The sequence below is a fragment of the Drosophila nasuta genome, chromosome 2R (genome assembly GCF_023558535.2).
Source record: "Drosophila nasuta strain 15112-1781.00 chromosome 2R, ASM2355853v1, whole genome shotgun sequence".
Classification (NCBI taxonomy): Eukaryota; Metazoa; Arthropoda; class Insecta; order Diptera; family Drosophilidae; genus Drosophila; species Drosophila nasuta.
In genome coordinates, this window is record NC_083456.1 from 237,868 (window position 1) to 382,046 (window position 144,179).

Consider the following 144,179-nt stretch of genomic DNA (forward strand, 5'->3'; position numbering starts at 1 on the left):
TCCGAAGATCATTCCATCGTAAGTTGCTCGATGTTTGCTGCCTTGGCAGTTAAACAGAGATTCGACTACGCGAAAACAACTGCATTATGCATAAATTGTCTTCAGAAGGGTCACACTGTCGCCAAATATAAGGCAAAAAAGTGTCGTGTGTGCAGCCGTTCACATCATACGTTGCTGCACATATATTCTGCAACTACAAATAGTAGAGCGTTACCACCCCCGAGTCTCTCCGCTGTTGAGCCTGATCGTCCATCTACTTCGCATGCAATGCATGCGACCGTGTCGGATAAAGTGAATTCAGGCGATTTCGTCTTAGCCCGAGCTTTGCTGGACTCTGGGTCACAAGTTAATTTTGTGACTGAGGAACTAGCTCAGCGACTGCATTTGCGTAGAGAAGACTCGTGCATCAGCTTGCTTGGCATTGGTGAATCCAATTCTCAAGTTAAGAAAAAGATACACACTGTGGTGAAGTCGCGAGTTGGCTGCAATGAATACGCGATCGATTTATGGATCCTCAAATCGATCTCAGGTTATCAGCCAGATCACACTGTAAATGTCAGTGGCTGGAAGATACCTGACAATATTCAGCTAGCGGATCCCTATTTCTTCAAACCGCAGAAAATTGATCTTCTTATCGGCGCTGAAACATTCTTTGGCCTATTGTCCGTTGGCCAAATCAAGCAACAGATTGGTCCAGAGTGTCCAATCCTCCAAAAGATTGTCTCGGGGCGGTACACCTGGTGAAAAATCTCAACAGAAGATGACTGTCAATCTGAGCTATCAGGAAGAAAGTTTGAGCTCGATTGACAAGACCTTGCTGAAGTTTTGGACTGTCCAAGATGTGCGCTCTCCCTCCAAAGTCCTTTCCGCTGAACAACAAAGTTGTGAAGATCATTTCACAAATAATGTGAAAAGATTGCCGTCTGGTCGTTTGCCCTTTAAATCAGATTCGCACCAGCTTGGGTGCTCATTTGAAGTTGCTAAACGGCGGTTTTTGTCGCTTGAAAAACGCTTAACTCGAGATACCGAGTTAAAGCGAATGTACTTGGAATTTATGGAAGAATATGTAGAGATGGGCCACATGTCCGAAGTGAGTCACATCCTTCCAAGTACACCACACTATGTTATTCCGCACCAATGTGTATTACGGCCCCAAAGCACTTCGACAAAGCTGAGGGTCGTATTTGATGCTTCGTGTCGCACTTCGACACATAAGGCGTTGAATGACATTCTTATGGTCGGACCGACCATTCAAGAAGAGCTGTTTTCGACTCTGCTTCGTTTTCGATTGCATAAATATGCATTAACGGCCGACATCAAAAAGATGTACCGCCAAGTTATGGTGCACGAGGCAGATCGAAACTATCAGCTCATAGTGTGGAGAAAAGATCCATCAGACTCGTTGAGATTATTCAGATTAAATACTGTAACATATGGCACTGCGCCAGCGCCATTCTTGGCCTTACGGTGTTTGATCCAGCTGAGCGACATTGCGAAATCCTCACACCCCATGGCAGCTGAGGTTATCAGGCAAGATTTCTACGTTGACGATATGTTGACTGGTGCCGCATGCGTCGAGGACCTGAAGACAATTAAGTCTGAAGTGTCGCAGATACTGCTAGGAGCAGGTTTTGAACTTGCGCATCAGACAGTACACCAAAGCCGTTAACGATCTCCGAGACTGACGCAACCAAGACTCTAGGTGTGATTTAGTTGCCAAATGAAGACGTGTTCCAATTCCGGATCGACGATTCATTCATGGGTCTTAAAGCGACAAAACGGAAGATTCTCTCGGTGACATCGCGGTTATTCGATCCGCTTGGCCTATTGAGTCCCTTAATTATAAAAGCAAAGATACTGCTTCAAGAGCTCTGGCTTCAAAAGTTGGAGTGGGACGAATCCATACCATTGAGTTTGGATACATCGTGGCAGCAATTGAAGTTAAATTTGACACAATTGCAAAACATAAAAGTGCTACGATATTTCTTCACAGAGCCTACGTCACCGATTGAGACTAACCTCAAAATCAAAAGTAGCTCCCCTCAAGACTAAGACTCTTCCTAGACTTGAGTTGTGTGCAGCTCACCTTCTTGCAGAACTCTGCCACCGCATCCGAAGGCAGATCCGATCACCAATCGAACGGACGCTTCTTTGGTCAGATTCGGAAGTCACTCTTCATTGGATCCGGTCACATCCTTCCACACTCGCGACATTCGTGTCGAATCGAGTGGCCGAGATTCAAGAGTAGTCAGAGAGCGTGGAATGGCGTCATGTTCCAACTAAGCAGAACTCCGCAGACATTGTATCGAGAGGTTGCGATGTGACTGAACTGTGCGCGTCAATGTGGTTTAGTGGTCCATCATTCTTGATGGAACCACACGACGCATGGCCAGTTAACCACCATTTCGTCTCTGAAGAGACGCGCAATTTGGAAGTGCGCAAAACAGCTGTTGGACTGACAGCTATAGTGGTAAAGTCAGATCTAGTGGTCTCCAACGGCATCAGAACTGAAAGAACAATTCAGTAAAATAGTAGAAGTAATGCAGGATTTCGAATTCAGAGACGATATAGAAAGGGTTCGTAAGAGTACACGTGTGAGCTCGAGTCTACAACGACTCAATCCTTTCATACATGAGTATGAAGGATCTTGGTGTTCGTTTTCGTTGTTGCGAGTCGGGGGCGACTGGTAAATGCTCCTATTTCGTATGATGCTAAGTTTCAACACCTCTTGTCGAAGCGCTCACAATTTGCTCGCAGCTATGTGAGGTACCTTCACTTGACCAACTGTTACGCTGGCCCAAGAGCGCTCGTGAGCATTCTCAGAGAACGACTTTGGTTAGTCAATGCTCAAGAGCTTTGTCGTCAGTCAGTACGATCATGCATCCGTTGCTTTAAATGCAAACCTCGGCTGCTTACGCAAATAATGGAAAATTTGCCTGCTGATCGACTCCGAGTGCTCCGCCCATTTTCAATTTGTGGCGTTGATTTTTGTGGCCCAGTTGAGACTACCTATAGGATTCGCGGAAAGCCGCCGTACAAGTCGTACATAGCTTTGTTCGTCTGTTTTGCGTCAAAAGCGGTTCACTTAGAAATTGTATGCGATCTGTCAACTAATGCATTTCTAATGGCTTTCTAAAGGTTTGTTGGTCGAAGAGGATGCCCGAGCCGAGTCCATTGCGACAACACGACGAACTTCGTCGGAGCAAGTCGCGATCTGGAGGCGAGTCGAGGCCGAGAAGAACGCAGTTCGCGACTTCGCATCAAGAAGCGGATGCGAATTTGCGTTCATACCGCCGAGGGCTCCACACTTCGGAGGACTATGGGAGGCAGGTGTGAAGTCTGTAAAGCACCTACTCCTACGGACGGTGGGCGACGCCCTGCTCACGGCCGAGGAGCTGCAGACAGTGGTCGTGGCGGTCGAGGCGGTGCTCAACTCCCGCCCGCTAGGAGCCCTAAGCAACGACCCCAACGACGGCGAGGCACTAACCCCAGGGCATCTACTGGTGGGCGGTCCACTGGTGGCACCGGCAGCATCGCGGACCCCGGACCAGGAGGGTCTGAGTTGCTTAAGGCGATGGCGAGCTGTCTCGTCGCTCAAGCGAGCGTTCTGGCAGCGATGGTCCCGGGAGTATGTACTGGGCCTGCAGGCACGGGCCAAGTGGGACCGGTTGCAGCCAAATCTGCGAATCGGAGAGCTCGTCGTCGTCGCAGAAGACAACGAGCCGCCGATACAGTGGATGGTGGGTCGAGTCGAGGCGGCGTACCCAGGAGCGGATGGGGCGGTGCGCGTCGCAGACGTGCGAACTAGCGCAGGAGGGCTGTATAAACGGCCAATACACAAGTTGGCGCCTCTGCCAATCGTATGAAGGCACAGCCGTTCATCGGGGCCGGTGTTGGCGCATTTGAGTAATATTAGTTAAGAGCATGAAATACCAAATGCAGTTGTTAGAATTAGGGCGAAGCGAGAGCGCAATAAAGCTTTCGTTTGTTGCTCTCTGAGCGAATTCGCCTCGCTTCGCCGCTCTAGTTAATTTAGGCTTAATGTAACTTAGCATAGAATTATAAAGAGAGTTGAAAACAAGAACTTATCAGCATGTCATCATTCTCTCCGTTTTCGTTTTCGTCGTTTGTACCAACAACAATTAGGTCCATTCTTTGTTCGCGAATAAAGCGGAATTTATAATTGCAAAAACTCTTGTGATTTTTCAGAGGGTCTATCCACGATACTCCACTCCTCTAGTGCACTCAGTCGCAATGTTTAAGTCCAGCACGTTACGAGAGGTAGGACCTACATAGGTAGATTCCTCACCTCTGTTGGCTAGTCTCAGCTTATAATTTAGGATAAAATCAAGAACTTACTCACCCCTTTCGTTTATGTCGGGACTTCCCCGAACGCTATGGTGGGCTTTGGAGGAGCAGACCATGTCCACCAGTCTCCGCAGCTCTTCAGGTGGAGTCGGTACGTCGTGGGCCATGTAGCAGGATGCCAGCGGCAAACATCCTTCACAGCTCTCCAGCACCACCACGGTTAGATCATCATAGCTGTAATTAGGCATTAGATGAGCTTTTAGCCTTTTTTTACAAGGATGGCAGTTCTCGATCCACTTACCAATGTCGGGACGTATAAATCGTAATTGGGCGACTTCAGCCCAGCACCCGTGTTGCCCGACGCTATCCACGGTTCTTGGATCAAAGCCGCTTAGGCGGACTCTTCCTCCAGAGCGAGGAGTAGTTCCGCCGAAGCCGTTTTGGACTTATGGAGGTTGAGTTGCAGCACACTCATTAGAGGTTTGCAAACTCGCGGGGAGGCACGTCTGCAAGGACAGTTCCTCCCCGACCTCCTCCGTCTCGTCAGTCAGGCTGAGGTGCAGGGTAGCGTCGGTGACGCTCTCAAGACCGAGATCCACCTTAACCTCCCTTGACCTCAGCGTGTGGGTGTCCTGGTCGTTGGGATGACGTTTTTTGAGGCGAAGGTACACGCTCCCTAAGCCCCACGCTATCTTGCCGTTGCGCTTATAAAACAGATCCCCGTCCCTGCTTCCTAAGCAGTTGAAGCGATCACTCGCCCTGCACAACTATAGGGAACAGGACCTTAGCCTTCGGTATGGATGGAATGTTATTCCTATCAACCACGTCCAGCTTGGCCCCCTTCCACAAGCCGTCCAGTTCATCTGTCGATGAGCGCAACGGCGAGATGCCGCCTAGCGGTTTCCGCAACCGATGCTCTCTGTCTGTGTCCGTTATTGTCTGTGTTGTTGTTGGTGGAGCCAAGTGCTCGCTGCCTCTTGCTCACTGGAGCCCCTTGCTTGGGACTCTCAGCGGACAGTTGGCGCTTGCTTGCCGTGGACGCCACCTTCAAATTGGCAGAACCGGTAGAATCGGTCTGCGCCTTATTGTCTTTTGGGAGGGGCCTAAGTTGGTTTTCAAGCATCCACGCATTAGCCCAGGCAAGCCTCTCCTTGTCCTGGACAGACAGGTTAGCTACGCCACTGAGCCTAGCGTGAATGCGGATCGCCGCCTTATTTTTGGCCCTCTCTTTCAGCCCCCGTGCCCCGCTGCGCATCCTTGTTGTTGGTTGTGACAATATTGTTACAACTGACTTGGCCTGCACCCACCGCATCAGAGGTGTGACCGCTGGCGTCACGCAGAGAGGATCTTTCCCCCCCGTGCCCGCCGGTGGTAGCACTCACGCCATCCACCGACGTTTGGGCTGACATCCCAGCCCGAGTAGATTTTTTCAAATGCTCCATCCGAGACATTTGGCAAATTTTGTTCTTGGGAGCCCCCATAGCGTTTTCAGTCTAGCCGCCAGACACCTCGTGCAATGGATTCTGCTCCTTATCTACAGACAGATGCCCGTAAGATAAGGTGCAGAGCCCTCAGCTAGGATGGGCAGCACCTGAAACGTCGGCGCATAGTAGAGATCTGCTACCCGATGACAATGAGATAACACAGATCCTACCCGGCCGGCACCCTCGGGGAGGGTTCAGTAGAGGATTTTTTATCGGTAAGATATGTTTCATTTATATAGACGATATCATCATATTTAGTAAAGATGATGAATCCCACTACAGAAACTTGAAGTTAATTTTTCGAACTTTAGAAGATGCCAACATGAAATGTCAATTGGACAAATGTTCATGAAGTTTTTGAAGAATAAAGTCGAATTACTTGGTTTTGTAATTTCCGATAAAGGCATCGAAGCAAATCCAAATAAAGTCGCAGCGATAGCAAACTATCTCTGCCCTAAAAAACTAAAAGATCTGAGGTTTTTTCTTGGATTCTCCGGCTACTACCGAAGATTTATACAAAGTTATGCTAAGTTAGCAAAACCCCCTACGTTTCTTTAAAGAGGGGAAGATGGCCATGTCATCAAAAAAACCAATTAGTCTTGACTTTGAAGCATTGAAGGCCTTTCAAAAATTACGAAGTTGTCTAATTTCAAAGGAAATAATCCTTCACTAGCCAGATTTTAATAAAAAATTTCACTTGACAACGGACGCATCTAATTACGCAATAGGAGCAGTCCTATCGCAGAACAAACAACCAATTTCGTTCCTCTCGAGAACACTATTGAAAGCAGAAGAAAACTATGCAGCTAATGAAAAAAGAAATGTTAGCCATCATCTGGTCACTAAAAGCTCTCAAAAAATTACTTATGTACATATATGGGAAAGCGAAAGTCAAAATATTCACCGACCATCAACCCCTAGCACATTCCTTGAGCAGTTGGAACGGAAATGCAAGAATCAAAAGATGGAAATCTTACTTAGAAGAATATGACTATGAAATATTCTACAAACCAGGAAAGGAGAACGTCGTAGCTGATGCACTCTCGAGAATACCAACTGTTCAAATCAATTCCATAGCCTCAACTCAGCATAGTGCGGAAAGCTCAAGTCACGAATTAATACCCAGTATGGAAGTCCCCATTAACGTTTTCAAGAACCAAATATTTCTTAACAAATCAGATAAATCCGACTACATATTCTCTATACTATTCCCCACATTCCATCGACACAAAATATACCAACAAGAATTTAACGAAAAAGAATTAGTAGAAACTCTTAAAAAAATACCTCAACCCTTCGGTTATAAATTGCATCCAAACAACTGAGGATTTAATAGGGAAAATACAACTATTATATCCTAAATACTTCAAAAACGTCAAAACCCCAAAACCAAGTTGCCCAACACATCCGCCCTATGCCGGTGCAAGCTATTCCAAGAACATCGAGCATTGCACCCCAATCGCCAACCAAAGAAGCGCTGTCAACGCCGCTGCTGAAACTTACAGCTTTATATACGGCTAGCTTCAGAATTAGTTTTTAGTCTCTAATTTGATTTCAATAAGGAACGATTCCAATCGGAATCATAATCAAATATATTTTTTTGTTATTATTTCAAAACGAATAATTAACTTATATACATGAAACTGCCTCAAGGTGTGTCGTGTGATATGTGTGTAAAAATGTGTGTAAGTTGAATAAGGCAATTTATGGTCTCAAACAAGCAGCTAGATGCTGGTTTGAAGTTTTCGAAAAAGCCTTGAAAGAATGCGGTTTTGTGAACCAAGTTGATCGTTGTATATATATTCTTAATAGAGGTAACGTTCTATTATATGTTGATGATGTAGTCATATACCCATGATATAAAAAGAATGAATAACTTTAGAAGATATTTAATGGAAAAGTTTAAAATAACTGACTTGAAAGATATACGACATTTTATAATTATAAGAGTAGAAATATATGAAGATAAAAATTTGTTAAGTCAATCTGCTTACATAAAGCAATTTTTGAATAAATTTAATATGAGTGACTGCAATGCAGTCAATACTCCTCTACCGAGTAAACTAATTACGATGCGCTTAAGTCAGATGAAAACTGTAGTGATATTATTGCTGTCGAAAAAAAATTATAGCTTTATCTCTTATAGTCTCTGAGATCTACATAGGTGTTCAGACGGACAGACGGGCATGACTAGATCGTCTCGACTGTTGATGCTGATCAAGAATATATATACTTTATAGGGTCGGAGATGCCTCCTTCTACCTGTTACATACATTTCCTGCCAGCACAAAGTTATAATACCCTTCTACCCTATGGGTAGCGGGTATAAATATTTGATTTAAGGCAGAACCGTGCTTTATTGGATCAAATTAGAGACTGGAAATTAATTCTAAAGTTAGCCCTATATAAAGCTGTGAGTTTTAGCAGCGCCGTTGACAGCGCTGCTTCTGGTTGGTGAATTGGGTGCAATGCTTGATGTTCCTGGAATTGCTTGCACCGGCATGTGCAGATGTTTTGGGCAACTTGGTTTGGCATATTGGACTTGTGGGATTTATCGTTTGAGTTTCGAAATGTATTACATAATGCTATGTACACAACCTGACATGACTACTGCAGTAAATATCTTAAGAACAGATAGTAGTAAAAATAATTTAGAAATATGGCAATGTTTAAAAAGGGTCCTGAGATATTTGAAATGTACCATTGATTTTAAATTGATTTTTAAGAAAAACGATATGGTGATTCTCATTGGGGTGAAAATGATATTGATCGGAAAAGCACAACGGCTATTTGTTTCAATTGTTTGAATCTTGAGTATATTTCGATAGAAAATCAAATCGCAGATGTCTTTACCAAGCCATTGCAATATGCACTGCCAGCGCCCAGATTCATGGAAATGCGGAACAAACTGGGACTACTTAAATATGACTGATCCACTGTTTACTGATGCTGAAGTTTTTTGTTAGTATTTGAATTTAATTAATTTCATTGAAATACTTTTGTTCGTTTTTTATATAAGCATTAAGTTACTGAAGTTTGAAATGTTATTCTTTGTAAACATATGTATTTGTAAGAGTAATCTGATCGGGTTTTTCTGGGTTTTCCCCGTATCCTTGCAGCAAATGCTGGATCACATAACTATTCCCAGAACAATTACTAATGAATTTTATGTTAAGTTTATAATTTTATAGATGTTATTTCTGAGGGGGCGTGTTGGAATACCCCTATTCCTATACAGAAATACCATTAAGTATATATATACTTTTAAGGCTTTAATGATAATGTAGTCTTTGGTCTGATCGATCTTTTTCCCTTTTATTTTACATTGTCGTTGATCTAAGTTGTGTTGCTGGTGTTGCGGTATAATTGAATGAAGTCTTAAAACATAACTACTCTTGTGTAATTATTGGGAATATAAAATAATTAAATCAAAGTATATAATTATAACATGTATAGTTTCATTTTTCAGTATTTTTGCGGTATATTAATTTTGTATGTTTTGCTTTTATTTAAAATGGGTAGCGGGTATTTCACAGTCAAGCACACCCGACAGTAGATTTCTTACTTGTTGGTAAAAACTAAAGTATTTATTATTATGAAATTTGGTTGCGCGCCTTTTGTATGTCCCTCTCTCTCCTCATTGTCTAGATTTTGCTCTTTTTGTTGCAAATACAAATTTGTCCTCCTTTAAAAATGAATATCGATAATGAAATCTACACATTGCTTTTATTTTAAGATTTTTCTTGCCTTCTTACAACAGCAAACATTTACACATACATACGAATCATACTTTAATTACTTTTGTTGGTTTTTTTATTGATTATATAAGTTTAAGTCAGACGGTTCTGCTTTTGTCCCAACTCCATCATTGCGCATTTGATACCTATACAGAATTGCTGAATTGAAGTTTATGGTAATAGTTTACGCCACTGCTATGTATTTTGACATCTTTTCGGTTACCTAAATCTTATGCTTGTGTTAACTCCTTCCTTACTGAGGCGACTCGAGGGAACCGTCCTTGCCCTCATCTATCCGCTGATGGCAATTGAAACATTGAAATGCTTATATTCCTTCCTTCGATGTATTTTGAAGATGCCGTAAATGAGTAGCAGCATGCACCTATCGTGCTTATTTTGGGTCCCACTGATATGAATTTCCCAGTTGTGTTTACGTAGTACACATGATAGTACTTGACCACGTTAGGGAATTATGTTCGTCATGCCATCAAGTGGTCTACTGGACTGTACGGCAGTCACGGTTACGGCATGTTCAATGCCATTCGGTTGGTCATCAAAAGTCGGAAAGGTGTCAAAACAAAAATTTTAGATTGACCACTTTTAAAATTAAAAATTATCTTATAGTCGAGCACACTCGAAAGAAACTAGAATTTATTATTTTCAAATTTGGTTGCGATCAGATAAAAGTTGTATAAGTTTTTAAAGAACACACTCGACTATAACTTTCTTACTTACTCATAAATACAACGACACTTTTCTGGCGTGGATTCATTTCATATGCATGTTTATTTATTTATTTTTAAATTGTTATTAAAATTCATTTATATTACGATCGACATGGATAGATGAAATACTTAGAGTTAGCCACAACCGCTAAATTACGCTTAACAAACTTAACTACATCTACATATGTTTATTTATTTATAAATAATAATTATGGACATCTGCTCCACCATAAAAAGGCGCTCGATTCATTCAATTATGATTATGATTATGATTTTTACACTTAAATCAGCCACAGATATCAAAGAGATGAGCGAGGAGCTTTATCAATGAAAGGTGGTTATTAGATATTCGATACGCAATCCAACTGGTTCCCAAACTAAAGAAAAAAAGACACATAAAAAATATCAGATATTGTATACGAATATTTGTTTTCTTTTTTAATTTTTCAGTCCACTGTTTAAACATGTAAGACTTCATTGAGCAAGGCTTTTCATTTGCAATCAACTAACTTAACTTGTCAAAAAGGGGGCAAACTTGACAAAACTTTGTTCATGTCGATCTCGACTTTTTTTTATGATTCCTCAAAATTGAAAAGATATTTAAAAAATAATTTTATACGGAATGGATGCAGCTGTCGGACTTTAATTGCTTTGGTTAACAATCTTGTATATTTTCTTCTGTATGAATTGTATTTACATTGGTACAGATTAATCAATGATCTAGGCTAATCAGAGTCGCAAAGTATATATATATTCTTGTGTTGATTATATGTATTTATTTCCATTTACACAGAAATTTTCCTTTGAGCATTATCTGTCAGTGAACGTCAGGAAACGCTCAGTTGGTGGAGTACCCGGGGTTAGGTCTAAAATAGAAACACAATATTGCAAAATCCGGTGGTGGTAGTGGGTTAATTGCATTGCAATGCATATACATACATATATGCATATATATAACTATGTAGTGTCCCAAGTTTCAAGTCTGTAGGTTCATTTTTCTAGTTTATGCAAAAATATTGGGCATTGGGACCATTGGTTGACAATCTGGTATATTTTGTAGTCAACGATTAAGCAATGTTATATATTTTCTGCACTGAAAAGATTTAAGATTAATTTATCGATTATGTAATCGCTTGTAATAATTTTGCACCTGCGATTTTGCTCAATGTACATGTCGTGGAACAGACAGTTAAAATGTAAAGTTTGAATTCCTATGACTGTTAAATTAGCATAATTAGATTAGTAATGTAAATGTTAAGAACATTGTTAGTGTTAAGAAACGCTAAATAAAAATATGAGGAAAAAGGAAAAGGATGGTTGATTGGATGGGATGGCTTTCATTCGTACAGAGTAAAGTTTCTGATTGCGGTCAACTTGGTGGCCGCCAGTGCGATCTCTGTCTACGAATGATTGCAAGTTGACACACAGCCTCCTCGTGGCACCTCCTGGGTAGCTATCTTAGCATCCGCTAGATAGCGAGCTAATGTGTGCAGCGAGTCATCCGGACGGTAAATGGTTGAGCGCAGGGTTTGGAACCCGCCTCGGAAAAAAGAAGAAGCCCAAGGAAAACCAAAGCGAAAGCCTCGGAAAGGATCCCCCCTTATGTTGACGACCACCGCAAAATGAAAAAGGACTACGATTTAAGGATATGCACCTGGAATGTCCGAACCCTTAATTGGGAAGGTGCCTCTATCCAACTGGCGGATGCCCTCGAGAAATTAAAGGCTGACATTACCGCCATCCAGGAAATGAGATGGACAGGACAAGGTTGTTCCAAGCGAGCAAACTGTGATATTTACTACAGCTGCCATGCGGAGAGGCGCGAATTTGGATGCGGATTTGTAGTAAGCTGGAGACTTCGCCACCACGTCTCCAATTTCACCCCAGTGAGTGAACGGCTGGCTACAATCCGCGTCAAAGCTAGATTTTTTTAATCTTAGCATAATTTGCGCGCACGCCCCGACGGAGGAGAAGGACGATGCTGCTAAGGATGCATTCTACGCGAGACTCGAGGACACATACGACCGCTGCCCAAACCACGACGTGAAGATCATCCTCGGGGACTTCAACGCAAAGGTTGGGCGCGAACGCATCTTTGACCGCACCGTCGGTCAATTCAGCCTCCACGAGACCACCTCGAACAACGGTTTCAGGCTGATTGACTTCGCCGCGGCGCGAAACATGGTAGTGAGTAGCACCAGATTTCGGCACCTCGACATCCACAAGGCCACATGGCTGTCCCCTGATCAGAAAACGCGCAACCAGATTGATCATGTTGTGATAGACGGAAGGCATGCCTCAAGCGTGATGGACGTGCGTACGTTCCGTGGAGTCAACATAGACTCGGACCACTATCTTGTCGCAGCCAAGATACGCATGCGGCTATGCCGAGCGAAAAACGTACGCCCCATCACGCAACGAAAGCTTGACGTCACTAGGCTGCGATCACAACGGACAGCAACAGCCTACTCCACTCACCTCTCGGAACTGCTCCACCAACCAACCCCTCTTCCTGTTGACGCCGGCGGACTCTGGGCGCACATATCCCACTCCATGCGAGCTGCCGCTGAAACAGCCATTGGGTTCAAGCGCCCACCCACACGGAACCAATGGTATGACGAGGAGTGTCGCGTCGCAGCTGCGGCAAAAAACGCCGCCTACAGAAGAACGCTGCAGTCTGGCGCAACGCGAGCTACGTGTGAACGTTACAGGGAGAAAAGGAAGGAAGAGAGGCGGCTTTTTAGACGGAAAAAACGGGAGAAAGAAAAGCGAGAGTGCGAGGAACTCGAGGTGTTGCAGGACAGAAATGATGCTCGAAAATTTTACCAACAAGTCAACCGTCTGACACATGGTTTCAAGACCGGAGCATCTAACTGTCGGGATGAAAACGGGAATCTGGTTACAGATACGCAGTGCACGCTGAGGTTATGGAGGGCGCATTTCTCCAAGCTGCTAGCAGGCGATGACGGCACCAATCCCGCCATTGGAGGAAGCAACCCGATACCACCAATCGACGACAATGTGGATATACCACTACCTAGCCATGACGAGGTCCGAGTTGCTATTATGCGACTCAAAACAACAAAGCAGCCGGTGCTGATGGACTGCCTGCAGAGTTGTTTAAGGCCGGCGGCGAAGAGCTGATAAGGTGCATGCATCAGCTCTTCTGCAGAATATGGCTAGAAGAAAGCATGCCCAACGATTGGAATCTCAGCGTCCTTTGTCCTGTGCTGAAGAAAGGCGACCCGACGATATGCACCAACTACCGGGGAATTAGCCTGATTGCCATCTCATATAAGGTCCTATCGAGCGTAATATGTGAACGACTGAAGCCGTATACCAGCACACTGATCGGACCTTATCAGTGCGGCTTCAGACCTGGCAAATCCACCATAGACCAGATCTTCACATTGCGCCAAATCCTTGAGAAAACCCACGAAAATGGAATTGACACACACCATCTCTTTGTCGATTACAAAGCTGCATTCGATAGTCCGACACGAGAACGCCTATATGCCACCATGTCTGAGTTCGGTATTCCTGCAAAGCTGATACGTCTTTGCAGGATGACATTGAGCAGCACCATCAGCTCTGTCAAGGTAGGAACGAACCTCTCCGAACCTTTCAATACCGTTCGAGGTTTCAGACAAGGCGACCCCCTGTCGTGCAACCTCTTCAACTTTGTGATGGAAGGGGTCTTGCGGAAAGCCGGTGTGCATCGTGCTGGCACTATATTTTATAAAAGTGTCCAGCTCCTTGCTTACGCGGATGATATTGACATCATTGGCCGCAGCAAGCGTGATGTCACTGCTGCATTTTCCGCTATCGAAAAAGAGTCAGCAAAAGTGGGTTTGGCGGTAAACGAGGGCAAGACGAAGTATATGCTGTCGACAAGCAGGGAGGCGCGGCGACTAGACTCCCAGGTGGTAGCAGACAACTATATGTTCGAAGTGGTCAAGGAGTTCACATACCTTGGCACTGCCATCAACACCAAAAATGACGTCAGCCTGGAGATCAAGCGAAGAATCACACTTGCCAATAGGTGCTACTTTGGTCTGAGTAGGCAAATGTGCAATAGAGACCCTCTCGCCGAACAAAATTAGCACTCTACAAGACACTCATCCTACCCGTGCTCTTATATGGCGCAGAAGCATGGGTAGTGTCAATGACAGATGCAGCAGCGCTTGGAGTGTTCGAGAGGAAAATTCTTCGCAAGATCTTCGGTCCCGTTCGGATTGGGGACGACTTTCGCATTCGGATGAACCACGAGCTGTACGAGTTGTACGACGACGTGGACGTGGTCCGGCGCATCACGATACAACGTCTGCGCTGGCTCGGACACGTTGTGCGTATGGATGAAGAATCTCCAGCTCAGAAGGTATTCGAAGCGAGAGTCGACTACGGGCGACGACGAAGGGGACGACCAAATCTTCGTTGGAAGGACCAAGTAGAGCAGGACCTTAATCTGCTGGGAATTTCCAATTGGAGGAGGCGCGCAAAGAGCAGAGGCGCCTGGAGGGAGACGCTGAGGTCGGCCAAAACCCGAAATGGGTTGTAGTGCCACCTAATAAAATAAATAAATAATGGTTGATTGGTGAAGGTCCGAGCGGGACGGCTATACGGGCTGAGCGTGGCGCGATTGTTCTTAAAGCGTCAATAAAGAAGAAGACGAAAAAGGAGACATTGGCGACTCGCTACGCTTTTACCAAAGCTTAAAAATCAAAATGGAAAACATTGATTTAATTGATTCTTCTACATCAGAAGTGGGATCGCCACAGCCACAGCATCCTGAAAACGTGCTACGGGTGTTGGAAGCACAAAATAACAATTTTTTGGAATTGCTGAAGGCCATGCAGACACTGGTTAACACTACAACAACAACAGTGCACGAAACTTCTGTGACGCTGCCTACGTTTAACCCCGAAGCTTCTGGTGCTGACGCGGCAGCGTGGTGCAAAACTGGGAATATGATCCTGACTGAGCATCCATTAAAGGGCGGTGTATTGCAATGCATCGGTGATGACTCTAAGTAAATATCTTATTGGAAGTGCGTCGCAATGGCTGTCGCAAATTTGCTTTGCGGGAATGACTTGGTCACAATTTGAAGAACTATTCATGCAGAGATATGAAAGCGTAGAGACGCCAGCCGCCATTTTATTTAACATGTTAAACTGACGCCCGAATGCAAACGAGTGCTTATCTGTCTACTGTAGTCGTCTTGTGACGTCTTTGATGACGAAATTGAGCTCGATGACAGCTGAAGAAGTCGCAGTGTAGCTCGTGATGGCACACGCATCGCAAATTGACACAAGACTACAGAGTCTCCTGTACACAAAGACCATTAAAACGCGCAGCGAATTGCAGCAGCAATTACAGGCTTATACATTCGGAAAGCGAATCGAATATTCAGGTGTGGATCTTGGATCAGAGTCAAAGAAGCAGAAAAGGGAAACTCCAGTTAAATGTCATCATTGTGGCAAGCCTGGGCAGAAGATGCGAGAATGTCGTAATAGGATCGCAGAAGAGAAAACCGAAACTAAAGCAAAACAACCATATGGCAAACCGGTGACTGGAGGCGACAGATCAGGCGTTACCTGCTACAAATGTGGCAATGTAGGACACATTGCATCTACATGTACCAATTATGCAGCTACAGCAAAAGACAGTAACGTTAAGAGAGTCGACGTATGTATGTGCTGTGTCAAACCCGCAGGGAGTGATGTTTCAAAATGGTGAGCCGTTCCAATTTTTCTTCGATTCAGGAGCAAACTGCTTATTGATTATGGATAAATTAAGTAACAGAATTGCTGGCAAAAGAATTACTAATATGGTAATCTTAAGAGGCATAGGAGAAAATATTGTTAAAAGTAACGTGCAAATTCTAGCCACAGTTAAAATTTCTGAATTTTAACTAGAAATATTATTTCATGTTGTAAACAATGACTATCTTAAATATGACATAATGATTGGTCAGGAAATATTACAAAATTATTTTGGCATTACAATACAAGCTAAGTTTATTTAAAACTAAAACTGTTAGTGTAGTTCACAAATCCGCAGCAAACACTATGGCTAAGTCTATTAATAAGAACGTTGATTTAAATGAGCAGGTAAATCAAAAGAAGAATATCGCAAAGATGTGTCACAACTGGCGCATTAAAAATTCGTTTATTAGATAACAATAAGACAGTTCAGAGACTCCCGTACAGACTCAGTGACGATGAAAAGAAGCTTGTCAGAGTAAAAATAAGGCAGATGTTAGATGCTAAAGTGATTCGCCCAAGTAGCTCGCCTTTTGCTAGTCCAATGCTTCTAGTAAAAAAGAAAGATGGCAGTGATAGACTTTGTATAGACAACAGGGAGCAAAATGCTAACACAGTGTCAGACAAATATCCATTGCCACTAATTTCAGACCAAATTAACAGACTGCGTGATGGCAAATTCTTTTCGAGCCTAGATATGGCTAGTGGCTTTCATCAAATACCTATAGAGGCTGAATCAATTGAAAGAACTGCGTTTGTGACACCAGATGGACAATTTGAGTTCGTTGCCATTTTTCAGCGATCAATTATACAAGCATTAGGTGAACTTGCATATTCATACGCGGTAGTTTACATAGATGACGTTTTGATTGTTGGAAGCTCAAAGGAAGAAGTCTATGAAAGATTAAACATCGTGTTAAAAGCTCTATCAAGTGCAGGATTTTCTTTCAATATTAAAAAGTGTGTATTTCTCCAAACCGAAATTGAATATCTTGGGTATTTTATCGAAAATGGTGAAATTAAACCCAACGCTAGAAAAATAGAAGCCTTATTAGCATTATCTAAGCCAAATTCAGTTACCCAACTCAGACAATTTATAGATTTAGCATCTTACTTTCGGCAGTTCGTATCACGTTTCTCTGAGAAAATGAAACCGTTATATAAGTTAACATCTAAAAATAGTAATTTCATTTGGAACAAGGAGTACGAACAGATACGCCAAAATATCATTCAAGTATTGACCAGAGAACCAATACTGGTTATATTTGATCCAAACAGATACGCCAAAATATCATTGAAGCATTGACCAGAGAACCAATACTGGTTATATTTGATCCAAACTACCCAATAGAACTTCACACTGATGCTAGTGCAGATGGTGCGATGATGGTGCATAAAATTGATGGCAAGTGTAGGGTGGTAGAGTATTACAGTAAGTGTACTACTGCAGCAAATCCAAATATCATTCTTATGAGTTGGAAACGCTGGCGGTGTACAATGCTGTTAAACATTTCAGCCACTATCTGCATTGCACTATGGGCAAAAAGTCGCAAAGTGCGGCATTTTTACATTTTTTTTTGTGTTCGGTATTATTAAATTGACTTTATTTTTTGAATTAGAATACTTCAAGAATACTGAAACATATTTTTAAAAAAATTTAGACTTCGTTGGTAATTTGTTATTCGCCCATATTTAAAGACTATGGTCTGGACACTCTAAAAAAAAAAATGGTGGGGAAAATTTGTGATTTTTTCTGTCAATTTTATATTCAAATATTAAATCAAACAAAAAAGCTTCAATATGGAATTTAATCGTTAAGGTATGTAATATTAATTATTGGCACTAAATTTTTAGTACATGTGATATTTTGTCCAATCATGCTATGTGTTGTTGGTATGTTTTTAGGTCCCTGGTAACAAATGTATTTGTGTTTCTGTGGAGTATGACTAATGCGTCTAGGCCGGTCGAGGCAATATTAAAGCTGAATTTTGTTAACTAAATAGTTAACAATCAAATAGTGATTAACATTTTTGCCCAATTTACTGCAAAACTCAATGTTGCAGTTGTATTTACGTCTTGTTTTGCAACGTTGTTTGATTTTTGGGGCAACAACAACCGCCAACTGCTGTGAAGCAGTTTGTTTTGCAAAATATCGATGAAAATGAATTAAGTGATGTTCAGCAAATCTTAATAAAAAATAAGCTTATTCAGTTTTTCGGATTGAATAACACTAATTTACGAAAATGCAACAGAAAAGCCTGCGCAATGGCTTGAATCCTCGTTCATAATTGAGTTTCTTAAGATGATGTTCCACGCGAAAAGCCTGGTCGTAAACGATTGACGTATACAGAGGCAGAACCAAGTTTAAAGTGAAAATTAGCATTTAAACTAGTCTATGAAACAGAAAAGTCAATGCTATTGTTGCATGACGTTTTGAAAAGTGTTTATATAATTTTAATTGCTACATAATGTGAGTTTGAGGTATGCCCATCAAAAGTTAAAGTAGGTACTTGATGTACTTATACGTTAATACTTATAAGTGGTATCCAATGTCTCAAATTTTGCATAAAGTACTAGTAGAAGGCGGAGATAATGAACTCGAAATTTTCAGGCAAAGTTCCCTTGAGTTAGAGGAAGAGCTTTGTGAAGAATAAATTATTAACTGGGTACCAAAGTATGGAGTCACAAAACATAATATTGGGCTCTAATTAATTTTTGATTTAATTTAGCATGGATCCAAATCAAATTTAAAATGCGAATTTGCTAAAAATATATTAATTTAATAAATTTAGTTTAATTTTATTAAATATATTACATTAAAATATTTTAAAATAAATTTTTTGGAAAAAATCGAAAATTATAACCTCATGGTAAGGTGGGCGGGAAGGAAGGCGTGGTCCAATTGAAAAAATAAAAAATCCGAAATTCGATCTTTATTTTTAAGGTATATGTACAAAGTTTCATGTTTCTATCTTCAAAAATGGTAAAAATGCCGCAATTCGGGACTTTTTGCCCATAGTGCATTGTAGGAAATTTGTTGTCCATACAGATTGTAACTCACTAAAGGCAAGTCGCACCAAAATCGAATTAACGTCCAGAGTATACCGTTGGTGGGCTTATTTACAATCATTTGATTTCGATGTTGAGTACCGCAAGGGAAGCCAGATGGCACATGCAGATTTCCTGTCCAGTAATCCAATTCCAAGGAAATCTATGGACGTAAATAAAGAAACAGAGGTGCGAGTAGACTTAGCCGAAATTACAGACAATTAGCTAATTACTGAACAACAACGCGGTCAAGATATAGTTGGTATTGTGGCACAGCTAAATTCAGGTGAAATGTCAGATGATTTAGAAAAAACTTATGAGATGAGAAGCGGACTATTATACCGCAATATACAAAGAAATGGCAAAACTCGCTGTTTGCCTGTTATTCCTCGCGCCTTTCGATGGTCCGTCATTAACAATGTCCACGAGACCATAATGCATCTTGGTTGGCAGAAGACCCTTGACAAAGTTTATGAGCAATATTGGTTTGAAAATATGTCGAAATACACCCAAAAGTTTGTTGAAAATTGCATAACATGTAAGATTTCCAAGCCAACGTCAGACAAGGTGCAATTGGAAATGCATCCTATTCCCAAAGTAAAAATTCCGTGGCATGCTATACATATAGACATTAGCGGTAAATTAAGCGGCAAAAAACGATATGAAAGATTATGTGATAGTACAGATTGATCGATTTACTAAGTTTGTTTATTTGTATCATACCCTTAATTTGGATACAGAAAATTGTATCAAAGCAGTGAAATCAAGCATATCACTTTTTGAAGTACCCAATCGCATATTTGCAGACCAAAGCAGAAGTTTTGCAAGTAGTAAATTTCGTGAATTCTGTATGTCAAATAAAATCGAGTTGCATTTAATAGCCACATGCGCTAGTCGAGCTAATGGACAGGTGGAGCGTGTCATGAGCACGTTGAAAGGAATGCTGACGGCTGTAGAAACAGGGGAGCGTTCATGGCAGGATGCATTGAAAGATGTGCAGCTTGCCATGAACTGCACAAGTAATCGTGTAACTAAATTCAGCCCACTAGAACTGTTAATAGGCAAAGAGGCGATACAACTAGGTACCTTTAAATGAAGAGAGCGAAGTTGATTTTAATGATGCGCGAGCACGAGCCATAGAAAATATCGATAAAACTGCAGTGTACGAGAAAAGGAGAGTTGATTTCAATAAGGCGAAAATTGTGAAGCACAAGGTTGGCGATCATGTCTTATTAAAATGTGAATCAGACTAAACTCGACCCAAAGTTCAAAGGGCCATTTGTGGTGATTGAGTTGTTGGAAGGTGACAGATATCTGCTGAAGTCATTGATAAATAAAAGAACATACAAGTATGCGCACGAAAGCTTGCAGAAAATGCCGGATGAGTGTATTAAGTCTGAAATGATTGAAGATGATGACAACGTTGAAAGAGACGTAAGCCATCAGACAGGTGAAAAAGACGTAGATCATCTGACCATCTCTGCCACCGAGGGTGCAGGGAACATCTTACATGGGGGCTGGTCCAAGCAGCAATGTTCAAGTTAATGAAATTGTTTGTGGCGGATAGTTGATCAAGTGAAAGGTCAAGGCACTGCAGGTGCACAGCTTCGCAGAGTGGCGGCAAGAGCCCGAGAACCATGTAATGATAAACTCGGTAGCCAAATGGGCGAGTTTCTACTGAAGCTGTCACTTGAAGTGTAAAATAAGTACAGTAAGTAAAATTGAAGTTTAATAAGAAATATAAGACATGGTGCCAAACTTAATGCTTAAATTTGATAATGCACACGAGGTCGTGTGAGAGTCAGGAAGGCCGTGTCGTGGAACAGACAGTTAAAATGTAAAGTTTGAATTCCTATGACTGTTAAATTAGCATAATTAGATTAGTAAAGTAAATGTTAAGAACATTGTTAGTGTTAAGAAACGCTAAATAAAATGTGAGGAAAAAGGATGGTGGATTGGTAAAGACGAGGTCCGAGCGGGACGGCTATACGGGCTGAGCGTGTCGCGATTGTTCTCAAAGCGTCAGTAAAGAAGAAGACGAAAAAGGAGACATTGGCGACTCGCTACGCTTTTACCAAAGCTTAAAATTCAAAATGGAAAACATTGATTTAAATGATTCTTCTACATACATACAGATATGCAGAATAAGAATATTTATAGTATACAATTTTATAAATTACCCATAGGCTAAAAAAATGTATAACTTGTTGCCAATTGAAAATGTATGAATCAGGCAAAAGAAAAAACTACGACCCCATTGCATATCAAACTTTCATATTCTCTGAAAATAGGTTTTCAGACGTGTAGAGAGTCGGATATAATCGAAAATGTAAGAATACACTTTCGAAGACAGGTCCTGTTTCCCTTATATATATATATAAATACCCTATACCTTATACCTGATTTGGGAAATCACCAAACTTCAACCCACGAACAATTTTCGCCGTTCTAAGTCATTGAACTATACCTGGACCAACGTATTTTGAGTCCTACTAATTATTACTAAGTATTACAAGATAAACAATGTATTTTTTATTTAGTGTTAATTTAACATAATTACAAATATATAATTTAAACTATAATTCAATAAAAAATTAGTGAGTTTGGAGTCTGTCCGATTGTGAGATATTGTAGAACATTTCTCGGAAAACGTAATATTTTTATTAAAAAGACGAAACTTTACTAAGTCTGCAATTTATTACAGAAGTTCATGTCGCAATACTAAGAGTACTAGGAGTAAACGAAATCATATGTACTCGTGTAGTTGCAATTTGTTAAATTTTTGCAGTAACCATAAATCGATAACTTCAATATTATATTGAACATTATGATTGCAACTCCAGAAAAGCCGAGCACTGCGATTAGAGCCCCAGAGCCTCTTCGGCTCATTCGAACTGCGAACGCAGGGCAATGAATCATGGCCCATGATAGAATTATACAAGGTAGTCTCGTCCATAATACAATTAAACAAAGTCGTGACACAATTATACAAGGTAGTCTCGTCGGTAAAAGTTTTCGTCAGTGCGTGATCGTTTTTCGACGTTAAAGGTTGTGTGCGGACGAATTTTTAGCACTAACCATATAATAGATAGATGCTTTAACTCTTGAAGCAAAACACACATATCATTCGCAACAGCATAATGCGACCATAGAGCAGTCAAGCGGTGCATTAAGTACCCCAGGACTTCTCCTGTTCATTTTAAAATTCGATGTCGGGAATGTTTTTCAATTTTTAATATTTTGTGGTATATTGTTTTTGTAAATTTTGAGAATATTACCGCAATATTTTTATTTTACTCAAAATGGGAAGCGGGTATCTCACAATCGAGAACATTCGACTGTAGCTTTCTTACTTCTTTCAGTTTGAGTGCGTTCAAATGTCTCATCGATATCAGATAATTGCCCAATTGTATTATTATCTGATTTTACAAAATTGTATTTATTTTTTAAAATTTAAATTTTTTTTAATTAAAATTTTAAATAGTGTTTGCAAACAAGAATTACGGCTTCATTTTAATATTTAAATGTAAACAAATTTAAATTTAAAAAAAATCTGCAGAGCGAAATTTGTGCATTAAAATACAAACCACTTGTTTCAAAAAAATAAAAAAATAAAAACAAACCTGTGTAGTGCAATCCAAAGACTTTTTGTATTAAAAGGCATCCGTATAATTGCAGCAAACTTGCAAAGTTCTTGATTTAAATTTGTATATTTTTTTTTATTTGTATACAATGACGGATTTTCCAGTTTGGTTAGGAGAACATCACTTAGCTGATTAATCTGAAAAATTAAAACAAAATTCTTTTAAGTATATGCGTAATTAATATTAACTCATAAGCAAATATCAATATTATTAATAAACTATATATGTAAATATATACATACACACCTATCAAATTTTGCGCCAAAAGCCATTCATTCGTTAATTAAACTCTAACGTAAATCTATCCCATACATTTCATTTAGGAGGGGCACACTAAGAAGCGGTTTTTATAATGTGTGAGTACAGTATCTGCGCGCCTCTTGTCTCTCCCTCTATTTATCACTCTATCTCTGGAATCAGCTCTTTTTGTTGCATTTTTATAGTCTTTTTACAGCAGTAAACGTTTACACATACAAATCATTACTTTCAATTACTTTTGTTGGTATTTTTATTATATTATATTATATATGTTTAATTCTTTGTATGTTATATTGTTTTTATATTTGTAATAAATTAGCCCTAAGTCGGATGGTTCTGCTTTCGTCCCGACTCCATCATTGTGCAAGGCCACCGAGCAGTTTGTACCCAATGGATACCTATGCCGAATTGCTAATGTAGAATGCATCGGTGACTGAAGTTTGACTTTGATTTCTTTTCGGTTACCTAAATCTTGCACGTGTTAACTCATTTTAAATTGAGCCCTGAGCTGAGATTGTATGTGCAGCATGGCCTGACCTGTCGTTTAGAGGTCTACTGGACTATTTGGGTTGATTATCAAAAGTCAAAAGGGTGGAAAAACAAAAAATTTTAGGTAGACAACTTTTGAAATTTAAAAGTTTATTTACATCCGCTACAGATAGGGTGTATAACTTTGTGCCGACAGGAAATGTACGTTACAAACAGAAGGAGGCATCTCCGACCCAAAAAGTATATATATTCTTGATCAGCGTCAACACAGCCGAGATATATCCATGTTCGTCTGTCCGCCCATCTCAGAAACTTTAAAAGATATAGATATAATTTTTTCAACAGCATTTGTTATGTTTGTACGCAGATCAGGTTCGTTTCTCATTTTTGTCACCCCCACTTCCGCCTCCGCAAGTCAATAAAAATCGAAAAACAAGTAAGGTCGATCGGATAAAAAATGTTGAAGTTATTTAAGACATTTGTTTATACGGGTCTTAGTAGCTTTGGCTGACAATATCTGGTATCTTTTCAACCTATTACAATTATAACCAATGGTTTTGCGATTCTTGCATTGAATTAGGCAGGCATGCGCATGCATTATTTATCAAATATAGAATATACTTTCACTTATTTAATTAATATTGAAAATATACACATATATGTATATCTAATATTCCACATTTACCATAGTCTAATATATATACATACGTAGTTATCTGGGAGACAGCAATTAATTACAAAATAATACAAAAATTGAAGAAAGAAAATTAATTCATGAATAATTTAAAACAGTGCCTATTGTTGTGAAGAAAATAAAAATTGTGACTAGACTAGAACAAAATTAGTACAAGATGAAAAGCACAAGAATTTGCAGAGCAAGATCCCCATAGGGAACTCAAGAATTGAGTCGCCTGTTAGAATCAATGAAATAACATATGTAGATGTGTTGTCTTGTGTTAAATTGATAGAAGCTCGGTATGCAGCAGTAATTAATTGATGTCCAGAGAATAGTTAACCAGAATGACGATGTCTTGTTTGTTGAAAAGGCTTTGTTGTAAAAAGGCTTCCCAGATTCAATTCAATTAAATAATAACACGAGTGTTTGTTATATGTTTTATGTTTGGTTATATTTCTTCACTTGTTTTAAGATACAACTTGTCCGTTCTATGTCAAAAATCAAAAGGAAAGAGAACATAAAAAGCAGCGAGCGAAACACTTTTAGTGTGACCAGCTTACGGTTGGTCAAGAATCTTTTGAACAAACTGGTAAATTTTTTTGAGTTGGATCACTTTGGATCACTTTTTTCATATTGGTACATTTACAATATGCCTAGTCTAGTATTTAAATTTTTCATAAAATTTTAAGTTTTTTTTAACAAATGGCTCTCTTCCACCAGACATAAATTTTGTATCAGTTCGAAATTGAACCATGACTAGCACTGGAAAATATCGCATACAGTCGATTTGCGATGTTTTGTGTCAATTGAGAAAATATGTATGCGCCAATGTAAGGTCCTTCACTACGTAAACAGTTATATATTGTGAATCACAATTTATGATTCAGCCAAATTACTAAGGGAAAGAACTTTCCATAGTACCACTAATGAAAACCTTTGAAAATTTATACAATGGTGATCCTGTATTACCAAATAAATTAGAATTTAAGACACTAAATAACATAATGTATTGCAAGGAATTGATTGATTGTAAAGATCTTCACTATGTTTGGTCTACAAAAGACTGTTCATTTTTAAAAATTAACTAAGATAGTTTAAAATTTGGTATATTATTATTCAAGTGAAAGTTCTGGTTTTTCTTTCTTTCTGTTTGAAAAGTATAATTGATTAAATAAAAGTTCTGTTTTTGTTTTCTTTTATATATGTAGTAAATACTATACTGAAAAAATGAAATATGAAATAATAAAAGATAATTTAAAAAAAAACGTTAACAAAATATAGTTATAAAAAATACCAAAAAAAATTGGTGGTAAATTTTTGCTAAAATTGGTTCATTTTTTCAAAATTTTGGTACACAAAATTTTTTTGAAGTGGCAACCGTGGGTACAACCCATACCGCCTTGCCAAAAATTAATAATTGCATTGAGGTTAGTTTCTCATATATTTCAGTTATATTTATTATGTATAGTATGTATTATAGTTATGTTACATTCTATTAGTATTAAATTATATTACGATTTAGTAATATCAGAGTCAGAACTATTGTCGAAGGAAAAATTAAAAATGGTTTTCTGTATTTCCATTCTGCATAATAATTTTTTCATCGGATCCATTTTCCGCATATACGGTATTAGGCAATCAAAAAACAAGCAAGAAAGCTACAGTCAAGTGTGCTCGACTGTGAGATTCCCTCTACCCATTTTGAATAAAAGCAATATTATTCTCAAAATATACCGAACATACTACAAAAATACTAAAAATGTACCAATATATTTGGTATTGACGGCCAAAGCAACTGAGACCCTTAGTAAGTAGGCGTTATTGCCCATACAAAAGTATTTCTCTATTAACATCGAAAATTTTTTATGTGATCGCAACCAAATTTTCAGGAACTATAACTACTATAGTTATTATTGTATATACTAAACTCTAGCTTTTTAATTACGCTTGTTATTCTATTTTTTTGATTTGCGGGGGCGGAAGTGGGCGTGGCAAAAATTTGAAACAAACTTGATCTGCGTGCAAACAACAAATGCTGTCGAAAAAAATAATAGCTCAATCTCTTATAGTCTCTGAGATCCAGTGTTTCATACGCACAGACACACAGACGGACATGGCTATATCGTCTCGGCTGTTGACGCTGATCAAGAATATATATATGTCGCAGTGTGATTCCCAGTAAATGTAGCATTCTGGTAATTTGGGAATTCGGGGAATTTCCTGCTTCTGCTTGACTCGTTGATATTGAGCGAAAGCACGGCAGCAGAGGCAGAGACGCTCTGCTGCTGAGTGAGGTTCGATGGTAAGATACCAAGAGTCTTGAGTAAGACAGAGATGGCTGTATACGCTCGACTTGAGTGAGTTTATGACGTGAGTGCGTATGCAATAGTCAGTTGAGCTTGGGTATTCGAACCAAACGGAACTCGCTGTGCAGCTGCGTAAATCAATAAAAGCATCAAGGTGGATAACATACCCTTGTCGCCGACCGACATACCCTTGCCGCCGACATATACTTTATAGGGTCGGAGATGCCTCCTTCTACCTGTTACATACATTTCCTGCCGGCACAAAGTTATAATACCCTTCTACCCTATGGGTAGCGGGTATAAAAATCGTTGGGGTTACGTTAACCAATCTTTTTATATTTATTTTTAAAGTAACGAGCGTAAGCATTTACAAATTCTTAGTTGGATAAAACAAGTGAAAAGCGTACCCGATATATTAATAAAGTTAAAAACTATCCACAGAAGTTGCATGAAAGCATGAAAAAGCAGTTGAGAGAATGAGAAAACGCCGCTTAACATTGACAAACAACAAAAATTGTTCTTAGACCGAAGAAAACAGCAAGAAAAGGAACGTAAAGGGCTAAAAGATTATAGAGAAAAGAAGAAAAGAGAAGCTGAAAACAAGGAAGAGCTGAAAGAGTATCATTGTTAACAAACTATGGGAAAGGCTATAAGAAAAGCTGAACGAGCATTGCCAACCGATTCAATAAAAACAAGTAAGAAAGCTACAGTCGAGTGTACTCGACTGTGAGATACCCGCTACCCATTTTGAATAAAATAAATATAATTTGCGGTATTTTCTCAAAATATACCGAATGTACTGCAAAAATACTAAAAATATACCAAATGGTATATTTGGTATATCGACATAGTACCGCATTCAAAATATACCATAGACGGCACAATATACCAGATTGTCAGCCAAAGCAACTAAGACCCCTAGTAAGTAGGCGTTTTTGCCCATAAAAAAATATTTCTCTGATCGCAACCAAATTTTCAGAAATCATAACTACTATAGTAGTTATTATATATACCAAAATTCGGAACTCTAGCTTTAAAATTACGCTTGTTATTCGATTTTTTTGTTTTGCGGGGGCGGACGTGGGCGTGGCAAAAATTTGAAACAAACTTGATCTGCGTGCAAACATAACAAATGTTGTCGAAAAAAAATTATAGCTCTATCTCTTATAGTCTCTGAGATCTAGGTGTTCATACGGACGGACGGACAGACACACAGACGGACAGACGGACATGGCTATATCGTCTCGGCTGTTGACGCTGATCAAGAATATATATACTTTATAGGGTCGGAGATGCCTCCTTCTACCTGTTACATACATTTCCTGCCGGCACAAAGTTATAATACCCTTCTACCCTATGGGTAGCGGGTATAAAAATTGAGATTATTAAACCATTGTTTAATATAATAAGTATGAAAAGCCAAAAAATGTGAATAACAACAATGCTAAAAAGGTTAACTTGGATTAGGAAAAAAGGACATTTTATTACCAAGCCAGCCAAGAAGGGCACTATCATTGTTGATGGAGAAATAGTTGCTAAGAGTTTTAGGTTGGTAATCGTAGCAGAAGCCTACGAAACGTACAAAAAGGAGTTAATCGAAGAACGTGAAAGCCGGACAACATTTCTCGAAAATCGACCTAAACATGTCCAACTTTCGACTAAAATGTATGTGTATGTGTCTATCATGCCAACTTTAATTTTCTAATGAATGCTTGTGCAACAGTTATCAAGATTCTTCCCAAAACGTTCGAAAGTTTTTTGGAATTAACTTGTTGCAATATTAAGAGCGAAATGTGTATGACCAACACATGCGATAATTGTGAAACAGAAGTAAAATCTATTTGTTCCATTACAATAAATGAAAAAATTGGATAAAATCGTGAAATGGCACTGCAGTGCACTAGAGAAAATTTGAAGAACAGAATAACGCTGACGTATTCTGTTGCTCCGCTTTCAGATTTATTCCATGAATAAGAAGTTCAGCTGCCACTTTTAAAAACACACTTTTCCGTATGACGAAATCAGCAAAATTATTTTGAATCCACTAGAAAAAACATCAAGCCTGGTGAACTCACCATACAAATGGATTTCGCGGAAAATCATAGGCTACTGCGTCAATACGAAGTTCAAAGTACGCACTTTATCTACAAGCAAGTATTTATTTTTAATTGCGTCGCTTGAATGTGTGAAAAACTTATGTCGTTTGCAGTAATAAGCGATAGCTTAAGTCACAGCAAAATAGATATGTACATTTTGATTAATACAATTGTTGAATAAATTAAAGACCAACATGGCAATTTTAAAAAAATTATGCCATTTTCGGACGGAAGTAGCTGCCAATTTAAAAACAAATTTATTTTTTGGAGCTTAGCCGATTTAAAGACCAACCTCGGGTGTAAATCAATTCAGTGGAATTACTTCGCAACTTCCTTATTATTATTACTTATTACTTATTACTTATTACTTATTACTTATTACTTATTACTTACTACTTACTACTTATTACTTATTACTTATTACTTATTACTTATTACTTATTACTTATTACTTATTACTTATTACTTATTACTTATTACTTATTACTTATTACTTATTACTTATTACTTATTACTTATTACTTATTACTTATTACTTATTACTTATTACTTATTACTTATTACTTATTACTTATTACTTATTACTTATGACTTATTACTTATTACTTATTACTTATTACTTATTACTTATTATTGTACTTATTACTTATTATTTATTACTTATTACTTATTACTTATTACTTATTACATGCGACCGCATGTTTTTTGCCAATATTATGAAAATTAAATCTCGATAAGATCCAAAATTTACACTAATCAAAGAGCTAAACAAATGCTATCGAAAAGCATAAAAAGTTTCAGGAAACTTTCGTTTTCAATTTTTTTTAATTTAACGTGCGAATGTACGTTCGCGACCCGTGGAAATGCCCATATATGTTTAGTAAACTCGAATAAAAAGCGTAATTTTAATGCTAGAGTTGCGATCCTACTTCCAGTTAGGAACACTACACTAGCTAATCACACTACCCCTATACCACAGGTGAACAAAACTTTTTATTGAGCTCGGATTAATCGCAATGACGAAAATCAAGGAATTCACTAAAAACGTTAGCGCTAGTGTTACGACATTAAAAGGTGAGTAGGCGGCCCGCGATCCCGCAAAGAAGCAAGTCGTCACTTTTAATCGTACCAACAGTAAAAATGAACTTAAAAAAGCGATGATTTAGTTTTGGCGACATACGAGCTGAAAGTCGACGATTGGCCAGAGGTCAAAAGCTTAGCTCTGCACGATGCCGACAAAAGAGACCTTCGGACCTTAGAGCATTAACTCAGTAGATTGACTCAGGACGAATTCTATTGAAGGTGAATAACGATTTTTCATCTCTACTAAATTGTTTGAGGGATGGGCTTTAATCATGACTATACGAAATTACTCGTAGTGCACAACGGAAGAAACTTAACTTAACTTAAACTATTTGCCTAGAGCTAGGCCCTAGGGCTTATAGAGGCCCAATTCGAAATCTACACTGACACAGGTGTCATCTTCCAAATGTTGCAAAACATTCAAATACTATCGACACTCAAACCAAGTGTGTTAGGACCAATTCCGATACCTAACTATTCATGCGAAATATTAAACATCGATATGTTCAATTGGGTGAAAAAGATATACATCAGTTGTAAAGAGAGAGTTCAGCAGAGAGTGCAGCTAACAGCAATGGGAGAAAATCTTCAACAAACAAGTCCAAGCAATGAATCCGCGGCTAAGAACCGTAGGTACAAGAATATAGGAATATGACTATAAAGACAATATCGTGCAAGATTTTCCATAATTCTGATATTAGACAAATCGGCTTGACATAGAAAGCAGTAAAACGATTTCGCCCTCAAACTTTCACACAAAAAAAATTATACACATTGCACACATTAAATAGATTATAAACAAGTACACATTTTTAATATAAGATAAATACATTGAAATACACTATATTTATCTAATACTATCCGCACCTATCATTACAAATATGAAAGCTACAGTCGACTGTGTTCGACTGTGAGACACACGCTAGCCATTTTGAATAAAAGCAAAATCTTGCGGTATTATTTTGAAAATATACCACAAAAATACTTTTAAAAATATGCCAAACAGTCGAAAAGCTCTATATCTTATAGTCTCTGGGTCTAGGTGCTTATACGGGCACTGCTCGTCTCGGCTGTTGATGCTGATCAAGAATATATAATATATACTTTATAGGGTCGAAGATGCCTCCTTATGCCATTTGCATTCATTTCCTGCCGGCAAAAAAGTTATAACACCATTCTACCCTATGGTTAGCGGATATAATAGCTCTTATTGCCGCCCCAATACAACAAGCACGGCTTTGGCTCAAACCACGGGAACCCTTATCTTGAAGAAATTCCCTTTCGACAGGGTTGTTGACTTGAACAAAATACAATGCCTCATCAATGAAGTATCCAAGGACGCAGATATGACATCTGCATCAGGACATCAGGATAATGCACGACTCAAGGAAGAATTTTAAGATGGTAACAAGCTAACTTCCACCAAAGGAATTCCAAGGGCCCGTGACATCACCACAGACGTGACGACGATTGAGCCGGCCAAGGCTCACTCAGATCTTGCTACCGCCCTCCTTCTCCGCACTGACTGTTGGCTAAGCATTAAATTGCTGCCACAGTGCATTGCGGTAGCGGGCAAGTGCATCAGCAGTCACATTGCAAACGTCATCGGCGCTACAAATATTGCGAAATGGGAGCGAACGCTGTAGACAATGTATACAAGACATATTAATTCCTAACCCGGATGCAAATTACCCCTGCAAATTTTGTGTCGATCGAATCAAAAACTTGGAAGTTATTTACAAAACATTGCTCCATACGGCCCTTTTCTCTATTTCCTATAGAGCTCTGCAGAGCACAAATCAGTGTTCGAAAACGGGAGGTTCTCTGAAAAAAATGCAAAATTGCGCCAATTGTGCGGAAAAACGCAGAATAAGACAATTATTGAGCTCAGAGAAGCTGGGTCCAGTGATTTGAGATATTAAAAAAAATTGGTGCCCATTGCTTTAAATCGTTTGCCCAGGAAAAAATTTTTTTTGACCACCCTTAATTTCAAAAATATGAGAAAATTTTTTTTTCGAAAATTCAAAAATTTTTTTGCGGAAATCGCTTTAAAATCGTTTGCCCATCTTTTAGTTTTTCGAAAAAAAATTTCGTTTTCGAAATTTTAAAAATTTTGACATTTTTTCGGCACGAATGACTCAAAATCGATCGCCCACACCACGAAATTATGAAAATTAAAACTCTACAACGGTAGCCTTAAGTTTTTTCAAGTCCGCCCATATCCCAGAATCTCAAAATTTTGAAAAATATGAAAGTTTTCAACTTTTTTGATTGCCCATACAAATTCATCGTTTGCCCAAGTTTCAAAGTCACAAATTTTTGCCAAATTTCAAAATTTTTCAATTTTTTTTTACTTTTTCAGACTGCCCATTCGCTATTTTCGTTGCCCACCCTTTAGAATTTCAAAATTTTGCCGAATTCCAAAAATTTTCATACTTTGTATACCCGCTACCCATAGGGAAGAAGGGTATTATAACTTTGTGCCGGCAGGAAATGTATGTAACAGGTAGAAGGAGGCATCTCCGACCCTATAAAGTATATATATTCTTGATCAGCGTCAACAGCCGAGACGATCTAGCCATGTCCGTCTGTCTGTCTGTCCGTCTGTGTGTCTGTCCGTATGAACACCTAGATCTCAGAGACTATAAGAGATAGAGCTATAATTTTTTTTCGGCAGCATTTGTTATGTTTGCACGCAGATCAAGTTTGTTTCAAATTTTTACCACGCCCCCTTCCGCCCCCGCAAATCAAAAAAATCGAATAACAAGCCTATAGTCTCTGAGATCCAGTGTTTCATACGCACAGACACACAGACGGACATGGCTATATCGTCTCGGCTGTTGACGCTGATCAAGAATATATATATGTCGCAGTGTGATTCCCAGTAAATGTAGCATTCTGGTAATTTGGGAATTCGGGGAATTCCCTGCTTCTGCTTGACTCGTTGATATTGAGCGAAAGCACGGCAGCAGAGGCAGAGACGCTCTGCTGCTGAGTGAGGTTCGATGGTAAGATACCAAGAGTCTTGAGTAAGACAGAGATGGCTGTATACGCTCGACTTGAGTGAGTTTATGACGTGAGCGCGTATGCAATAGTCAGTTGAGCTTGGGTATTCGAACCAAACGGAACTCGCTGTGCAGCTGCGTAAATCAATAAAAGCATCAAGATGGATAACATACCCTTGTCGCCGACCGACATACCCTTGCCGCCGACATCATAAGTGGGATCTGCTTTGCCTACTGCTCATGCCACCGATCCGTATTTGTCAGCATTGGAGCTACAAAACCGCAACCTACTGGAAATCATCAAAAACATGCAGACACCAAGGGCAGCGCCAGCCGAATGGAAAAGCGTCATATGTGACTTTTCCAAAATTCAATCCTGACATCGCTGGAGCGGATGCTTCCTCTTGGTGTTCAACAGTTGATCTAATTTTTGCGGTTAACGTGCTCGAGGGTAGCAACCTGGTGATCGCCCTAAGAAAAAGGCACTAGAAGGCTGCGCAGTGGCTTTCCCAAATTTGCTTTGCCGGCATCACTTGGGCGCAGTTCAAGGAGCTGTTTATACAACGCTTTATTGGAATTGAGACTTCTGCCGCCATGCTATTAAATGTTCTGAATGGTCGACCAAAGCCGGATGAGGGCTGCGCTGAATACGGCAGCCGTATTGTGACGCTACTTATGTCAAAATGGAAAGCCAAGGATTTGGAAGAAATAGCGGTTTCCGTGACTCTGGCTCACATGGCGCAAATAGACAACAAGTTGACGCGCTGGGTTTTTACAAACAACGTGAAACTCGCTACAACAGCAGTTACACGCGCACTCTTTCAAAAAGCGCAGTATGGACGACGATTCAACAGGCTCGGAGCGCAAGAAGTTCAAGTTTCCGACACCGATGAAATGCAATTATTGTGGAAAGGCTGGCCATAAATACACCGAATGTCGTGCTCGCTTGGAGAAGGGCCAGAGCAAAGGCAAAATCCGCCGTGGATAAATTTAAGGGAAAAAGAATAAATAACATTGTAAAACTTAACGGTATAAGTAATGATGCCATTTGTAGTACTCAGCAAGTATTATGTAATATGAATATTGAACAATACTGCTTTTAAATTTTGTTACACGTAATTATGGATAAGTATCTGAAATACGATGTGTTGGTTGGTCGAGAAATCCTTAGCCAGGGCTTTGGAGTAACAATAGACGCCGACAATTTCCAAAATTTATAAAACGAAAAGGGAAGATGTTTTGACTGTAACTGATTACAGAGATATTATAAATGCTGACATTGATTTAGTCGAATCCGATAAAATGCTCTTAACAAATATCCTAAAGTGTTACTCTGATTGGTTTATCAGCGGTATTCCAAAAAACTCGAGTCTCGACAGGGCAGTTAGAAATTAATTTAATAGATCCACTAAAGACAGTACAACGACGTCCTTACAGGCTAAGCGAGGAAGAAAAAAAACATGTGCGCTGTAAAATTGATGAATTATTGAAAGCAAATGTTGTTAAAGAAGAAAAACGGCACTAATCGTCTTTGTGTGGACTATAGGATATTAAATGAGAATACCGTTGCTGATAGGTATCCGTTGCCTCTTATCGCAGACCAGATTGCCATTCTTCGCGGTGCCAAATATTTCTCGTGCTTAGATATGGGCAGTGGTTTCTATCAAATTCCAGTACATGAAAATTCAATAGAGCGAACCGCGTTTGTAACGCCAGAAGGGCAGTACGAGTTTTTGACCATGCCTTTTGGCTTGAAAAATGCACCTTCTGTGTTCCAGAGGGCCATAATAAGCATTAGGAACTCTAGCAAACACATATTGATGATGTGTTTGTTATAGTCGAAACCAAAGAAGAGGCGTTGGAACGGTTGCATACTGTACTCGAAACATTAAGTAATGCCGGATTTTCGTTTAATGTTACTAAGTACTCCTTTCTTAAAACTCGTATAGAGTATCTGGGGTTCGAAATAAGCAACGGGGAAATTAGGCCAAACGCACGCCAGATAAAAGCATTGATTGATTTACCGCCTCCACAATCTGTGTCGCAGTTACGACAATTTATTGGATTGGCCTCATATTTCAGACAGTTCGTTCGGAGACGCTTAAGCCTTTGTATCACCTAACGTCAAAGAAAATTGCAACTTTCGCTTGGCAACAAGACCACGAGCAAATACGAGTTAAAATCATATCTGTGTTGACACAGGCACCCGTTTTGATCATATTCGACCCGCAATACGCAATTGAGTTGCACACTGACGCCAGTTCAATTGGCTATGGAGCTATACTATTGCACAAAATTGATAACAAACCCCCCCATGTCGTTGAGTATTTTAGTAAATGCACGTCTCCTGCCGAGCCTAAATATCATTCTTATGAATTAGAGACGCTAGCGGTAGTTAACGGTATCCGACATTTCCGCCATTACTTGCAGGGACGTAAATTTGTCGTATATACAGACTGCAATTCTTTGAAGGCTAGTCGCACAAAACTCGACTTAACGCCGAGGGTACATATGTAGGTGGTGGGCATTTTTGCAATCGTTTGACTTTGACTTAGAGTACAGAAAGGGTGAACGAATGGCGCACGTAGATTGTCTATCTCGGAATCCAGTGCCTGAGAAAAATAATGATCAAAATAAAATACCTGAGGAAAATAGTGTTCAGAATAAAATACCTGAGAAACGAATAAATTTGACTGAGGTAGGTAACCGACAACTGGTTAATTTCGGAGCAACAGCGTGATAGTGAGATTTTAGATATATCAACTAAATTAAGAAATAATGAATTACCAGATAATTTAGATAAAACCTATGAATTACGAAAATGTATTTTGCATAGGAAAATACAGCGAAATGGTAAAACTAAATGTCTACCGGTAATTTCAAGGTCATTTAGATGGGCAATTATCAATCATGTCCACGAATCAATAATGCATTTGGGATGGGAAAAGACATTAGATAAGGTTTATAGCTATTATTGGTTTGAAAACATGTCAAAATATGTGCGTCGGTTCGTAGAAAACTGTATCAATTGTAAACTATCGATGCCACCCGTAGGTAAAGTGCAGGCAGAGTTACATTCTATTCCCAAAATAGATATACCGTGGCACACGGTACATATTGACATAACAGGAAAATTGAGTGGTAAAAAAATGACTTAAAAGAATACGTTATTGTCTTAATAGACGCATTTACAAAATTTGTTTATTTTTACCACACTTTGAAAATAGATACGGAAAGTTGTGTTAAGGCCGTAAGATCAGTTGTTTCCTTATTTGGCTTACCTACCCGAATTATAGCGGATCAAGGTCGTTGTTTTGCAAGTTCAGATTTTCGTGAGTTTTGTTCCTCTCAAAAAATAAATTTGCATTTAATTGCCACCGGTGCGAGTAGGGCCAATGGTCAGGTTGAGCGAGTAATGAGTACACACAAAAGTATGTTGACGGCTGTGGAAACCGGTCAGAGATCGTGGCAGGATGCGTTGGCCGAGGTGCAATTGGCAATGAATTGTACGGCGAATAGAGTAACTAAGTTTAGCCCATTAGAATTGTTAATTGGTAAGGAAGCTAGACCTTTTTGGCTTACTACCAATAGATGAAAAAGTTGATGACAAAATAGACAGAGAAAATCTAAGAAAACAAGCCAAACAAAATATGGAAGACGGTGCACGATATGATAAGCGCAGGTTTGATAGTAATAAGGGGAAAATTATTAAACATAGTTTAGGCGATCACGTATTGATTAAGAATGAGGAGCGTCATCAAACTAAGCTTGACCCTAAATTTAAAGGGCCGTTTGAGATTGTCAAAATACTAGATGGAGATAGATATCTGTTAAAGTCCTTAACAAGTAAGCGAACTTACAAAAACTCCCATGAATTCTTAAGAGCTTTGCCGAATAATGAGCTAATACGCGAAGATAGAGACGGCACGATGGAAGATGCGTCTGACAATTAAGAAAGAGAATCATAAATAAAAAAAAAAAAGTGTTAAAGAACTACACTAATGTTATTGTAATGTGTTAAAGGAACTACACAAATGTTAAAAAGTGTTAAAGGAACTACACTAATGTTATATTGTAAGATGTGTTACAGGAATTACACAATTTTTAAAATGTGACAAAGGAAATGCACAAATGTTTTATTTTACAAAAGAGAATAATGTTATTAAAGAATAACTAAATGAATTAATAAGATTATGTTTAATTGAAGAAATTTAATGAATACAGATGATTTGATATTTATATAAGTGATTTTTATTTTGAAAGCTTTTGTCCAATACATGAAATAAAAATATCTGTTTAAAAATAAAGAAAAGTTTAAAGTGAAATTGAGTCTCGTGGTATTGAATAACTAAACACACGAGGACGTGTGATAGGTCAGGAAGGCCGTGTCGCAGTGTGATTCCCAGTAAATGAAGCATTCTGGTAATTTGGGAATTCGGGGAATTCCCTGCTTCTGCTTGACTCGTTGATATTGAGCGAAAGCACGGCAGCAGAGGCAGAGACGCTCTGCTGCTGAGTGAGGTTCGATGGTAAGATACCAAGAGTCTTGAGTAAGACAGAGATGGCTGTATACGCTCGACTTGAGTGAGTTTATGACGTGAGTGCGTATGCAATAGTCAGTTGAGCTTGGGTATTCGAACCAAACGGAACTCACTGTGCAGCTGCGTAAATCAATAAAAGCATCAAGATGGATAACATACCCTTGTCGCCGACCGACATACCCTTGCCGCCGACATATACTTTATAGGGTCGGAGATGCCTCCTTCTACCTGTTACATACATTTCCTGCCGGCACAAAGTTATAATACCCTTCTACCCTATGGGTAGCGGGTATAAAAATCGTTGGGGTTACGTTAACCAATCTTTTTATATTTATTTTTAAAGTAACGAGCGTAAGCATTTACAAATTCTTAGTTGGATAAAACAAGTGAAAAGCGTACCCGATATATTAATAAAGTTAAAAACTATCCACAGAAGTTGCATGAAAGCATGAAAAAGCAGTTGAGAGAATGAGAAAACGCCGCTTAACATTGACAAACAACAAAAATTGTTCTTAGACCGAAGAAAACAGCAAGAAAAGGAACGTAAAGGGCTAAAAGATTATAGAGAAAAGAAGAAAAGAGAAGCTGAAAACAAGGAAGAGCTGAAAGAGTATCATTGTTAACAAACTATGGGAAAGGCTATAAGAAAAGCTGAACGAGCATTGCCAACCGATTCAATAAAAAAATTGAGATTATTAAACCATTGTTTAATATAATAAGTATGAAAAGCCAAAAAATGTGAATAACAACAATGCTAAAAAGGTTAACTTGGATTGGGAAAAAAGGACATTTTATTACCAAGCCAGCCAAGAAGGGCACTATCATTGTTGATGGAGAAATAGTTGCTAAGAGTTTTAGGTTGGTAATCGTAGCAGAAGCCTACGAAACGTACAAAAAGGAGTTAATCGAAGAACGTGAAAGCCGGACAACATTTCTCGAAAATCGACCTAAACATGTCCAACTTTCGACTAAAATGTATGTGTATGTGTCTATCATGCCAACTTTAATTTTCTAATGAATGCTTGTGCAACAGTTATCAAGATTCTTCCCAAAACGTTCGAAAGTTTTTTGGAATTAACTTGTTGCAATATTAAGAGCGAAATGTGTATGACCAACACATGCGATAATTGTGAAACAGATGTAAAATCTATTTGTTCCATTACAATAAATGAAAAAATTGGATAAAATCGTGAAATGGCACTGCAGTGCACTAGAGAAAATTTGAAGAACAGAATAACGCTGACGTATTCTGTTGCTCCGCTTTCAGATTTATTCCATGAATAAGAAGTTCAGCTGCCACTTTTAAAAACACACTTTTCCGTATGACGAAATCAGCAAAATTATTTTGAATCCACTAGAAAAAACATCAAGCCTGGTGAACTCACCATACAAATGGATTTCGCGGAAAATCATAGGCTACTGTGTCAAAACGAAGTTCAAAGTACGCACTTTATCTACAAGCAAGTATTTATTTTTAATTGCGTCGCTTGATTGTGTGAAAACTTATTTCGTTTGCAGTAATAAGCGATAGCTTAAGTCACAGCAAAATAGATATGTACATTTTGATTAATACAATTGTTGAATAAATTAAAGACCAACATGGCAATTTAAAAAAAATTATGCTATTTTCGGACGGAAGTAGCTGCCAATTTAAAAACAAATTTTTGGAGCTTAGCCGATTTAAGGACCAACCTCGGGTGTAAATCAATTCAGTGGAATTACTTCGCAACTTCCTTATTATTATTACTTATTACTTATTACTTACTACTTATTACTTATTACTTATTACTTATTACTTATTACTTATTACTTATTACTTATTACTTATTACTTATTACTTATTACTTATTACTTATTACTTATTACTTATTACTTATTACTTATTACTTATTACTTATTACTTATTACTTATTACTTATTACTTATTACTTATTACTTATTACTTATTACTTATTATTGTACTTATTACTTATTATTGTACTTATTACTTATTATTTATTACTTATTACTTATTACTTATTACTTATTACTTATTACTTATTACTTATTACTTATTACTTATTACTTATTATTGTACTTATTACTTATTATTGTACTTATTACTTATTATTTATTACTTATTACTTATTACTTATTACTTATTACTTATTACTTATTACTTATTACTTATTACTTATTACTTATTACTTATTATTGTACTTATTACTTATTATTTATTACTTATTACTTATTACTTATGACTTATTACTTATTACTTATTATTGTACTTATTACTTATTACTTATTACTTATTACATGCGACCGCATGTTTTTTGCCAATATTATGAAAATTAAATCTCGATAAGATCCAAAATTTACACTAATCAAAGAGCTAAACAAATGCTATCGAAAAGCATAAAAAGTTTCAGGAAACTTTCGTTTTCAATTTTTTTTTAATTTAACGTGCGAATGTACGTTCGCGACCCGTGGAAATGCCCATATATGTTTAGTAAACTCGAATAAAAAGCGTAATTTTAATGCTAGAGTTGCGATCCTACTTCCAGTTAGGATCTACAACAACACAAAACCAATAAAGAGCCACTCTAATCTCAACACTAGCTAATCACACTACCCCTATACCACAGGTGAACAAAACTTTTTATATCGTTGTCTATTGTAAGTCAAACCTGAAAAGTATAATTGAGCTCGGGTTAATCGCAATGACGAAAATCAAGGAATTCACTAAAAACGTTAGCGCTAGTGTAACGACATTAAAAGGTGAGTAGGCGGCCCGCGATCCCGCAAAGAAGCAAGTCGTCACTTTAAATCGTACCAACAGTAAAAATGAACTAAAAAAGCGATGATTTAGTTTTAGCGACATACGAGCTGAAAGTCGACGATTGGCCAGAGGTCAAAAGCTTAGCTCTGCACGACGCCGACAAAAGAGACCTTCGGACCTTAGAGCATTAACTCAGTAGATTGACTCAGGACGAATTCTATTGAAGGTGAATAACGATTTTTCATCTCTACTAAATTGTTTGAGGGATGGGCTTTAATCATGACTATACGAAATTACTCGTAGTGCACAACGGAAGAAACTTAACTTAACTTAAACTATTTGCCTAGAGCTAGGCCCTAGGGCTTATAGAGGCCCAATTCGAAATCTACACTGACACAGGTGTCATCTTCCAAATGTTGCAAAACATTCAAATACTATCGACACTCAAACCAAGTGTGTTAGGACCAATTCCGATACCTAACTATTCATGCGAAATATTAAACATCGATATGTTCAATTGGGTGAAAAAGATATACATCAGTTGTAAAGAGAGAGTTCAGCAGAGAGTGCAGCTAACAGCAATGGAAGAAAATCTTCAACAAACAAGTCCAAGCAATGAATCCGCGGCTAAGAACCGTAGGTACAAGAATATAGGAATATGACTATAAAGACAATATCGTGCAAGATTTTCCATAATTCTGATATTAGACAAATCGGCTTGACATAGAAAGCAGTAAAACGATTTCGCCCTCAAACTTTCACACAAAAAAAATTATACACATTGCACACATTAAATAGATTATAAACAAGTACACATTTTTAATATAAGATAAATACATTGAAATACACTATATTTATCTAATACTATCCGCACCTATCATTACAAATATGAAAGCTACAGTCGACTGTGTTCGACTGTGAGACACACGCTAGCCATTTTGAATAAAAGTAAAATCTTGCGGTATTATTTTGAAAATATACCACAAAAATACTTTTAAAAATATGCCAAACAGTCGAAAAGCTCTATATCTTATAGTCTCTGGGTCTAGGTGCTTATACGGGCACTGCTCGACTCGGCTGTTGACGCTGATCAAGAATATATAATATTAACTTTATAGGGTCGAAGATGCCTCTTTATGCCATTTACCAGTGTTTAAAAAACTGCAGTCGAAGTAGCAGAAGTCGAAATATTTTTGCTTTTCACTGCTTCGACTGCGAGCGACTTCCGAGAATGAACAGTTTCTTCTGCTTCTGCTTCTGAAAAAATCAGAAGTCGCAGTCGAAGCAAAAGCAGAAAACGATCGCCGACGAAAAGCGAATCAGCAGCAGCAGACGCCGTGTAAAAAATTTTGATTTTGCTTTGCTGCTGCTTTCGCGAAGCAACGCAAGTCGAAGCAGCAGCGACTGCTCGACTTCTGCAAGTCGAAGCAGCAGCGACTGCTCGACTTCTGCAAGTCGCCAGCAGCAGCAGTCGCCGTTTGAAAATTTTTTATTTTTCTTTGCTGCTGCTTTCGATTCTGCAAGTCGCTACATGTCACAGTCGCGACTACTGTCGAAACTACTGTCGCGTCTGAATTTTTCTGCTTAAACTGTTTGATTCTTGATTCTTGTGCATCAGTGTCAATTGAAGCAAGATCGATACAGGAGCTTAATTGTTTAACTATGGCGCAAAGTAATATTTGGATGTATTTTGAAAATAACGTTGATGAAGGCATAGCTATATGTAAAACATGTAAAAATAAACTCAAAAATAATAGACTTTCAAATTTAAAAACACATTTACTTAATTTACACAAAATAAATTTAAATGCTGCAAGTGTTGAGCAGTTAGAAACTTCGTCGTCGTCAAATTCCTCCATGAAATTAAAAAAAACTATTAGAAAAAAAAAAATAAAAATTGAAGTGAATAAAAAACAACTGCTGAGGTCATATATTGGATTGGTGACAGAAGACAGCATTCCTTTCAATGTCTTAAATTCCGAAAATATGCGAAATATTCTTGACCCAATTTGTGATGGACTCAAAGCCGCTGACGGAAAAAAATTACGTTAAATGCATCAAACTGCAAAAAAACTTTGCAAACAGTGGCAAACAACATAAAAGCGCATATAACCACTGAAGTGGCAAATAAATTATTGTCTCTAAAAATAGACAGTGCCACGCGGCTGACAAGAAACATTTTTGGCATAAGTGCTCAATATATTGGATCAGCTCAAATAAAATCCCTTATATTAGGCATGGTAGAGCTTAAAGGTGTTGGATCGAGCACAGCCAAAAATCTCGCCGCTGAAGTGCTTAAAGTCCTGAGCAAATATAATATAAACTTAAGCCAAATAGTGTCAATTACATCCGACAATGGTGCCAACATGCTTAAGACAACAAATATATTATCATTTGTTTTTGATGAAAATCTTGCCGAGGACGACCAGTATTGTTCAAACGATGAATATTTAAAAATAATTGAAAATATCGAAAAAGTGCCAAATTTGTTAATAGGAAATATTCAAGTTTGCCGTTGTGCTGCACATACAGCTCAACTGGTTGCTCTCGATGTCACCAAATCGCCGGATATGTTAAAATACCTATTTAACTGTCGCAACATGATGAAATTTATAAGAAAAACTTCAAATGGATTTCGCGAAATATTCGAGCTAAAACAGCTAAAAATGCCGCAACTAGATTGTCCGACCAGATGGGGATCCACCTACACGATGCTAAAGGATTTGTTAGTGGCCAAAGATGAATTAACGGAAATTGAGTCAACTGAAAAAAAAATCGAAGAAGACAATTTTGAAGTGGATGCATCGTTGTGGGATTTTATTGAAAACTATTGCTTAGTTTTCAGTCCATTGCAGAAAACAATAAAAAAATTTCAAGAAGAGCAACTGCATTATAGAAATTTTTACGCCCAATGGCTTAAATTAAAAATTTGCACTGAAAAAATTGTAAATGACACACGATATGACAAGAACTATTGGCGAAAAGATTTTGAGCTCTATTGAAAGGCGATCTAAAATATTATTAAATAATAATTATCTTATTTCGTGTTTGTTTTTGGATCCTCGTTTCCAGCATACACTAACACCACAACAAAAAAATGATGCAGTGAATCATTTAAAATCAATATGGGACAGAATAAATGACATAAATTCTAGTGGACAGTTATGCTCAACACCAAATTCGGGCTCACAACAATCTGTGAACCATTTTTTTGATGAAGAAGATGAATTATTAAACGCGTACTTAGAGCAAGGGATCCAAACGGAAGTCAGTAGTACATTCGACGTCTAATCAAAGATTGAGAATCTTCAACTTCCTTTCCAAAGAATCGATGCAGACGTTCTCACATTTTGGAAAGGAAAGCAGTGCACTGACCAAGAGCTATATGCACTAAGTAATGTTTGCTTTGCTGTTCCACCAACTCAGGTACATACATACATATATACAAATATTTTAATAAATTAATGTTCACAGATTCATAAATACAAATGTTTTCTAACAGGTGACGATTGAACGAGCATTTTCGACGTTAAGACTTGTACTTACTGATTACCGAAATCGACTAAGTCAGGAAGTACTTGAGAATATACTGCTGGTCAAATTGAATCCAAGCTTTCTGGACTCAGCGATTGACAGCTTATCTCTTTTTCAAGATGACGAAGATTTGGAAACTTTATTTTGAATAATGATGTACATATATAATGAATAATAATATTTTATGAAAAAAATGAATTAAAAAAGAATCAAATTGCCAAATTGTTTAATTTATCAGAATACAGGTGGAGCGAAAAACAGCATAAGCAGCAAAGTAAATCTCGACAGCAGTCGCGACTGTGACATGTAGCGTCTTGCAGAATCGAAAGCAGCAGCAAAGAAAAATCAAAAATTTTCAAACGGCGACTGCTGCTGCTGGCGACTTGCAGAAGTCGAGCAGTCGCTGCTGCTTCGACTTGCGTTGCTTCGCGAAAGCAAAATCAAAATTTTTTACACGGCGTCTGCTGCTGCTGATTCGCTTTTCGTCGGCGATCGTTTTCTGCTTTTGCTTCGACTGCGACTTCTGATTTTTTCAGAAGCAGAAGCAGAAGCAGAAGCAGAAGCAAAATCACATGAAATGAAACTTGCTGCAGTTTTTTAAACACTGCCATTTACATTCATTTCCTGCCGGCACAAAGTTATAACACCATTCTACCCTATGGTTAGCGGATATAATAGCTCTTATTGCCGCCCCAATACAACAAGCACGGCTTTGGCTCAAACCACGGGAACCCTTATCTTGAAGAAATTCCCTTTCGACAGGGTTGTTGACTTGAACAAAATACAATGCCTCATCAAGTATCCAAGGACGCAGATATGACATCTGCATCAGGACATCAGGATAATGCACGACCTCAAGGAAGAATTTTAGGATGGTAACAAGCTAACTTCCACCAAAGGAATTCCAAGGGCCCGTGACATCACCACAGACGTGACGACGATTGAGCCGGCCAAGGCTCACTCAGATCTTGCTACCGCCCTCCTTCTCCGCACTGACTGTTGGCTAAGCATTAAATTGCTGCCACAGTGCATTGCGGTAGCGGGCAAGTGCATCAGCAGTCACATTGCAAACGTCATCGGCGCTACAAATATTGCGAAATGGGAGCGAACGCTGTAGACAATGTATACAAGACATATTAATTCCTAACCCGGATGCAAATTACCCCTGCAAATTTTGTGTCGATCGAATCAAAAACTTGGAAGTTATTTACAAAACATTGCTCCATACGGCCCTTTTTTCTATTTCCTATAGAGCTCTGCAGAGCACAAATCAGTGTTCGAAAACGGGAGGTTCTCTGAAGAAAATGCAAATTGCGCCAATTGTGCGGAAAAACGCAGAATAAGACAACTATTGAGCTCAGAGAAGCTGGGTCCAGTGATTTGAGATATCCAAAAAAAAAATTGGTGCCCATTTCTTTAAATCGTTTGCCCAGGAAAAATTTTTTTTGCCCACCCTTAATTTCAAAATTATGAAAAAATGTTTTTTTTCGAAAATTCAAAAATTTTTTTTTCAAAATTTTTTAGAGGAAATCGCTTTAAAATCGTTTGCCCATGTTTGCCCATCTTTTAGTTTTTCGAAAAAAAATTTCGTTTTCGAAATTTTGAAATTTTAAAAATTTTGACATTTTTTCGGCACGAATGACTCAAAATCGATCGCCCACACCACGAAATTATGAAAACTAAAACTCTACAACGGTAGCCTCAAGTTTTTTCAAGTCCGCCCATATCTCAGAATCTCAAAATATTGAAAAATATGAAAGTTTTCAACTTTTTTGATTACCCATACAAATTCATTTCAAAGTCACAAAATTTTGCCAAATTTCAAAATTTTTCAAATTTGTTGGACTTTTTCAGATTGCCCATTCGCTATTTTCGTTTGCCCACCCTTTAGAATTTCAAAATTTTGCCGAATTCCAAAAATTTTCATACGGTTTTGATTTCAAAATATTGAAATTTGGCAAAAATGTGAGACTTTGAAACTTGGGCAAACGATGAATTTGTTTGGGCAACAGGCTGAAATCAAAAAAGTATGAAAATTTTTGGAATTCGGCAAAATTTTGAAATTCTAAGGGGTGGGCAAACGAAAATAGCGAATGGGCAGTCTGAAAAAGTCAAAAAATATTTGAAAAATTTTGAAATTTGGCAAAATTTTGAGACTTTGAAACTTGGGCAAACGATGAATTTATATGGGCAACAGGCTGAAATCAAAAAAGTATGAACATTTTTGGAATTCGTCAAAATTTTGAAATTCTAAAGGGTGGGCAAACGAAAATAGCGAATGGGCAGTCTGAAAAAGTAAAAAAAATTTGAAAAATTTTGAAATTTGGCAAAAATTTGAGACTTTGAAACTTGGGCAAACGATGAATTTGTTTGGGCAACAGGCTGAAATCAAAAAAGTATGAACATTTTTGGAATTCGGCAAAATTTTGAAATTCTAAAGGGTGGGCAAACGAAAATAGCGAATGGGCAGTCTGAAAAAGTCAAAAAAATTTGAAAAATTTTGAAATTTGGCAAAAATTTGAGACTTTGAAACTTGGGCAAACGATGAATTTGTATGGGCAACAGGCTGAAATCAAAAAAGTATGAAATTTTTTTAAATAAAGCAAAATTTTGAAATTCTAAAGTGTGGGCAAACGAAAATAGCGAATGGGCAGTCTGAAAAAGTCAAAAAAATTTGAAAAATTTTGAAATTTGGCAAAAATTTGTGACTTTGAAACTTGGGGAAACGATGAATTTGTATGGGCAACAGGCTGAAATCAAAAAAGTATGAAAATTTTTGGAATTCGGCAAAATTTTGAAATTCTAAAGGGTGGGCAAACAAAAATAGCGAATGGGCAGTCTGAAAAAGTAAAAAAAATTTGAAAAATATTGAAATTTGGCAAAAATTTGAGACTTTGAAACTTGGGCAAACGATGAATTTGTATGGGCAATCAAAAAAGTTGAAAACCTTCATATTTTTCAAAATTTTGAAATTCTGAGATATGGACAGACTTGAAAACACTTGAGGCTACCGTTGTAGAGTTTTAGTTTCCATAATTTCGAGGTGTGGGCGATCGAGTTTGAGTCATTCATGCCAAAAAAATGTCAAAATTTTTCAAAACTCAAAATTTCGAAAACGAAAATTTTTTCGAAAAACTAAAAGATGGGCTAACATGGGCAAACGATTTTAAAGCGATTTCCGTAAAAAAAAATTTGAAAAAAAAAATTTTTGAATTTTTAAAAATAAAAATTTTTTCATAATTTTGAAACTAAGGGTGGGCAAAAAAAAATTTTCCCTGGGCAAACGATTTAAAGCAATAGGCACCAATTTTTATACCCGCTACCCATAGAGTAGAAGGGTATTATAACTTTGTGCCGGCAGGAAATGTATGTATGTAACAGGTAGAAGGAGGCATCTCCGACCCTATAAAGTATATATGTATATTCTTGATCAGCGTCAACAGCCGAGACGATATAGCCATGTCCGTCTGTGTGTCTGTCCGTATGAAACACTGGATCTCAGAAACTATAAGAGATAGAGCTATAATTTTTTTCGACAGCATTTGTTATGTTTGCACGCAGATCAAGTTTGTTTCAAATTTTTGCCACGTCCACTTCCGCACCCGCAAATCAAAAAAATCGAATAACAAGACTAATTTTAAAGCTAGAGTTTCGAATTTTGGTATATACAATAATTACTATAGTAATTATGATTCCTGAAAATTTGGTTGCGATCAGATAAAAATTGTGGAAGTTATTAAAGAAATACTTTTGTATGGGCAAAAACGCCTACTTACTAGGGGTCTGAGTTGCTTTGGCCGATAATCTGATATTGTGCTGTCTATGGTATATTTTGAATGGTGTACTATATCGATATACCAAACATACCATTTGGTATATTTTTAAGTACTTTCGGTATATTTTGAAAATGATACCGCAATATTTTCCCTTTATTAAAAGTGGGTAGCGGGTATCTCACAGTTTCTTACTTGTTTTTGATTAGCTCAATTCACTGGACCCTGCTTCTCTGAGCTCAACTATTGATATATTCAAAATCCTTTCCAATGTTGAAAATTGTTCCTCAAAATGCACCTTAAAGAAGCATTAATAAAATGACAAAATGCGCAAATAAACACCCCAATATGAACAACACACAAAAGAACTGTTAAATTTTAATATTTTAAGTATGAGCCATAACAGTTTGATGTTTTGTTAATACAATATTCATAAAATTTTTCTAATTGGTACACTTTTAAAAAACGCCTAAATGCAAGATACTAAAGTGGTCAAATGCCCCATAGTGCAAGGTACGGAACTGGGCAAAATTTAACTTATATTACTTTGATTTAATTAGGGAATAATATGTAGCTTATTTGTTTCTTTTTTAAGTTGGGCATAGAAAACTCAACATATTTATATTGGCAGACGCGCAAATTATGTACTTATACTTATTTATGAAATATACTTACGTCGCGTAATTTGGCAATATCCTCGTCGAGAGAACGCTTTCTTCGTCGAATTTCATCATTACCATCACTTGTTTCAATCGTTTCTGTAGCTTCCATAGGTAGCATCATCAAATTATTGCTTTCGTCTTTATTCTAAAAATAATTTTTTGAGATATTAATTAGTAGATGTAATTAACAGACATAAGGGGGCATCTCTGACCCCATTAAGTATATGTACATACATATATGCTTGAACTGCTACCCATTGGATATAAGGGTATTATAACTTTGTGCCTTCAGGAAATATATGTAACAGGTAGAAGAAGACCCCATAAATTATACAAATTCTTGATCAGTGTCAAAAGTCGAGACGATATAGCCGTGTCCATCTGTCCGGCGAGCACTGGGGGAAATATCCTGCGGCGGGTCAAGTCCACATCAGTTGCAACAATACTGTCTCGAATAACAATTCGAGGTCCATGCGCATGGATGCCGTGGTCTTAGCCGACTCGGACCAAGACTTGGCCTCGCCAACGGCGATTTGGCCTCGCTAACGGCATTTAATACAAATTTTCAAATTTAAAAAAGAGTTGATATTTTTTCACAAGTCGATAACAGATGCTATGATTAGATTTATCGAAGCTTTTTAAAACCTCTACGATCAGCTGATCATCAGCTGTGAACGAACAAACACACCATATGATTTTGATGATGTGTATCTCATAAAACGTGGTGGTAATTCAGTGTATTAACAACGAGCCCGGATTTGCGTACACCTGTCTTTCGTGGAGTCGAACTTACTGGATTCAAGTGTATTCAGTGTAACACTTTTAAACGCAATGCTTCACAGTTGGTTTCAATGCCTTATTAGTTTCTTCCGACCCTTTGATAACTTCATTGTCAAATGGGTCTGCAATTTCTTTTACAAAAACAATTATTATAGACGATGATAAGAGTTTGCTTCTAATAAAGCATCTGGATATGCCTCTGATTCCGAATAACGCTCTTGCCTTTATTAGATAAAGTTTGTTTATGAAATATGTTGATTGAAGTTTAAAAAATAAAACAAAATTTTATATTTAAAATTTTTTTTTAATTAAAAATAAATAACAAAATTTGTTAAATTAAAAAAAAAATGTTGTTTAACTAAAAAAATTCTATGATTTTTCTCTGATCAGTGAAAAAACCGACTGAAGACATCTATTTTAGTTTATAACTTATTAATTAAATGCTGCTAGCAAGACCAAATCGCCCACTGTGCAGCACTAGCAATTCAAGGGTATAGCAAGCAAGTATGGTAAGCAAGCGCCGAGCATGGTAAGCCCCGAGCATCAGATTCCACCAACAATCTCAAAACCGACAGCGATAGACAGCAACAGTTGCTGATTGCAGGCAGCACCTCGCCGTCGCTCTCATTGACCGAGTGGACCCTATTGGGAAAATGTATGCAGAGCGGTGGCGGTTGACCGCCTACGTGGCTTTGGTCTAGGAACAATAGATAGCGTCGGCCAAAACTGTAGCCGGGTTAAACTCGCCCAACTACAATCTCTACGTCTCGAAACTGTCGATTTAATGGTAGTGGTGAACATGTTCTGATCCTCCAACAAGCAACTAACCATCACGGACGCCAATTTCCACCATATTGTTAGACGAAGTTCAAACATAAACGAACGGGTTGCCTCGGTTTCTGCAGCGACTCTTCAGGCTTCTTCCATAAAAATTGAGAACTGGACGACTGGAAAATAGTTGTATGGGCTGATGACTCTAAATTCAATCGATTACAGTCGGATGGTAAACAATATTGTTGGAAGAAGCCTCAAGAGTTGTTAGTGAAACGACACGAACAAGAAACTGCCAAACACGGAGGAGGAAATGTAATGGTGTGGACGTGTTTTACTTAGTGGAGCTTTTGACCAATTAAGAAAATAGTTGGATTTATGAAAAATGAAGACTATGTATTTATTTATTTTGTGCGATTTGTTTGAAAAATGTGCGTGTAAGGAGAGTGACATCACATTTCAACAAGATGGAGATCCAAAACACTCGTCGAAAATCTTCAAATGATGGATCGCAAAACAACATTTTAAGTGAAAAAAGTGGCCAGCACAGAGTTCTAATCTCAATCCTATCGAAAACTTGTGGATAGTGAAAAGATGATTGGGACTCTTCGAATCGGTAACCAGCACGAGATGTGGCAACGAGGCCAGCAAGAATGGCGAGCTATTCCACAATAATTAATTCAAAATTTGGTAGAAACGATGCTAAATCGAATAAATATCGTAATTAATAAATAAGTATTAAAAAAAGCGTTTATTGAAATGTCTTCAAAATGAACATAACATTTGAGTTTATTTTGTTGTTTATTTCTTAATGAGACCAATTAGTTTATTTTGTTATATGTTGTATATGGATTTATTAATAAATATTCAAAGAATAAACACAAAAATTTTGAGATCATTTAATTTTCTAATAACTTGTTTATGCGGGCCCAAATAGTTTCAAACATGTACTCAGACGTGCACGCCACTGTATGAAATTTCGCTCGAATTTTGGTAAGAGAATGTTACTGATTCAATTCTTTTCAAATATCTCTTTAAACATATATATAGATTTATGTTTGCACGTTAAAATATTCACTCGTCGTTGAAAATACTAATATTCTCTATGTTATTCATATCGTCTGGTTAGGACTACGGACTTCAATGGATCTAGAAAATTAGGCAGTGAGTATGTACTACGCTCAGAATCATCAGACGCAGATAACCAATATTTCCCAAAATTATTATTGAATCTCTTAATAACTACTAAATGTAAATTAAAACTTTTTACTCATAAAAGGATAAAGAATATGTACTACATTATGCTGAAGAGCTGTGAAGTATGTATGTATGCTGCTAGCATCCTGTTACATGGCCCACGCGGATCCGCACCACCGGAAGAGCTGCGGAGATTAGTGGATATGGTTTACTCCTCCAGAAAGCAACTTATAATTGGCACGGACGCCAACGCTCACCATAGCGTTTGGGGAAGTCCCGACATAAGCGAGTCAGTACTTGATTTTATGTGATGTGACGAATCTACTTACATAGGTCCCACCTCTCGTAACGTGCTAGACCTAACCATCACGACTGGAATGCACCCATATAGGAAAGTGGAGAGTCCTGAACAATCCCTCCTTCCCTGACTATAAGCTTAATATTATGGTTAATCGCCTTCTTTGTGACAGGTAGCCCTCTTGTCAAAGAGGGGGCAGCGCTTGACGTCGGCAACATGTGCAATGTACCGATATCTGTGAGATCTCTAAGCAGGAAAATTGAAGTACGCTCTAGACTTCAGTGGAACGCCAGCTGGCGTAATACCAACTCGTGCAAAACTGCAAGGCTCATGTGTGCTTCAATAAACACTAACTTAACCAAATACGCCATGCAGCTTTCAAAGAAAGACTGCAGGCTAATGCTCGGCATTTTAACTAGTCATTGTTTGTCGGCTGCCCATGCTGTAAAGCTGGGTATCACGAACAGCAATCAGTGGAGGAAATGTAATGAGTCCGGAGTTAAGGAAACACTTGAGCTTCTTCTTTGTAAATGCCCAGCGTTATCCCGACTCCGGTTGAAATATCTCGATTCGCCGTGGCATAACAAACTTCGTGACGTTTCACGGCTACCACCCAGGATGCTGCTGGCTTTTGCCAAAAAAGCTTCCATACTGCGCGACTTCTGAGACGAAGATACCTTCCACCGCTACGGACCTCCACTGGTCTGAGCTTCGCCCCTAGTAGGGGCAGCCGGTCCTACCTAACCTACCTAATCGTATTGATAAATCTCTAAATAGCAATTTTATTCTTTATTTTTATTGAACTATGCACCTGCAAATAATAATATGTATGAGTATGACACCAGTGGAATTACTTAAACGGATTGAATAAAGCTACTTTCATAAACGGATTGAATAAAACAGTTTTTTGGGTCTAAAGGGAAAAAATCGAGGTGCCAATAAAGCTTTCATTGCTCTTCAGAACAGTCTAACTGGAACGCCAATATTAATAATTTTGACAAGCAGTTTATTTTATGTGCGACGCCAGATTTTATGGACAACCGATTCCGTAAGCAGCTGTCAGTTATTCAACGCAACTATTCAGCAACCGAATTAGAGGGTCTTGCCATTTTAAAAGAAATAAAAACATTCGTTCTTATGTTGTAATTAATTACCAAGCGTCTTTGCAGTGGCTGATGATGCAGAAGGATATGAAGGTAAAAAGATCTTTATTATACACAGACGAGGTTCTGAGAACGTCGTTGTCGATGCGCTGTAAAGTGAAAATTACCCAGCTGTAGCTGTAGTCGTTATGATTAATCCTATAGTAAATTTACTGGAATAACTGCATCGAGAAAATTCATCTAAATAAAGCCAAACTACCTGACCTGAAATAGACGGATATGTGTATAAAAGAAAAACATTTTAACAAAGTCAGTGATTATAAAAAGAACAATGTATACAAATCATGGGCTCTTGAATGACTTGTTTTGTAAGTTTTTGATCAAGTTTATGACACGCCAGGCTCAGTTTATTGTGGTGTTGCAAAAACAGTGGAGTAACTAAAACGATGCTTATTTTGGCCACGTATAAGCTATTTTTAACAGTTTTCGATTCTCAAAATAAAACAAATCATCATCATCTAAGTTGTTACCGTGAGCGCCGATGAACGACACAACGATTTGGAGCTGGCAGAGAGTAAAACCAAAAGCAATCAAAAGACAAGCCTATCCGACGCTACAAAACAATAAATAAATCGGGTTGGACTTTTAACCCAGCACCCGTTATAATCAATTGATAACTTGATAACTAAAAATACCTCTGATGAATACTTTTAGAAACATAGTATTAACAAGTAAGAAAGCTACAGTCTAGTGAGCGCGACTGTGAGATACCCGCTACCCATTTTGAATAAAAGAAATATATTTTGCGGTATTTTTCTAAAAATATACCGAATATACACCAAAAATACTAAAAAAAAAATAATAAACTGCTTCACAGCAATTTGTTGACGGTTGTTGTCGCACCAAAAATCAAGCAACATTGAATAACAAGTCGTAAATAAAACTGCAACATTGAGCTTTGCCGTAAATCGGGCAAAAACGGATAATAATGATTGTTAACAGATTAGTTAATAACATTCAGCTTAAAAATTGCCTCGACTGGCCTAGACTCACAAGTTAGACTCCAAAGCAATACAGATACATTTGTTAGCAGGAAACTAAAAACATACTAAACATACGCTCAAGTTACTGCAGGAAAAAGTATCGCAAACACGTCAGTAGAAAGATAGAACATCTTCTAGGAAAACAATTTCAGCTTACCAATAATTAACTTAACACCATAATGTTACTTGTAAATAAGGTATGCAAATAAATCTGAATTTAGGAATATGGAATTCCAATGGGCTTCCAATCAAGTAAATAAAATATCTTTATTTTTAAAAACGAATGCCATTGACATCATTCTTCTAGTTTCTCAGAAACAAACTTCACTTGCAAATTTTTTTTTTAGAATTATTGGATACGACGTCAGAAATGGGAGTGCTGCAATCATTGGCAAGCAGGACTTTAAATTTTAAATCATGGACAGTACTAGGCAAAACGCTTTGCAGGCTGCCACAATTCAGATAAAATGTATGCACGCAGATGTTTCAATAACAGCGATCCCACCAAGAGTCTTAATAAAAGAACTCGACTTTAAAAACTTTTTCCAAGAACTGGGAACAAAATTTACTGTGGGAGGCGACTTCAATGCCAAATATCCATTGTGGGGATTCCGATTGACGAATACAAAGGGAGCAGAGTTATACGAATGCATACGAAACAATAACATAACAACTTTGTCAACTGGAAAGAAAGCCTACAAACATGCCGTCTGATAGTCGAAAAATTCCAGAATTGATAAATTTTGTAGTATTCTCTGGAATCCCTCAATCGCACATGCGAGTAATGGAAAGCTTTGGCCTTAACTCAAATTTTTCGCCAATAATAGCTATTTACAGCACAATGGCTCATTTGTTGGAAAAACTCTATAAAGTCATTATAGCCTTTACAATCATTAACACATTTAAAAGCTATTTAGGCTCAGATGTAAGCCTGAACATTTCGTTAAAAAACAGGAGAGGAAATAGACTATGCAGTCGAGCTTTTCTGCGTAAACGGCAAAAAACTCACTACCCTGCTGACAAAAGATTATACCATGAGGCTGCATCTGAGCTTAGAAAACTGTTGTCAAACTTGCGCTGCGTATCTGAGAAACTTAGATCCTAATTCTTGCAAAAAAACATAAGAGAAACATAAATATTCGTAACAATGGTACTTGGTGTAGGTCTAATTATGAACAAGTGGAAGCATTTGCACAACATCTGCATTCTGTTTTTCAGCCCAACAATATAAATAATTCTTTAACGAACGAGACTGAAGTATAAAAATTTCTTGAGTCATCCTGCCAAATGAGTTTGCCTATTTGTTGATGATGACAGGTGTGACCAGTCAAACCAGCTAACAGTGTGCGATCGTTTGTTATCGATAGTGACAAAGTTAGTATATTGTGTTGGTTACCCTGCCCAAGTGTTTTTCAAAGTAAAAAATAACACGTGACTTAAAAAATTCAAATTTCTACTCGACGCAAAGTGTGTTTTTTATTTATCAACGCCACCTGTGTCTCGCTGGCGTGAAGGAGCAAATAACCGAAGTATCCGGGTCAGTCAGGAGTGAAGCATCCGCTCCTCCTGTATATTCCAGTGGCTGCCGGCTCCCTCCAGTTGACACCGAAGCTTTCCGTGGGCATTACTTGCGTTGGTGATCTTCCGTGATCTTTTCACGGCCATCTACGTCAACAAGCCAAGGTTGACTCCTGTCGAGAAACTGTTCCATCCGAATTCTAAAACTGCAGATGAGGCCAACGAGATCATTGCCAAGTTCCGCTCACGAATGATAGTTTCGCGTTGGCTTGGAGTGCTCTCTGTGAGCGCTTTGAAAACAAGCGCTTATTGATCACAGGACAGCTCAAAATACTCTTCACGGTTTCGCAAGAGTCGGGGGCAGCGATTAAGGAGCTGCAGAGCACGAATCAGCGATGCTTGACCGCTCTTGTGCACTCAAACATTTCCGTCTCTAGTCCATTCGCAGACTGCATCCGGGTTTTTCATTGCTCATCGAAGCAATCCAAGCTTACACTTTCATTATGGGAGCAATAATTGGTGGACAAATCCAAGATTCCCGCATGGCAGGACATGAGCACGTTCCTCAACGAGCGTTATCGTACACTCGAGGCGATTGATGACGTGAAACAAACTTCCAACTCACAGAACGCTACCGCTGGATCATCCCGTCCGCAGCAGAGTTCTCAGAGAGTTAACTCTTTTGAGGTCCGAGTCACTCAGAAAGGCAAATCATGTGACTTGTGCTCAAAAGAAAATCACCCTGTCCGGGTCTGTCCGCGTTTCCTGTCCTTATGGACTCAAAGCACAACCCGTTCCAACGAATTCTGTTTCGTACGTCAGACGGTGAGATGGGTGACTTCTGGTTAAACACAGTTATATTGAGTGTCAACTGCGCTCCTTTCCTGGCCCTACGAGTCCTCCAGCAACTCGCTGAAGACATACGCTTGCAGTATCCTCTCGCAAGCCGAGTCATCTCCACCAGCATGTACATGGATGACATCCTGGCAGGGACACACACTAAGGAAGAGGACATCCGGACCATTACGGAAATGTGTGCTTCCCTGGACAGCGCTGGCTAAGGAAGTGGACGTCGAACAACAAGAGCGTGCTGAAGAGCATCTCAAAGGACCACCTACTCCGAGAAGACTTCCTAGAATTCGAGAACTCGAGTATGACGAAAACTCTGGGCATCAGGTGGCAAGCTCACGACGGCGAGTTCTTCTTCATGCCACCAGAAGTTGCCCATCAGCACTCCTACACGAAGAGGGAAGTGCTATCGCAGATTGCCGCGTTGAGAGTTCGAACAAAGTGACCACGCATCTCCTCACTGCGAAGACAAGAGTGGCTCCTGTTAAGTCACTCTTGGCCTCCTGTTGGCTGAGTTATCTTCGGCCCTCCTCCTGAATCTTCCAGCAGAGAGTTTCCAGACTTTTTTTTATACTGATTCAACAATTGTTTTAGCATGATTGAACAAGCCACCCTGCAAATAGACAGCCTTTGTGGTGGCATGGACCAGAAAGGCTCCATCTCCAACCGGATCAATGGCCAACATCTTCAAATCTCATTCTGGGGACTGCTGGAGCAGTGGATTAGGTGTAACATCGCCAAGTTACCTCCTACTCCTGATTTCTTGAGCAAGTTCTTTGGTTTTGGCAGAGCACTTCCGCCTTCGTTTTCATATTGATTGATAAAAGTTGGAAAGCAGCAGTTCCAGGCTCGACCGTGGTCAACGCTGATGAGCTGTCACGGGTCCTAGCGACTAGTCATCATGACTCAACGACAAACGTTTCCGAAGGAATACCACTGTTCGCAGTCCAAGCAGCAGGTTCCTTCTTCAAGTTCAATCCGAAACTTGAATCCATTCCTCGGTGGGAAGGGGATTCCACGGGCCTGTGGGCGTCCCACTTGCTGCGTTATGATGAGTCATCCAATTATACTCTCATATTCCGCGTCCTTTGCGCGACTATTCGTTCGGTTCACCCATGGTATATCCTTACATGGTTGTAACCAAGTCATCATGCGTCTGATCCGCTCCAGATTTTGGATTTTAAAGCTAAAGGTCATGAAATCCACCAGCAGTTCTTGGAAGATTTGTATGATCTACAAGAAGAGATTGCATACCCAAATGATGGGGGGCCTGCCCAAGGGCATCCTACGCGAGACCGTTTACACACACGGGACTTAACTTCGCTGGCCCATTTGAAGTCAAAAACTACACTGGACGAGCCTGCCTCATCACCAAAGGATATGTCTGCGTCTTCGGGTGCTTCAGCACGAAGACGATCCTCTTGGAGGCGACGTCGGATCTCAGAACGGAGAAATTCCTGGCCGTATTTTCCCGTTTCATAGCACGGCGCGGGTGCCCACAGTAAATGCACTCAGACAACCTTCGTTGGAGATGACAAGGTGATCTCCACCGACTTTTTAGAAGCGACGAGGGAGTGCATCATCGCACAACATGGTCACAAAAGCCTATCCTGGCACTTCAACGCGCCGGGCGCCCCACATCCGGGAAGCCGGTGTAAAGAGTTTTAAGGCACTCTTTTACAAGGCGACCTCCACCACAAAGTATACGTTTTTAGAGTTATCCACTCTTCTGTCTAAGATCGAAGCCTGCCTGAATTCGAAGCCGATCTCTCCGAAGTCCGAAGACCCTACGGACCTACTAGCCTTAACTCCTAGCCATTTCCTCATAGGTGGCCCGCTTATTTCGGTGTTGGAACCAGAAATTAACCAACCGGCCACCTTCATCCTAAATCGATGGCAGTGACTGAAGGCTCTTTACCAACAATTCTGTTTCTTTTTGAAGGATGAGTACCTGAAGGAACTACATAAACGGACGAAATGGCAATCCCCTACACGGAACCTTCAGATCGGTGACATGGTCGTCGTAAAGGAAGACAACCTAGGCGCCTAGGACGGATGCTGACGACGTGTCCAGGTACCGATACAAAGGTCCGAGTGGTAGATGTGCTCACGGCGCGGGGTATTATCCGAAGATCCATCGCCAAACTGATTCTACTACCGATGGAGGACAGCAAAACTGACCCCTCTCAGTCGGAAGGACTGACGGACGAATAACCTCCTATTTCGTTTCCCTATTCGTCGTCTTGTGCTGTCCTATGCTCTCATGTTCCATGTGTCATTGAAAATTTAAAAGAGACTACTATAATAATCACTGTTTTGTTTCATTCCATGTAGTATGCCATCACATGCAGCCGCCGAACAGAGCCGCCCCACTGGCATCAACTCCTTCCGGTGTCGCGGTTGAGAGCAGTGCTTATTAACAAGTAGGGTGTTACACTTCAAAGAGGCACACAGCGCTCGCCCCCGCCGTAGCGAGCAACCGGACCCCGCTCGGTCTTCAACTCCAACACGACCCCGCTCCCGCTCGCCTTCCCACCATCGGCAGGCCTCACCTCTGGCTGAAAGGGACGTTCCCAACTTCGTGCTGCTGCAGGTTGATCCCCATATTTGCCGCCGCACCCCGTCCGACTTGTCGATGGCGAGAACTTGGAACAGTTCCGCAGGATCACGCTCGCCGACGCTCCTTGGTGCACGGCACTGATGTGTATCCTCACATCATCCAACCTGGCATCCTGCCGAGCATCAACGGTTTGCCAATGGTCCAGAACTCCACATTGGGTTGGATTCGGTCCGGTCAATGTGGACAGTAAATCCGTTTGCAGCTCATGCAAGGGGGAGGATGTTGATGCCAGATGATTGCAGGTGTGACCACTCAAACCAGCTGTCAGTGTGGTCGCGATTGTTTGTTATCGATAGTGACAAAGTTTGTATATTGTGCGTGTGACCTTGTCATCTGATCTAGCTTTTCCTCTTGTGTTGGTCATTCTGCCCACTTTTAGTGTCTTTTTTATATTATCATATGTTTTTCATTCCCTGTGCGCACTACAAGTGTTTTTCAAAGTGAAAAATTAAACGTGACTTAAAAATATCAAATTTCTACTCGACGCAAAGTGTGTTTTTATTTATCAACGCCACCCCTACGAAACACTACTAAAAGCATCAAGTAGAAAAAGTTATGACAAATAAAATACTTGAACAATAAAAAAGCACCAGGCCATTATAAAATAGACGGCTTCACCCTTAAAAGTTCATCAGCAAAATGCTTACGGTTTCTGATTCTTGTATTTCGTGCGATCTCAGACTAGACCACTTTCCAGGTCAATGGAAATGTGCAGAGATTTTTTTCACACGCCCACTTCCGCCCCCGGGTATCTCACAGTCAAGCACACTCAATTGTAGCTTTCTTACTTGTTTTTTATTGAATTTTGCGGGGTTCCAAATCAAATCTAAATATTTTGAAATATAATTGTAAAAAAAATTCGAAAATTGTAACCTTATGGTAGGGTGGGCTGGAAGGAAGTCGTGGTCCTACTGCAAAAACAAATAAATTTGGGTATGTGTACAAAGATTAATGTTTCTATTTTCAAAGTGGTAATAATGCAAAAGAAGCTGTCTTTATTCCCATAGAGGCTACTCAGCGTACTATTTGAGTTTTGTTCAAAATATAATTTGAAATGGGAAACACTCCAGGCATAATCGAAGTTTGAAATTTTTATGTGATCAATCCAATCGAGTCACCTGATACACTACAATTGGCAAGATATTGTTACGCTATAACAAAACCCATTTATACTATACTAATTCATAGAAAAACAGGTCAGAAAGATACAGTCGAGTGTGCTCGACTGTGAGATACCCGCTACCCATTTTGAATAAAAGCAAAATATTGCGGTTTTATTTTCAAAACACGCCGAATAGTTATACCGAATAGTATATTTGGTATATCGATATAGTACCACATTCAAAATAAACCATAGACGGCACAATATACCAGATTATCAGCCAAAGCAACTCAGACCCTTAGTAAGTAGGCGTTTTTGCCCATACAAAAGTATTTCTTTAATAACTTCGACAATTTTTATCTGATTGCAACCAAATTTTCAGGAATCATAACTTCTATTATTATTATTGTATACACCAATTCGCAGCTCTAGATTTACAATTACGCTTGTGATTCGATTTTTTTTGATTTGCGAGGGCGGAAGTGGGCGTGGCGGAAGTGGGCGTGGCAAAAATTTGAAACAAACTTAATATGCGTGCAACATAACAAATGCTGTCGAAAAAAATTAAAGCTCTATCTCTTATAGTCTCGGAGATCCAGTGTTTCATACGGACGGACGGACATGGCTAGATTGTCGTTGCTAATCAAGAATATATATACTTTATAGAGTCGGAGATGCCTCCTTCTACCTGTTACATACATTTCCTACCGGCACAAAGTTATAATACCCTTCTACCCTATGGGTAGCGGGTATAATAATAATTAGTCTTAAAATTTTTTTTTTTTATTTTTTTAAGCTTGGTTTGTTTTTTATTTGATCTTCTCTTTATAAGTCTACCAATAAGGTTGCAAATCTTAAAATAATACAATATCTAACAGTTTGATTTGAACTGAATAGAGACTACGTGGTTCTAATAATTAGCGCTGGATTGGAAGGTCGTTGCGGCGAAGACGAGAACTGCTGGAAACTCGCGTGACTGCTCTCGCGAGATGATTTGGATGTACTGATAGCCTGTCGTAGTACTTTGTTATGATTTGTGCTATCTCTTCTCTGACGAGTGGTATGTGAAGGTCCTTGTGCATGTTTTCATTCCGAACGTACCACGGTGCCCCGGTGATGGTTCTGAGAATTTTTGATTGAGTTCGTTGCATTATATCCACACTGCTGTTACTGGCATTCCCCCACAACTGAGAGCCGTACATCCAGATTGGTTTCAAAACGGTGTTATATAGAAGTACCTTGTAGTCCAAGCTAAGGGGCGAGCTTTGAGCTTTAAATGTGTTCTTTTGGCTTCAATGTGGCTGCGCCAAGTAAGCCGTCTATCGATGTGTACGCCAAGATATTTTACTACATTTGCTATCGGAACCACTGTGTTGTTTAGAATAAGTGGAGGGCAGTCTTGCCTGTTAAGAGTGAACGTTACGTGTTTGCATTTTTGTTCGTTAACTTTGATTCGCCAGTCGCATAGCCATTTCTCCACTGCCACCAGGTGTATAGCAAGATGCGCCGTTGCTTGCTTGGGGCTTGGATGTGGTTAGTTTCCTGCTCGTTGGGATGTCCGCAGTGTAGATAAGGTAAAGTGTTTGGCCCAAGCACGCTGCCTTGAGGAACTCCGGCTCTAATGATGTAGTCATCGGACATGGCTGAATTACATCTTACTGAGAATTTCCAGTTGTAAAGGTATGACTTCAGAAGTTTGTGAGTGTTGGTTGGGAGCATTTCTGTAATTTTGTGTATTAAACCTTCTAACCGTACTCTGTCGAAAGCTTGTGATACGTCCAGAAATGTCGCAGTGCAGTACTCCCTTTGTTCGAATGCATTTCGGATTTCTGATGTTATGCGGTTGATTTGCTCAATGATTCCGTGTTTTTCTCGAAAACCGAATTGATGAGTCGGGATTTTGATGTGTGTTCTGAGATATGGGGTAATGTGTGCCAAGAAGCATTTTTCAAAGAGTTTTGATAGACACGTTAGTAAACTAATTGGTCTATATGATGAACAAATGTTCGGTCTGCCAGGTTTTGGTATCATTATAATGATCGACTTTTTCCATCCCTCTGGGAAGTATCCATGTCTCGTTATTGCATTGAAGAGTTGGCAAATAGCTCGAACAGCACAGAAAGGAAGTTCAATAATCATTTTTGGTGATATTAGGTCGCATCCTGGAGATTTTTTTTTTTTGGTTGAGTTGTTCGTTTATGATTTTGAGTAACTCATGTGGCCTAAATACAATAGGTTCATACGTCGATGTGTCGATATCTGATATTGCTGGCAGTGAGATCCCGTTTGATGATGTATTGGGCTGAAATACATTTTGAAGATGCTCTGCAAATCTTTCGGCTCTTTTTTCGTCGCTGCGAGCCCAGTTGCCAGTGGATGTCCTTATTGGCATTGCAGATTCGATTGGTGCTCATTCAAACGTGGATTCAACTCAATATGCGAACTTATACATATATTTTTTGTTCTTAAGCCAATTGGTTTTATTCGTTATTAGTCTGAATGGTTTATCTACCGCAACTGGATGTATATTAAGTTGAAGAAGTACAGGCGAGTGATCAGACGATAGATCTGATAAGGAGTTGGCACTTATCAGGTTGCGAGGAACGTTTTTTTGTGACTGCAAAATCTATCAAGTCTGGCAGTTTTCTAGGATCTGTTGGCCAATATGTAGGTGTCCCAGGTGACACACAGTCTAGCTTGTTGCTTGCTTTTATTATTGCATTGTACAGCTGCATTCCCTTTCGAGTCACAGTCTAGCTTGTTGCTTGCTTTTATTATTGCATTGTACAACTGCCTTCCCTTTGGAGTCTTAAGTCGAGATCCCCAGTGCGTATGCTTGGCATTGAAGTCTCCTGCTGCTATAAATTGTTCGCTCAGAGAGTTGAAATAGTCCATGAATTGGGATTCGGATATTGTAAACCGAGGGGGACAGTATACGGCGGCAAGCTTTAAGGATCGGGAATCTATTTGTATATCTATAGATGTAGCTTGCATGAAGTTAGTGGCGAAGCTATTGTGGAAGCAGTGCTTGATGCGATTTCTAATCAGAATCCCAGTGCCTCCATGTGCTTTCCCGTCTGGGTGATTCGTGTTGTAGAAGAGGTAGCCTCGAATTTGGAAATTATATTTATTTGTAACATGAGTTTCTGCGAGTAGCATTACATCGATATGGTTATTATTAAGGAATTGAGTTAGCTCGAGTTTGCGCTGTGAGACGCCGTTGGCGTTCCACAGTGATATACGGAGTGGAGCCATTGATTACTTAGTCTGTTTTTGAGCAACAAGCAGCTCAATCAAAACGTTCTGGTTTCGCATAAGATCTTGCATAGTTTTCTGCATGAATGACATGAACTCCATCATACTTTGTTGAAGATCACATATCATTGTTTAAATTTTTTTCGTAGACTGTTCTTCTGGTTGATGAGGGGAAACTGATGATCGTGGCTTGGTGGGAGCGGTACTTTTAAGACCCAATTTTAGAGCAGTTGCAAAGCTTGCGGATTTGTCGGTGAACTCATTATTGGCTAAAGATTTAACAGCTATAGGGGGGAAGACATTACGTGTAGATTTCATAGGTGGTGTATGTGAGTGAGCAGTGGTCACTCTTGGGTGTGTACGACTTTTCAGTTCCTTGTGGACTGGACAGCCCCTGTGGTTAGCTGTATGGTTGCCTACACAGTTTCCACACTTTTTGCTGCTGGGATCCTCTTTATTTTTTGGGCATTTGTGAGATTCATGAAGGTCCCCACAAGCAACGCATACTGGACGAAGCGTGCAATAAGACCTTGTGTGGCCATATTCCTGACAATTATTACACTGCACCGGTCCATTTCTTTTATGCGGCTCTCCTACCGTAATTCTGCGGTGTAGTAGGAACTGGAGAGTAAAAATCGGATGCACTTAATTTTTTCAGAGGCTTGGGTTTGGTTTCGGGTTTAAGTTCTACCTTGAAAAGAGGTTGAGGCTTTCTTTCTCTATTCAAAATGTTAATAACATTTTTTTCGTTCAAACCTTTTCTCCTTCAGTGCGCTTGTAACTTCAGCTGGTGTTACTTCCGGCTCATTACCTTTTAGTACTACTTGCTGGCCTTTACTGCTTTTTAATTGGTACGTCTAAAAGTTTTTATTATTGTCGTTTAAATACTTCGACAAAATTCTGTAGTTTACTTCCGTATTAGTCTGAACTTTTGTTTCGTGAATATTTCCCTTTGTTAATGGAATTATGTGTAAATTGTCTGGTCCTATTAGATTCAGTATCGAGTTTACGAGAGCATTCAAACATTTCTCTCGATTGTAAATTGGCGGCGGCTTAGGCTTTTTGTTGTCCCCTACGATGTCTTCAGGAGGTATATCATCGGATTTATCTGCCAAAATAGCAAATCTGTTTGCTTCTATGGGCTTCTCTATTGTAGATTGTTTTGAGGTGCCTCGAGTTATTTTAGCAGAATTACCAAGTCTAGCGTTCTGCGGGCTAAGCTTACGTTTTATTTGTATGTAGCGATCCATACCAGTCTGTACGGCCGAACGTTGTTTTGAAGAGACCGCGCTGGTGTAAGGTGCTGCATTATTTGCTTGCACAGCAGATTCCGTTGTTACGGTAGATGGTATTGCGCGAGCAGTCGATACCATTGTACTATAGTTGTTGTAATGACGTCACTATACTGGTGACCGTGGCTAAGCAGGTTGGCATGAGGGAAGGGTATGGGGTTTTATCCAACAAGAGGAGAGCAAGAACGCGCCCTGCTTTGCGATGTTGAATTGAGTTCATTACTCGGGCTTGGGGTTATTGATCGCGGTTGGTTAGTTTTTGTTGGGTTTGCGGTCGCGTTGTCTTGCATTGACACGATTGAATGATATGCGTTGTTACGTTGCATAGAGAGTCGACGCTCGTCTTGCTGAGGTTGGAGCACAGTATGAGTGTCGAATTCACTCATAGCTTAATGTTTTTGATTTTCTTCTTGTTGTTTACACAAAACGTATGAAGTTCATCGCACTAAACGTCTTTTCGTGTCTGTGTATTTTTGTTGAGAGCTTGCACTGCACTATGCTTTGTTTTCATTTAATTTTCGTTGCACGACAAGAAGACAAAAAAGAAAACACGTCTGCACTCGCCTACGTTCGCACAATGAACAAATTATATTTATATGGCAGAAAAATAAATACCAAAAGGACTTTACAATAAATAAGTATTTTAAAAGTCCCACAAAAGTATTTTGAAGTATGTTTTGTTGTGTCAAATTTAAGCTTGCCAATGTTAATAAAAGCGGTTCACTCAAATTTTTTGATTGTCTTATTAAACAACTCTTACCAAAATTATAAATTTATTTAGGCTGATTATCGCGCTCAATTATGTGTTATTTGTGTTACGATTTTTTAGGACTACCGATTCCAATGCTAAGTGCTATAGTATATTTAATTACCATTGTAATACACATTAGAACCTGCAAGACAAACATTCCAAACGATAAAAACGCGAGCGTTGTTAGAGCGATGTCAGTGATATCCTTAAGGCTAATTTCTTTGATTAATTTTGTCGGCTCCAATATTGCATTTATATGTTCTGCAGGTGGATCGTGGACTTCAAAGTTGGCGTAACTGGTTTCATATCCTAAAGATTGAAGAGGATTTTATGTTAGCACGCGTAAATTTTTTAAAATCTTACCAGATTTACTGATTGGTTCAGTATTTTCTGCAATGTGTGTGTTTTTTAATGACAATCTCGGCATCAGAGAAAAAGTCTGTGGATATAACTTTAAGTAAGCACATTAAAAATTAATTTAAAGGTATGTAGTTGTGGTAAAATAAAACAAGAAGGAAGCCACCATAAAATTAATATAACTATTTTAAATTTAACGGGTATCATACATGAATCGATAATTCATCTTGTAAACCTAAATGAAACATAATGAGTTTGAGAACTTCTCTATGCTAAACAATTCTTGAAGTAAGATTTTAATCTAAATAAATAAATAAACATTTTAAATAAATTTAAAATATGAAGTAGCAGAGTGAATTTTCTAATTTCTCATTTTAAAGCTTGGACCTAGGTTCAAATGTCATTATTATCTAAGTAGAGATGATGCAATTAGTCTGTTTATGGTCGAAAGACCTAGTTGATGCTTTAGAAGGCTATATGTATGTAAAATGCTTTCTCTGAAAATTATAATGCTCTTTTATGCTAAATGACGCACCATTATTTTCCGGATGTTAACTTATTTTTTGTCATTTACAATAGTTGACTGACTTGATTGGTTTGTTAACTTATTTCATAATATAAAAACATTGATGATCAAGTTGACAGTAACTTTAACTTTCACACTCTTTCACTATGGGCAAAGAGACAGCTTTTTTGACATCATTACCACTTTTGAAGATAGAAACATGAAACTTTGTTCATATACCTATAAAATAAAGATAGAATTTCTCGCCCATCTTACAATAAGGTTAAAATTTTCAAAATTTATTTACAATTATGTTTTAAAATATTTTAATGTAACATACTTAAGAAATGCGCACTAAATGTATTTAATTAATGTTGTTTTAGCAAATTCGCATTTTAAAGTTCATTTGGATCCCTGCAAAATTAAATAAAAACAAGTAAGAATGCTACAGTCGAGTGTGATGGACTGTGAGGTACCCGCTACCCATTTTGAATAAAAGCAACATATTGCGGTATTTTTAATTCAAATTATACTAATTTAATATACAACAAATATGTCTTAAATATACTAAATTGTATATTTGGTATATTGATGTGGTACTACACTCAATATATACTATAGAGAAAAGATATATACTATACTGAAAAGAATACCAGATTGTCAGCCAAAGCAACTACGTCCCTTAGTAAGTATGCGTTTTTGCCCATACAAAAATATTTCCTTAATAACTTCCACAATTTTTATCTGATCGCAACCAAATCAAGAATCACAATTACTATAGTTATTTTTGTATATACCAAAATTTATGACTCTAGCTCTAAAATTACGCTTGACATTCGATGTTTGTCAATTTACGGTGGCTGAATTGGGCGTGCTAAAAATTTGAAACAAACTTGATTTACCTGCAAACATTATTATAGCTCTATCTCTTATAGTGTCTGAAATCCAGTGTTTCATACGGACAGACGGATATGGCTAGATCGTCTCGGCTGTTGACGTTGATCAAGAATATATAAACTTTATAGGGTTGGAGATGCCTCCTTCTACCTGTCTGCTAGGCTTATATCCTAATCTGTCTCTATGATGAGTGTGTGATGTGCAAACATATGTATGTATATAATTTTTCTTAATGTAATGTAAATCTAGTCCTAATATCATCTCACTTTGTAATATTGTAAGAGTCAACATATACATATTATAATACGTTCCAGTTAAAGGTTTTTCAAGTGAATGAAACACACCAGTACGTCAGTGCTTTTGAATTTACTTTTCAATTTTGATTTATTCATAATTTGTAAAAATGATATTATCCTATGTACATAGTAAGGCATGTCGAGGCGAAGCCGTCGATGCCGGCAGCAGAGCGGCTGCATACATATATGTATCTTATATTTGTCTTATATACTATAAGAAAATGCGATAAGGCATATTAGCGAGAGAGAGAGAGAGAGAGAGAAAGTTATGTGCATATATGCGCATGCTACCAGTAGTCAGCGTGAGAATGCTGACTAAGGCTGATGTCAGAGTGCGCGCGAGAAGCGAAGCGAAGCGATGAGCAAAGCGAGAAGATGTCAGAGTGAGAGCTTTGCGAGAAGCGAGTTACATTGTTATTTTGTAAGGTTTGAAAATAAACGGTAATTAAATCACAGAATGCAAGAAAACAATCGTACGCTCTGAGAGAGTTGAAGCGATAAAGCAGGTTGCAAACTGCTCTCTCGCTTTGCTCTCGCTTTCTCGCTTGAACTCGCAACTCGCTTCGCTCTCACTCTGACATCTTTCGAGCGATTGCATATGAAAAGGGTTGCAGTGGTTTATCGCTCGTTCTCGCCCAATATTATCGCATCGCTTCTCGCTCGCACTCTGACATCAGCCTTAGAGTAGCTCAGTCGTGGGTGATCATATTTCACGCCCAATCGAGTTGAAATGTTTACGTAAAGCAACAAAGTGTTGCTGTTAAATTGTTTTGCATAACAACAACGAAGTGTTGCTGTTTAATATTATTTATGTATTGGTACAGTGTACCCTCGATATATGCACATACTACAATATAATTGTTAATATACAGGGGTGGGACAGAAATCGCATCCGCTCAATTTCAATTTATGTTAAAATGTCTGTGGGAAATTATGAGGGGTGCCGGCTGGCAAAATACTCTATTGAATCCTCCCCGAGGATGCTGGCTGGGTAGGATCTGCATAACCTCATTGTCATCGTGTAGCAGATCTCTATTATGCGCCGACCTTTCAGGTACTGCCGATTCTAGCTGAGGGATCTGCTTCTTGTCTTTCGGTCACGTGTCTGTCTGAAGATAAGAAGCAGAATCCATGTTACGAGGTGTCTGGCGATCGGACTGACAACTCTATGGGGGTCGCCCGGGAACAACATTAGCTAAAATGTCTCAGGACGGAGCATTTTAAAAAATTAACCCGGCTGGAATGTCAGCCCAAACATCGGTGGAAGGCGTGACAACTAGAGAGACACCCTCTCTGTGTGTCGCCAGCGGTCACACCTCAGATGCGGTGGGTGCAGGTTAAATCACTTGTAATAATACTGTTACTAACAACAACTTGGGGTTGATGCGCTTGGGTGCCGTTGTCTTAGCCGACTCGGTGGAGAAGGAACGTTTTTGTCAGTCTCCGCGGCCTATCACCAGCACCTCCAAGGTTGCGCAGCGGGGCACGGGCGGGCTGAAGGAGAAGGCCAAAAATAAGGCGGCGGCCCACAGTGGCGTAGGAAACTTGTCTGCCCAGGACAAGTAGAGGTTGCCTGTGCCAATGCGTGGATGCGAGACAACCAAATAAGACTGGCAGGCAAGCGCAAACGGTCTGCTGAGAATCTTAAGCAAGGAAAAAGACTGATACTGCCAGGCCGCAACTCGCTGTTGCTCTCATCGACAGATGGGACCCTAACGAGAAAATGTGTGCAGAGCTGCGCCGGTTGACCATAGCAAGCTGGTCGACGCACTGTTTGTTAGGAAGGAGAATGCTCAACACAGTCCAATGTCTACTTTTGAAGGCACGGGCTGGATGAATGGTCTCAAGATCCTGACATGCAAGGACGACCCAACGTTGCTTCGGCTGAAACCGTCCCCAAAGTGGACGGCATATGGGAGGTGGAGGTGGTGGACAGGAATAACATTCCGTCAATGCCGAAGAGCGAGCGCTTCACCTGCTTAAGAATCAGAACCCGGCCATTCCGACGAGTGATTGGTCCGTTCTGAAGGTTGCTTAACCTTTACCCAGTGCACTATGGGTCAAAATCCCAAATTTGCGGCATAATCTCTAAAAATGGACCTAAGATTCTGAAAATTTGCACAAATATCTGGGAGAGAAAGATAGAATTTCGGAAAAAATTTTGTGTCAATTTGACCACGCCTTCCTCCCGCCCCCATATAACCCTCCGTATGAAACACTGGATCTCAGAGACTATAAGAGATAGAGCTATAATTTTTTTTCGACAGCATTTGTTATGTTTGCACGCAGATCAAGTTTGTTTCAAATTTTTGCCACGCCCACTTCCGCCCCCGCAAATCAAAAAAATCGAATAACAAGCCTAATTTTAAAGCTAGAGTTACGAATTTTGGTATATGCAATAATTACCATAGTAGTTATGATTCCTGAAAATTTTGTTGCGATCAGATTAAAATTGTCGAAGTTATTAAAGAAACACTTTGAGCAGCGCTGCATGAGAGAACTCATAAACACCTGCAACATGTATTGTTATTTCAAAAACGGGCAAAAACCATTACTAAAAATGGATTCTATAGAGATTTGTTAAAAATATTACATTTTTACCTTTAAGGCACTTTGAGGCACTTAAAAGAAAAGCTTCACAGAACACATGTACTTTTGTTAGAATAAGCTAGAACAACACATTTGCAACACATTAGTCAAAACAACACAAACATTTAGAAATATAGAAAAACGTTTAGTAACTATTAATTTACATACCTTGATCTTTATTTTCCATTAACACACTTTTAACTTTTAATGTTTGGTTCAATTGAATTACGAGCTGCAAGTCGTCAAAATTTTCGCGGGTTTTTTGTCTAAAACAAAACAACACTGAACAGCTGACTTTAAAAGCGCGCAAAAAATTAGGGGTATTCCCAAAAATTTTATCAAAATTTTTTATATCATTAAGTATTCAAGATACCAAAAAAATAATTAAACAACACTATTTCAAAAAAAAAAAAAAATCATTTATGCCGCATATTTGGGCTTTTGACCCATAGTGCAGTGGTGATCTTTTGTACAATCGCAACGGGAAGATAGCGTGGGGATTAGGGAGTGCGTACATTCAGGTCAAGGAACGTAGAGGCAGGTCTCGGCCTAGAGAGTATGACCGAAGCCACGCTGCAGCGCAACCTGACGAACGAGACGGGGGGAGGAACTGTCCATGCAGACGGGCCCCCCGCGAGTTTGCTACCTTTTAACGAGTATACTGCAGCTCAAACTCCAAAAATCGAAAACGGCTTCGGCGGAGCTCCTCCTCGCTCTAGAGGAGGGATTCATCATCTACTACCTAATTTTAGCAATGACGATCTAACCATGGTGGCGCTGGAGAGCTGTGAAGGATGTATGCTGCTAGCATCCTGCTACATGGCCCACGACAAACCTGCTCTATGAACATGATCTGCTCCTCCAACAAGCAACTTATAATTGGGTCGGACGCCAACGTCTACCACAGCGTTTGGGTAAGACCCGACGTAAACGATAGGGGTGAGTCAGTACTTGAATTTATCATAAATTTTAAGCTGAAACTAGCCAACAGAGGTGAGGAATCTACCTGTATAGGTCCGACCTCTCGTAACGCGCTAGACTTAACCATCGCGGCTGAACGCAGTGCATTCAATGCAACCATGTAAGAGAGAGAGAGAGACCCTCCATCTCCGATCACAAGTACATCCAGTTTAACATACCATTAAACAGGGTATCTACGGCTGAGCCTTGAGTCTTGCAGGCTCTCCAGACCGACGAGAAGATCGAAGCCACCTTGTGGAATACAGATCTCTCATCGCTTCGTGGCGAGCTTAGTAGCATGTTTCAACTTGATAAGAAGGCGGACAAAGTCTTACAAGAAGATGTTCCGCTCTTCCAAAAGGTGCTCATGGAGAGCCTTTTGCTCGGACCTGGACAACATTAAAGACACCTCCAGACTGAGGAAGCTGCTGGCGAAGCAGGATTCTAGTCCCGGTCTGCTCAAGTCAGGCGATGGAGTGTGAGCGGAGAGCAGTGCTGAAAATCTTGAGGCGATGCTCTCAGCACATTTCCCGGGATGTATTGGAATAGAGAATAGTGATTGGCAGCTCTTTCATAGTCTCCCAGTTATGAGATGGGCTTTCTCCAGCAATGCTGCAAGTAAGCAAATCTACGATTGATCGTAGCCTCCATTGAAAAAGCAGACCACTTTAAAGCATTTATGGACATTTCAGGCGTCATCACTAACGTCACTACTGAAGCTATTATGAAGGTCCTTACATCAGTGAACACGGCTCCAGCGATCTATAGATGGGTCAACCGCCTTCTTAGCGAAAGGCGGGTGGTGGCCACGTGGGGCGATTCGACCATCACAAAGGAAGTGCGAGGTGGCACTCGCCAGGGTGGGGTTGACCTACTACTCCCACATTAATTGCCGACAACATAAGCTTTGCGGGAAGTTAAGTCATGCGCCGAAGCATCTTGGCTCAGAATTAATGCGGACAAAAGGGACCTTATCCCCTTCACGAGGAGGTATAAGGTACCCATGGGGGCACCCAAAGCCCAGCAGCAATAGAGCTTGGAATGCGACTTCTGAAACGAAGATACCCTCCACCGGTACGGCTAGAGACCTCCATCGGTCAATGCTTCGTTCCTTCGGTGACAGCAATTCGAAAATTTCAGCGGTGCCACATAAACCCGAAAATTTTTGAAGTCTTTGGCAATTTTACCAACAATTTCGAACTGGCTGTCACCTTGTCGAATTAAATTTCCAAAGTTTTTTATTAGATGTTTATTATTTTTAAAAGCATTGGTTTTAATTTTTTTTTAATTTTAAAAGTTTATTTTTATTATTTTTTTAATTAACAAATTTATAATACCCATCAACCCCATGGGTAGCGGGTATAAAAATAGTTCAATGGTAACAATTTTATACAAATATTCTGCGATCATGCCAATTAAAGAAGGAATCGCAAATAGTAGAACACCTGACAGGCAAGAGGACAGACACTGCACTAATAGAAATTTATAATCTTATATCAGCTATATTTGTCTATATAAAAAAAATTGTTCACACCTCTAGTATGGAGCCAGTGCTTTTATATGTATTTGGGTAATTCTCTAAGGGATGTCGCGTGCGACCATCTTAACAGTCACAAAAAAAAACTTGAACTGAAACAAGTTTAAAAGTAAGAAAAGGTTATTTTTATAACTCTAGATTAGTAATTTAATTAGAGCTAAGAATGGTTTTGGAATTTTTTTTCTGTTTTGTTTTCTGTGCTGATAATTGCAAAAATTAACAAATTCAACAAACAAAACCAAAAAATCGTAAAACAGAACAAGTTCATAAAATCAACCTTAGCTCTAAAAATAGTGCTTCTCCAAAACCTTAAGAATAACTTTCGCTTATTTTTAAAATTATTTTAGTTTATGTTTTTTTTTGTCACTGTAAAGCTGGTGGCACGCGATATTTACCAGAGAATTGCCTATATATAACATTATTTTCTTACCAATTAGGAAGAAATTATTATTGCAGACATAAACTCTGAATTATGTAGATAATTTCGCACTAAGAAAATAATTAAATAGCTATAAAAAATCGCAATTGACTAAACACGTAAGAATGGGTCGCAATAACATCAATGCAATTATATATTACTTATGGTCATAAAATATTCGTACGGCTGTTGTCGCTGATATATATGTGTATATATATATATAGTTGTTGTGATGTCGGAATAAACGGTGCGTTTCTTCTTCTATAATTCACCACTGTACAATTATTTCATCACAACTATTACATCTTCCTTATTGCATCATCTCTACTAAGCCCTCTATACAGCCGAAGAATAGCAGGCGTCATGCTCACTTGAGTTTACCTCAAATGATGCTCTGACAGTTAAACAGCATGTTCTTTATTCATCTTCAGTTTCTTTTTGACTGACATAATTTTCGTTATACTTAAAAAATTTATTCCAAAGATTTTGAGACATAATTGTAGACACAAAGTTACAGTACACTTTTATCCTACGATAGCTATTATAACAAGTGTTTCAGTGAGTGATTTTCTTCAGAGCTGCACGTGACCACCATTGTTCTATAGGATTAGCCAAATTAAATTTGCTCGTGTATTTAAGTTTACAAAATACTTACATTTAAGTGGTGCGAACTATCATAAGCATATCCAGTAATATCGCCATCATCGCATTCATTGTCTTCAAGAAGAAAAGTAGAATGGGGTTTTGTAGTTGATTTTATTTCTTGTCCCTGAAATCTCATTTCGTTGTTTTTCAAATATTTTCCAGTTTCTAATAATTGACGTCTAATATCGTCCAGTGTTGTAGTTCTGTAAAAGAGATTCGAGATTAAATATTTTCAAACCCAAAATATAACCTGCACGTAGAAAGGCTCTCTTTTTCGAGACCCTTCACATATACCAGGATCGATTTAGGTGAACTAGTCGACAACGACAACTTCAGAGGTCCAGCGTTCCTTATCACGAAGGGTTACGTCTGTGACTTTATGTGCTTCAGCACGAAGGCAATACATTTGGAAGCAATAACAGACCTCATGGCTCATGAGACTGCAATGATAGCCAGACCCACACATGGGCGGTCTATGAGAGTCATTTAAGTCAAATTTAAATATAATGGTCTCTGTTTTCGAACGGTAATCACGCAACCCGCCGCTTTCCTAAACAACCAGCAGCAGTTTTGTCTCCGCTGGATTGACGAGTACCTCAAGGAACTCAATCGAACAAAGTGGCGACATTAGCATCGTGAAGGAAGACAACATTTCTACCATCAAGTATGAGTCCTCGTAAGGACGTATAGGTCCGGGTCATGAACGGAGCGGCCACGAGCGAGGCCACACAATATTATGGTCCAATTCCCGCAATTGTTGCAAAGTACGCTATGCACATTCTTCCGACTGCCAACATCCGACTGATCGACACCTAGTGCAAAACGTTCGAAAAGCGGGCGTTGATTAACTTGTGCGCCCCGACTAGTCGTATTGGCACATCTCTATCAGATCTGCAAAGCCTCGACCGCAAGCGATAGCTAGTAGACCCGGTACATACATATATATTTACTTTTTGCTTGTCATTAGTTACAATTCCACTTGTGAATAAAGTGTGAAAGAAAGTACAACAGTTTAAAAAAGAATAAAAGTGTTTTACCGCTACTTCGCCATCCCCACATTCTGTATTCACACAGTGGTCACACTTATTAAGTTAGGTTGCTGGTTCACAAACTTTTGACGAGCATTCTTTTGTTAATACAATAAAAGAAGAAACCGGCTACAAATACTCATATCATTTGTCTTCCTCTGCCTGCTACACACATGGTCTGTAGACAAGAAATTATAATTAGCAAAATATAAAAAAAAGTTAAAACCCTAAGTCGAGGGTGATCAACTATGAGATAGCGAATATCCAATTTCAATAAAACCACATTCTAACAAGTAAGAAAGCTACAGTCGAGTGTGCTCGACTGTGAGATACCCCGCTACCCATTTTGAATAAAAACATTAAATTGCGGTATTATTCTCAAAACATACCAAAAATACTAAAATTATGCAATATGGTATATTTGTTATATCGATATAGTACCCCATTCAAAATATACCATAGACGGCACAATATACCACATTGTCAGCCAACGCAACTAAGACCCCTAGTAAGTAGGCGTATTTGCGCATACAAATGTTTATACACGATACCCATAGGGTAGAAGGGTATTATAACTTTGTGCCGGCAGGAAGTGTATGTAACAGGTAGAAGGAGCATCTTTGACCCTATAAAACAAACTTGATCTGCGTGTAAGCATAACAAATGCTGTCGAAAAAAAATTATAGCTCTATCTCTTATAGTCTCTGAGATCCAATGTTTTATACGGACAGACGGATATGACTAGATCGACTCGGCTGTTGACGCTGATCAAGAATATATATGTGTCGGATTGTTGTTAAGATCTTCCATATTAAATTGCACAGATTGTATACGGCGAATATAATTGATCACGCCACTGCCAACTTGAGACTGCCCGCCAGCATTCTAGCATACCGAAAATGCTCTCCAGATGCTGCTGCAAACATACTTGTATCTCTGTCTCTCGCAGTGGCTCAAACATTCACGCTCAACAATCGTAATGCGTATCTCTCTCTCAAACCTCTATCCTCACGCGACATCTCTCTCTCAAACCTCTAACCTCACGCAACATCTCTCTCTCATTTTCGCTTCGAACTATCCTGACCATCTGGCGAATAGAAGGATCAAAGTATACTAACAAACAACCGTTAGAGTGTAGAGACGAGAATTGTCACTTGGTACGCGTATTTGATTTAATTCTTTTACACTGACTACCATAATTTAAGATCCGATTCGGCCATTTTGACAATTACACGTCCTCGTGTACTGTAACTCTTATTTCATAATCTTTCATTATTTTACATTCTACACAACATTATAAACAAATTTCAATTCTTATTCTCATTACATAATCAAATTCATTTTAACATTTAATCCATTCCATTAGCTTCTCAGCAATTCGAAAATTCGACTCTAGTTATCGTCATTATGATTTCCTTTTGATTAAGAGCGCCACACGCCATGTTCCAACTTTCGTCTTAACTCATACATTTCAATCAAATATTGTCATATATCAACCATGCATAAACTTTGCATCCGCCAGGTTATTTCCATTCGAATTCTCAAACACATCCGCCATTCACAAACATTTTCTTATCGCAGTTTATTCCAACTTCATTTCAACCATTCCATACTCTATATGGACATTTTGTTTTTCACATAACATATCCTCTCACACGGTTATATTATAACCATTTTAACAAGTCTCAGGCGGGCACTCCAATTCACTCGGAACATAACCATCTGGCATCATTCTCAAATCTTCATGATAATATTTATAAGTTCTCTTATTATACAATGACTTCAAGATATATCTATCTCCTTCTAAAACTTCACTAACCAAAAATGGCCCTTTAAACTTTGCATCCAATTTAGTTTGATGCCGTTCTTTATTTTTCAGTAAAACAAAATCTCCAATTTTATGTCGTTCAACTACTGCTTTATTTTTATCGAACCTTATATTGTCGTAACTAGCTTGATTGTTCATATTTTCAATTGCTCTATCTCTAGCGTTTACTTTATCTACTTTATCTCTGTATCATACGGTGGAATCAAGCCCAAAGGACGAGCCTCTTTGCCGACAAGCAACTCTAGGGGCCTTGCTTTGGTTGCACTACTAACTGTGCAATTCAAGCCAGGTTGTACCTCACCTAAAGCATCTTGCCAAGATCGATGACTCGATTCAACCGCTGACAATAGATTCTTAAGTGTACTCATCACACGCTCAACTTGACCGTTTGCACGGCTTCCTCCTGTAGCTATAAGATGAAGCTTAATCTTCTGTGATGTAAAAAATTCTGAAAATTTCCCACTAGTAAAACATCTACCCTGATCAGCTATTATAAGCTGCGGTATTCCGAACAAAGAAATAGATGATTTCATTGCCTGAATACAACTGTCAGAATCTAATCTTAAAGTATGGAACAAATAAACAAATTTTGTTAAACCATCAATTTGTACTATCACATATTCCTTAAGATCATTCTTCCCAACATCTGTGCAACATCATCTGTCAACTCTTTAGAGTATGTTAATGATATCAGTAATTTCAGAATCCTGTCGCTGTTCAGCAGCAAGCCAGTCACTTGAGATTTCTGCCAAATTTACACGCATTTCAGGTACTAAAGACTTTTCAACATTGCACTATGGGTCAAAAGCCCAAATATGCGGCATAAATGATTTTTTTTTTTTTTGAAATAGTGTTGTTTAATTATTTTTTTGGTATCTTGAATACTTAAATGATATAAAAAAATTTTGATAAAATTTTTTGGGAATACCCCTAATTTTTTGCGCGCTTTTAAAGTCAGCTGTTCAGTGTTGTTTTGTTTTAGACAAAAAACCCGCGAAAATTTTGACGACTTGCAGCTCGTAATTCAATTGAACCAAACATTAAAAGTTAAAAGTGTGTTAATGGAAAATAAAGATCAAGGTATGTAAATTAATAGTTACTAAACGTTTTTCTATATTTCTAAATGTTTGTGTTGTTTTGACTAATGTGTTGCAAATGTGTTGTTCTAGCTTATTCTAACAAAAGTACATGTGTTCTGTGAAGCTTTTCTTTTAAGTGCCTCAAAGTGCCTTAAAGGTAAAAATGTAATATTTTTAACAAATCTCTATAGAATCCATTTTAGTAATGGTTTTGCCCGTTTTGCCCGTTTTTGAAATAACAATACATGTTGCAGGTGTTTATGAGTTCTCTCATGCAGCGCTGCTCAAAGTGTTTCTTTAATAACTTCGACAATTTTAATCTGATCGCAACAAAATTTTCAGGAATCATAACTACTATGGTAATTATTGTATATACCAAAATTCGTAACTCTAGCTTTAAAATTAGGCTTGTTATTCGATTTTTTTGATTTGCGGGGGCGGAAGTGGGCGTGGCAAAAATTTGAAACAAACTTGATCTGCGTGCAAACATAACAAATGCTGTCGAAAATTATAGCTCTATCTCTTATAGTCTCTGAGATCCAGTGTTTCATACGGAGGGTTATATGGGGGCGGGAGGAAGGCGTGGTCAAATTGACACAAAATTTTTTCCGAAATTCTATCTTTCTCTCCCAGATATTTGTGCAAATTTTCAGAATCTTAGGTCCATTTTTAGAGATTATGCCGCAAATTTGGGATTTTGACCCATAGTGCATTGGTGGCTTTCTGAATATGATTTCTCGATAAAAAATCCACATGCACCATGCGCTTTCCTTCTCTATATTCGATTTTGAACTCAAACGACTGCAAATACGCCCATCAACGATGCACTCTTGGTGTTCGATCAATCTTTGTCCGCGATGATTTAAGAGAATTACAATCAGTATACACTACAAACGTATGAACAACCAAATAATGACGGAACTGTTTAACGGATTCTACCACTGCCAAGGTTTCTAATTCGTATGAATGGTATCTAGACTCTGCAGGGGAAGTAGTTTTACTAAAATACTCTATTACATGAGGACTACCATTGATTCGATGCATTAACATTGCACCATAACCGTAAGAGCTTGCATTTGTGTGTAACTCTATTGGATGTTGTGGATCAAAAATAACAAGTACAGGCTCATTTATAAGAATAGCAATAATATTTTTTCTAATATCTTCCAACGCGTTATTCCAATTAAACACACTTTTACTCGAAGTTAAGGAATATATCGGTTTCATCATCTGTGAGAACCAGTGTTGCCGTTTTATCCTTTTTCCGGACAGATCTGTCCGGTTTTTAACTGCGTCAGCCGGAAAAAATTTAAAACATCCCCTAGCCTTTTATCTGTCCTTTTTTTATTTTGACCTGTCCTTTTTTATCCGCTTTTTATTTTTGTGTAAAGGGCTGAAAAGTAATCCAAATTTACATTATTTTTATATCGATAGCAGCACTTTTAAATGAATGTAACCCTGTTGTAATCGTAAATCGTATATATCGATATACAGTGCTATCAGTTGTTACTTTTATTGTGAAATTTGTGCGGGAAATATTCCAAAAGAAGTTTATAAACAAAAGTTCCGTGATTCATGGCTAAATCAGCCGGATCTGTTGCAGTGGATGTGTCGTGATCAAAAATGCAGAAGTTGAGCGTGTTTTTAGCCAAGCTAATTTGGTAAAAACCAAATTGCGCAACCGACTGCAAATAGAAACTTTAAATGCGATTTTATCGATCAGGTAAAAATTTTAATACTCTTTTGTTTCACACATTTATTGAAATTGTTTTTTCCTTTTTAGGTTTGGGCTACGCCGGAACGGCGTATGTTGCCATGAATAGGAAAATCCTGAGAAATATTTAAAAATGATTGGAAGCAACCAATCTACAATAAATCAAAGTTTAGAAGTTTGCAATGATGACATTGACGATGTTCTAAACGAGTTGGCAACCAATAAAGAATGATATTACATAAAATGTATGGAAAACATATTTTGTCTTGTTTTTTGTCCTTTTTTTTAAATTTTTGTCCTTTTCTATCCTTTTTTTATAATCAATCTAGCCTTTTTCTGTAACGAGCTGACGGCAACACTGGTGAGAACCGAGGCACGAAATTTCGAAAATAAGACGCCAATCCCATAAGCTGTCTTACGCTACGAACTGTTTGCGGTGGAGGCAAGGAATTTAACGCAAGAATTTTTCGCGGATTAGGTCTTAACTAAACCTCATACCCCAAGTATTGTACAGTAGTTTTTAAGAATCCACATTTTGCTATGTTAAAAGAGAATCCCGCTGCAGTCAGTACATCCAACACAATCCTCAATCTTTTCATACCTCGTCCATTCAGTTCACGATAGTCAACGCAAATTTAACAAGTTTAACAATTCCGTTATCCTTCCACGTACAATTTCTTTTTCATTTGGACTCAAACGATATGGACGCCGCTGCACAGTTTTGTTTGGACCAATTAATCTAATTGTCATTTCACCCGTATTAACCTTTGTGCAAGGGATTCCATCAATAAATGCAGCTGAATAGTCTTCAAGTAATTTAATTAAGTTTTCCTTGTCATTACCAACCATTTCAGTATCAACATTAAGTAACAAGGCAGATGGCTCAGATACTTTACAGACGTTTACAGATTTAGACTTAACAAATTCAAATTTATCAGGTGTCAAGATGATTGCGTATCCTTAAGGATTTCCCTATCTAACAGTATTTCTACAATATTTCCATTAATAATACATTTAGATAGTTTTTGTAGTTTACTGGAGATGCCAATGTCGTCAATACCTCGTATTATGACAATATTATTAATAAGTTTGCCATCAAACTTATCGGCAACACTTCTTCGAATAAGCGAGCATTCTTCTCCAGAGTCGAAACAAATAGGAAAGATCTCACCCTGGTGTGTCAAAACTCCTTTTAGCTCAGCCACAAAACATTGATTACATTTCTTCTCAGTAACTGCTCCAGATTTAGCTGCATTGTTCGTGCACCGATTCGAAAGATGCCCAAGTTGTCCACACCGGTAACAGGTCACATTCTGCAAATCGCGATGCTGCTTATTCTTCGATCCAGACCGTTTTAATTTACTCTCCGCCATTTTATGTCCTGGTTTCTTGCATAAGTGGCACACAATTTTGGCTCGCTAGTATCACCATCAGTACTTCCAGAACTCCGCTTTTTGTCAAATGTAAATGCTTTCGGTTCTATCTGGAGTTGCAAACGGTTGTCAAAATTGGCCATATGCGCAAGTACCGTGGATACAGCTATTTCCTCGACGTTCATATTGCGCCATTTTGTGGTCAATGACGTCACCATACGGCTTGCGTACACTGCAGGTCACTCATTGTGGGCCGTACGGCTGTTCAGCAGATTCAGGAACATAACTGCCGGCGTTTCCTTTATCTCGAAACGCTGTATAAATAGTTCTTTAAACTGCTCCCAATTAATGCCGGGATAGCAGATCTGTGCAAGCCACGCTGAAGCACTGCCCTGCATGCAACTACTCAACATCATGATAAGAGCGCTGCCATCAATCTGCTGTTCGTCCATAATAATGCTTGCCGTTGCACACCATTTAGTCGCATCAGCTCCAGTTACATCTGGGTTAAATTTTGGCAAAACCACTTGATTTTGTGGACGCACCACTTGATTTTGGCACTGATCCAACTTCTGATGTCGGATTGTTGTTAAGATCTTTCATATTCAATTGCGCAGATTGTATACGGCGAATACACTTGATCACGCCACTGCCAAGTTGGCAGTGCCAACTTGAGACTTCCCGCCAGCATTCTAGCATACCGAAAATGCTCTCCAGAAAATACTGCAACGAACATACTTGTATCTCTGTCTGTCGCAGTGGCTCAAGCATACACGCACGACAATCGTAGTTCGTATCTCTCTCTCAAACCTCTAACCTCACGCAACATCTCTCGTATCGAACTATCCTGACCATCTGGCGAAATCTACAGTAGAGTGTTAAATCCAAGCAATCAAGACAGCTGCAGTCGTTTTCTGTCATATTTGGACGTTGACGTACTAACGGCAGCACCATCAAGTGGCCCAGCGATACCAAGCACGGGCTTGTTGACACGCAGACAAAACAAAATAAATTTGTGAACAGCATGCATTACACGAAAACCGCGAATAAATATTAAAAGACGCTGGACAGCTAATTAAATTAGATTAAAAATATGTTAGAATATATGTATAATAAGATAAATTACAATTAAATACTCGATAAATTAGCTAATACTAAGGTTTTAAGCAAAGGAATAGATTTACTAGAGCAAACTACGTTATTGAGATTGTTATAGTTCACACACTGAATACGGAAGGGATTATGGCAAGCAAAGTTAGTAGATCTACGTGAAATGAGAAGAGGAAGAAAATTCCTAGTGATCCTGACAGGAACTGCAAAACTAATTTGACTTAACAGGTCCAAAGAGTCTATTTCACCATTAATTAGTCTCTGTATAAAAACAGCACCTTGCATAGTTCTACGGTCAGAAAGAGAAGGAAGGCTTAGTAATAAAAGTCTACTGCGATACGGTGGTAATCTAATATTAGGATTCCAATTTAAGCTACGAAGAGCAAATAATAAGAATTGTTTCTGCACCGATTCAATCCTATCTTGATAAACCCTATACTGGGGATTCCAGACAAGATATCCGTACTCGAGGATAGGACGAACCAGTGAGACGTACAAAGTCTTTTATAAATCCCAGAACATCCATGGCCCCATTTACAGCAGACAGAATATGTTTATCGAATTTTAGTTTTGCATCAAGCAGAACCCCTAAGTCATTCACACCTTCATTTCGCTCAAGAGGAGTATCATATTACATATAGTTATTTAACTGGGAAGAACCTCTACAAAAGGTCATAAACTTACACTTATTGCAGTTGAGATGTAACATATTTACTCTGCACCAAGATTCTAGACGATTAAGGTTAGTGAGCTCGCAAGATTGTCATTAATTGTCAGGTAAAGCTTAGCGTCATCGGCGTACATAAGAACACGGGAATGCTCAATAACAGAAGGAAGATCATTTATGAACAACGTGAACAATAGAGGACCCAAATGACTACCCTGGGGCACACCAGAAGTGACTTGGACACATTTAGATACAAAACCATTATAATAAACATTCTGAATTCTGTTGGAATGGTATGAGGATATCCACTCAATTAGGCTATGAGGAAACCCTAAAACATTAAGCTTATACAGTAAGAGGTGATAATTAACAGAGTCAAAAGCCTTACTAAAATCGGTGTAAATGACATCCGTTTGCATTTTATTCTCGAATCCTTTAATTACAATAGAAGAGAACTCCAATAAGTTAGTAGAAGTGGATCTAGACTTCACAAACCCATGTTGGTAAGGTGAAATTATAGATTTACACAGATGTTGCAGTTGAGAAGTTATAATTTTTTCAAATGCTTTCGGAATCGCAGACAATTTAGATATACCGCGATAATTTTGAACTTTAGATTTGCTCCTTTTTTTTAGGATAGGTATAATGTATGATTTTTTCCAGATTTTAGGAAAAGAACATGAGTTAACGGATAATTCAAACAATTTAAAAAGCGGTTTACAGATACTACCAGCACAATACCTTAGCACACAGCTAGGTACTCCATCCGGACACGCTGTAATCTTATTCTGCACCTACTCAAATAATTATTATAACACTCATTGTTATGAGTGCGAAAAGCAGCTTGAGCAACAGAATAGCGCAGAAAATCAAAAGAAGAGCCAGGTCCCTTTAATTTTTTGTAAAGTCTCGACTTACGATTTTTTAAATTCGATAATTTCTTAGTAAACCATAAGGGTTTATCAGACAAATGTGGAATACTTGATGGAACACAAGCATCAAATAGCGAATTCAAAGTAGAATAAAAAAATTCAACCGCTATATCCAAGTTCGTAGACAAAGAAAGTTGGGACCAATCAGTTTGAGATGTAAGCAGAGCAGCAAGTTTCTCAAAATCGGTTTTCCGAAAACAACGAGAAAGCTCACCACAACGTACACTCGACTCTGACGCAATAAATGGGAGCTCCAACATAATTTCCAAAGTGGGATGGTAAGGGTCTTTAGGGGAAGATATAGGAGATATTCTCGATAGAGAACATGAATCTGGGTCTAAAACAAAAATAAGGTCTAGAGACCTGTTTAAGCAATTTGGAATACCATTAATCTGAGACAATGATACCCCGAAGAGACTATCAATAAAAACATGGGATACAGAGGGGCAAAGTCCATTTAGATTCTTGGCGGAATGTCATGACACCCCAGCAATATTAAAATCACCAAGGACTATAAAGTGATCACGATCAGAAAGCATATGAAAAATTTTATTAATAATAGAAAAATGAGCTAAATATAAAGCATCATCTGAAGCAGGGGGGATATATGAGCAAGAAATAAAAATGTTAAAGATTATCCTTTGGTAGTGATAATCTAACAGACACTAGCTCAATATCAGAAGTGTAATCAATCAATTCTGAATTTAATTGAGCATCTACTGAAATTAAAACCCCACCACTGCGACGTACCTTGCGGTCACGTCTGTATACGGAAAATCTACTAGAAAAGATTTCCGTATCAAGGATGTAATTTTTTTAACCATGTTTCAGTAAAGGCAATGACATTGAAAGGGAAAGATATACTATTTAAATATAAGTCAGTAAGTTTACTGAAAATACCTCTTACATTCTGATAGCCAAGAAGTAAAGAGGATGTTAGTTTTTTGAGCTGACAGACTTAGAAGAAGGCTTTGAAATAGAATTCTTGTCACTACTAAGAAGAGAAACCGGAGACCGAATTTTCTTTTTAGCAACAAATTCTTTGACTAATAGGTGTTCTGGCCAAAACTCTTTACTGCACATCATGCTAAATTGTTCAGCGGGAACACTTATTTTAAAAGATGAAATCTCCCGTTCGTATGAGAAATTAAATTTATCCACTTTAACCCTGGCTTGAGATTTGGACTTAATATAAGCCCGAACATCATCAGATGTCGTATCAGGGGGAAAGCCTTGAAACGAAAATCTGCTCAAGAGGTGGCACTGCAACTAATGTGTTGCGGACAACTGAGGTAGGAGTTGGAGGCTTCTATTGTTACAGCACTAACGATCTCAACAGAGGATAGTGATGGTTGAATTTCTTCAACCGACTCCATCTCAGTGGACAACAAAATCGAAGCCGGAGCAGGAGACTCCAATCTTAATGACGTAATGTCATGATGTGGAACATCCAGAGCTACCGAAGGTTGAGGAGACGGAGAAATAAATGACATTAATTCCTCAGCAGGTGGTACAGATAAACTTGGAACATCAACTGGGACAGAAAGCTCGATTGGGGTAATCGACAGACGCGTATTGGCCTTTTTACGCTTCGGAGATTCGGTCAAGAGCTTCATACTCTTAAACCCAGAATCCAAAGCAGAAAAGCTATCGGAGAGTTTTTAAAAGCCCGCGAAGATATCTTTAAAACCAGTTCGCGTCTGCCGTATAAACCCAGCAGTATAGCGTTCAGAGTCCCTACAGTGTTCACAAGTCCATCTCAATCCTGACTTGGCCGAAATCAAATCCACAATACGGCCGTTAACGCCAGCACATTTTTCATGTGCAACGTTGTCGCATAACAAGCAACAAACAAAACCCATTTTGGCACCAAGTAAAAAAAAATCGAAATATAAACAAAATAGGTAAGTTAATTGCAAACTAATATGATCTGTACTTACAAAGAGCATAAAAACACAGAGAGTAAGAACAAGTCGAGCGAGACCAGTGCTGCCAATTTGGATTTTTTCCCGTCAAAACTGACTTTTTTTTAAGGCTAAATGCGGAAAAAATTTGTGAATTGCGGGAATTGTGAAAAGCGGGAATTCTGACATTTTTAGAGATTCAGTTGGCTTTTTCCCAATTTTTTTTTGTGTTGTTAACACAAAAGTACAAAATATGGAAAAGTGGCAGCTTTACGATAGTCACTTATAAACAATCCAGAAAATGTGTTGGCGTATCGATTGTTTTCTCGAAATACGCTAATTTCATCACTCGCTTAGTGTTTCCATTTCAATTTGATCAGCAACACAAACAAATTTTGGTCTTTAAAGATTCTGGGGAAAACCGGAGATTTTTTGAGTTGGCAAATGTGGCCATCCAAATATTGTGTTTGCCCTGGTCATACGCGATTTCTGGCTATTTGCCAGGTTAACCTAATTAAATCCAAATTAAGGAATGCATTCTAAGCATAAGTTAAAGTAATAATTTCAAGCAAAAGATATACTCTATTCATTTTTTATTGTAATATACAGGCATGCTCCGGTTTTCACTTTTCGTTTTCGTTTTGGGACCAAAACCGAGTTTTTCGTTTTTAGGTGCTCCGGTTTTCACACGTTTTTGGTCATCGTTTTGCTATCGGAACGTTTCATTTTTTACTGCTAAAACAGCTGACTTGTGTTTTGGTTAAAAGTAAACAACGCGAAAAAATGTCTTTTGTATGTCCAATTTCGTGCGTGGATTGAACTCACAAAAGGATTTTTTTATCCTGCATATAAATAATTATGCTTCCCCTAAATGAAATACATTTGCCTTTTGTTTTTTTGCATAGAAAGATTTGAAACTTTCTTTAAAAAAATTAATTGAACGGCAATCAGCTGTTTCCCACAAAAAATGGGGATGCCACCTTTTTAATGCACTTCATTCCGGTTATTCCAACAATTTTTTTATACACTTTTAGCACATAACAAATTAAATTAAATTAATTAATTTTTAAAAAAACATATTTTACCCAACTTCAACAAATTTATCGCCATCCGTTTGATTATACAAGTATTTTTAACTTGCTTTTTCATTCTATCGAAAGTATGGCAGCTTAGGCGATAACTCATGGTGTCGGACCTATCGGTCGCTTACCAAAACGAAAATTGTTGTTGCCGACGGCAAAATTTGATATCCAAATTTGAGGTGGGGTCAGAAATTAGTCGTTTTAAAAATAATTACAAGCCTAATTGATCTGCTGACGGTCTTAAAAGATCGACAATAAACCAATGAGTCAACTACTTTTTCCTTTTGCAAATAAGATCCGATTTAATATAGAAAAGGCATTTACTTTTCATTTCGGCAAGTCAAATTTTTCGTTTTGCAATTCGAAAAATCTTGTGAAAGTGAAAACGGGAGCACCAATTTTTTCGTTTTCGTTTTCAAAACGAAAACGAAAACCGAAAGTGAAAACCGGAGCATGCCTGATAGAGAATCGGATTGTGACGGATGGGAAAATGCTGCGTCGACTATGAAGTGCCTATAAAATATCTGCAGATGATAGGCACTAATATGACATACGCAAATGAGACAGACTAAGGAGATAACGATAAAATAATGCAAATCTTTATCTTTTAAACAAAAATGAACTTAATAAATTGTTATTTTTGAAGACTTTTTTTCTTTTTTTTTGATACATTTGTTTTTAGCTTTTTTTTTTGGATTTTTTAATATTTTTTTTGAGTTTTTTTCTCCATTCATTCCGTCAAAAACAGCTTTTTTGCTGGTCAAAAGTTGGCAGCGCTGAGCGAGACGCAAGATAAACGATAGCCAACTACAACACCAAGAGAGGGAGAGTTACTATTGTAACAGCGTTGAGCGCAAAGAATAGCAAGTGAAAAAGAAGAGCGCGAATGTAAATAAAAATACAACAAGTAAGAAAGCTACAGTCGAGTGTACTCGACTGTGAGATACCCGCTACCCATTTTGAATAAAAGCAATATATTTTGCGGTATTATTCTCAAAATATACCAAATATACTGCAAAAATACTAAAAAATATACCAAATGGTATATGTGGTATATCGATATAGTACCGCATTCAAAATATACCATAGACGGCACAATATACCAGATTGTCACCCAAAGCAACTAAGACCCCTAGTAAGTAGGCGTTTTTGCCCATACAAAAGTATTTCTTTAATAACTTCGATAATTTTTATCTGATCGCAACCAAATTTTCAGGAATCATAACTACTGTAGTTATTATTATATATACCAAAATTTCTAGCTTTAAAATTACGCTTGTTATTCGATTTTTTTTGATTTGCGGGGGCGGAAGTGGGCGTGGCAAAAATTTGAAACAAACTTGATCTGCGTGCAAACATAACAAATGCTGTCGAAATAGCTCTATCTCTTATAGTCTCTGAGATCTAGGTGTTCATACGGACGGACGGACAGACAGACAGACACACAGACGGACATGGCTAGATCGTCTCGGCTGTTGACGCTGATCAAGAATATATATACTTTATAGGGTCGGAGATGTCTCCTTCTACCTGTTACATACATTTCCTGTCGGCACAAAGTTATAATACCCTTCTACCCTATGGGTAGCGGGTATAAAAACAAAGTGCAGCGGCAACGAATACAGAATTGTTTTGCTAACAAAGCAAAGCAAAGTTTGACCACACAATTTGTTGTTATATTTCCAGAAAAATTATAATAATATAATAAATACAAGAAAGCACACAGTGATTTAACGATATGTAGTTAAACACAAGTGAGAGAGTAAAATTAATTTTATATTAATTGTAAATAAATATGAAATTCAATGAAAAATCACAAAGTTTAAGGGGGAAGAAAAAAAAACACGTCCGACTGCGACTGCGAGAGCGAGCGAATACAAGATTATTACCTGAATAACTTCTTAGATTTTTACTGATCACAATGTTATGCTTTGAGATTTTTATTTTGGTGCTCAGTTAATTAATTTTGCCTGCAATTCCCAATGTATAACCACATTTAATCGAATTAAAGCATGACGTGCATAGTGGAATTTAAAACTGTCTTGGGGGTCTTTTTATGTATGTAACAGGTAGAAGGACTCCTTCTGAAGGAGGCATCTCCGACCCTATAAAGTATGAATATTCTTGATCAGCGTCAACAAAAACAAAACGATCTAGCCATGTTCGTCTGTCTGTTTGTCCGTATGAACACCTAGATCTGAGACAATAAGAGATAAAGTTTTTTTTCGACAGCATTTGTTGTGTTTCAACGCAGATCAAGTTTGTTTCAAATTTTTGCCACGCCCATTTCCGACTCCGCAAATCACCAAAAATCGAATAACAAGCGTAATTTTAAAGCTAGAGTATATATACAGTAATATCTATAGTAATTGTAATTCCTGCAAATTTGGTTGCAATTATTTACAAATTGTCGAAGTTATTAAAGAAATACATTTGTGTGGGCAAATACGCCTACTTACTAGTAGTCTTAGTTGCTTTGGCTATTTATGGTACATATATTTTGAATGGGGTACTATATAAATATACCAACCAAATTCGACATATTTTCAGTATTTTTATAGTATTTTCGGTATATTTTGAAAATAATACCGCAATATTTTGCTTTTATTCAAAATGGATAGCGGGTATCTCACAGTCGAGCACACTCGACTGTACCTTTTTTACTTTTTATATATGTCGGCGGCAAGGGTATGTCGGTCGGCGACAAGGGTATGTTATCCATGTTGATGCTTTTATTGATTTATGCAGCTGCACAGCGAGTTCCGATCGGTTCGAATACCCAAGCTCAACTAACTATTGCATACACGCTCACGTCATAAACTCACTCAAGTCGAGCGTATACAGCCATCACTGTCTTACTCAAGACTCTTGGTATCTTACCATCGAACCTCACTCAGCAGCAGAGCGTCTCTGCCTCTGCTGCCGTGCTTTCGCTCAATATCAACGAGTAAAGCAGAAGCAGGGAATTCCCCGAATTCCCAAATTACCAGAACGCTACATTTACTGGGAATCACACTGCGACATATTAATACATACTATATGTACATATGTATGTTAGCGGAAAATTTTCAAATTACTCATTCAAGGCTGGGTGACCAGCTTAATAACTCCACATTTTGGCTCGCTTTATACGATTTAACAATCCGAGCCGTATGTATAGGGGCATTATCATGTTGTGTGTGGAAAGGTAAAGAGGCTTCTTCTTGATTTTTAGTTTCTTCAAGTGTGCACGTGCAAAAGAAACAGACCAAATAAAATGCATGTTGTATTATAACATAATACTACTAGAAAGAGCGAAGAATAATTACACACTAATAATATAAAACAATACCGATATTTTGCGATTCTGCTTTCGAGCTATGAGCAGTTGTAAATAGAGCTTACAGGGTGTCATTCAAGTGGTGATCAGTGTATAAACTCACCTCTTAAGCCATTCATTATAATGCGAAGAGCCAATATCATATAGAAACTTCTTTGCTCTGTAATTTTCCGCATCTTCTGTTGTCGAATTATTTTCATTTTGTAGTTTTCCAAAACGTTTCCCAATTTTAAAATTGTTGTATGCCATCTTCCATTTTATTATTTGATTAGTCAAGTAATCCGATGCCATGAATTGCTGCATCATTTTTCTGTAGGGATAAAAAAATTATCTAAAGCGTTTGGAATACTACTAACCAGTTAACCTGTGATATCCCATGCGTTGTAAGGCAGACAGAAAGTCTTGCGTGTACTTTTCAGCCCTGTGCTCATCTAATCCCAATAAAAAAACATGAGCCGGCATTATTTGGGCATTTAATATGTCATTTAAATTGATTGGAAAACCGTCTACTTTAAAAATAAGTTGCTCAGACATCGAAAACAAAGCACATATCACAATGAAGATTAGTATTATTGAGTTAGTTAATCGAACCATCTTTCAAGAACCTGTTTAGATTCACATAACTTGACAACTGGCGTCGAAAATTTTGTATGTTAGTCACTTACTACCTTTTGCTGCCACAAATAAATTTTATTCATGCTCCAGATACAAAAATAATTGTTGCAAGAACTAGAAACAAAGAAAGTTGCAGAAGTACGGTATGTTTGACTAACAATTACGCGCTATCTTTCATAATTTAAGTAATATAATAGTATTAAAAAAATGTATGATTTAAAAAAAAAAAGTTTGATAACCACATTTTTAAATTTTTTGTACATTCTTTCCAAAAAATAGATTAGATTGATATTATATATGTATTTGCATTTTCCCATTGCGCTTATATGTACAGCAGATCCTCTGCCTCCTTATTGATCTGAATGATCACGTGCTCGCCCTGCACAGCTATAGGGCACAGGACCGTCGCATTCTGCATGGACGGTCCAGCTTGGCCCCCTCCCACAATTCGTCCAGTTTGGGTACGGTCGCTTTCAGCCACAACAATGTTGGGTCGTCCTTGCAGCCCAAATAAAAAATAAATAAAAATAATAATACAAATAAAATTAATGAAAAAAAAACGAAAATAGACAAGCTCAAACCATCACCTCACACGGCATAGCATTCATGGTAACCAACCATGAGACACGGATATATGTATATAATTTTATCCTTGATTCGGGAGTGAGTGATCTCTTAATAAATAATGACTCGCTGTATGCTGAGTGTGTGGAACTCGCCACTGAAGATCACTGTGGCCAAGCAAGGTCAATTCATTTACGCTACCAAGAGTGGTGTTGTGCGATTGCACAATAATTGTAAAATAACACTGGAGGATGTGTTGTATTGTGAGGAGGCTTCTGGAAACTTTATATCCGTGAAACGTCTACAAGTGGCAGTTTCACAACACAACTTGACCGTGATGGTGTCACCATATCAAACAAGTAAGCTACAGTCGAGTGAGCTCGACTGTGAAATACCCGCTACCCATTTTGAATAAAAGCAAAATATTCCGGTATTATTTTCAAAATATACCGAAAATACTGCACAAATACTAAAAATATACCAAATGGTATATTTATTATATCGATATAGTACCACAATATAACAGATTGTCGGCTGAAGCAACTCAGATCCCTAGTAAGCAATCGTTTTTGAACATGCAAAAGTAATTCTTTAATAACTTTCACAATTTTTATTTGATCGCAATCAAATTTTCAGGTATCATAAATACTATAGTTATTATTGTATACACAAATTCGCAGCTCTAGCTTTAAAATTACGCTTGTTATTAGATTTTATTTATTTGCCGGGGCGGAGGTGGGCGTGGCAAAAAAAAAAAATTGAAACAAACTTGATCTTGCAAACATAACGAATGCTGTCGAAAATTATACTACTGTGGGCAAAAAGTAGTAAGACTTTTTATACCCGCTACCCATAGGGTAGAAGGGTATTATAACTTTGTGCCGACAGGAAATGTATGTAACAGGTAGAAGGAGGCATCTCCGTCCCTATAAAGTATATATATTCTTGATCAGCGTCAACAGCCGAGACGATATAGCCATGTCCGTCTGTCCGTCTGTGTCTGTCCGTCTGTCCGTATGAACACCTAGATCTCAGAGACTATAAGAGATAGAGCTATAATTTTTTTTCGACAGCATTTGTTATGTTTGCACGCAGATCAAGTTTGTTTCAAATTTTTGCCACGCCCACTTCCGCCCCCGCAAATCAAAAAAATCGAATAACAAGCGTAAATTTAAAGCTAGAGCTGCGAATTTTGGTATATACTATAATTACTATAGTAGTTATGATTCCTGAAAATTTGGTTGCGATCAGATAAAAATTGTGGAAGTTATTAAAGAAATACTTTTGTATGGGCAAAAACGCCTACTTACTAGGGCTCTTAGTTGCTTTGGCCGACAATCTGGTACATTGTGCCGTCTATGGTATATTTAGAATGGTGTACTATATCGATATTCCAAATATACCACTTGGTATATTTTTAGTATTTTTGCAGTATATTCGGTATATTTTGAAAATTATACCGCAATATTTTGCTTTTATTAAAAATGGGTAGCTGGTATCTCACAGTCGAGCACACTCGACTGTAGCTTTCTTACTTGTTAATTTATATTTCGTGCGGAAGTCCATTCGTCGAAATATTTTGTTTCTAGGTTGGCAAGACTGTCAGTAACTTCTATGCCAAATATCATATCAAAATAATCATTAGTGTTTAATATATGCCTGTTTTTCTGAAGTACAAAAAGTGCATTCGGCGATTTTTACAATGAGTGAAATTTTTCAATAAAGAAGTTCCATTAAATTTTGTGTGCGGAATCAAATTTCGGGTGCCGAAATGTTTCAAAATGTTGCATGATTCTACCATGTCACAAAAAAAGGTTTATAAGTGGTACAAAGACTTCAAGGAGGGTCAAAAATCAAGGTCATGATGACAGTTTTTTTCGATTTTCGTGGTGTTGCGCACTATGAATTCCTTCCATCCGGCCAAACTGTTAATAAGGACTATTATTTGAACGTTATGCGTCGTTTGCGTGAGGCAATTCGTCTAAAAAGACCAAAATTATGGATCAACAACTGTTGGTTTTTGCATCACGATAATGCACCGTCGCATACTGCATTGATTCTTATTGAGTTTTTTGCTAAAAATTCAACCAATATCATTCCACAACCACCGTATTCGCCTGATTTAGCTCCGTGTGACTTCTGGCTGTCCAGAAAACTCAAACGATCGCTCCGGGGAAATCGTTTTGAGTCAATTGAAGACATTAAACGAGAATCGCTACGCGCATTGAAGGCTATTCCGGAAATCTACTTTAAAAACTATTTCGAGGATTGGAAAAAAACGTTTGCGAAAGTGTATTGTGGCCGGGGGGAATTAATTTGAGGGGGACGAAATAGATTTGGCCGAATAAATAAAGAATTTTAAAATTATGCACAAAGTCTTACTACTCTTTGCCCACAGTATTAGCTCTATCTCTTATAGTCTCTGAGATCTAGGTGTTCATACGGACAGACAGACAGACGAACATGGCTAGATCGTCTCGGCTATTGAGGCTTCCTTCTACCTGTTACATACATTTCCTGCCGGCACAAAGTTATAAAAGCCTTCTACTCTATGTGTAGCGGGTGTAAAAACACCTGCAGCAAACAGGTCTTAGATACCTTGGCTGACAACTACCAAATAAAATCTTACATATATATAATTATTATTTTTGGTATATATCTATGTAGATCTCTATAGGGTGAATTACGTGACATGAAGAAGAGTTAGTAGTTTTTCAGAGTCGTAAAAGTAAAGTCGTCAACAAACGATTTTCACAGATGAGTTGTTGGAGATGCTTTTATAAAACTATATTTTTATTATATATAATATATATTATATAATACATATATTATATACTTAGTAATATATATGTATCTATATATTCAGTATACCAAATGTAAAGGGTATTGCAAAGTCTATGACCTTGCAGGCTTATTTGAACTAGTTGTATTGGAAAGTATAGAAATAACAAAAGTTTACGCATGCTCGATGAAATTCATTGGAATCGTAACGTTTGTCCACGATACGAAACTATTCGTTTCCAATCCGTAAATCGAAATTTGCTTATGAAATGCGAGTTCACTTCTACTTTGTATGTCAGAATCGGTGAACGTCTTATTGAAATATTGTGTATAGGGAGGGTAAAAGAGAAGCCGTATAATTTCTTGAATTTACAAAAATAAACCACACCGTTACATAGTACACATTTGTACAAGCAAAACTACAAAAATGGAAAAACTTCATGAATATCAAGGAATAACAGGTCGAATACATCAATGGAGAGACAATATAAAAGAAAGTTATGGTAAAAATAATTCCGCCAGCTTTCTAGAAAAAGTAAAAAATTCAATCGGAGATCAATTGAAAGGTAACGCAAGTGCAAATGCGGACTACTCCCATATTTATAGGTAGGTTTAATATCCAATGAATTTGAATTTAAATGAATATAAAATTTATAATGTGGAATTACCATTAATAAAAGTTGAAACTTTCAAGTCGAAAGTCTGTACTCAGTACACGTTTGCAGACATATGTAGTACAAACTAAACTAAACGCTATATTTTATATATACATAGATACACTACTTATACATTGCATTTATACCATGGAATACAAAATATTCGTGATGGTCTATCATTAAGACCTGACAGCTGCAATATACAATTCATTCTTAAATAACTTCTAAATTTTTGATCTGATAGCAACAAAATTTTCGAAAATCATAGAAACTGTATTTATGAACAATAAACATATACAATGGAAACAATACAATGGCTATATCTTCCTATATCTTCATACTTATCACGAATATATGTATGAAGTACATGGAGTCGTAGAAGCTTCTTCAGGACTGCTATTATGATTGAGTGCTATTTGATTTTATTCGTTTTACTGGCGCGAAAGTAGACATGGCTAAAAATGAAAAACAAACTTGATCTGCGTGTACAATTTACAAGCGTTGGTAAAAGTATATGAAGCTCAATCTCTTAGTGTCCCTGCAATTTAGTAATTCATACGGACAGAATGCACAATGTTATAAAACCCTTCTAACCTAAGGGTAGTGGACAGTAGAGTCGTGTGTCATTAATTATCTCTAATGCTCAACTAAAAAAGTGCACAAGAAAAATCCTCTGAAGTGATTATAACTTTGATCAATATATAACGTGACAATGCATTACAAACTTTTAATAGACCTAGATCTCGACCAATCCCACCTTCACTACTACTTAGACAAGTGCAACCACAACATAGCTTAAGGCAATCGAATTCCAAACCATAAAATTACCAATTGCCTAATACCCAAAAACCAGAGCCTAAGCCCGTGCCAATGGAACTAGATCCATCTACTCGATCTAGGCACGTCAACTATATTAGTAGACATAATAATTATGATACAAATGGGAAACGTCCACCCATGACCGTACGCAATGGGCCACCACAGAAGTTGCAAGGTCATTTCAATACCGAGACCGGTGACTTTGAAGGTGAACCAGAAGCAAGTGTTTCCGAGAAACAAGACTACTTTGAACAAGTAGAATTAGGAGTTAGTGATTGGACCAATCAGAACCCAACAGAAGATGTTGTTTTTGTTGTTTTATACACCCAATAATTACACAGAAGTAGGTATGTTTTATGATTTATCACCAGCAACACCAGCCCTACAACCAAGAAGCTATTCTTCACTATCTCAGCGGAAGGAATAAAAACCAATATTGACGAAGGTGAAGCAATACAAGATTTCCCCTAATCACAAACAGTAAAAGATATCCGATAATTTTTAGGGTTATCTGGTTATTATAGACGATTTATAAGGGACTATGCAAAATTGGAAAAACCACTCACCACTCTTCTTAGAGCCGAGCAGGGACTATGAGGCAATTGAATCATGTGACAAAATAAATCGAACACTCGCCTCAAATGACGTTTTGCTAGCTTATCCAGTTCAAAGAAAACTATGCAGCTAAGATAAAGAAATGTTAGCTATATTATGAGCTTTGCAGAACCTTCGTATGTACTTATTTGGCGCGTTAAAGGTTATTCTCTTCACCGAGTTGCTCTTAGCAACTAAAGCTTAAGCCATCTCAAAGAGTTTAACCATGTGTCAGAAGACGCCTTATCGCGAAATCCACCAATCTATTTTACAGATTTCGCCGCCGCAACACTCCACAGCCGTGAAGGTTCTATGCACAACCTAATTCAAGGAGTAGAAGCTACAATTAATGTATTAAAAAATTATCTGTTTCTATTGACTTCCGATAAAGATTCTTATGCATTTGAATTACTATTCCCGAGTTATATTATTACCATTCAAGAAATATACTCTAGCCATTTTCATAATTATAAAATAAGATACACATGGAGAGGAGGAATAGATATTTCAAATGAACAGAACAGGATGAGATAGGAACCAAAGAACATGTACGAGGGCACAGAAACGCAATGGAAAACAAACAATATAAATAAAGACTTCCATAGTTAAGAATTACGAGACATGTAAACAAACTAAGTTAGGCAGACACCCGTAACATGGAAAAATACAGCTCCTATTCCCAAATATCCCATTGAAATAATTCACATAGACCTGAACATAACCTAAAAAAGAGTGAGCGTTGGAAATAGTTTAAACTAAATTGATCTGCTTGCAAACATAACAAAACAAGTAAGAATGTTACAGTCGAGTGTGCTCGACTGTGACATACCCGCTACCCATTTTGAATAAAAGCAAAATATTGCGGTATTATTTTCAAAATATACCGAAAATATTACAAAAAAATAAAAATATACGAAATGGTATATTTGGTATATCGATATAGTGCCGCATTCAAAAAATACCATACACTGCACATTATACCAGATTGTCAGCCAAAGCAACTAAGACTCCAATAAGTACACCTACCTACCGACTTTTTTGCCCATAGAAAAGTATTTCTTTAATAACTTCCACCTTTTTTATCTGATCGCAACTAAATTTTCAGGAATCATAAATACTGTTATTATTATTGTATACACCAAATCACAAATCTAACTTTAAAATTATGCTTGTTATTCAATTTTTTTGTATTTGAGGGGGCTTCCGCCCCCGTGGCAAAATTTTGAAACAAACTTGATCTGCGTGCCAGCATAACAAATGCTACAAAATATGCGAAAAAATTTATATTTTTATCGGCGGGTTTATAGCTCTATCTCTTATAGACTCTGAGATCTAGGTGTTCATACGGATATATATATGTATGTATGTATATATAACAACACAGACTATTATTTTATCAGAATTAGAAGTAAGTAAAACTGAACAAATATTAGAAATTGAAAAACTTATGTTTATAAACGTTGAAAAACTATTACAGTTTGCAAAATTAAAAATAGACTCAAATGGCAAAGAAATGTTACCATTAGGAAATCAACTTTGTACATCAATAAAAATAAAACCAATAAAGAAAAACAAGGCCATAAATGTAATTAGGTATAAAAATATTATCAATGCAATAATGCTTTGTACGTGCAGAAAAACGATTTTGAATCCCAAAACGATAAATTGTATAGACATAATATTGTAGATTTAAGAATCGATACAATCGATGCATAACTTCTCTGTTAAACCAATCTGCAATACCGTGAATAGCCAACATGTTCCAGACCCCGAAGAAATATTGGCGGCTACAATCCTCTTAAACGACTTCACTGACAGCATAAAAATATACCAAAATGAAGTCGACCTTATATCTCATACAATTTGAAAACTTCTCAATAAGAATTGACGATGACAAATATGAAGCCGGTGAGGCAAAATAAGCACGAGCGAATCCACCACCGATGATAGCAGAGAAAACCAAACATCAACAATGCTACAATATTGGAGAAGCTGAGGAAGGGCAACCTAACAACGACAGCAATCATTTCTTACTTATATTCTTGGTTGTAGTGATCTTTAGGACATCAAAGAAGAAAGATCCCAGCTCACCAAAAGATGAGATAACAACCGAGACTCCAGAGGCATATAAACCTCGAAAACTTTTCTCCATCGCATCCAAGGACGTCAGCACTTAAAGTGGGAGGAGTTAACAACATAGTTAGTTATGAGGTATACATCATACCGCACACTGCAGCGCATAACCAACGACAATTGCGCAGCGTCAGCGATATCTCGGTCAATAACGTCTGGGAACCAGACAGTAACTTGATTAAAATAATTGTGACACTTGATATCACATCCTCTTGCTGTCACCTTGCGACCCTGACTTTGTGTCATCGCGGACTTGGACTGCAGCGGTGCCGAAGATATCTTTATTTCAATAGCTGCCCTTGCATATCGAATTATGCCTCTATTGCATTAACTTTAACTTTTGTGCTGTACACTGTAGTTAATCAGATATATATTGTAATAGAAATTGTATTTTGACGTACGATGGTGGATTGTTGTAAATGTAGATAACATAAAATATGCAAAAGGCAATGATAGCAATATCCGACACATTATTTCAATTAAGTCATATAAATTAATATGCTCCATTTCTCTTATAAATTAATTTTAATTTTAATTTGAAATGGGGAAAAAACAATTGAGTTAAAGATTGTAGTAAAGAGATGATTAAACTTACTTACAATGGTTAGGAGGAAACAGACTTTATTAATAGATTTCGGTTCTCAAAATGCAGGTTCAGTAAAGCTGATAGACACCCAGATTAGAATGAATTTATAGTGCACTTGTATTCTGCTGCCTAGCGTGTTTACTGAAAGCTATAGAATTCAAAATCTATCTCTTCTTTTTGATATGGGTCAACTAAGTCAAATTACATAATAAAAGGGTTTATGGTAATTGAATTCATGTACTTTCAAAATCTGAGTTTTATTGAAATGCGCAAATCTAATATACAATGTTCCCTGCTGAGAGCATGCAATTACTCGTAAACAACGTAAATTTACTTTAAATCTTTTTCACAGACACAAAACCCGAGCTGAGCTTGTCCGCGTGTCTGCTGCCGTTATGGGTATTGAGTTTTCATACGCTGCAGAAACGGCTTTTGTGTCGCCAACGTTACTGAAAATCGGCGTGGAACACCAGCATATGACGTTAGTATGGGCTCTATCACCTTTGGTTGGCTTTTTTTTGTGCCCGATATTGGGTTCTCTTTCAGATCGTTGCAAATTAAATGTTGGACGCCGACGACCGTTCATAATTCTTTTGTCTGTCGGGGTATTATTAGGTAAATATCGTAAATTTTAATTTTTAATTTTAGTTTTACATTTTCCTTATAAATTAGGATTAATTTTAGTTCCAAATGGAGAAAATTTGGGATACTGGTTTGGCGATATCGATCAACATGAACAAGCTGCTGCAACTAATACGACGTACAATATTACCTATAACTATTTAAACATAATTCCTCACAAAGTAACTGCATCTAAATCCGAAAATGAAGGTATTCAGAAAACCTCTCATCCATGGGGAATTTTCTTCACTGTGCTAGGCACTGTTCTACTTGATTTTGATGCGGATGCCTGCCAAAGCCCATCTAGAGCATACCTGTTGGATGTGTGTATTCCGGAAGACCATGCCAGAGGTCTTTCTACTTTCACTATAATGGCTGGCTTAGGCGGTTTTTTTGGCTATTCAATGGGTGGCTTGAACTGGGATGAGACAGAAATCGGTAAATGTCTATACCAATTTGATATTATATCGAATAATTATCAACGATATACAGGAAGACGTCTAGGAGGACATGTGAAAGCTGTTTTTACGATTATTACGTTTATTTTTATCACATGTGTTTCATTTTCGATCTCGAGCTTTACGGAAATTCCTCTTTGGGTGCTTTCAAACCCAAAATCGAAAATGTCCTCAAGTGAGAAGTCCCATTTAGATGATTGCTCGTCTACGAATTATGGAGCAATGAATAATGATGATGACATAAATCATGAAAATATTGAGAAGGTAAGCTTATCGCAACTGGTTGCAAAAATTAATTAAATCAAAATTACAGTGTATTGAAGATATTGAAGATTGGATATTATTTATTAAAACATTCAATAAATTTAATTAGTTGTAGTTATGTAATATGTGGAATAGGAAATTTTTGTATCTAATGATGCATATTCGGGGTGTCACATGTCAAAATCACATTTTTCATTTGTTATACCCGCATCCCATAGAGTAGAAGGATATTAACATATAACTTTGTGCCGGCAGCAAATTTATGTAATACGGTCAGATACAAATTGTAGAAGTTGGGGGTCTTAGTTGATTTGGTTGAAAATCTTGTATATTTTCTTTTCTATGGTTTATATTAAATGTAGTACCATATCAATATACCAAATATATCATTTGGTATATTTTTAGTATTTTGCAGTATATTAGTTTGGAATATTTTAAGAATACTGCATGGCCGTTTTACTTTTATTCAAATTAGGTAACGGGGATCTCACAGTCGAGCACACTCGACTGTGGCTTTCTTACTTGTTAATATTAATTAATTAAATTGACGAGTTGGCAATGAAGTTATTATTTAAACTACATTCCTTCCACATTCAATGACGATCACGTTGAACACATTTGTGGTTTCTTTAGCGTATACAATTTTAATCTGATGGTAACCTTATTTTTACTTATTATTGTGTAAACCAAAAATATACTGCAAAAATGCTAAAAATATACCAAATGGTATATTTGTTATATCGATATAGTACCACATTCAAAACATATCATAGACGGCACAATATACCAGATTGTCAGCCAAAGCAACTAAGACCTTCCACAATTTTTATCTGATCGCAATTAAATTTTTAGGACTCATAAATCTTATAGTTATTATTGAAAACACCAAAATTCGCACTGGCTTTAATATTACTCTTGTTATTATTGATTTGCGGGGGCGGATGTGGGCGCGGCAACAATTTGAAACAAACTTGATCTGCGTGCAAACATAACAAATGCTGTGGAACATTTATAGGACTATCTCTTATAGTCTCTGAGATCTAGGTGTTCATACGGACAGACGGACATGGCTAGATCGTCTCGGCTGTTGACGCTAATCAAGAATATATATGTATACTTTATAGGGTCGGAGTTGCCTCCTTCTACCTGTTACATACATTTCCTGCCGGCACAAAGTTATAATACTTTTCTACCCTATGGGTAGCGAGTATAAAAAGCAATGCTTGCCGTTATTTTGTACGCATACATTTATTAACCATGTAGGTGGTTCGGCGTTCGTTTTCTATAGGGTCACTCTAGTAAGTACCCATGTACCACCAACACAACACAAATAATAATGCTTTATTCAAAAAATGAATTTTGTATTAAAATTGTTTTGTACAAATGTTAATGTCTATTATCTATCGATTGAGCTAGTACAAAGTCTGCAGGGTCAACTATGCCAACCTTTAAAATAGTGTCCCATGTTTATATCAATCTGAATCGATAGTTTGCAAACATTTGAAGTATGACACTACTGGTTGCTGGCAACGTGTGGCAACGCCAGGATTATAAAATGATATGGCAGCACTGAACGCGAAACCAAGATCGACGCGAAGTTAGTTCATTACTTTTATATTTTATTACAATAAACTACTTAACTTTGTTACATACATGATATATGTAGCTTAAAGGGCATATTTATTATCAGGCTGGTCCGTTATAACCTTGGCCCGACGATGATCATAAATTTTTGCGAAATGCATTTTATTGGCGATGCAATAGATGCAACGGAAAACTGTGATATATTTAATTTTATTAACCTTGCCTAGGCATCCGTATATATTATTGCGTGGTCGAAGATCTGAGTAAACCAAATCCTTGAAAGACATTGGGGACTTACAAGAAAAATTTTGTTGAAGTGAAGAAAACATATTGCATTTTTGTTGCAGTCTATTTCTTTTATTAAATCTGTGTTATGAGCAGTAAGAAGGCTAGCAATATATTGTAACGCGCAACGAAGCACCACCGGTGTGTTTACAGTGCTACTCCCAGTGTAGTGATTAAAGGAGCCTTTTAGTTCAATACATGCATTTAGTTTGTTTTATTTCTAATGGACATATATTTGTATAAAAATATATTTATATGTCATTGAAGAGTTCAAAGGTGATCATCGAGTTGGCTCTAGTTGGTTGCATTGGCTCACTTTAAATACCCTGCAGTTCTAAGCGCTAGTTCGTTGCTGGTGAAATAAGCACTTACCAGCAGACCACCACTACTTACAAAGTGGCACCTAGCAATGCGTTCTTCAATTTCCGTTTTTCTATGAAATGTCCGCCAATAGGGTCAATCGCCACCACTTCGAATACCCACGAACTAGTGAAACAGTGCAACATATTAGGGTCTTTAAAAAAGTACATACATTAGACCCCATGGAACGGCCGGTAAAGTAAGTACTTACATGGGACCCATGGAACGGCCGGTAAAATAAGTGCATACATCGGACTCCATGGAAGGGTCGGTGAAGTAAGTACTAACATCGGACCCCATGGAAGGGTCGGTCATTATAATTTTTTTATAAAAACGTACAATTACAATTACAGTTTTTATTTAATTTTAATTTTTCTTTATTTTAATAAGTCGGATACTTTTATTACTTTAAGGCAACTTAAGTTTTTAAAATATCGTTTTTTTTTTTTGGAGCTACAAAGTCTTTCTCAACTGGTCCTCAGTTATTGAATCTGGAAATAAAAAGGATTCAAAAAGTTTTAATAGATTGAAGTGGATAATGATTATTAAATAAATATCTTTCAAAATACTTACCGATCATACTTTTTTAGGTCCGCAATCCCCTGTCATTATTTCCATAACGTAGATTTTCTGTCATAATTTCCACTTCCTCTTATTTTAGGCACATTGTCGTTTTCCACTGTAGAACTATACATTATGCTAACTGCTTGTCGTACTTTTATTATCTGTTTATTTAATATTTTACACATTAAACATATAATACATACATATATTATTTTTTTAAGTAACTCACCTAATAATTGATCGCTTGATCCGCTTTGCACTTCTCTACTCAAATGCTTGCAAAATTTTGTCAGCCAGCAAACACAGCTGCGTTTGAGCAATCGAAGTTTTGTCTTTAATCTTGTGTATGCCCTTTCCACAAAATAACAAAACCGAAAGCGATGCTTGCCGTTTTTTTGTTGTTATATCCGTAACCCGTAGGGTTAAATGGGTATTATACATTTTTGGTGGTAGGAAATGTATGTAACAGGCTTAAAGATTCAAATCTGTCCCCAAAGGTATAACGCCATGCCCGTCTGTTTGTTTGAAATTTGATTTTTAAATTTGCGGGGGCGAAAGACAAAGAAAAAAGGTTCATAAGAGTGCACATGTAAGCTCGATTAATCGATCAATCCTTTTAATTCCTATGATGAAAAGTTTCGTTGATACATCTTCAAACAATCAAAGCGATTCATAAAAATGTATTAGTCGATTAACAGATAAAATATTATATACTGTATCTTATCTGTTAATCGACTAATACATTTTTAGTGGCAAAGTTCGTCGCCATCAAGGTTGCTATACAAGGGCAATCGACAACTTGCATTTTTCTCAATTTCATGAAACAGAAGCCTTTCGTCGTAGAATACATTATATTCGTTAAGACTAGAAAAGAGAAAATATTTTGAATACAGCGCAGTAAGTCTCACTCTTAGCCAATGCGCCTTATTCACCAATTTAGCAAGCTGTAATATGAAGTATGAAAGTTTTAAATTGAAGTTCACAACGGTTTGAAATTTGGTTGTGGGAATTTCACAGATAGATATAGGTATATGTACGAAATAAATGACTTATGAAATTGAACACATGAATTTTCTCGATTCTAATATTATAATAAAAATCTTCATATCAATTAAGAGAATTTGTTTTTTTTTTGTTTATGGTTTTATGTAGATTCCATCAGAACCAACTTTCACAAAAAACGAAAATATCGGAGAAACTTCATTCACAGAAAATCAGAATCCAATGATGTCAACAATAGAATGTCCATCCGACAGTAATGAAGAAGTACAATCCCTTCTACACTATTTACTGTCTATTGTATACATGCCCTACTCGCTGCGCATAGTTTGTCTCACAAACTTGTTTTGTTGGATGTCACATGTATGCTATTCCCTTTATTTCACCGACTTTGTAGGAGAGGCTGTTTTTAACGGAGATCCTCGTGCAATCGAAGGAACAATACCACAACGGAAATACGAAGAAGGTGTTCGTTTTGGATGTTGGGGTATGGCAATGTATTCGCTGTCCTGTGCTTGCTACTCCATGGTTATAGATAAACTTATTCAAAGATTCAGGTAATTAACATAAGATAAATAAAATTATGCGCTTCTCGCTTGTGGTTTTTGAACAGAATGTACAATATTAAGTATTAATATATTGTGTAAAACATATTATTTATTATGGTCAACAGCCTAGACTATGTAGCCGTGTCCGTCTGTTCCTCTATCTTCATGAGCACCTACATGCATACATAGATCTAAGAGACTATCAGAGGTCCTATAGAAATCGTTTTCGCTTCAATCCACGGTACCACAGCTTATTCCGCCGATAAATTTTGAGCCAATTGATTCCGTTAATCAGCTTTCATTCTACTGACTGCCACCTATACGAGTGAGTTTTTTTGAAGTCAAGGTCAGCCATTGTCACATGGAACCAGATATATTTTTAATGAAACTAAAAAAATGTTTGAGATAAAACAAGGTAAAACAAATTGGTAAATAGTTCATGGTGTTGTTGAATAACTTACATTGTTTTTAAAATATTTTATTAATTTCAACATATTAGTTAATTTAATAAGAACAAGTTGAAAATCTGCAGTCAAGTGTGCTCGACTGGGACAAACTTGCTCTCCATTTTCCATATATCATATTCTAAAAAAATACAAAAAATAGACATAAAAAACCTATTTGGTATATCGATATTATACTACATTCAAAATATAACATATGTAACTATTATATTATATATGTATTAAATATACCACATTGTCAGCCAAAGCAACTAAGACCCGATTGCAGTAAGCGTTTTCTACTATACAAAATCATTTCTCAAATAACTTTTACAATTTTTATTTGATCGCAACCAAATTTTAAGAAATCATAAATACTATAATTGCACCATCAGATTTCATTTCAAAATTACGCTTGCTATTCGATTTTTGTCGATTTGCCATGACGGAAGAGAGCGTAGCAAAAATTGGAAACAAACTTGATCGTTCAACAATGCACTATGGGCAAAAAGTCCCGAATTGCGGCATTTTTACCATTTTTGAAGATAGAACATGAAACTTTGTACATATACCTAAAAAATAAAGATGGAATTTCGGATTTTTTCCTTTTTCAATTGGATCACGCCTTTCTTCCCGCCCACCTTACCATGAGGTTATAATTTTCGATTTTTTTTCTAAAAATTCGTTTTAAAATATTTTAATGTAATATATTTTATAAAAACTAAACTAAATTTATTAAATTAATATATTTTTAGCAAATTCGAATTTTAAAATTAATTTGGATCCATGCAAAATTAAATAAAAAATTAATTAGAGCCCAATTATGTTTTGTGACTCCATACCTTGGTGTCCAGTTAATAATTTATTCTTCACAAAGCTCTTCCTCCAACTCCAGGGCACTTTGCCCAAAAATTTCGAGTTCATTATATACGCCTTCTTCTACCTGATTATCATTATTGTCTACACATGCCCATGTTATTGGAGGCTCAATATCAGGAGATTCCAAAAGAGCTATAACATCTCTTGGTAGGCTTTTTAATATTTTAATCTTTGGCGTTCCTTTAGATTTATAGTTGAAAGCAGTGGGTCAGAGGAATCCAATGCTCTATTAAACACATCTGATATACATAGTATTCAGGCGGCTGTTTTTCCTTGCATGAGAAAACATATCGAGTTTGTACAATTTTTTGCGCTCTTCTGACGCATTTTCACGGAGAGCCCCTAGGAGAAGTACGGAGGTTTGCATAATTTGGTGCCAATGTACTAGTACTTTATGCAAAATTTGAGACATTGGATACCACTTATAAGTATTAACGTATAAGTACATCAAGTACCTACTTTAACTTTTGATGGGCATTCCTCAAACTCACATTATGTAGCAATTAAAATTATATAAACACTTTTCAAAACGTCATGCAACAATAGCATTGACTTTTCTGTTTCATAGACTAGATCAAATGCTAATTTTACGTTAACCTTGGTCCTGCCTCAGTATTCGTCAATCGTTTACGACCAGGCTTTTCGCGTGGAACACCATCTTAAGAAACCCAATTATGAACGAGGATGCAAGCCATTGCGCAGGCTTTTCTGTTGCATTTTCGTAAATTAGTGTTATTCACAGCAGTTTGTTGGCGGTTGTTTTTGCTCCAAAAATCAAGCAACGTTGAAAAACAAGACGTAAATACAACTGCAACATTGAGTTTTGCCGTCAATCGGGAAAAAATGTTAATCACTATTTTATTGTTAACAGTCTGGTCAATAAAATTCAGCTTTAATATTGCCTTGACCGGCCTAGACGCACTAATTACACTCCACAGAAACACAAATACATTTGTTAGCAGCGGCCTAAAAACATACAAACAACACATTGCACGATTGAACAATACATATATCACATGTACTAAGAAATTTAGTGCCAATAATTAATATTACATACCTTGACGATTAAATTCCATATTCAAGCTTTTTTGTTTGATTTAATATTTGAATATAAAATTGACAGAAAAAATCACAAATTTTCCCGACAATTTTTTTTTAAAGTCAATTTAATGATACCGAACACAAAAAAAAAATGTAAAAATGCCGCACTTTGCGACTTTTTGCCCATAGTGCAATGGAAGTGCTGTTGAACAAAAGGACATGGCTATATCGTCTCGGCTGATGAAGTTGATTAAAAAATACAATACATACATATGTATATATTTTATGTAATATATGAATATTTGTTCTTTTTATGTATTGTATAGAACAAATAGTTCAAGATTATTAAAAAAATTAAATTAGCAATTAAATCGATTAACATATTTTTACGAATTTTACATCACCTTAAAGTCAGAAATATCAAACATGTATCCAGTTTTGCTCGCCACTGTATATAATTTATGGGGTCGGAAATGATTCCTTCTGCCTGTTACATACATATATGTTAAATCAGCATAAGTTCCGTAGTGGTTCAAAGAACCCAAAAGCCCAAAAGTGCAAGATCAGCAATTGCCCAACTGGTAATTATTTCCAGATAGTCCAACATGCCACCGGATGCGCGACAATGTTGCACCGATCAGCAGCAGCGCTGCATGCGCCAACAGCATTCTTATGCTTAGCTTTACCCTAAGCTAAGTAAATTAGTCGCAAAACAATCTTTAATTGAACATTGTATAAAATTGAATTTAAACTTATTTACATTTCTTGCAGGCACAAAGTTATAATAGTCTATAAGTATAAGGTATAAAAATAAATATATTCAATTAAAGAAGAAAAATATTGAAATCTCTGTTTTTAAACGATAGAATTACCCAAGCTAAAAATAAAATACCAGGAATAATTTAATTTGCCAAGGTGGCAGCCAGGAACAGTCAGTCGTAAAAGTTGATAAATTTGCTATAAACCTTGCAAAATTACAGGAGTCTGTGGTACCCCAGAAAATTTACTGCATGCCATATTATGAATGAAGTAGGATATTAAAATACGAAATATAGCTTTTAGATGTTTTTAGGTATATTAATTTTCGTTATTTTAACGGGTGTATTACACAGTTGACTATATTCGACTGTAACTATTTTATTTGATTCTTTTGCGTTCAACGCGTAAAAAACTATATCTTGGTGGTGTTTGGATGACTTGAATTTTCAGTTTTTGTACATCAACAACAAAAAATAGAGTATATTTTAATGACTATTTAATGTATTTGTACATTAATATGTCATCTATACTTTGATTAGCTATATTGTTGATATACTCTATGTATACTCGTTCATATCAGAGCAGTCTAGTTACAATCTTTCCATCGGCTCCATGTTAACAAGGTAATTCTAACATAATTTGCTTATATTTTATTTTTCGTTAAAGAGCCAAATCTGTATATATTGGAGGTCTTCTTTTTTATTGCCTTGGAATGACTTTGATGGCATTAACCCGAACCAAATTAAGTGTAATTCTATTTAGTTGGACCGCTGGAGTAATGTATTCAACGCTCTTTACAATGCCTTACCTACTGGTGGCACATTATCATTCCCTAAAGACAGTAAGTAGCATAAATTAATTTGTAATAAAAACTAATAAAGAAAATAGCCCTGTATGTACCTTTTAGTATTTTTATACAATAATAAAACCACATATTTATTGTAGCCTTAGAATGTGGTTGGGGTAAACAGCTGTGACGATATATCCATACTCGTCTGTCTCTTTTGACAGACTAGATCTAAATATAGATATCAAAGGCTACTTCTTATCATTACACGCAGATCATAGTTATTTTAAATTTCGACTACGCTTTTCTATATAGATCCTCTTAGGATTTTAAAGCTACAATATATCGTTTTGCTACGCATAAAATATATTGACAATAAACCAAATCATTTGGTGGCAATCATATAAAAAACTTACATAGCTATATCAGAAACAGATGTAGCTGGTTTGGTTGCCACGAAAAGTTAAGCGCACTGATTTATTTAAGTGTGAGAGCAAAAGAACACTGAGTGTTTTTTATTCGGCTGAGTAAAGAAAGTATCTCTCCTTGCAACCCCAAGGTGGAATTTTCGCCCATGAAAAGCTCCCCTTGATATAGAGAAGATACCCGACAAGAATACCTCCGGATTCACTTCTGCTGCCGACCGCCGACATTGACTCTAAGCGAAAGCAGTTCATATCAGCTAACACTAAGTTGCTGAAAGACGTTACACGACTAACGTGACAGTCCTGGAGGCTTCGATATCATGAGTACCAGGGGAGTGGAAATGCGAAGCAAGGACAGGGACTAGACTGAGGGTGCATTGCAAAATATTTTGGAAAATATTGAGGAGTCTCCAAAGGGAGGGCATCTACCTAGCGAACGAACGAAAAATAGGCTTTCGAAAACCTATATATGGCGGAGAGTGCGTTTAGAGTGAGCTCCATGAATATATGAAATTCTTTAATAAGTGGTAACTGATAATTGTTCTCAATCATATTCATATGAAATATTCTAAAATCAACGCACATTCTTAAATCACCACTTTTCTTTTCTACTAACTGCCTTATCTAACAACCGTATTCAAGCCAATACTTATATCCGACCTGTCCAATTTATTATCAATCATCATCAATCGTTATATTCTCAAAATTATTCGTGCCTTTTACATTTACTGATTCTAATCTAATCCGTTTTGTATTAATTTTGCAACTATTAAACTTTGCGCTAACAATTCGGACCTAATTTATATTTTTTCCGACTCCACAGCTTGAACAAAACTTTTATGATTTACAAGATTGTCTGCAGCAGCACTGCTATTATTTGAATCACATGTAAATCTACATTAAAATTGCAAGTTTACATATTATCTCAGGCTCATCAGATACAATAATTAAATGAAATAAACTTTTAATGAGAAACAATTTTTCAAAAAGCGTTTTTAGGGTTTTTTTTCAGGCCAACATATTCAATTACAACTTTAATTATATTTGCTACAAAATCGTTTTTAGTAAATTATATTTAACTGCTAATAAGAGTCTATTAACCGTTCTGAAATTATGGATATATGTTACTATTATTATGACTAAACAAGTAGGAAAGTTACAGCCGAGTGTGCTCGACTGTGAGATACCCGCTACCCATTTTGAATAAAAGCAAAATATTGCTGTATTTTTTTTTTCAAAATATACCAAAAATGCAAATATACTAAAAATATATCAAACGATATATTTGTTATATCGATATAGTACAACATTCAAAATATACCATAGACGGCACAATGTACCAGATTGTTGGCCAAAGCAACTAAGACCCCTAGTAAGTAGGCGTTTTTGTCCATACAAAAGTATTTCTTTAATACCTTCCACAATTTATGTCTGATTGCAATCAAATTTTCAGAAATCATAAATACTATAGATATTATTGTATACACCAAAATTGAAAATTACGCTTGTTATTCGATTTTATTGATTTGCGGGAAATGGGTGTGGCAAAAATTTGAAACAAACTTGATCTGCGTGCAAACATAACAAATGCTGTCGAAAAAAATTATAGCTCTATCTCTTATAGTCTCTGAGATCTAGGTGTTCATACGGACGGACAGACAGACGGACATGGTTAGATCGTCTCTGTTTACACATATTTTTAGCCTTCTAAATTTAAAGAATTGATTTATTACAAAGAGTCCTTTTTTTAACCTTTCAGTTTGAATTAGACGAAAGCGGATGTGCCAAAATGGGATCAGAAGTACGTGGCTTGGGTACCGATGTCGCAATAATTAGCAGCATGGTCTTTTTGGCCCAATTCTTATTGTCGATATGCATGGGCACAATTGTCAAATTGGCTGGAACAACAACAGCTGTTATCACCACAGCCAGTTTTTTAAGCTTCTGCGCAGCTTTGACAGCATCGAAAATTATATATCTTGATCTGTAAATTTTTTTGAAATATTTAAATCATTTGTTGATAATATTACAGCTTGGTTTGAAAACATTTAAAATTTCCTACCATAGTAAAAATGAGAAAAAAAATTAACCGCAGTATTAAACCTATTATGTGCAACTAAAGTGTGAAAAAATCAATGTCATTTGATAACTTGCTTCGATATGTGGCACACGAGCAATAGCATCGGTTTGGATCTATTTTGAAATCTTGCGAATTGATTTGTAGTGGTTTGAGTCTCTAAGATCTAGGTGTTCATACAGACGTACAGACAGACAGACAGACGGTCCGACGGTCTGTGGATCACAGCTTATTTTAACCACCTCCAACCGACAACTTTGAATCAGTATACTGGCCAAACTAAAATAGGTATCAAATTTAATTAAACGCAGGATTTTAGTTTCTTTCATTTATCTTCTAATTTTTTGTTTACTATATAAAATTATCGAAAAACAAAACAATGGCGAAAAAAATTACCACAGCTTATTTCAACCAGCAACTTTTATACACTTTAAATTGTAGATCTCAAGAGACACGCATATTTTACAAAATGGGTGCGTGAACCACAATCGAAAAGCAAAATGACATCATAGCTCTTTTAAAAAATGAATATTCCTGTCCAAAAATTTATGAAATGCTTCTTCTGAGTGTTTCGACGGTGCAACGGTTTTTTTCGCGAAAATATAGTGCAATACAATTTTTATTGAGACCGACGCGCGTTATATTGTCCGTAAAATCGGGAAAAATCCAATATTTTCGCCATCAAAATTGGGCAGTGCCACCCAGAATCAATTCGAGAGTACTGGGGGAAAGTAATTTTAATGGCAGAATATGACCCGAGAAACCGTTTATAAGTAGCGGGAATCAAAAGGCTCCTTTGAAATTTGCTAAGGAGCATGTGAGAAAGGATAAAAACTTTTCGAACTTACTCATATTTGTGGACGAGTCTAAAACCAACATTTTCGGCTCGGTTGGAGCCCCTTATGTCGGCGGGAATCCAAATACCGAGCTCCAAAACATAAATTGAAAGCCTGCAGTCACACATGACGGTGACAGTGTCATGGTTTAGGCCTCTCTGTCCGCAGAAGAAGTCGGAAAACTCAACTTTATTGAAGTGACCATTGACGTACTGAATGTCAATTTGCTCCAAAGTGCGGATAAACTGGCCATTAAGGATGTTTTCCGCTTCTACCAAGACAAGGATCCAAGACATAAGGCAGGAATTGGCTAATTTGCAATTGACGACATGTCATGCAACCATCAGTTTAGTAACCTGACATAAATGTTGTAGAAAATTTCTGCGCCATTTTGGACCAGAACATCGGAAAAAGGCCAATTTCGAACAAATATAATCTTGAAAGGGCTTTAGTGGAAGAGTGGTACAAAATTAGCCCGAAGAAAATTGGTGGAATCTATTCCAAACCGTCTGGGAAGACCTATTGTTGGAATACCCTTATTGCAACAGTCAAAAATACCATTTATTTAATTTATAAAAGTATATTAATTCCGAAGCATATTGGTCATACTGATGTGCTCTCTCTCACTTCCTTCGTGATCTTCATAAGGTGTACATGTGGTTTAGTGTCGAGCAGAAGTAAGGTAATAAATAAATACATAAAAAGAATATAACAAAGAGGACGTGATTTTATTTAATATAATTGATATTTAAATAAGTTAATAATAAATAACAAATGAATACACGTGTATAATATTTTTTAGAGCATAAATTGAAGAAAAGGACAAAGTTTCACACTACTGATCACATTGCCTTCGTCGTAAAATGGCATTATTACACCAATCGAAACTCTATCAGAAGAAAATTTGACATTTGTTAAAAATAGATTGTTAGTCCATGAAATAAAAATTAGAAATGATCAAAAGGACACAAGTAAAAATGTGTTAGCCCAAAATAATAATAATAATAAAAATATCTAAAAATATTCATTCAAAAAACAAAGTCACACAACCAATAAATAAATAAGCAAATTGGCAACATTAAAAGTCGCCATTGGGGTAAGGTAGGACATATTTAAAGGGATTGGTATCTTTTTAAAAGAATAACAAACTTAAATATAAATAGGTATAGTTATAGGTAGGACCGGCTGCCTCTGTTCGGCAAAGCATAGACCAGTGGCGGTCCGTATCTGTACCGGTGGAGCGTATCTTCGTCTCAGAAGTCGCACAGTATGGATGCATTTTTGACAAAAGCCAGGAGCATCCTAAGTGGTAGCCGTGAGACGTCACAAAGATCGTTATGGCACGGCGAATTAAGGTATTTCAGCTGGAGCCGGGATAACGCTAGGCATATACAGAGAAGATGCTCAATTGTTTCCTTAACCCCGGGCTCGTTGCATTTCCTGCACTGATCACTGTTCGTGATACCCAGCTTTACAGCATGGAAAACTGACAGACAGTGACCAGTTAAAATGCCTAGCATTAGCCTGCAGTCTTTTCTTGAAAGCTGTTTGACAAATTTGGTTAAGTGTTTGTTAGTAGAAGCACACATCAGCCTTGCAGTTTTGCACGAGTTGGTATTGCGCTAGATCGCGTCCCACTCAAGTCTAGAGAGCGCTTCAATTTCTCTGCCCAGAGTTCGCAGGGATATCGGAGCATTGCACATGTTACTGACATCGAGCCCAACTCCCTCTTTGGCGAGAGTGTCTGCGATCTCGTTGCTCTTCTGCTGTCCAGGACAACTTTGGACTTGACCATATCAGAGTGCATTGATCTTATAGCAGCCTGGCTGTCAACAAAGATATTATTCGAATTGGAATTATGATGTAAACCCCGAGCCTTGATTTCCGCCTGGAAGATGCTGCAATGGTCAGGGAGTTTATAGGAGTGTTTATAAACCGGGTCTTGGCAGTATACGGCTGCACTGACTCCTTTCTCCATCTTCGACCCGTCGGTGAAGAGATTGAGGGCTTCGGGAAGGTATATCGTGTTTATGTGGTCAGTACTGGTAAGGGGGATAGTATAGTCGAAGTCTGTACTAGTCTCCCTACCAATTGCGCTGTGGCCATAGCCTAGTAGACCCAGATTTCCTGTTGCAGCTATCCTAAGGGCCGATTTTGCGGCTATAGATTGCGCGTATGTGTTTAGCGGTTCAACGCCAGCTATTACCTCGAGGGCTTTAGTAGGCGTCGACCTGAGTGCGCCTGTGATACACAGTAGCGTTTGACGCTGTGTCCTTTCCATGATGGATAGGTACGTTCATTTTTCCATAGCCTGCCACCACACTAGAATACAACAGAGATGAGGTGTATATCCACCGCATAAGATTACGAGAGAAGCCACAAGTGCAGCTAAGCATCTTTTTCGCCATTTACAAGGCTCCGGTGGCCTTCTTCACCCTTTCTAACACGTTGAGCTTCCATGACAGTTTGCTATCCAGGACCACACCTAGGTATTTTACTGATTGGCTCGGCTTTAGCATAGTGCAGCCTATTTTGAGGGGGGAACCACACAGGTACCTTATAACTCTTTGTGTAAAGGATAATGACCATTTTGTCCCCGTTAATGCTGAGCCCGGCTGCTACAGCCCATGCTTTAACTTCTTTCAAAGTAAGTTCCGTTACGGAACTGAGGGTGGTTGGGTATTTCCCTGTTATCAGAATGCATATGTCATCGGCATAGGCAATCAACTTGGGAGCCCGTCTGGAGAATTTTTGTAATAGGCTATTCACAACCAGGTTCCAAAGGAGAGGCGAGAGAACCCCACCCTGGGGAGTGCTACATCGCACCTCCTTTGTAATGGCCGAATCGCCCCACGTGGCCACCACCCGCCTGTCACAAAGAAGGCGGTTGGTCCATTTATGGATCGCTGGAGCCGTGTTTACTGAAATGTCAAGAAAAGCTCCCAAGGCATATTCTTTGAAGTGGTCTGTTTTTTCAATGGAGGCTTCAAGAGCATGGAGAGCCGTCTCGATAGACTTGCCCTTCGTGTAAGCATGCTGGTTTGGGGCCATCAGATGTAATTGGTCCTGATGTGCATATCAAGTAGTTTCTCCAAAATTTTAAGCAGAAAAAAAGGTTAGGCTGATTGGCCGAAAGTCATTTGGAACCACGTGACTGCATTTCCCCGCCTTAGGCAGGAGGATGACTTAAGAGGTCCTCTAAGAAGTGGGAATATGACACCATGCGAGGCACGCCGTGTAAATCTCCGATAACCATGGAACAATCGCAGATTTACTGGCTTGCAGCATCGCTGGTGAAAGTCCATCGAGACTGGGCGACCTTACCTTTGAAAAGAGTCGATAGCCCAAATAATTTTGTTTGTAGGGATTACACCGGCAGGGGGTCTCATAACTGGGAGACTAGGAAAGAGCTGCCAGTCATTGTTCTCTGTTCCACTTCATCCCGGGAAATGAGCTGAGAGCAGTGCTCCAAGAGTTTCAGCGCTCTCCGTCCACACTCCATCGCCCGACTTGAGCAGTCTGGGACTGGAAGCCTGCTTGGACAGCAGATTCCTCAGTCAGGAGGTGTCTTTAATGTTGTCTAGGTCTGAGCAGAAGGCTCTCCGTGAGGACCTTTTAGATGAGCGGATCATCTCCTTGTAGGACTTCAGGAGAGACTTGTACTTGTCTCAGACGTAGACGTTGTCCCCCTTCTTAGCAAGTTGGAACATGCTAGTGAGCTCGCCACGAAGCGATGAGAGATCTGGGTTACACCAAGGTGGCTTCGATTGACTCGTCATTCTGGAGAGCTTACAGGATCGGCTGAACGCAGATAGTAGCCCTTCTGAGAGGACATTAACGGATGTTTTTAAGTCCTGTACCGAGTTGATTGTACTCGGCGGACCTAGGGATTTGGTAACGAGACTGGAGAATTTCACCCAGTTAGGGTTGCGTGGGTTTCTGAACGGCTCAGCCGTAGAGACCTTGTTAAAAAGAATCTTGTATTCAGTTCAAGTTCAAGTACTTATGATCGAAGAAGGAGGGTCTGTTCAGGACTCTCCACTACATGGGTGCATTCAGCCGCGTTGGTTAGATCTAGCAGAGAGGTGGGGCCTATATAAATAGATTCCTCACCTCTGTTGGCTAGACTTAACTTATAGTTAAGGATATCAAGTAATAACTTACCCCCTTCATTGATATCGGGACTTCCCCAAACGCTATGGTGGGCGTTGGCGTCCGTGCTGATTATAAGATGTTTTTTGGAGGAGCAGACCATGTCCACCAATCTCCGCAGCTCTTCTGTAGAGCAGGTTCGTCAAGGGCCATGTAGCAGGATGCTAGCAGCAAACACAGATCTCGGTCCACTTACCAATGTCGGGACGTATAAGTTGTAGTTAGGCGACTTCAGCCCTGCAACCGTATTGCCCGACGCTATCCACGGTTCCTGGACCAAAGCCGCGTAGGCGGACCCTTCCTATAGTGCGAGGCCGTTTTAGATTTGTGAAGGCTGAGCTGCAGCACACTCATTAGAGGTTTGCAAACTCGTGGGGCCCCGCCGTCAAGTTGAGGTACAGGGTGGCATCAGTAATGCTCTCTAGGCCGAGATCTGCCTCTACCTCCCCTGACCACATCGTGTGGGTGTCCCTGTCATTCGGATGACGTTTTTTGAGGCAAAGGTACACCCTCCCTAAGCCCCACGCCATTTTCCCATTGCGCTTATACAGCAGATCCTCTGCCTCCTTATTGATCTGAATGATCACGTGCTCGCTCTGCACAGCTATAGGGCACAGGACCGTCGCATTCTGCATGGACGGTCCAGCTTGGCCCCCTCCCACAATTCGTCCAGTTTGGGTACGGTCGCTTTCAGCCACAACAATGTTGGGTCGTCCTTGCAGCCCAAATAAAAAATAAATAAAAATAATAATACATATAAAATTAATGAAAAAAAAAACGAAAATAGACAAGCTCAAACCATCACCTCACACGGCATAGCATTCATGGTAACCAACCATGAGACACGGATATATATAATTTTATCCTTGATTCGGGAGTGAGTGATCTCTTAATAAATAATGACTCGCTGTATGCTGAGTGTGTGGAACTCGCCACTGAAGATCACTGTGGCCAAGCAAGGTCAATTCATTTACGCTACCAAGAGTGGTGTGGTGCGATTGCACAATAATTGTAAAATAACACTGGAGGATGTGTTGTATTGTGAGGAGGCTTCTGGAAACTTTATATCCGTGAAACGTCTACAAGTGGCAGTTTCACAACACAACTTGACCGTGATGGTGTCACCATATCAAACAAGTAAGCTACAGTCGAGTGAGCTCGACTGTGAAATACCCGCTACCCATTTTGAATAAAAGCAAAATATTCCGGTATTATTTTCAAAATATACCGAAAATACTGCACAAATACTAAAAATATACTAAATGGTATATTTATTATATCGATATAGTACCACAATATAACAGATTGTCGGCTGAAGCAACTCAGATCCCTAGTAAGCAATCGTTTTTGAACATGCAAAAGTAATTCTTTAATAACTTTCACAATTTTTATTTGATCGCAATCAAATTTTCAGGTATCAGGTATAGTTATTATTGTATACACAAATTCGCAGCTCTAGCTTTAAAATTACGCTTGTTATTCGATTTTTTTTAATTTGTGGGGGCGGAAGTGGGCGTGGCAAAAATTTGAAACAAACTTGATCTGCGTGCAAACATAACAAATGCTGTCGAAAAAAAATTATAGCTCTATCTCTTATAGTCTCTGAGATCTAGGTGTTCATACGGACAGACAGACAGACGGACATGGCTAGATCGTCTCGGCTATTGATGCTGATCAATAATATATACTTTATAGGGTCGGAGATGCCTCCTTCTACCTGTTATATACATTTCCTGCCGGCATAAAGTTATAATACCCTTCTATCCTAGGGGTACCCTTCTATAGGGTATAAAAATGGAATGACAATCAGGTATATTGACCAATGTACCAATAATAAAATGTCAAGCATACATTGCTTATAAAACAAATAATAATAATAATATGGCTTGAGAGGTTTGGGCATAATAACAATGCTAAATTACTAGAAATAAAGAGAAATAATAATAATATAAATATATAAATATAAATGCCTAATTAATAGTTTAAAATTATGTAATGAAATATGTGAACTTTGTCTAAGGGGAAAGCAAGCTGGGTTGCCAATTAATCATTTTAAGGATAAAATTAATATTACAAGATCCTTATTTATAGTACATTCCGATGTGCGCGGACCTATTATTCGTTATTTTTGAAGATGAATTCACACATTACTGTGTCACATTATCTGACGTAGGTCAGATGTATTCAATATGTTTCAAAATTTTGTAGCGAAAAATGAGGCACATTTTAATCTTAAGGTTGTTAATTTGTAAATTGATAACGGTAGAGAATACTTGTCAAATGAAATGCGTAATAATTAATAAAAAGCTTCTGGGGTGAAGCAGTGTTGACTGCCACATACCTAGTTAATAGAATTTCAAGTAGAGCACTAGTACACAGAAAAAGACCCCATATAAGATGAGGCATAATAAAAACCGTATATATGGCTAATTAATGGCTAATTTATAGTAGCCAGGGGTGTTGTTGTTGATGAAACCAATGTGGTTAACTCTAGAGCCATCAAATATGAAAATTTCCCGAATAATAGTAAGGAAAATTAAAGTTTCTCGAATGATAGTAAGGAGAGTAAAAATTTCCCGAATGATAATACGGAAAGTGAAAATAATCTGAATGAAAGTAAGGATAATGAAAAAGATGAATTTCCGAATGAGAGTAGGAAAAGAAAGCAAGCTGATCCTCTGAATTAATGTAAGGGAGATCTTGATGGTATTGACAACAATAGTAACGATATTGTAACAAGTAGAAGAAGTGATTACAGAAAAAGCCCCAGTTATCGTACAATGAAGATGAAAGCGATTTCAATAAATTCATTTTAAACGCTAATGCTATTTTCAATGATGTCCCAAATAATTTCGATGAAATGAAATATAGAAGCGATAAAAGTTGTTGGAAAGAGGCTATACAAACTGAATTGAGTGCTCATGAGATGAATAATACTTGGAAAATTAAAAAAGAAGCCTATAGAAAAAAAATATTGTTGGCAGTAAATGGACATTTTCTATCAATCATGATGAAGTGAGTAATCCAGTCAGTTACAAGGCTAGATTAGTGGTTCGATGCTTTACTCAAAAGTATCAAATCGATTACGAGGAAACATTTGCCCCTGTTGCTAGAGTTTCGAGTTTCCGATTCATGATATCGTTAGCAGTTCAATTCAATCTGAAAGCCCATTAAATGGACGTTAAAACGGCTTGCTAATGGAGGACATATGTATACATGAAACTTCCCAAGGTGTGTAGTGTGTCAGTGAAAACTTGTGTAAGCTGAATAAGGCACTTCATGGGGTAAAACAAGCAACCTTGAAAGAATGCGGTTTTGTGAACTCCCCAGCTAATCACTGTATATATATTTTTAAATAGAGGTAACATTAAGAAAAATATATATGTTCTATTATATGTTGATGATATAGTCATAGCTACACATGATATAAAAAGAATGAATAATTTTAAAATATATTTAATGAAAAAGTTTAAAATAACTGACTTGAAAGATATACGACATTTTATAATTATAAGATTAGAAATATATAAAGATAAAATTTTGTTAAGTCAATCTGCTTACATAAATCGATTATTGAATAAATTTAATATGAGTGACTGCAATGCGGTCAATACTCCTCTACCGAGTAAACTAAATTACGATGCGCTTAACTCAGATGAAAACTGGAGTGCACCATATCGTAATCTTATTGGATGTCTAATGTACATAATGCTATGTACACAACCTGAGTGTACTACTGCAGTAAATATCTTAAGCAGATATTTTTTTGGGTTTTCATTTTATTAAGTGAAATTTAGCAAATTTAAAATACCTTAACAACACAGGGGTATCAAATATAAAAAATAAACCAAGCCTCAACACAAATATGAGGATTACATATGTATCAGCGTTATTGGCATCTAATTGTTTTGGCAAAGCCTTGCCGTTTAAGACGCCTCAATGGTCTCGCTGGAAGTAACTTCCTGGCTAGTAGGCCGCGGTGTCTTCTAAGTTTATCGCTATAGCGGCTTGTGTGTCTCCCAATCTGCTTTTCCACAGTATGTAGCTTCAAGTCTCTATGAAGCGTTGTGCCACGCACGAACCAGGGACAGCCTGTTATGTTTCGTAGTATTCGATTCTGGAACACCTGAATACGTAAAGCAAAATTGGCTGGATGCAATGCGCACTGCCCTTTTGCATCTTAGCGGCAAAGTGCTTCGTCTTTGTATAAGCCAACGCAGTTGCTGGATCCTTAGGTTACATTTCTTAACTGTGGCTTTTAAATGTGGCCCAAAGGTAAGGCGCTTGTCCAGTGTAATTCCAAGATACTTGGCTTGCGATGGCTGCTCCAGAGTAACTCCTTCTAGTTGTAGATCAGGGGTATTCATTATGAGCCTCTTCAGTGTGAAACAGGGATTGGTTGTTTTAAGCGGATTTAATTTCAAGTTCTACCGTTTACACCAAGCAGCAAGAGCTTTGAGATATTCTTGTATTCAATTAGCTGCTTCTCTACGGCAACTGGAGTTATAGATGACTGCAATGTCATCTGCATAGGTCGCAATAAGTGCTTTGGAAGGAGCTACCATATATTGACTGTTTGGGCTGGGTATATTAGCAGTGTACAATGAATAAAACAGCGGTCCAAGCACACTACCCTATGATACTACTGCTCTCATACGATAGGTTTTAGAGTGTGTATCCTTAACTTTGACCTTAAACTCACGTCCATCCAGATATGTCCTTAAAATTCCATGGTAGGGAGCAGGTAAGAGGTTTTAAATTTTGGACAATAAGCCATCATGCCACACCTTATCGAAAGCTTGCTCCATATCTATAAAGACTGCGTTGGAATACTCCAGGTCGTCAAAGGCCTGCAATATATGCTTTACCAGTCTGTGGACCTGTTATACAGTGCCGTGTCCTCCTCGAAAGCCAAATTGATGGCCTGGCAAGATATTGCTTTCAAAATCACTATAATTCTGTTGGCGATGAGTCTCTCCCACAACTTAGACAGGGAGGATAAGAGGCTTATTGGACGGTATGACTCAGGATGAGCCTCTGGTTTACCGGGCTTGTGGATCATCAGAATCGCAGCAAATTTCCATTGCTTTGGGAACGCTTGGATCCTAATAATACCATTAAAAATTAATGCTCTTGTAGGCAAAGCCTTCAACGTTGCGTTACAAATTCTATCAATACGGGGCGCTTTATTTTTTGGCAAAAATTGAATGACTTCGGATATTTCCTCAATCCTTATAGTCTTAATTGGCAATGGCATCTGCAGTGGAGTATCCAAACTTTGATGGGTCTCTCTATTTTGTTCTATTGAATCGAAGTTATAGGGAGTGAAGCGATCCTCTATATGTTGACCGAAAGCATTAGCCTGGTCCACTTCATTTTTTGCAAGTTTACCACCAGGACATCGAATAGGAACCTTCTAAGAGGTTGTCGTTTAAGCGATTTTGTGCACTTCCAAAGTGAATCATTTGCGTTAACTGTGTAGTCCATGGAGACCAATTTTTGCTCGAAAGAATCGCTTCAGAGTTCCCTCAAAAGGGTTCGTAGTTGTTTCGTTGCCGTGTTCCACAAAAGACGGTCCTCAGGATCTTGAGAACGAATAGCTCTTCTTCGAAGGCGCCTTTTTCTTTTTATTAGCTCTCTTGCTTGTGAGAACAATACCGTAGCTTATGGAACGAAAATCAGGATCAGGTGGCGTTGAAGCAGAAGCAGCTCTATGTATATTATCAGTTAGAATTTCAACTGCATTCTCATTGTCTTATTTAGTATCCAGAGTTGAATTTAGTTGGAAAGAGTTATTAAGAATTTGTTTAAAAGTGATGAGATCAGTACGACTTGTGATTAACCGAGGACTTGGTCTGACATTAGTACCATTTGTTAGCAGATTAACAATAAGGGCTAAGTGATCAAACTCCAGGTCCCAGTTTTGACATATATTTATTTGAGAATCCAGTATTCCATGGTATAATGTGAAATCATTGCAAGTAGCTGTGTGACTAGGTACATATGGGTATTTCGTTGGTGAACCAGTGGCAAGTATTTTAGCCCTACTAACTGAAATGGATTCGACTAGCTCAGGCCCTCTCGGTGAATTATATGTGTCACCCACATCCAATGTTGAGCATTCCAGTCACCTCCAACCAGAAACCTCTGGCCACAAGAAGCCAATATTTCAGCAAAAGTCTTTTTTCAATTTTGTGCATTGGAGGACAGTATATTGCGCTTACCCATATATCCCAAGCCTGTCGCAACTTCAATGGAAGACATTTGAATGGTTTGTGTTTCAATAACACGTTGTGGGAAATGACTGAGAGTCCTCCTCACCAATACCGCAGCTCCTCCATTACCGTAATTATGCCGTGATGGTTTATACGCTGCAGCATATCCAGCACGCTGTATAGAAGGAATATCCGAATATTTTAACAACTTTACCTCGATTGAGCCTTATTTCACTTAAAAGTAGGATATCGACGCCATTGTTGCGCGTAAAGAATTCAACATCTCTGGCTTTTCCTGAAATGCCATTCACATTCTAGATGACGATCTCTAGTGTGTTTATTTTAAGGCGGAAACATTGTTGTGGACCTGGAGAACTGATTTATCCCCAGCCCATTGCTTGATAGAGTTGGCCATTTCAAAACCCATATTTTCGAGCCGTTCAAGTCGTAGACTCTTCTGCTTGTTTTGCGTTTGTTGTTCCTGCTGCTGTTGCTGTAGCCACAAAAAGAATGGCTGCTGCTGCTGTTGCTGGAGTTGTTGTTGCCATTTCAAAAATTGCTGTTGCTGTTGCTCCAATATTGACTGAACGTGAAGAACATTTTGTTGTTGGCGTTGTGTAGTAATTTCCTTCGAGTTATCTACTTGTAGACGGCGCTGAGCCTATCCATTTCCATTTTTTGCAATTGAGGCATAAGATAAGCCTATACTATTGCAGACAGAAGGGTTAGGCATTTGCTGAATTGGTTGCTGTCGAGTCGATAGAGATATAGTAGTAAAAATAATTCAGAAATATGGCAATGTTTAAAAATTTTCCTTAGATAGATTTGAAATTAATTTAATTTAATTTGAAATTGATTTTTAAGAAAAACGATAAGTTCAACAAGTAAGAAAGTTACAGTTACAGTAATTATTGCATATACCATATATTCGCAACTCTAGCTTTAAAATTACGCTTGTTATTTGATTTTTTTTATTTGCGGGGGCGGAAGTAGGCGTGGCAAAAATTTAAAACAAACTTGATCTGCGTGCAAACATAACAAATGCTGTCGAAAAAAAATTATAGCTCTATCTCTTAAAGTCTTTGAGATCCAGTTTTTCATACGGACGGACGGACAGACGAACATGGCTAGATCGTCTCGACTGTTGACGCTGATCAAGAATATATACTTTATAGGGTCGGAGATGCCTCGTTCTATCTGTTACATACATTTCCTGTGTAAATGGTCTGATGTCAAGCAGAAATAAAGTAATAAATAATAACTAAATACATAACAAGAATATAACAAAGAGGACGTGTGTTTATTTAATACATTTAAAGAGTGTTTTTTCAATAGCTAATAACCAATAAGGTCATACGAAGTTCTAAATATTTAACATATTTATACTTAGTTATTTCCAGCTGTGGTACTTTTATTCAAAGTGGTCGGTTAGTGGTGGTTAAAATAAGCTGTGATCTACTATATATCTCAGCTGTTGACGCTCGGAGATGTCTCCTGTTACACACATTTCCTGCTGGCACAAAGTTGTAACACCCTTCTACCCTAGCTGGTATACAAACATATGTAAATTCACAATAAATGCATACGTTCATTAGTATTTATAATACTAAAATATTACAATGCAAAAAATGCATTTATTTGATTTCACACTATTTAGCTTTGAAATTAAAAATATATTCTTATTTATATTTGTTGTTTATTAAATAATTAAAGGTTAAAGCGCTGTTACCAGATGAACAAAATTTTGAACGTGTCAAAAAGCAATATATTTTGCAAGTTCCACAAATTTTAGAGCGACCGTTTTTGCCAATCTTAAAAAGTGCCTTTCTTATTTTCAATTGCTAGCGTGGATTAAACTTACATAACAATGATAGATGAATTATACTTTTTCTTTTATTTCTTACACAAATAAAGTTTTTTAATTTACATTTTCAAAAATCAGTTATGCGGCAATCAGCTTTTTCGCCTAAAAAAAGGATGCCACCATTTTAATAGATTTAATTACGTGATTTAACTACTTTTTTATGCATATTTAGCATTTATGTACTTAAATTAAACAGATTAATTTTTAATTTAATGTTAGAAGGTCACACGCACAATATACCAACTTTTTCGCTATCGATAACAATTCGACTATGTCGACAGTATGCTCACAGACTTCTCCTGGCGCAGGGACGGCAGAAAAAGGCTCCCACGGGCAGAGGTGAGGCCTGTCGATTGGTGAAAGGCGAGCGGGACCATGATCGTTCCGGAGTCGGGATCCGAGCCGAGTCTGGTCGTCGCACTTTCTCATCGGTTGTATTCCTGTTGGGCTGTGGCTGCGTGGAATGACATTCTACGTGCAAATAGAGGGGCAAAGAATGGAAATAACAACAATGATTATTAGAGTAGCCTCTTTGTAAGTACAAAGGCATATGGACGTTAGCAGGACAGAACAGGTCGACGAATATAGAAACGAAATAGTGACGGAGTATAGTATAGTTTTTGACTTCGAATGGGCCATCGAAGTCAACTCCCGTGTAAGTAAACGGTCTCGAATAGTCTCCCCCGTCATTTGGGTCTGCAGCCTCTTCTTGTAGATCACACAAAGCTTGCAAGATCTGATGACGGATTTGACGAGGACTTTTAGCTTCGGAATCCAAAATCTGGAGCGGGTCAGACGCAAGTTAACTTGATTACCCCCATGTAAGGATATAGGATGGGTGAAACGAACCAATAGTCGCGAAAAGTACGAAAAATATAAGAGTATAATTGGATGTCTCTCATCATAGCGTAGCGAGTGGGACGCCCATAAGCTAGTAAAATCCCCTTGCCATCGACGAATAAATTCAAGTTTCTGATGGAACTCGAAGGAGGAGCCTGCTGATTGGACTACAAACAGTGGTTCTTTGGAAAGGTTTGGCGTTGAGACATGATGATTAGTCGCTCTTGGACCCGCAACTCATCAGCATTGACCACGGTCGAGCATAGTTCCATCCAATTTCCGAGTAAAATGGAAAACGGAAGCGGAAGTAGGAAGTGCTCTGGCAAAGTCAGAGAACCTGCTCAGGAGTAGGAGGTAACTTGGCGATGTTACATCTAATGCGCTGCTCCAGCAGTCTCCGGAATAGGACTTGATGAGGTTGACCATTGATCAGGTTGAATCCATCCAAAAAGGTTGAATCAATCCAAAAGAAAGTCTGGAAACTCTCGACTGAAAGATTCAGGAGGGCCGAAAATAGCTCGGCCAAGAGAACTGCGCCACAAAGTTCCAAACGGGGCACTTGTAATGACTTGAAAGGAGCCACTCTTGTCTTCGCAGTAATGAAATGCGTGTTCACTCTGTTCGCTGTTTCAACGCGAACGTAGATAGCCGCTCCATACGCTCTTTCTGAAGCATCACAGAACCCGTGGTACTGAAGCTTCACTCTTGTTTGAAAGTTAACCCACCTTGGAATCCGGATCTTTCTCAGAGCAAGATAGCTCCCGAGATACTCCTAGAGGTTCATCCCATTCGAGCTTTTTCAGTCAGATTTCCTTCATGAAGATCTTAGCTCGGATAACGAAATGGGCTAGCCACCTGGCAATCTGGGATAGAAACGGCAAACGAAATCGGATTCCTTAACAAGCTTCGCTGGGATATCCTCGACCTCCAAAATTTGGCAGTTAATCTGTCGAGCTGATTGTCTGCTTGGTTGGCGACTCTCGTCGAAAACGCAGAGACAGTTATCGACACATTCTAGGAGACGGTGCTGGTGAGAATCCAGCCAAACACGGTATCTTGCCCAAGGAGTGAACCACAAATGTTTGGGACCCGCCAAGGATGACTGACGGAAGGATATCCCCGCCAATTAAAATGGAAACCTTGCGGCACATGATATAAAGGCAGCTTGCCTGCCAACTGTGGAATGACGAACGCTGAGGTCTGAGGAACCAATGCTGAAGTGACAGAAGTTCTGCGCTTGGGCCGCAGCTACGTGATTCAGCCCCAATACTTGGTTTTGCACGGACTGGAAAGGCAGCTTTATGCGTTGGAATAAACGCTCAGAAATGAAAGTCGCTTCGGACCCCGAGTTGATTAGTGCACATGTGTTGAATATAGTACCTAGATGGCATACATTAATAACCGCCGTGGCCAGCGGTTGAGTTCTGTGAGTTGGAAGTGGGCTTCACGTCCTCAATAGCCTCGATTGTCCGATAACGCTCGTTGAGGAGCGTGCTTATGACCTGGCATGCAGGAATCTTGGACTTGTCCACCAAAGATTGCTCCAATAGCGAGAGTGAGTCTGCGAAGCTTGGACGAGCACAGAAACACAAGCATGCAGTCTGCGAATGGACTGGAGACGGAGATATCAGAGTGTTCAAGCACCGCTGAATAGTGCTCTGCAGCTCCTTAATCGCTGCCCCCAACTCTTGTGAAACCGTGGACAGGTTGAAGAGGATCTTGAGCTGTCTTGTTATTAGTAAGTGCTTGTTCTCAAAGAGCTCACAGTGAGCACTCCAAGCCGATGCGAAACCGTCGTTTATGGCTTACGCAAGTAATCTCCACAAAGGGAGCCGGTAGCCACCGGAATACACAGGAGACACGAATGTTTCACTCCTGACTGACACGCATACTTGGCTAATTTGCACCATTACACGGGCGAGGCACCGTTCGTACACTGAAAAACAGTGGTCGTATTCAGCTTCCATGGCTTTTATGCCTTCATTGTTGCCGTCCCGTTGGAGTGCATCAGCGCACGTGGCATAAGCGGCCTCGACATTGTCCCAGAGAACTTAGAACTGGTCACGGTGACGAAACTGTTGAGAGCCATAATACGGGTTTCGGTCAGTTTCGCTTGGACAGCTTGTGTGGTTGCCTGACTATGCTGAGAACTCGGAGCGGAAGCGTCGTTGTGGCGCGTCATCTCGGCAACGAAAGAGTTTTTGCAAATGAGGTAGCAGACGGAGACGGACGATCCTTTTTTATGCGAAGTTGAGCTGCAGCAGTCGCCCTTTTATTGTCGTCCTTGGATACAGAAAAAGAAATTAGAAAACACTTTGTATTTGTAGAACAACTTCACTTTTATTTAAAACACTTTTCGTGCACTTGTACAAAAGAACAAAGAATATAAAAGCACTAAAAGTGAGCAAGGTGACCAGCACGAGGATAAACTCGATTAGTGAGACTGTGCGTGTCACAAGGTCACACAATATACCAACTTTTTCGCTATCGATAAAAATTCGATGGGTGGAGCGCAACCACTCTGTCAGCGGTCACTCGGGTTTATATTTCTATTATAATTAATAACTTTATTACAATCTATGCTTTCAAAGATGTAAAGTTCTTCGAGGCTAAAGCTCATTTATACAGCATGTGTACATACATATGACACCCCGCGGGAAAGTTTCGCCAATATCTTTGTTAAAAATATTTATCGAGCTTACACATTAACGTCTTGAGCGTCATTCATTTTTTGATTTGGGTTGCCAACAGATACGAGATAGTTACTTTTCCACTCATAACCAACGATACATTTATATTATGGTTATTTACCTACTTTATTGTTATTGACAAAATCATTCTTAAAATTATTGTTAAATCAAGCGCCTTGTCCCACTGCACTATGGGCAAAAAGTCCCGAATTGCGGCATTTTTACCAGTTTTGAAGATAGAAACATGAAACTTTGTACATATACCTAAAAAATAAAGATCGAATTTCGGATTTTTTCTTTTTTCAATTGGACCACGCCTTCCTTCCCGCCCACCTTACCATGAGGTTATAATTTTCGATTTTTATACCCGCTACCCATAGGGTAGAAGGGTATTATAACTTTGTGCCGACAGGAAATGTATGTAACAGGTAAAAGGAGGCATCTCCGACCCTATAAAGTATATATATTCTTGATCAGCGTCAACAGCCGAGACGATCTAGCCATGTCCGTCTGTCCGTCTGTGTGTCTGTGTGTCCGTCCGTCTGTCCGTATGAACACCTAGATCTCAGAGACTACGAGAGATAGAGCTATAATTTTTTTTCGACAGCATTTGTTATATTTGCACGCAGATCAAGTTTGTTTCAAATTTTTGCCACGCCCACTTCCGCCCTCGCAAATCAAAAAAATCGAATAACAAGCGTAATTTTAAAGCTAGAGTTGCAAATTTTGGTACATATAATAACAACTATAGTAGTTATGATTCCTGAAAATTTGGTTGCGATCAGATAAAAATTGTCGAAGTTATAAAAGAAGTACTTTTGTATGGGCAAAATCGCCTACTTATAAGGGTCTTAGTTACTTTGGCTGACAATCTGGTATATTGAGCCGTCTATGGTATATTTTGAATGCGGTACTATATTGATATACCAAACATACCATTTGGTATATTTTTAGTATTTTTTAAGTATTTTCGGTATATTTTCAAAATGATACCGCAATATTTTGCCTTTATTAAAAATGGGTAGCGGGTATCTCACAGTCGAGCACACTCGACTGTAACTTTCTTACTTGTTTTCTAAAAATTTGTTTTAAAATATTTTAATGTAATATATTAAATAAAATTAAACTAAATTTATTAAATTAATATATTTTTAGCAAATTCGCATTTTAAAATTGATTTGGATCCTTGCAAAATTAAATTAAAAAATTAATTAGAGCCCAATATTATGTTTTGTAACTCCATACCTTGGTGTCCAGTTAATAATTTATTCTTCACAAAGCTCTTCCTCCAACTCCAGGGAACTTTGCCCAAAAATTTCGAGTTCATTATATACGCCTTCTTCTACCTGATTATCATTATTGTCTACACATGCCCATGTTATTGGAGGCTCAATATCAGGAGATTCCAAAAGAGCTATAACATCTCTTGGTAGGCTTTTAATATTTTAATCTTTGGCGTTCCTTTAGATTTATAGTTGAAAGCAGTGGGTCAGAGGAATCCAATGCTCTATTAAACACATCTGATATAGTATTCAGGCGGCTGTTTTTCCTTGCATGAGAAAACATATCGAGTTTGTACAATTTTTTGCGCTCTTCTGAAGCATTTTCACGGAGAGCCCCTAGAAGAAGTACGGAGGTTTCCATAATTTGGTGCCAATGTACCAGTACTTTATGCAAAATTTGAGACATTGGATACCACTTATAAGTATTAACGTATAAGTACATCAAGTACCTACTTTAACTTTTGATGGGCATACCTTAAACTCACATTATGTAGCAATTAAAATTATATAAACACTTTTCAAAACGTCATGCAACAATAGCATGGAATTTTCTGTTTCATAGACTAGTTCAAATGCTAATTTTACGTTAACCTTGGTCCTGCCTCAGTATACGTCAAGCGTTTACGACCAGGCTTTTCGGGTGGAGCATCATCTTAAGAAACTCAATTATGAACGAGGATGCAAGCCATTACGCAGGCTTTTCTGTTGCATTTTCGTAAATTAGTGTTATTCAATCTGAAAAACTGAATAAGCTTATCTTTTATTAAGATTTCCTGAACATCACTTAATTCATTTTCATCGATATTTTGCAGTTTGTTGGCGGTTGTTGTTGCCCCAAAAATCAAACAACGTTGCAAAAGAAGACGTAAATACAACTGCAACATTGAGTTTTGCCGTAAATTGGGCAAGAATGTTAACCACTAATTGATTGTTAACAGTTTGGTTAATAACATTCAGCTTTAATATTGCCTCGACCGGCCTAGACGCACTAGTTACACTCCACAGAAACACAAATACATTTGTTACCAGGGACCTTAAAATATACCAACAACACATTGCTTGATTGGACAATATATCACATGTACTAAAAATTTAGTGCCAATAATTAAAATTACATACCTTGACAATTAAATTCCATTTTCAAGCTTTTTTGTTTGCTTTAATATTTGAATATAAAATTGACAGAAAAAATCACAAACTTTCCCGCCAATTTTTTTTTGTTAGAGGGTCCAGACCATAGACTTTAAATATTGGCGAATAACAAATTACCAACGAAGTCCACAATTTTTAAAAATATGTTTCAGTATTCTTGAAGTATTCTTATTCAAAAAAAAAAGTCAATTTAATGACATCGAACACAAAAAAAATGTAAAAATGCCGCATTTTGCGACTTTTGCCCATAGTGCACTGTAAGCCTGCTCAGCCTAACTGAGCAGTTACATTTTAGTCTCAATCTTGCGCTCTTCTCTTGCTCGTTGTTACTGCTTAGTTATAAGCTTTCGCTCATCTTTGTTTTCCTGTAACTAATAGTGTCGGATTAACCGGCAAACAATAAATTGTCGCTCTCTCCTTTTGCAACCATCAAACGAAACAGACATATTTAATTTGCGCATCAGCAGCCTTCAAGGTGTTCTCTCTTTTTTGCTCCCACCAACAATAAACTTTTTTCGATTTTCGTAATTTTACATGGCGCCCGAGCAGGGAGACCAAAAAAGAATTTTGTCGAATGATTAATTAAACACATAGAACAATCAGTTATTGTAATTGATAAGTTTAATTAATTTCAAACCTAGTTTAATTAATTTCAAACCTAGTTGGCGGCTGGCAAAAATCCTCTGCTGAACTCTCCCCGAGGGTGCTGGCTGGGTAGGATCTGTATTACCTCTTTGTCAAAGGGTAGCAGATCTCTACATCTGTCTGAAGATAAGTAGCAGAATCCATGGTACGAGGTGTCTGGCGGTCAGACTGAAAACGCTATGGGGGCTCCCAAGAACAAAATTAGCCAAAAATGGTCTCAGAATGGACTCATTAAACAATTCAACCCGGGCTGGGATGTCAGCCCAATCGTCGGTGGAACGCGTGACTGCTACCACCGGCGGGCACGGGGGGGAGAGATCCTCTCTGCGTGTCGCCAGCGGTCACACCTCTGAGGCGGCGGGAGCAGGCCGTATCAGTTGTAACAACACTGTCACCAAAAATTCGAGGTTGGTGCGCGCGGGTCCTGTGGTCTTAACCGACACGGACCAAAAGAGCGCTGCGCCAATTTCTACGGTGGAGGGGGGAACGTCTTCCTCTTCAGTCACCCCTGCCTATCGCCAGCACCTCCAAGGTTGCGCAGCGTGGCACGGGGGGGCTGAAAGAGAAGGCCAAAAATAAGGCGGCGACCCGTATTCACGTAAGGCTTAGTGGCGTAGCTAACCTGTCCGTCAAGGACCAGGAGAGGCTTGCCTGGGCCAACACGTGGATGCGGGAAAACCAACTTAGCCCCCTTCCAAAAGACACTTAAGAGCAAACCGGTTCTACTGGCCCTGCCAACAACAAGGTGGAGTCCATGGCAAGCAAGCGCCAACGGTCCGCAAGGGGCCCCAGTGAGCAAGAGGCTGCGAGCACCTGGCTCCACCAACACGGACTCGAACAAGACGAGACAGAGAGCAACGGTTGCTGAAACTGCCAGGCGGCATCTCGCCGTTGCTCTCATAGACAGAGGGGACCCTAACGGGAAAATGTCTGCCAACATTGCAGTGGCTGCAAGCGACCGTACCCAAACTGGGCGGACTGTGGGAGAGGGCCAAGCTGGACGTGGTGGACAGGAATAATATTCCGTCCATGCCGAAGGCGAAAGTCCTTTTCCCCATAGCTGTGCAGGGCGAGCGGGCGCTTCAGCTGCTTAAAAAAGCAGAACCCGGCCATACCGACGAGTGATTGGTCCGTGCTGAAGGTTGATGAACCTTTATCTAGTGGTGGGCAGCACGTGATCATTCAGATCAATAAGGAGGCCGAGGATCTGCTATATAAACGCAATGGGAAGATGGCGTGGGGCTTAGGGAGCGTGTACCTTCGCCTCAAAAAACGTCATCCCAACGACAAGGACACACACACGCTGAGGTCAGGGGAGGTTGAGGCAGATCTCGGTCTTGAGAGCGTGACTGGCGCCACCCAGCACCTCAGCTTGACTGACAAGACAGTGGAGGTGGGGGAGGAACTGTCCATGCAGACGGGCCCCCCCGCGAGTTTGCTAACCTCTAATGAGTGTGCTGCAACTCAACCTCCATAAATCCAAAACGGCTTCGGTGGAGCTACTCCTTGCCCTGGAGGAAGTGTCCGCCCACGCGGCTTTGGTCCAAGAACCATGGATAGCGTCGGGCAACACGGTTGCTGGGCTGAAGTCGCTTAACTACGATCTGTACGTCCCGACATTGGTAAGAAGATCGAGAACTGCCATCCTTGTAAAAAAGGGGCTAAAAGCTCATCTACTACCTAATTACAGCAATGCTGATCTTACCGAGGTGGTGCTGGAGAACCGTCTGGGATGGCCCACGACATGCCGGCCCCACCTGACGAGCTGCGGAGGCTGGTGGACATGGTCTGCTCCTCCAAAAAACATCTTATAATCGGAACGGACGCCAACGCCCACCATAGCGTCTGGGGAAGTCCCGACATTAACGACAGGGGTGAGTCAGTTCTCGATTTTATCCTTAACTATAAGCTTAGACTAGCCAACAGAGGTGAGGTATCTACCTATGTAGATCCCACCTCTAGTAATGTGCTGGACTTAACGATTGCGACTGAGTGTACCAATGTATAAGACTGGAGGGTCCTGGATAGAACCTCCTTCTCGGATCATAAGTACATTCAGTTTACCATTCCTTTTAATAGGGTACCTGTTAAAAATATTTATCGAGCTTACACATTAACGTCTTGAGCGTCATTCATTTTTTGATTTGGGTTGCCAACAGATACGAGATAGTTACTTTTCCACTCATAACCAACGATACATTTATATTATGGTTATTTACCTACTTTATTGTTATTGACAAAATCATTCTTAAAATTATTGTTAAATCAAGCGCCTTGTCCCACTGCACTATGGGCAAAAAGTCCCGAATTGCGGCATTTTTACCAGTTTTGAAGATAGAAACATGAAACTTTGTACATATACCTAAAAAATAAAGATCGAATTTCGGATTTTTTCTTTTTTCAATTGGACCACGCCTTCCTTCTCGCCCACCTTACCATGAGGTTATAATTTTCGATTTTTATACCCGCTACCCATAGGGTAGAAGGGTATTATAACTTTGTGCCGACAGGAAATGTATGTAACAGGTAAAAGGAGGCATCTCCGACCCTATAAAGTATATATATTCTTGATCAGCGTCAACAGCCGAGACGATCTAGCCATGTCCGTCTGTCCGTCTGTGTGTGGGAGAGGGCCAAGCTGGACGTGGTGGACAGGAATAATATTCCGTCCATGCCGAAGGCGAAAGTCCTTTTCCCCATAGCTGTGCAGGGCGAGCGGGCGCTTCAGCTGCTTAAAAAGCAGAACCCGGCCATACCGACGAGTGATTGGTCCGTGCTGAAGGTTGATGAACCTTTATCTAGTGGTGGGCAGCACGTGATCATTCAGATCAATAAGGAGGCCGAGGATCTGCTATATAAACGCAATGGGAAGATGGCGTGGGGCTTAGGGAGCGTGTACCTTCGCCTCAAAAAACGTCATCCCAACGACAAGGACACACACACGCTGAGGTCAGGGGAGGTTGAGGCAGATCTCGGCCTTGAGAGCGTGACTGGCGCCACCCAGCACCTCAGCTTGACTGACAAGACAGTGGAGGTGGGGGAGGAACTGTCCATGCAGACGGGCCCCCCCGCGAGTTTGCTAACCTCTAATGAGTGTGCTGCAACTCAACCTCCATAAATCCAAAACGGCTTCGGTGGAGCTACTCCTTGCCCTGGAGGAAGTGTCCGCCCACGCGGCTTTGGTCCAAGAACCATGGATAGCGTCGGGCAACACGGTTGCTGGGCTGAAGTCGCTTAACTACGATCTGTACGTCCCGACATTGGTAAGAAGATCGAGAACTGCCATCCTTGTAAAAAAGGGGCTAAAAGCTCATCTACTACCTAATTACAGCAATGCTGATCTTACCGAGGTGGTGCTGGAGAACCGTCTGGGATGGCCCACGACATGCCGGCCCCACCTGACGAGCTGCGGAGGCTGGTGGACATGGTCTGCTCCTCCAAAAAACATCTTATAATCGGAACGGACGCCAACGCCCACCATAGCGTCTGGGAAGTCCCGACATTAACGACAGGGGTGAGTCAGTTCTCGATTTTATCCTTAACTATAAGCTTAGACTAGCCAACAGAGGTGAGGTATCTACCTATGTAGATCCCACCTCTAGTAATGTGCTGGACTTAACGATTGCGACTGAGTGTACCAATGTATAAGACTGGAGGGTCCTGGATAGAACCTCCTTCTCGGATCATAAGTACATTCAGTTTACCATTCCTTTTAATAGGGTACCTGTTAAAAATATTTATCGAGCTTACACATTAACGTCTTGAGCGTCATTCATTTTTTGATTTGGGTTGCCAACAGATACGAGATAGTTACTTTTCCACTCATAACCAACGATACATTTATATTATGGTTATTTACCTACTTTATTGTTATTGACAAAATCATTCTTAAAATTATTGTTAAATCAAGCGCCTTGTCCCACTGCACTATGGGCAAAAAGTCCCGAATTGCGGCATTTTTACCAGTTTTGAAGATAGAAACATGAAACTTTGTACATATACCTAAAAAATAAAGATCGAATTTCGGATTTTTTCCTTTTTCAATTGGACCACGCCTTCCTTCCCGCCCACCTTACCATGAGGTTATAATTTTCGATTTTTATACCCGCTACCCATAGGGTAGAAGGGTATTATAACTTTGTGCCGACAGGAAATGTATGTAACAGGTAAAAGGAGGCATCTCCGACCCTATAAAGTATATATATTCTTGATCAGCGTCAACAGCCGAGACGATCTAGCCATGTCCGTCTGTCCGTCTGTGTGTCTGTGTGTCCGTCCGTCTGTCCGTATGAACACCTAGATCTCAGAGACTACGAGAGATAGAGCTATAATTTTTTTTCGACAGCATTTGTTATATTTGCACGCAGATCAAGTTTGTTTCAAATTTTTGCCACGCCCACTTCCGCCCCCGCAAATCAAAAAAATCGAATAACAAGCGTAATTTTAAAGCTAGAGTTGCAAATTTTGGTACATATAATAACAACTATAGTAGTTATGATTCCTGAAAATTTGGTTGCGATCAGATAAAAATTGTCGAAGTTATAAAAGAAGTACTTTTGTATGGGCAAAATCGCCTACTTATAAGGGTCTTAGTTACTTTGGCTGACAATCTGGTATATTGAGCCGTCTATGGTATATTTTGAATGCGGTACTATATTGATATACCAAACATACCATTTGGTATATTTTTAGTATTTTTTAAGTATTTTCGGTATATTTTCAAAATGATACCGCAATATTTTGCCTTTATTAAAAATGGGTAGCGGGTATCTCACAGTCGAGCACACTCGACTGTAACTTTCTTACTTGTTTTCTAAAAATTTGTTTTAAAATATTTTAATGTAATATATTAAATAAAATTAAACTAAATTTATTAAATTAATATATTTTTAGCAAATTCGCATTTTAAAATTGATTTGGATCCTTGCAAAATTAAATAAAAAATTAATTAGAGCCCAATATTATGTTTTGTAACTCCATACCTTGGTGTCCAGTTAATAATTTATTCTTCACAAAGCTCTTCCTCCAACTCCAGGGAACTTTGCCCAAAAATTTTGAGTTCATTATATACGCCTTCTTCTACCTGATTATCATTATTGTCTACACATGCCCATGTTATTGGAGGCTCAATATCAGGAGATTCCAAAAGAGCTATAACATCTCTTGGTAGGCTTTTTAATATTTTAATCTTTGGCGTTCCTTTAGATTTATAGTTGAAAGCAGTGGGTCAGAGGAATCCAATGCTCTATTAAACACATCTGATATAGTATTCAGGCGGCTGTTTTTCCTTGCATGAGAAAACATATCGAGTTTGTACAATTTTTTGCGCTCTTCTGAAGCATTTTCACGGAGAGCCCCTAGAAGAAGTACGGAGGTTTCCATAATTTGGTGCCAATGTACCAGTACTTTATGCAAAATTTGAGACATTGGATACCACTTATAAGTATTAACGTATAAGTACATCAAGTACCTACTTTAACTTTTGATGGGCATACCTTAAACTCACATTATGTAGCAATTAAAATTATATAAACACTTTTCAAAACGTCATGCAACAATAGCATGGAATTTTCTGTTTCATAGACTAGTTCAAATGCTAATTTTACGTTAACCTTGGTCCTGCCTCAGTATACGTCAAGCGTTTACGACCAGGCTTTTCGGGTGGAGCATCATCTTAAGAAACTCAATTATGAACGAGGATGCAAGCCATTACGCAGGCTTTTCTGTTGCATTTTCGTAAATTAGTGTTATTCAATCTGAAAAACTGAATAAGCTTATCTTTTATTAAGATTTCCTGAACATCACTTAATTCATTTTCATCGATATTTTGCAGTTTGTTGGCGGTTGTTGTTGCCCCAAAAATCAAACAACGTTGCAAAAGAAGACGTAAATACAACTGCAACATTGAGTTTTGCCGTAAATTGGGCAAGAATGTTAACCACTAATTGATTGTTAACAGTTTGGTTAATAACATTCAGCTTTAATATTGCCTCGACCGGCCTAGACGCACTAGTTACACTCCACAGAAACACAAATACATTTGTTACCAGGGACCTTAAAATATACCAACAACACATTGCTTGATTGGACAATATATCACATGTACTAAAAATTTAGTGCCAATAATTAAAATTACATACCTTGACAATTAAATTCCATTTTCAAGCTTTTTTGTTTGCTTTAATATTTGAATATAAAATTGACAGAAAAAATCACAAACTTTCCCGCCAATTTTTTTTTGTTAGAGGGTCCAGACCATAGACTTTAAATATTGGCGAATAACAAATTACCAACGAAGTCCACAATTTTTTAAAAATATGTTTCAGTATTCTTGAAGTATTCTTATTCAAAAAAAAAAGTCAATTTAATGACATCGAACACAAAAAAAATGTAAAAATGCCGCATTTTGCGACTTTTTGCCCATAGTGCACTGTAAGCCTGCTCAGCCTAACTGAGCAGTTACATTTTAGTCTCAATCTTGCGCTCTTCTCTTGCTCGTTGTTACTGCTTAGTTATAAGCTTTCGCTCATCTTTGTTTTCCTGTAACTAATAGTGTCGGATTAACCGGCAAACAATAAATTGTCGCTCTCTCCTTTTGCAACCATCAAACGAAACAGACATATTTAATTTGCGCATCAGCAGCCTTCAAGGTGTTCTCTCTTTTTTGCTCCCACCAACAATAAACTTTTTTCGATTTTCGTAATTTTACATGGCGCCCGAGCAGGGACACCAAAAAAGAATTTTGTCGAATGATTAATTAAACACATAGAACAATCAGTTATTGTAATTGATAAGTTTAATTAATTTCAAACCTAGTTTAATTAATTTCAAACCTAGTTGGCGGCTGGCAAAAATCCTCTGCTGAACTCTCCCCGAGGGTGCTGGCTGGGTAGGATCTGTATTACCTCTTTGTCAAAGGGTAGCAGATCTCTACATCTGTCTGAAGATAAGTAGCAGAATCCATGGTACGAGGTGTCTGGCGGTCAGACTGAAAACGCTATGGGGGCTCCCAAGAACAAAATTAGCCAAAAATGGTCTCAGAATGGACTCATTAAACAATTCAACCCGGGCTGGGATGTCAGCCCAATCGTCGGTGGAACGCGTGACTGCTACCACCGGCGGGCACGGGGGGGAGAGATCCTCTCTGCGTGTCGCCAGCGGTCACACCTCTGAGGCGGCGGGAGCAGGCCGTATCAGTTGTAACAACACTGTCACCAAAAATTCGAGGTTGGTGCGCGCGGGTCCTGTGGTCTTAACCGACACGGACCAAAAGAGCGCTGCGCCAATTTCTACGGTGGAGGGGGAACGTCTTCCTCTTCAGTCACCCCTGCCTACCGCCAGCACCTCCAAGGTTGCGCAGCGTGGCACGGGGGGCTGAAAGAGAAGGCCAAAAATAAGGCGGCGACCCGTATTCACGTAAGGCTTAGTGGCGTAGCTAACCTGTCCGTCAAGGACCAGGAGAGGCTTGCCTGGGCCAACACGTGGATGCGGGAAAACCAACTTAGCCCCCTTCCAAAAGACACTTAAGAGCAAACCGGTTCTACTGGCCCTGCCAACAACAAGGTGGAGTCCATGGCAAGCAAGCGCCAACGGTCCGCTGAGAGTCCCAAGCAAGGGGCCCCAGTGAGCAAGAGGCTGCGAGCACCTGGCTCCACCAACACGGACTCGAACAAGACGAGACAGAGAGCAACGGTTGCTGAAACTGCCAGGCGGCATCTCGCCGTTGCTCTCATAGACAGAGGGACCCTAACGGGAAAATGTCTGCCAACATTGCAGTGGCTGCAAGCGACCGTACCCAAACTGGACGGACTGTGGGAGAGGGCCAAGCTGGACGTGGTGGACAGGAATAATATTCCGTCCATGCCGAAGGCGAAAGTCCTTTTCCCCATAGCTGTGCAGGGCGAGCGGGCGCTTCAGCTGCTTAAAAAGCAGAACCCGGCCATACCGACGAGTGATTGGTCCGTGCTGAAGGTTGATGAACCTTTATCTAGTGGTGGGCAGCACGTGATCATTCAGATCAATAAGGAGGCCGAGGATCTGCTATATAAACGCAATGGGAAGATGGCGTGGGGCTTAGGGAGCGTGTACCTTCGCCTCAAAAAACGTCATCCCAACGACAAGGACACACACACGCTGAGGTCAGGGGAGGTTGAGGCAGATCTCGGTCTTGAGAGCGTGACTGGCGCCACCCAGCACCTCAGCTTGACTGACAAGACAGTGGAGGTGGGGGAGGAACTGTCCATGCAGACGGGCCCCCCCGCGAGTTTGCTAACCTCTAATGAGTGTGCTGCAACTCAACCTCCATAAATCCAAAACGGCTTCGGTGGAGCTACTCCTTGCCCTGGAGGAAGTGTCCGCCCACGCGGCTTTGGTCCAAGAACCATGGATAGCGTCGGGCAACACGGTTGCTGGGCTGAAGTCGCTTAACTACGATCTGTACGTCCCGACATTGGTAAGAAGATCGAGAACTGCCATCCTTGTAAAAAAGGGGCTAAAAGCTCATCTACTACCTAATTACAGCAATGCTGATCTTACCGAGGTGGTGCTGGAGAACCGTCTGGGATGGCCCACGACATGCCGGCCCCACCTGACGAGCTGCGGAGGCTGGTGGACATGGTCTGCTCCTCCAAAAAACATCTTATAATCGGAACGGACGCCAACGCCCACCATAGCGTCTGGGGAAGTCCCGACATTAACGACAGGGGTGAGTCAGTTCTCGATTTTATCCTTAACTATAAGCTTAGACTAGCCAACAGAGGTGAGGTATCTACCTATGTAGATCCCACCTCTAGTAATGTGCTGGACTTAACGATTGCGACTGAGTGTACCAATGTATAAGACTGGAGGGTCCTGGATAGAACCTCCTTCTCGGATCATAAGTACATTCAGTTTACCATTCCTTTTAATAGGGTACCTGCGGCTCAGCCGTTCAGAAATCCCCGCAATACCAACTGGGCGAAATTCTCTAGCCTTGTTTCCAAGTCTCTTGGTCCGCCGGGTAACATCAACTCGGTACAGGACCTAGAAACAAATGTCAATGTCCTCTCAGCAGGACTACTTTCCGCGTTTCGCCAATCACCCTGGTGGAACCCAGATCTCTCTTCGCTTCGTGGGGAGCTTACTAGCATGTTTCAACTTGCTAAGAAGGCGGACAACGAATATGTCTGGGACGAGTACAGGTCTCTCCTAAAGTCTTACAAGCGGATGATCCGATTATCCGAAAGGTCTTCATGGAGAACCTTTTGCTCAGACCTGGACAACATAAAAGAAACCTCCAGACTGAGGAAGCTGCTGTCCAAGCAGGCTTCCAGTCCTAGTCTGCTCAAGTCGGGCGATGGAGTGTGGACGGAGAGTAGTGCTGAAACTCTTGAAGCACTGCTCTCAACTCATTTCCCGGGATGTATTGGAGTGGAGAACAGTGACTGGCAGCTCCTTCCTAGTCTCCCAGTTATGAGACCCCCTGCCGGTCTAATTATAGTTAATAAAATAATTTGGGCTATCGACTCCTTTGCGAAGGTCAGGACGCCAGGTCTCGATGGACTTTCGCCAGCAATGCTGCAAGCTAGCAAGCTCACGATTGTTCCGTGGCTATCGGGTATCTATTCGGCGTGCCTCGCATGGGGTCATATCCCCACTCTTTGGAGGACCTCGAAAGTCATTTTCCTGCCCAAGGCGGGCAAATGCAGTCATGTGATTCCCAATGACTTCCGGCCTATCAGTCTAACCTCTTTCCTGCTAAAAACATTGGAAAAGCTACTTGATTTGCACATCAGAAGCAACTCAATGCATCTGTTGTCCCCAAATCAGCATGCGTATACAAAGGGCAAGTCCATTGAGACAGCTCTCCATGCTCTAGTAGCGTCCATCGAAAAAGCAGACCACTATAAAGAATATGCCTTGAGTGCATTTCTTGACATTTCAGGCGCCTTCAATAACGTCACCACTGACGCTATTATGAAGGGCCTTACCTCAGTTAACACGGCACCAGCGATCCACAGGTGGGTCAACCGCCTTCTTTGTGACAGGCAGGTGGTGGCTACGTGGGGCGATGCGGCCCAGGGTGGGGTTCTCTCGCCTCTCCTTTGGAATTTGGTCGTAAATAGCCTACTTCAAAAAATTACTAGACGGTCCCCCAAGTTAATTGCCTATGCCGGCGACATAAGCATTTTGATAACTGGGAAATGCCCAACCATCCTTAGTTCCGTAATGGAACTTACTTTGCGGGAAGTTAAAGCATGGGCCGAATCAGCCGGGCTCAGCATTAACGCGGACAAAATTGACCTTATCCTCTTCACAAAGTGTTATAAGGTACCTGCGTGGTCCCCCCCTAAAATAGGCTGCACCATACTAAAGCCGAGCCTAGCAGTAAAATACCTAGGTGTGGTCCTGGACAGCAAACTGTCATGGAAGCTTAACGTGTTAGAAAGGGTGAAGAAAGCCACCGGAGCCTTGTACATGGCGAAAAAGATGCTTAGTTGCACTTGGGGCCTATCTCCTAATCTCATGCGGTGGATATACATCTCAGTTGTTCGCCTATCCTCACCTATGGTGTTATAGTGTGGTGGCAGGCCACGGAAAAAAGGACGTACCTATCCATCATGGAAAGGACACAGCGTCAAGCGCTACTGTGTATCACAGGCGCTATCAGGTCGATGCCAACTAAAGCCCTCGAGGTAATAGCTGGCGTCGAACCGCAAAATCGTCCCTAAGGATTGCTGCAACAGGCAATCTGGGTCTGTTAGGCTATGGTCACAGCGCCATTGGTAGGGAGACTAGTAGAGACTTGGACTATACTATCCTCCTTACCAGTACCGACCATATTAAAACAATATTCTTGGAACCGGACTGCTGGCGGGAAGGGTTATGCATTCCCGAAGCCCTCAACCTCTTCACCGACGGGTCGAAGATGGATGATGGTGTCGGAGCGGCCGTATACTGTCCAGACCCGGTCTCCAAACATTCCTATAAACTCCCAGACCACTGCAGCATCTTCCAGGCGGAAGTTTTTGCCATTGACAAGGCTGCCGAATTGGCTCGGGGTTTACAGTGTAATCACAACTCAATTAACATCTTTGTTGACAGCCAGGCTGCAATAAGATCAATATACTCTGATGTGGTCAAGTCCAAAGTTGTCCTGGACAGCAGAAGAGCAATAGAGTCGCTGAACGCATCTGCGGTCGTGCGTATCTATTGGATCCCAAGCCACCAGGGCATCGATGGCAACGAGATCGCAGACTCTCTCGCCAAAGAGGGAGTGGGGCTCGATGCCGGTAACATGTGCAACGTTCCGATATCCCTGCGAACTCTAGGCAGAGAAATTGAGGTGCGCTCTAGACTTCAGTGGGACGCTAGCTGGCGCAATGCCAACTCGTGCAAAACTGCAAGGCTGATGTGTGCCTCTACTAACAAAAACTTAACCAATTTCGTCATGCAGCTTTCAAGGAAAGACTGCAGACTAATGCTAGGCATTTTAACTGGTCACTGTCTGTCGGCTGTCCATGCTGTAAAGCTGGGTATCACGAACAGTGAGCAGGGCAGGAAATGCAACGAGCCCGGGGTTAAGGAAACATTCGAGCATCTTCTCTGTAGATGCCCAGCGTTATCCCGACTCCGGTTGAAATACCTTAATTCGCCGTGCCACAACGATCTTCGGGACGTTTCACGGCTACCTCCTAGGATGCTGCTGGCTTTTGCCAAAAATGCATCCATACTGCGCGATTTAGATAAGCTACTGGTACAGCTACGGACCTCCACTGGTCTATGCTTTGCCCCGTACAGAGGCAGCCGGTCCTACCTAAACCTAAACCTAAACCTAAACCTAGTTGGCAGCTGAGTGCGTATAATTGAACACATACGTTTGCGTTGTTTCGTTGCTGGCCTATGGATTTATGGATCAATCAGAAGTCAACAGCTCTTCTGATGAACAGGTAACAGTGTCAACAACTGGAAGACTTTGTTAATAACTTTGGACCTGGTGACATTCATTGTGATTGCTCCCAGCTCACACCGTTATATCTTGTATTGAACAAGAATCCAGTTGGCTGACACTAATTATTCAATTTGTAGTGAACAATTGATGCAACACACATAAGTGAAATAAATCCAAGTGCCAGAACATTCAAACCCCCCTCGCAATTTTATGATTATGCTTTCAGGCTCTTTATATTACATTGAGTTACAATAATAGCACCCGCGCATAATTTCGGTTATTTTTCGCTCTCTTTATTTGGTAATCTTCGCTCTCGCTTGCTTAATAAGTTTCGCTCTCGCTTTGTTCGATCATCTTCGCTCTCAATTGTGTAATAAGTTTCGCTCTCGCTTTGTTCGATCATCTTCGCTCTCGCTGTGTTCGATCGTTTCGCTCTTGCTTTGCTTGTTCGGCGCCGCTCACACTAACATTGAAGCTACGCTCACTGTTGAGTTTGACATTAGAAACATTCTCTTGAGTTCTTGCATTGATGTTTCTCTTACTAGTGGTACTAGTGTTTTCTCTTTGCTTAACTTGCATAACCCAGCAACATACACCAATTCGCAATGTCCAAAGATAAAGGGAAAACTAAATTAAATGAAACCGTGATTGAAAATTGCCATAGTGCAAAATTAACGCTGTTATTTTCTAGATTATCAAAGCTAGAAGAAAGTATTGAGAGGCTTAGATTAACAGTGTTAAATGAAACAGGTTCCATCAACAAAATTGAGATCCAATGTCATTTGGATATACTAAATAAATACATAGCAGATGCCATGGAGTTGCAATCTGAAATTGATTGCATTGACCCGGATAATTCCAGCCGTGCTTCCTTAGAAGAATTATGCATTAAGACAAGGTCGTTGTATCTTATTAGTTTGAAGGAGCCCGATTCGGACCGAGTGGCTCATCCAGCATCGTATAGGTCTCACTTGCCCAAAATGAACTTACCAAAGTTCAATGGTAAGCACTCAGAATAAAAGCAGTTCATAAGCCTTTTCAAAAGTCTTGTAAATTCTGACCGGTCACTATCAAATATTGAAAAGTTTAATCACTTGAGCTCATGTCTCTCTGATGAGGCATTAGGAACAATAAAGGCGTTCCAAGTTTCGGGTGTAAAATACCCAAAGGCTTTAGAAAACTTGAGGCGTGTATACGACAACAAATGTCTTATATTCTTCGAAACTATCGCACAATTGTTTCATATCTCGCTTATGAATAAACCTTCGTCATCTGGGTTGAGGACCATAATAGATATTGTTTCGGCAATTATTGAAAATTTGTTGTCACTAGGAGATGAACGGGATATCACTAACTCGATTCTCATACACATTGTATTGTCAAAGGTTGACCATACTACCAAGTCAAAGTATGAAGAACAGCTCGATTATGACAGGATTCCACAATGGCCTGATTGTGTCGATGTTTTGAATAGGCGCTACCAGCATATTTTAGCTGAGGAAAGCTCGAAATATAGAACGAGCCCTAAGCCAGAACCGAGTCCCAAACGGACTACCAAAGCGTCATATTCAGCGTCTAAGTCCAGCAACCCTAGTTGTAAGTTCTGTAACGCGAATCATTTTATAAGCAGTTGCCAAGGCTTTAGTGCACTGCTGGTTACAGAACTATTCAGTTTCGCCAAGACCCAGAACCTTTGTATAAACTGCTTGCAGTCTGGGCATAGAATATCCACCTGCACATCTTCAAAATGCAGAGTGTGTTCTAGATCGCACAACAGCCTGGTAGCTCGAGCGGCTAAGCATGGTCACATCCAGCGCACGTGGCCAAGTCAACAGCAGAAGTTGACCATGTCATTCTGGCTGAAAATTCGCGATAGATTCGGTGAACTCCAGTTGGCCAGGACTTTGTTGAACTCTGGGTCAGGTAAATTTCATAACTGAAGAATTTACGCAAGCTCTAAGGCTGCTGCGAGCCAACAAGTGTCTGACAGTTACGGCCATAGGAACGCCAAATTTGGTAGCCCGACATGAAGAGCCAACAACGATATCGTCTCGTATTAACAAACATCAGTTTGACGCTTATTTTTGGGTGCTGAAATCAATTTCGAGCCAGCAGCCAGACAGCTTGATTTCAGTTAGGCAGTTACAAATACCGGCTAACGTGGAACTGGCTGATCCTTACATCTACAAGCCGCAGAGAATCGACTTGCTATTAGGAGCCGATTCCTTTTTTGACCTTCTGTGCACAGGCCAAATTAAATTAAACGACAGTGGTCCTCTGTTACACAAAAACTCTGCTAGGGTGGATTGTGTTAGGGCGTTGCAAAGGTATTCCGAGTCAGAACCCATTATGTGGTGCAACGACGTACTCGTCGGAAGATTTAAAACCTGACTCGCTGATAGAAAGGCTATAGGACTTAGAAAAAGTTCCAGACTTATCGAACGTCGCTAAATATTCGTCAGAGCAAAGAGCCTGCGAACAGGACTTTATTGACCGAGTGACAACTCTATCGACAGGGCGATTAGAAGTTAGTCTTCCTTTTAAAACAGACCCAAAAATACTTGGTTCGTCCTTCGAAACGGCAAAACGTCGGTTTCTTTCACTTGAACGTAAGGTTTCAAGAAACGCAACGTTAATGGAAATGTAAGTCAGTTTCATTAAAGAATATATAGAACTTGGTCATATGTCTCCCGTTGATTTTCCACCAGGACCACACTATTTTATACCACATCAGTGTGTCCTGAGGCCTGATAGTGCCACCACCAAATTTCGAATTGTTTTCGTCGCTTCGTGCAAAACGACTTCTAATTATTCATTGAATGATATTCTAATGGTGGAGCCATTCGTCGCTAATTCGCTTTCGACTTAGTCGGTTTGCCCTCACGGCAGATATTACTAAAATGTATAGACAAGTAAGCATGTCTCCAAAGGATCGGATGTTTCAACTTATTGTCTAGCGTGAAAATCCGTCAGAAAAGCTTAAAATTTATCAACTGAATACAGTTACTTATGGCACTGCGTCT

At 38.8% G+C, this 144,179-nt stretch overlaps 2 protein-coding genes and 1 long non-coding RNA gene across 4 annotated transcripts; 1 reads left to right on the forward strand and 2 right to left on the reverse strand.

The window, feature by feature from the left end:
* Positions 1 to 10,485: 10,485 nt before the first annotated feature.
* LOC132787723 (uncharacterized) lies at positions 10,486 to 89,342 on the reverse strand. Its single transcript, XM_060795002.1, has 8 exons — positions 89,073 to 89,342; positions 88,812 to 89,018; positions 72,683 to 72,875; positions 64,832 to 64,919; positions 64,590 to 64,777; positions 47,903 to 48,034; positions 22,688 to 22,845; positions 10,486 to 10,631 (listed from the first exon to the last, which is right to left on the reverse strand). Exons 1-8 carry the CDS (start codon positions 89,300 to 89,302, stop codon positions 10,541 to 10,543), a joined length of 1,287 nt encoding a protein of 428 aa, XP_060650985.1. The 5' UTR covers positions 89,303 to 89,342; the 3' UTR covers positions 10,486 to 10,540.
* Positions 89,343 to 92,961: 3,619 nt separating this feature from the next.
* Positions 92,962 to 109,583, forward strand: LOC132786002 (proton-associated sugar transporter A). Of its 2 annotated transcripts, none has more exons than XM_060792363.1 (7): positions 92,962 to 93,274; positions 97,809 to 98,071; positions 98,141 to 98,515; positions 98,570 to 98,799; positions 102,745 to 103,148; positions 106,928 to 107,102; positions 109,233 to 109,583. In XM_060792363.1, exons 1-7 carry the CDS (start codon positions 93,096 to 93,098, stop codon positions 109,461 to 109,463), a joined length of 1,857 nt encoding a protein of 618 aa, XP_060648346.1. In that variant the 5' UTR covers positions 92,962 to 93,095; the 3' UTR covers positions 109,464 to 109,583. The 2 variants fall into 2 exon arrangements, with proteins under 2 accessions (XP_060648346.1, XP_060648345.1); XM_060792362.1 differs by having other exon boundaries at positions 98,129 to 98,515; positions 109,233 to 109,582.
* Positions 103,089 to 105,568, reverse strand: LOC132786004 (uncharacterized). The gene is made up of 3 exons (XR_009632389.1): positions 105,519 to 105,568; positions 103,601 to 103,724; positions 103,089 to 103,527 (listed from the first exon to the last, which is right to left on the reverse strand). It is a non-coding gene; the product is annotated as an uncharacterized LOC132786004 (long non-coding RNA).
* Positions 109,584 to 144,179: the final 34,596 nt, after the last annotated feature.

Excerpts from the sequence above, each read along its gene's own strand:
- LOC132787723 (XM_060795002.1), bottom strand. The coding sequence starts at position 89,302 with ATGGTTCGATTAACTAACTCAATAATACTAATCTTCATTGTGATATGT. Across the intron at positions 72,876-88,811 it reads TATAATGAATGGCTTAAGAG|AACTACAACACTGGACGATA; the intron begins GTGAGTTTATAC and ends TCTCTTTTACAG. Across the intron at positions 64,920-72,682 it reads ATAGTTCGCACCACTTAAAT|TTATATCCACAGACTTTTTC; the intron begins GTAAGTATTTTG and ends GCTTACTTAAAG.
- LOC132786002 (XM_060792362.1), top strand. The coding sequence starts at position 93,096 with ATGGAAAAACTTCATGAATATCAAGGAATAACAGGTCGAATACATCAA. Across the intron at positions 98,516-98,569 it reads CTGGGATGAGACAGAAATCG|GAAGACGTCTAGGAGGACAT; the intron begins GTAAATGTCTAT and ends AACGATATACAG. Across the intron at positions 103,149-106,927 it reads AAACTTATTCAAAGATTCAG|AGCCAAATCTGTATATATTG; the intron begins GTAATTAACATA and ends TTTTCGTTAAAG.